Below are 143,106 nucleotides of genomic sequence, written 5' to 3' on the forward strand. Positions count from 1 at the left end.
GTATGAGGAAAGTCACTTTTTCAGAAATGGCAATTTTAGAGCATATTAGCCATTTTTTGCGATTCAGGTCAACAATGTTCAACGAACCCTATTTGAGTCGAATTGGACTGGTTGGTCAGATCACAAAATAGATCCCTTCAGAGCATTTTTTAAGGTTCAAATTTGAATTTATTATTTTGGTTTAATAATATGAAGTGATATTTTTTTCGAAGGACTTAAAATATCGGTATACAAAAAAATTAAACGTTTTCACATGATTAAAAACCATTTCTGGCTTAAATTTCTTTGCAAAGCTCTTTTTTAGTTTTAGTTTTTTTTCTCAAAACGTGTCACATCAAAAGTTTGGTGTTGGCCGTTTTGGTCATTTTGGTCATTTTAGTCATTTTGGTCATTTTGGTCGTTTTAGTCATTTTGGTCGGTTTGGTCATTTTGGTCATTATGGTCGTTTGGGTCATTTTGGTCATTTGATAGTTTTGGTAAATTTGGTCGTTTTGGTCATTTTTGTCAATTTGATCATTATGGTCATTTTGGTCATTTGGTCATTTTGGTCATTTTAGTCATTTTAGTCATTTTGGTCGATTTGGTCATTTTGGTCATTATGGTCGTTTTGGTCATTTTGATCGTTTTGGTAAATTTGGTCATTTTGATCGTTTTGGTCATTTTGGTGATTTTGGTCGTTTTGGTCATTTTGGTCATTTTAGTCATTTTGGTCATTTCGGTCATTATGGTCGTTTTGGTCATTTTGATTGTTTTGGTAAATTTGGTCATTTTGATTGTTTTGGTCATTTTGGTGATTTTGGTCGTTTTGGTCATTTTGGTCATTTTAGTCATTGTGGTCGTTTTGGTCATTTTGGTCATTTTGGTCATTATGGTCATTATGGTCGTTTTGGTCATTTTGGTCATTTTGATCGTTTTGGTAAATTTGGTCGTTTTGGTCATTTTGGTCAATTTGATCATTATGGTCATTTTGGTCATTTGGTCATTTTGGTCATTTTAGTCATTTTAGTCATTTTGGTCGATTTGGTCATTTTGGTCATTATGGTCGTTTTGGTCATTTTGATCGTTTTGGTAAATTTGGTCATTTTGATCGTTTTGGTCATTTTGGTGATTTTAGTCGTTTTGGTCATTTTGGTCATTTTGGTCATTTTGGTCATTATGGTCGTTTTGGTCATTTTGATTGTTTTGGTAAATTTGGTCATTTTGATTGTTTTGGTCATTTTGGTGATTTTGGTCGTTTTGGTCATTTTGGTCATTTTAGTCATTTTGGTCGTTTTGGTCATTTTGGTCATTTTGGTCATTTTAGTCATATGGCCGTTTTGGTCATTTTGGTCATTTTGATCGTTTTGGTAAATTTGGTCATTTTGATCGTTTTGGTAATTTTGGTGATTTTGGTCGTTTTGGTCATTTTGGTCATTTTAGTCATTTTGGTCATTTCGGTCATTATGGTCGTTTTGGTCATTTTGATTGTTTTGGTAAATTTGGTCATTTTGATTGTTTTGGTCATTTTGGTGATTTTGGTCGTTTTGGTCATTTTGGTCATTTTAGTCATTTTGGTCGTTTTGGTCATTTTGGTCATTTTGGTCATTATGGTCATTATGGTCGTTTTGGTCATTTTGGTCATTTTGATCGTTTTGGTAAAATTTTGGTCATTTTGATCGTTTTGGTAAATTTGGTCATTTTGATCGTTTTGGTAATTTTGGTGATTTTGGTCGTTTTGGTCATTTTGGTCATTTTAGTCATTTTGGTCATTTCGGTCATTATGGTCGTTTTGGTCATTTTGATTGTTTTGGTAAATTTGGTCATTTTGATTGTTTTGGTCATTTTGGTGATTTTGGTCGTTTTGGTCATTTTGGTCATTTTAGTCATTTTGGTCGTTTTGGTCATTTTGGTCATTTTGGTCATTATGGTCATTATGGTCGTTTTGGTCATTTTGGTCATTTTGATCGTTTTGGTAAATTGGTCATTTTGGTCATTTTGATCGTTTTGGTAAATTTGGTCATTTTGATCGTTTTGGTAATTTTGGTGATTTTGGTCGTTTTGGTCATTTTGGTCATTTTAGTCATTTTGGTCATTTCGGTCATTATGGTCGTTTTGGTCATTTTGATTGTTTTGGTAAATTTGGTCATTTTGATTGTTTTGGTCATTTTGGTCATTTTGGTCGTTTTGGTCATTTTGGTCATTTTGGTCGTTTTGGTCATTTTGGTCATTTTGGTCATTTTGGTCATTTTGGTCATTTTGGTCGTTTTGGTCATTTTGGTCATTTTGGTCGTTTTGGTCATTTTGATCGTTTTGGTCATTTTGGTCATTTTGATCGTTTTGGTCATTTTGGTCGTTTTGATTGTTTTGGTCATTTTGGTCATTTTAGTCATTTTGGTCATTTCGGTCATTATGGTCGTTTTGGTCATTTTGATTGTTTTGGTAAATTTGGTCATTTTGATTGTTTTGGTCATTTTGGTGATTTTGGTCGTTTTGGTCATTTTGGTCATTTTAGTCATTTTGGTCGTTTTGGTCATTTTGGTTATTTTGATCGTTTTGGTAAATTTGGTCATTTTGATCGCTTTGGTCATTTTGGTGATTTTGGTCGTTTTGGTCATTTTGGTCATTTTAGTCATTTTGGTCATTTCGGTCATTATGGTCGTTTTGGTCATTTTGATTGTTTTGGTAAATTTGGTCATTTTGATTGTTTTGGTCATTTTGGTCATTTTGGTCGTTTTGGTCATTTTGGTCATTTTAGTCATTTTGGTCGTTTTGGTCATTTTGGTCATTTTGGTCATTTTGGTCATTTTGGTCGTTTTGGTCATTTTGGTCATTTTGATCGTTTTGGTAAATTTGGTCGTTTCGGTCATTTTGGTCAATTTGATCATTATGGTCATTTTGGTCATTTGGTCATTTTGGTCATTTTAGTCATTTTAGTCATTTTGGTCGATTTGGTCATTTTGGTCATTATGGTCGTTTTTGTCATTTTGATCGTTTTGGTAAATTTGGTCATTTTGATCGTTTTGGTCATTTTGGTGATTTTAGTCGTTTTGGTCATTTTGGTCGTTTTGGTCATTTTTGGTCATTTTAGTCGTTTGGTCATTTTGGTCGATTTGGTCGTTTTGGTCATTTTGCTCATTTTAGTCATTTTAGTCATTTTAGTCATTTTGGTCATTTTAACCGTTTTAGTCATTTTGGTCGATTTGGTCATTTTGATCGTTTTGGTAAATTTTGTCGTTTTGGTAAATTTCCTCGTTTTTGTCATTTTGGTCGTTTTGGTCATGTTGGTCATTTTGGTTATTTTGATCGTTTTGGTATATTTGGTCATTTTGATCGATTTGGTAAATTTGGTAATTTTGATCGTTTTGGTAAATTTGGTCGTTTTGGTCATTTTGGTAATTTTGATCGTTTTGGTAAATTTGGTCGTTTTGGTCATTTTGGTCAATTTTCTCGTTTTGGTCGTGTTTGTTATTTTGATCGTTTTGGTCGTTTTAGTTATTTTGGTTGTTTTGGACATATTGGTCATTTTTATCGTTTTTGTAATTTTGATCGTTTTGGTAAATTTGTTGATTTTGGTCGTTTTGGATGATTTGGCTTTTTTGGTAATTTTGGTCGTTAAATTTGTTCATTTTGGTCGTTTTGGATGATTTGGCCTTTTTGGTAATTTTTGTCGTTTTGGTAATTTCAGTCGTTTTGGTAATTTTGGTCGTTTTGGTAATAGTGGTCGTTTTGGTAATTTTGGTCGTTTTGGTAATTTTTGTCGTTTTTGTAATTTTGGTCGTTTTGGTCTTTTTGGTCTTTTTGGTAATTTTGGTCGTTTTGGTCTTTTTGGTAATTTTGGTCGTTTCGGTAATTTTGGTCGATTTGGTCTTTTTGGTAATTTTGATCATTTTGGTCAATTTCCTCGTTTTGGTCATTTTTATCGTTTTTGTCATTTTGGTCAATTTGCTCGTTTCGATCAATTTTCTCAATTTGGTCGTTTTGGTCATTTTGGCCATTTTGATCGTTTTGGTCGTTTTGGTCAATTTCCTCATTTTGGTCGTTTTGGTCATTTTGATCCTTTTGATCAATTTGCTTGTTTGGTTATTTTAGTTGTTTGGTCGTTTGAGTCATTTTTATCATTTCTCTATTATGTTCGATTTGGTAATTATGGTCATTTGGTCATTTTGGTCATTTTGGTCATTTTGGTCATTTTGGTCATTTTGTTAATTTTGGTCATTTTGGTCATTTTGGTCATTTTGGTCGTTTTGGTCATTTTGGTCATTTTGGCCGTTTTGGTCAATTTGGTCATTTTGGCCGTTTTGGTCAATTTGGTCATTTTGCCGTTTTGGTCAATTAGGTCATTGCAATTAGGTCAATTAGGTCAATGCATTGTGATCGTTGTGGTAAATTTGGTCGTTTTGGTCATTTTGGTCATTTTGGTCGTTTTGGGCATTTTGGTCATTTTGATCGTTTTGGTTTGGTCATTTTGGTCATTTTGATCGTTTTGGTTATTTTCCTCGATTTGGTCGTTTTGGTCAGTTTGATCGTTTTGGGCAATTTGCTTGTTTTGGTCGTTTTTGTAATTTTGGTTATTTTGGTCGTTTTAGTCATTTCAACTAAATATCTAAGGTAACTTTCCAATAGAATGTAACCTTCGGCGTTTTCAAGCCCTCAGAAAACACCAAACCATAAGTTTCCCCTTTCTATTTGAATAACTCTCCATTTGTCGGAAAATCAATTTTTCACTTAAGGAAGAAAATGTTCATTCATTGAGATGTGATATTATACCAATTAAACACGCATGAAATTTTTTCGTCGACTATTTATTCATATATTATGTTTGCTGTATCTTTGATATATCTATGTCCATATGAATGATTTATATTTAATCATATAGCTTTGACCACAACCATCATTTTACATATCAGTTGATAAGTTTGTTTTGTTATTATTCAATTATAAAATGAATATAAAATTCACCTCTCTACCTCTAAGTACGGGTTTTTGTATTTTACTTGTTTGAACTGTATATTTATATATGTGGTTATAAAAATGCATATTCCTTTATCTATCAGAGATCGTAAAATAAATATTCTGAAATAATCGTTCACAACACCATTCTGCATGCGCATAAAATTCTCCATTTTGTTTGTAACATATTGGGCGTGTTATTATTATTACTGGTTCTACTTTTATATCTCAACAGCTGGAAAGATTAAATTGTTTTTTTTTTGTTGGTTCTTCTTCATATTGCTAGTCATTGAATTAGCTACAAGTGTCTTTGTTTTTTTCTGTATTATTCTTTTTTTTTTAATTCCACTGATAACGAGTCGTTGATATAAAAGCTTATATCACTCACAATTTCCTGGGTACAACATAAAAGACTATCCACAGCGGTGGCGAACAGTCATCCCAATATATTTGAATTTGATGCGCAGTACACTTATATAGAATTATACGTTTTATAGTTTAATAATGCTGGTTTTCAAAATCAACATTTGTTTTATGTTTTGGTTTTACTCACTATTAATTTCACTCATCTTTTGCTGTTTTAAGCGCCTCGTACTGGTTTTTTTCCCTCTTCTTCTTCTTGTTCGTTTTTTTGGTATATAAAGATTTCCTTCAAAATTTTTACTATAGAATCACTGTGTAGAATTTCATTCTACGCTATGGAAACTACAAACGTGTTTATTTTCTTCTTTTGTGTGTGATGCGGTTCGATTCGTCATCGTTGAAACACAGTAAATAAATTCCATCTTGACCGTTTTGCGTGTGCGGAACACTGTTAGTTTGCGGTTTAGGAAAAGGTTCGGAAAAGTATTGATATGGGACACATTTTCTATTTTCCGTTTTCTATCTCACTCTCTGGGGCTCTGGTTCAAATTTGTCGCCAAATAAAGTTGTTTTTAAACTTGCTCCAATTTGGCTGGACTTGTTTTACACGACGTTTTGTGTTTTTTTTATTCTTGAGATAATATTACACAAGGAATAGTTAATGCACGATTAAAATTTTCGTAAAAAATGTACTATCTAGATTGGATCCACAATATACGAATTTCAATTTGATTTTCATTGTTTTAAATTTATAATGTTTTTTTTCGTAAGATAATTGATTTGGAATGACTTTTTGATGATGCCTGGAATCGGATTTTCTTTCTTTTTTTTATACAACTTTTGTGATGCTGAAAATGGGAAATTTTGGTGCACTGATGGTTTGTTTTAGGCGGATAGTACAAGAAGTATACATTAGTTTGTGAAGTAATTTTGAGTTATTGCTTTGTTCCCTAAAACAAACGACTTTGCACTAGTGCATGGACAAACAGATTACTTTAGACGAATTGCCCATCGATTAGTGTAGCTAAGGACAAAGAAAGGGCTAGTATTAGTTTACATGCGGATATTATATGCTTTTGTGTGTTTGTGTGTGTAGGAAAGATACACCGAAAAAAAGTCTAACGCTGCTGCTCTACACAACCTTTTTTTTGTAATCTTATTTTTGTTCAATTAGTACAAGTGTCGTCTGCCATTAATCGTAGGTTTGTTTGTTTCATACCCTCTCGGATAAATACGTTGGTAAGTTACAGTTATGTTGTAGTGTTTTACTTTTGCTTTATCTCATTTTGCTTCTATTGGTTTGCACAATATAGTCTTTGGTAGTGGAACTAACACACTTTACACAGTGATGAATGACTTCAGAGCGAATGATTTGTGCCTAATAGTGTGGCCATGAGGGACAACAGTATCTATAGTCACCGGTTGGCACAGGTGGCCACCACCAGGAGTAGAATCACCAAAGTGCTGCTCAACGGACCCCATTTGACGCCCCCACCGTGTTGCATCGCGGCCGGATTTTCACCTGCGAAAAAGTATGTTTTTTTTTTGTTAAGGAAATGCATTCTGTTTTTAAAATTATTTCACGCCAAATTACCATTGAGCACGTGCACCGATACGGTCGCTTGGGCGATGTCCGCCAGTGCGCACGTGTAATTTCCGGAATCGTAACGGTTGGCGTTTGCGATGTACAGCCGGCTCATGGCTCCGCCGATCAGCAGGTCGGTTTTGACGCTGAAATGAATGTGATAGGTTATGAAATTTGCATGAAAATTTTGTAAAATGTTTGTTTTCACTGGTTTAGTGATCTACTTGATATGGGAAACAGACCTTGTTTGGCCTTGTTGGTTTTATGGACGAAAATCAGCAACTTTTGAGCCATAGAGAAATAGCTGGAGTTTCTCAAATGAAGATTCAATTTCCAGAATTTTTTTTATTGATTGCTCCGTTTTTGAGATACGGCCACTTAAAGTATAAATTCACAAAAAAGCAGTTTTTCGATATTTTAAAACAGTGCCTATGAGTGACCATATTGTTTTCTAAAAGTTAAGAAAATTTCTTAAAAGACTGAGATAAAGAGGAAAAACAAACAGGAAGTTTGAAGTTTTAATGGATTCACCCTAACAACTCCCTTTTGTCTTATACCAATATTTTAACAACTACCGTCATCAGGAGTGACATTGGGTCTGGGGTGACATTGGGACATTCAAAAATGCTGAAATTTGTATGACCCAATGTCACCCCGGCGGTACCTGTAGAAAACTAGAATGTCATAAAATGAAACATTTGAGAAATTTTCCGATCCCTCCGAAAAAAAATGTTTCGGAAATTTTTGAACGTACCTATTTTTCTAAAGTCTTCATAAATATCTAATTTAGCTAAATACACCAAATCGATCCGAAAATTCCTTCGAAAGATAATGATTTTTTTAAGATGCCAAAATTTAGAGACTTGTATGGGTAAAGATTAGAGGTGGGCAAAACAGCTCTTTTTCGTTCGCTCATTGAAAAGAGCCGCTCTTTTGAACGGCTCTTTCGCTCTTTTTCAAAACATGGATGAAATGGATATTTTTTAGGAGTGGTGAGATTTTTAAAGCTTTTTCACATTGAATCATATAAATCATTTGAAAAAAAAGCAAAACATGAGAAAATGCCATTGAAAACCTTTGATATCTATGTCAACATTTCTACTCAAACCGAAACGTTCGAATGATTGATTGGCATCCAAACTTCAATCTAGGATTTTGGTAAATTGCTATTAATTTTCAAAATTCGTTTTTTTCTGCCAAATTTGAAATAATGCTGATATTTTATTTAAAGAAAATATTCTGTTAATTCTTTTCTACACTCTGATTTGATCAATAAAGTCTGTAAACGCTAAAGTTTATTCGGGCAAGAGGATTAATTTTTTTTTTCAAAATTTCTAATCTTTTTATTAAATTTTTGGTAATATTTTACAAGTTAAGCAATTTGAAACGCTCAAATTTGTATTCGGGTAATACTTTAATGTACGATTAGTACTTTTGAAAGTTTCTTCATTTTGTTAAGAAAATCATTTACTTATGGAATTAAAAAAATATATAAAAAAAATAGGAAACTGAAAACATGAGCTTGAAAACTATTAAGTGGTTTTCAAATATTGAAAGTCTTTCAATATATATTGATGAGAAAGTTGCTATAGACACCCCAATGAAATATGACGATTCAGCTCTGAAAATGTCGGGAAATAGCCCCTCGTTAACCTGCCTTTTTTATCCTAAAGTACTTGAAAAAGTACACCAAGTGACAATGTTGGGATTATTTTTTTATTTGCATTGAAATTGAAGTATTTGAAATTGTATTTTCAATTTTAAAAAACAAATTTAACACTGCAATTGGTTGGAAATTCAATAAATTATATTTATAACAAGTTTAAAAATTATTCTATATTGGAATGATTCCTTCAAAAGACCGGTAATTGAAAAAGAACCGCGGTTCTTTTTTTGAGTCATGGTTCGTTCGCTCTTTTTAATGAACTACTACTTTGTAGAATATTGTTGAACTACTACTTTGTAGAATATTGTTACACTCTAAAAAATAATCCTGCAAAGTTAGAAAAAACACGAAATTTTAAAATGATTTTTTTTGTTCTAAATAATAAAAAAATCTTCCGGGTTAATGTAGATTCGAAAAGAACATTAAATTTCCCTTAAAATGACATGTTCAAAAAAATACAATTAAGTAACGGAAAATGGCAGAGTTTTTAAAACTTTTTTAGTGTTTTTTTTGATGAAAAATATAATTTTTCTGAATTTTGAGTATGCCATCAAATCGGGCGTACAATTTCACATAAAAGTCCCTTTGACACCAAATTTCTATCTCATCGCCGTTTCAGGCTGCAAATTATTAAAAACCCCTTTTTTTTCGCATGTTAAAAAATGAAAGGGGTCGTACCGCCCCTCCGTCACGAGATATCAAAAAACGGACAACTTTTGAGCCATAGAGAAGAAAAAGCTGATTTTTTTTTCAAAAGAAGTTTTTCGTAAAACAGCGCCCATGAGTGGTCGTAGTGTTTTCTAAAAGTTAAGAAAATTTCATAAAACACTTAAACAGAGGATTAAGGGAAAACAAACAGGCAAATTGAAGTTTTAATGGTTTCACCCTAACAGCTCCATATTGTCTTATTGCAACTACCGGTAGAAAATTTTAATTTCAAAAAATGAAACATTTCTGAAATTTTCTGATCCCTCTGAAAAAAATATCTAGAAAATTGTTGAATCAAGGTGTACATCTCAAAAGCGAAATGTAAATCTTGATTCAATATTTGGCTCGTTTGAGATGTTAAGCTCGACGCTATTTTTTTTCGCGTGCCTATTTTTTCTGAAGTCTTCATAAATATCTACAATTTTGCCGAAGACACCAAAACGAACGAAACGAAATGATTTTTTTTAAGATTCCAAAATTGTGTGGAGACTTACTTGTATGGGTAAAGATAAATAAGATTTGCGGGTCAATAAAAAAGAAATCTTAAATCTGAAATGATTTAAATTTCTCCTGACAGAAGCAGTAAAAAACACAATGCATACAGTTAAATTTAATGGGTAATAGTAAGCACCTTAACTACAGATGAATTGAATAACTTTTACTTACAAATAAATCTTGTTTCAAGTTTGCTAAATGGATAACGATTTGGTGGCATAAGTCTCTGTCAAGAAGTTTATTTTTTTTTTCGAATCATTCTTAGGAATTTTGATAATCTAAACTCTCTTAAATTTATGAATTTCACCAAATTTTCAAAGAAAAGTTAGATTTTTTGTTATTGACATTTCGAATCGACACCATGCTCTCCCAAATGCCACCACCTAGCTTGAGTTCGTTGAATTGGAAACTTCGGGTGGCATACTTTCTTCTCCGAAGCTGATTTGCATTTTCCTGTAACATTATCTCTGCTGCCTGGCAGTTGTAATTTATCTGCATCGCATCGCCGCACTGATTATCATCTCTTCCTTCCGTTTGTCCCGAAGTTGGCTGACTGCCTGCCTGCCTGGCTGGCTGGGCTATGTTTATGAACCGGACTGTTTTGTCGAGTTTTGTTTGTCCTCCTGTCTCTTCCGTGTGGTGCTCTGGAGCCAGTCCAGTAAATGCATTAGTCATTCCGAGAGCGGTAAACAAGTCTCAACCAATCTGAACAACTGAGTGTGCAACAGTGATTAATTTGCTGGAAATTTAAATAAAAATCAGACGATCCCTATCAAGAGTTTCTTTTTCCCTCTCCCAGGCAATTAGGCCGCAATTTAATTCTGCATACTGTAATTTAAACTGTATTGTTTGGTTTATAGGCATCTCCGGAATTCGGACTGACTGCTGGGGGAGGAATTTATTCTCCCTTTCCACAATGTCGGAAGAAAAAAAATTCTCCAACATCACAGTGTCTATACAACAGTGTATTCATTTTTCAGGCCACCCCCCTCTTCCCCGCGGGCAATCCGGAGGCCATTCATAAGAATCATCCATCCCTGGCCAAGTGGAGCTGTGTGTCGGTGTGATTGTCCCCCCCCCCATCCTTCCGGGCCCTTTTCAAAACGGTGGTGAAAAGGATCTAATTATAAAGTTTTCACCCTCAGTGGGAATATAATAAGTGAGCCACACCATCTAATTCAGTGGAGACCGGGATACATGTCACATTAGAGTCCGCCGCGTTGGTTGAATCAAAGCTTGAAATTGATTTAATGAACTTCTATAAATTAATTACCTTATTCCGCCCCGGCTGGTGTCATAATTCAGCATCCTCATGCCGTGCTTCCACGTCACGTAACTGGTGGGCTGGGGCACCTTGCTGATGATACATTTCAGCTCGATCGTACTGCCGGCTTTGTAGAACTTATCCACCGTTGCAACTCCCCGCTCGTCGACAATCTCCACCCTGGGAACTGCGGAAGGTGGGGGAAAAAACGAATGAGGGCGTGGGTTGTGTGTGAAAATCTTTGTTTAATCACTGTTTTCCTCCTCCCCCAACTCTCTTGAAGATCCTTACGTGCTTACACACTCTCACATTTGCTATCATACAAATCGGGAAGGTTTATGGCTGTTTACGAGATTGCTCCTCCATTATGCGGTGCAGGAGGTGTGGTTTTTGGTTTGCTGTACAGGACCGTGCTGAGGGATTTTGAAACTTATTTCCGGATTTTTTTAAAGGGTTTACATTTTTTAATTCGTTCATAATAGCCTTTTCGTTAATTTCCATCGCCGCACGCATCTTGATGGAATTATGGCAGTTTCTAGAAAAAAACATCTTCACATCTTTTTATCATACTTTCCGTTTATCAAAAAAGTTGTTTGTCAAGCCAACATCATGCGTCAACTTAAATCGCTTTCCACTTGGATAGTTTGATGTGGACGCCACGTATTTCACCGAACAAAAATAAAATCTAAGAAAGATAAAACTTTCCAGCTACTGGTCGTTCATAAGGACGTTCACATAAAATCATTAAGGTTGGAACATTTTGATGCTGACGTTTAATCAGAGTAGGATAATTTTTTTCTGACATAATAGATGTATTAATTAAAATTGAATTATTGGAATTATAATTAGTACATCTTCTATGCCAGATACATAACTAGGTACCAGATGCAAAATTAAATTATTTTGTTTCACTTTGCACATGCCACCTCCTCAAAATTAGTCCCAAAAATCAAGGAACAAAAAAAAAGTTTTCAAAAAACTTCTAAATTTTTATCAGATTGCAAATCAAATTAACTCAAAACAGTCTATAATGCGTTTTCCTGCAGTGATATAATATGTTTGGTCTCGTTATGCAAAAAAATGGGTTTTTGTACCCCTCCCCCCTCGTAACAATATTTTAATTTCAAAATTTATATATGGAACGTAGCACGTTTGTGAACACCCTGCCCCCAACTGCGTTACGTGATAAATGAACGCTCCCTAAGATGGTGGCGTTCAATATTATCTTGTCAAACATTTGAAAATGGCGAATGTTTTGAAATAATATAGTTTTTGCCTTATTTCGGTTTCAAACCATAAAATAACCCTTCCAAAATCATTTACTTGAAAAACTTTTTTAAGAGATACGCCATATTCAAATGTTATTCCAGAAAAGTTCTAAGGAGCGTGCCACGAAAGCCATTGCCGTCTGTCGGTGGATACGCTTTGCAGCGCTAAAAAATAGTTTTTTTTAGAGATTTTATAACCCAACCCAACATTAACTTTTTTATAGTTATGCTTGATTATAAAATTGCATCTATCATTATTGTAAATTTTCATCAATCCTACGGATCCATAGTTCCCGAGGTCAAAAAACTAGGGCTAATTGGGCAAAACTGAGAAAATTTAATTTTTCCTGTGTTTGAATCTTTGCATGGCCCTATCTCAGCAACAAAAGTCCCTATCAAGAAATATCAAGCAAGAAAAATTGAGAAAACTTTCTCAGTTTTAATAGATATACTTTTTTCTAAAAAAGGGCAACTTTTTTAAATTGAGTAACTGCAAATGCGACTTTTTAAAAGTGTTGGCTAAACATGTCTATAACTTGAAAACGATTAACTTTATCCAAATTTCACTGAGGTACATTTTGATTGCAATTTTTACATCAAAAATGAAGTTTCAGTATGTTTTGACATTTTTAGAGTTTTTTTAAATTGCAATTATTTAAAAAAATGTCACATGGTTAAAATTTGTTGCCCTTTTCTAGAATTTTGCATAAAAAAATATTTTATGTCCCCTTAAATATAATTTGATATAAAAGAGTGTTATTTTCTGATATTTTTATTGACAAAAATTTGATTTTTAATATCAGCATGTTTTCAACTTTGCCGAAAACACCAAACGGCTTAAAAAATCCTTCAAAAGATACAGAAATTTGAAATTTTATATTTAATTTTTATATGAAAAGCAGCCAAATATCTTTTTAGCATCTGTTTGAATGTTCAATTTACAATTTTGCCGACTGACCATGTTGGCCAAATGTTAGTGCTCAGTGAAGAAATAAGTTATGTCAAAAAACTTATTTTTTTAAAATGGAAAGTCCAATCACCTGAAAACGATTTGAAATGCATTTTAAAGCGTTAATAATAATATTAGGGCGCATTTCTATGCTTAAAGAATTTGGAAACTAAGAAATGCACTACAACTGGGCTGGTTTAAAGTAAATTTGAAATACTTTTTCCAATAAATTTTTTTAAGCACGGCTTTTAATTATTTTTATTCTTTTATTGTCCTTCTGGCTTTGGTCACAGGGATATAAACTTTAGGAAATATTTGCAACAGCCTAAATGGAATAAAAAAAAAAACGAATGAATGAGTTTAGGGAACATTTCAGTTGACCATTACAGTAGTTGTTCGGTAACTGGGCTGAGAATGTAGCCCAGTCACCGAATGCTGCTCGCCAACTGGGCTGAATAGAAAATTGCGAGGGGACCACCGATGCATAACATTTTCCTGATAAAACTTTAAAATAAAAATTACTCAAATTAATTTACAATCCCACTGTTCATATTTCTATAATTGTGACTTAAAATTGAATAAATGTTCGAAAAAGTTTTAATATTTTTTGAAAACGACATTTTTTGAAAACGACTTTTTGCATGAGGTTCTCGGTCATTTTGTTTTGATTTGGTTTTTTGACGTTTGTCTGCTTTTCAACTGGGCTGCGGCCCAGTTAAAAAGCAGCCCAGTTAAACAGCGCCCAGTTACCGAACAACTACTGTAGATCCTTTGTTCTTTAGGATTCGCATAGGTTGCAAAGTTATAATTAGGTTATATTTTTTTTTCTCAGCATTTCGATGCCCGTGTACTCTCTTGTACTACACAGAAAAAAATGATGACAGATGATGACAGATATTGTATCAAAAAAATTGTAATATTACATTGGTGAATATTCATCAGTTTCTGATGAATTTTCATCAGGTTCACATTCCTACACTTTTTTAACCAACCAAATATTCAACCTTCCAGAATTAAACTTTTTTTCTGTGTGTCTAGATAGGAATCCCAGCGAGTACTAAGCTTTCTAGGATTCCCGGCATCGATTTATGACACAAACACCATTAAATTTCAAGAAAAGTTTTTCTGATTTGCCATGTAAATCAAATTTTGAAAATATATTATTTCCAAAGTTTTGCATCTTTCCCGATCGCGATTCGAAAATTGTAATAAGTAAAAATAGCTCTACTTGAATAAAAATACAAATAATTTGGATTTCCAACACAATTATTTTTGAAACACCCGCTATTTCGACGATCCTAGAAAAACGCGTTTTAATGTTTGACCTTAAATAAACAAAAACTTTAGCACGCAATGTAAACAATAACAAACACGTTTTATTTGGCTGACCAATGACCATTCTGTGCATTGTACGAAGTTCGGTTGAAGTTGGTTGCTGGAGTTAACTTAAGTACGTGTTACGTGCGTCAAACGCGTTCTGACCCGAAATCCCTTTGGCCAGTTGTCGCACTTACATCAATTTTCAGTGAGTGACAAGATAGCACGACAAGATTGAAACTACTTTCATATGTAAAGTGACAAAAATGCACGGAGTTTTTTCGGATTTCGTTGAATATCTCAGGATTGAAATCGAATTTTGGGGATCTGTGAAGGTCAAAAGGTGAGGCATTGTGAGCTGCACTAAATGGCGTTCTTAACTCAATTTGGCCTCAATTTTGCACGTACGACAAGTTAGCACGACGGCGACGAATTGATATCAATTTAAAATTACTAGGTGGTTTAAAATCTTCTCAATTTTCGCGGCGCGGGTTTCGAGGATTTCTGCTGAATGTACCTTTGGATGCAAGAATACAACACAGAAGAAGTTAGGGGGACAGGGGGTAATATGCACCCCCTAAGGGAAAACTGTGATTTCTCAACCATAACAGCATTTCTGTGAAAGAATTTCGTTAGATGTTCATAAATAACTATTATTCAACGTCATCCAAGTGAAAAAAGTCTTTAAAAACCTCAAAATTGTTAAAAAAATAGATTTCTAAAAATATTTTGACTTATTTCAAACAACAATGCGGGGTAATATGCATCGTCGGGGCAAAATGCACCGGCTAAAAGCAGTTTTCACTAGTCACCACTAGATGACACCGCTGTTTTTACAAAGGAGCTTCACAGCGGTGCATTTTGCCCCGACCACGCTTTTTGCAGAAAATTTAATTAAAAATGCATTTTTTGATGTTTTTGGACTCATCTATCTACACAATAATGAAGATTATGGCAAAAACTATATACCTCAACACTTACAATAACAATAAATGCTTTTTATATTGTCCAAAAATCATAATGAAAGTTCAATGAAAATTAGATCAAAACACAACATTTTAAAGTTTTGCAAATAACTTAAGCTGTTTTTATACCACGATGCTCAAATTTGTCTAGCGTTAAGCCTCCAATTTCTATGATTTTCCCTCGGAAAATTCTTCCAAATACCGAGAAAAGCAGGGGGTGCATACTACCCCCTCTCCCCCTAGAAATTCGTGAAAATCGCTAAGATTTAACCTTCCTGAAATAATTCTCGAAATAATTGAGCATTTGATAATTGAAAAACATGCTCTTTCCCAGAGAGCTGCCCAAAGTGGTTTGGCTTTACGAAGTGGTGTGAGTTTAACTCACCACAAGAAATCATATAATATCCCCTCTCTGTTGTTCTCTCTTACCTCCCTTCCCCCATGTAGGAACTTACCGACAACGATCAGATAGACCAGATAGACGAGCGGCGGGTAGGACGAAATCTGGCACTCGTAGTGGCCCTCGTCGCGCTCGTTTGCATACTGAATCAGCAGTTGCCAATCGTTGGGCGCCTCGTACTGGAGCGAGTACCGCGAATCGCTGCTGTAGGTATGGCGCCCGACCGTGATGAGATGAATTTCGTCACCTTTCCGGCGCACCCAGGACACCTGCAAGTATGGGGTTACGGTTACGGTAGGGAGTTTGGGGTTGGGGTAATTTGCTAAAATGGCAAAGTGCGCCCGAAAATGCCAACGCACCGGAGAGATGCAAATGAGCCCGACATTGAGGCTTAATGATGCTTTCTAATTGAATACCGTAGGCTGGAGAGTTCGGGGGGGCAAAAAAGATAATTGCTTTATTTAATTAAATTGCTTTGAAAAGAGTGCCAATGGAGACGCACGATGATTCAAGCTGATTCCGAACAATCAACTCCAGCCTACGGTACAAACCACCCCACCTCACATACCGTGCGCTCGCGTAGATCGTTCACGCGGCAGTGCAGATACACGTCGTTTCCAAGCTGGGTCGTGACGTTGGCCGTCATGTTGGAATCGTCAAAGAACGGGTACGGATCGTGGGTGGTGCTCTCCTCCGATTCCTCCTCGAAGTCGTCATCCGGCAGGTCCGTGTAGGGGGAGGAAATTTCTTGCCAAAAGTGTCGCGGCAGCGTTTTGAACGAGTTCTCATTTGGGCCGATTTTGCCGACTGTGAGGGGAGAGGGAAAAAACCAACAAAGAATCATCTTCAAAATGTTCAACCTTTTAAATAAACCGAAAAAAAAAACAAAAGTACCTTGAATGGTTCCGGTGACGTGGTTCAGCGAGACAAGGGTTAGTATAATTCGGAACGCTGACTGCTTCATAGCAGCATTTTATGGTGTGCTCTCGTGCTGAGTTTTATTATCAATCGTTTTATTGTAATGCGTCGTCGTCGGCAATTACTCTCATTTGGGTACGACAACGGCAATCGCGATTAATTCGCATTTTTATTCGCACAAGGCAGCAGCATCCAGGTCACTACCTGTGGGCAAAGGGTTAGAATACACACTTTTCTGAGTCGTTTGTCTTGATTTGAGCATTTGTTTTATTTTAGTGTTGGCTCATAAATATTTGTGGGCGGGTCAAAAAGATGGTTTCCTGAGCGCGCACGAAACGATTCACCGCAATAATTAATGTACATTTTTACTGGATCATTTGCGTGAATTTGCATGTTTTCAACGGAGGTTTACACGTTGGTGGTGTGTGGCTGGGCAAGTTTTCATTCCTTTATATGGTGGTTGACCGAAAATGTTTATTTTTGAAGCATTTAAAATGCTTAATAAACAATAGTGTTGAAGTGATCAAAAGGTTAAGCATTCAAAACAATAATTGCTTCAAATTTTGAGAATGATAAACTCAATCCTTAAAAAATAGTTTTCTTCAAATTCACACCGCTTGTATAAATGTATCATACCGTCAGTGGGGGTGACTATGGGTCAAAAAACGATACACCTCTCGTAATTTCTTAAAAACAAAAACAATTTAAATAACATCGACAATCTTTCAACGTAGATTTGTTCTTAGAGAGTTTACTAACATTTCCCCTAAATATGGTGGATTTTGATGAACACTACTTTAAATGCCAATAGTTTGAAAATTGATCCAATCTCACCCCTTATGTTGCTCAAATACAACGATATGGTTAAAAACAAGTCATCCAACAGTGTTTCTTGTTCGAGGGAATCGTATTGACATGCTACAATGTTTGAAGTAGAGATTTTCTAACTTTTGGGTACCGTAAAACGGGGTGACTTTGATAGCCGGGGAGACTTTGATAGGTTTGAGATTTTTCCGCAAAATGAAGAGTACCAATTTAATCCGTGCGGAATGCTATGGAATCATACTGACCATGGTAGAAAAGTGTTCAAAGTACCTCAAAAAGAACTTTTCATAAAATTTTGAATAGTTTAAAAAGTTAGTTTACTATAGTTAAGAAAATGTCGATGAAAGTCATTATTTTTAACTTCTCAAAGTGTCATGATTTTTTCAATGAACACGATTTTGAATCGGGAAACGGAATGCATTTTCGGATTCTTTTGACAATTTTCTACTAGGAGAAGGTTAAATAAGTTTGTAAATAATAAATAATATGTGTTTTTGAAACACAATTTAAAAAAAATCTCCAAATTTATAGGCAATTTTAGTTGAACAAATTTCATGTAAAATGTGAAAATTTGTGATTTGTGCTTTGAATTCAGTTTTAAATGCAATATAAATCGATAATTTCAAAAACAAAACTAGTTTTAACAAATTTCAGGCAAAATTCCAATATTTTAACAATTTTACCAAAAATTTGTTTGTATTTTGTTAAAAATGAACGTTTTAGATAATTTAAACTTTATTCACTAAACTATTTTGTATTATTTGTATACTGGCGGATCACGGTGAAAAACTCATTTCTATAGAATCGTTTATCGAAAGACACGCTGACATTTAGGATAGACGATTAGCGCGCGTTTTTGATTTTTTTTATTCGGTTGTGAGTAGCGGGACCGCGCGGTTACTCTGCAACATTTTTTTTCGGAGCCTTTTGATATTTTATTTTTCATTAGTCCTTCTTTTAACTTCGTTGATTGGAAGGCACGCCACCGGTTTAGTTCGCTTAAGTTATTGTTTTGATTTCATTACAATCGGTTACGTGGTGTCCTGTTTTTTTTTCGTTTATATTCGTTGTTCGTAATAATTTATTTCAACTGGCAGTTTTAGTATTAACTCATCAAATTATCGATTTTATGAAGAGTAAAGCGTCTTTTATTTACTATTTTTGAAATTTGCTCGCGTTATCTAAATTGTACAAACAGTAAAAATATACTGATAAGTCCAGCCCATAGCACTACTGCTCGGTTGGCACGCGTTCGATTAAAAAACTTTTTAATTAATCAATTATTTGTCTTTCCGCAGCCGGCTGCCTAAGATTTAAATTTTTCAACCGATAAACAAAATGCTCATGGTCACATCACTGCCACTCGTGAATCCTGACCTCATACCCATCTACTAACCCCCTCAAAACTCATGTGATACTTTGTCGGAGAAGCAGTCGATTGGGCGGTCTCTATCACTCAAGTATCGGACTAACATTCCCATCCACTTCCCCGTGACCCTACCACTGGTCGTGGCCGGCGCCGGTATTGATCAGCATGATAGGGGCCTTTGAGAAGTTGCGAAGCGAGGAAAGATAGCACCCACTCATCTTCCACGGCTCGTGGATGTAACTTCTGGAGGTCCTGGTCAATAACGGAGTAGCAACTGCGGGTGGGCACCTATGCTTATGCTTATGCTTATGCTTATGTTAAAAAGCTTATAAACTTAGTTAACTAAATACAAACATTGTTTTTTTTTCTCAAAAACTATATCAGCTACTTAAATAATGGCACATTTAACGAACAAATAAATTTTGAACATCTAAAATATGATTTTAACAAGAAACACTATGACTATCAAAGTCACCCCGGAAATTAATTTAAGAATTTTTAACGTAACTATTTTTCTAAACACTATTGAATAAACTTTTTTTACAAAAAAGTACATGGACTTTGTGTGGCCTACCCCAGTACATGTTTTAAAACTAATAATCTTGAGAAAAACCATATCTGTTGGAAAATATTTCAAAAACAAATTGAAATCCGATCAATGTCACCCCGGTTTACGGTATTTTTCGAGCAATTCTAACAAAAATATTAGAAAAATGATTTTTCGAGAGGTCATTTTTGGCCAAAAACGTACCCTAGCTTCCAAAATAACAAGATTTGTTCTAGGAACGAGATTTTTTCAGCGAAGTCATCTTAAGATGTCCCCTACACAACCCTTTTAACAGAATACAGTTTCATTGAGAAGAACCTGAGAAATGGTAAAATCCGTGAAAAATCACTTTGACTCAAGCTCACTCCCAGACCCAATGTCACCCCCACTGACGGTCCCTCATCATCTCATCATCATATTACAAAAAAAAACCCAAGTCACAATAAGGCGGTTATAAACATTGTTCAAAGTTCATGTTGACCAACAAACATCAAAAAAACATTTAGATGGGAACTACAATCAAGACATTCAAACCCCTGCTGAGCTCTGGGTGCCACAAATGTTGATTGTTTTTAATGCGACTTATAAGGGAGCGTTCTTTTATTACGTAACGTAAAAAAGGATTTTGTATGGAGCGTAACACAGCCTTCGCCCCCTCCCCCCAGCTGCGTTACGTAATAACGCTCCCTCACTGGATTTTTTGGCTGACCACCTTGTGTCAAGCCCACAGAAAAAGATCGAAGCAAGCCGTGCGTGCGAGATGACGTTTTTAAATTTCGCTCTTCGTTTTTTTCTTGTATTCAAAAAAAAAAAAAAATCGGTGAAATTTTCTTTCAAAATGTTGGCGATATCCGAGGAAAAAAATTGTGGTTAAGGAAATGTGGTTCAGTAGTGATTTCCAGCGAAAAATTAGGAGCACAACCTACTGGATTTTCTGAAAAGGAGTATGGTGTCAGCTCGAGCCTGTTGCAGAAATCAAATCTGACACCCGGATTCAAGCAGCAGCGGCAATTTATCAGCAGATGGCGATCTACATCCGGTACACTTCCACGGACAACGGATAAGGTGATAAGATTGGCTGTTTCAAGTTTGTTGATGGAGGTTCAGCGGATCGCAAGTTTAGCAAATCGGACAACTCCCAAAATTTAAGCTAGTCTTGAAGATTCCACTATTTGGTGCGCCCGTTCTTTTTATAAAACGTTCTTTAGGGCGGGGCTTGTCGGTTCAAGCTGAGGTACCTCGCGTACAGCTAGCCTACGTAGAAATGGGTCACCATTGCTCGGCAGAGCTAACAACCCCCAAATGCCTATGCGAGTTATTTGCTTTTCTGGAGGTTTTTTTTTTTGAAAAGGTCCAATAAACCAAATTTCCAGTTTTTGGTTTTTGGGTGTTTTTGAAACCGCCTTGAGACAGGATTATTAAAAAACACCCAACACTCCAGTTTTATAGACTATAAATCTAAAATATATGGAAACAACTCAATTTGTAAGAAGCGGCCACGTGGTCCCGTTTGGTTGGTTTCACACACGCACACACCACCTGGTGTCATGGCAACATATTTCGCAGGGATTGTGACAGCTCTTTGTTTTCATTGGGAACCCACAGCTGCTGGGGCAATAAGGCCAGAAAGCTTTAACTGTAAAATAATAATTATTTTGTTAACTCCTCGGTTTTGTTTTTGAAATTTAATGAACTCAACGCAACCGTTAGATTGTTTGATGCATTTCACAATTGTTTTTCATTCTAAAAATTATGCCGGGGCTTGATATTTCTAATCTTTTTATGCAACTTAATCAGAGTCGAGGGACATACAGTCATCCTCATATTCTGAACAGTTTACAGTTTACGGCTGTACATTTTTACGTTTTATATAAAGTTTTTAAAGTAAAACATTGACCCTTGAAATCCACAAATTCGGAACACTTTTTTTTCTCTCCAGGAGTACATATTTTTTTCAAAAAAATGACTTCACACTCTGAAACCAATAAAACTCAAGCTTAGTGATGTTTTAAACATGAAATGATAACTTTTTTTGTGAAAATATCAATTAAATTCAGGTGTTCCACAATTGTGGGAGGCACAATAACATCCCACAATTATGGAACAAGCAATCTGGAGGCAGTGTTTTGCTGCTCTGGATAAAATAGTCTTGAAATGAGGTTTTTTGTTCAAAAAGTACTATTTTTACTAGTGAAATAGCAAGAGAATGTCCAAATGAAGGTCCTAAAAATAGCAGGGACGACAGAAAAGTTGCATTTTGCACCCTATTGACAAATTACCACAAAAGTGTTCCGACTTTGTGGGTGTTCCGAATATGTGGGATGATTGTAGACTGTAAAAAACATCTGCGTCTTTATTTCCAAAAAATAAATATTGGATTCAATTGGATTGTGGGTCTCGTGGCGCAGGGGTAGCGGCTTCGGCTGCCGATCCCGATGATGCTATGAGACGCGGGTTCGATTCCCGCCTTATCCACTGAGCTTCTATCGGATGGTGAAGTAAAACGTCGGTCCCGGTTTCTCCTGTCTCGTCAGAGGCGCTGGAGCAGAAATCCCACGTTAGAGGAAGGCCATGCCCCGGGGGGCGTAGCCCAAGTAACCGCGAGGCACTAAATAGCGGCATTAAATCAGCATTATATTGGCATTTAATACCAGCAAATAATGCTTCAAAACATTAAATCAGCACTTTTCCCTTGAGAAATATTTCAAGTGGCGCACAGTGATGCCGATTTAATGCCTCACCGAAAGCTCGAACAAAAAAAACTGCTTTATCGACGTCAAGACTGGGGGAAAAAAAGGACAGCTAGCTGCTCCACACACTTGGTGGTGGGCCTCCTTTGTTTTTTTCTCCTGTTGCGTTTCATGTGTGAGTGTGACACTTTGATGTTATTCTTGCATTTTTCTCGTCGATCTCCAGGATGCGCGCCAGCCAACTGATGTATTCTGAAATGAGTGTTTGTTTTGAAAGTTTTAATCGATGTGGTTGATGCATCGAACATTAAGGAAGACTTTCTTTCTGCGGTTTCGAGTTTCTGGTTCATGAGAAAAACCCGTTGTCATTTTGTTGGACAAAAATTATTGACAAGTCACTCAGCAAATTGCGGCCATCCAGTCAAGTACAGTACAATCAATTACGGAAGGCTTGGGGTTAATAGGGACAAGTAATGGCTAACGGCTAACGTAAACTGTTTTTCCGAGGAGTGCTTGGTCCACGGTTGGCAAAATTTCACAAAGTGTATCAAACTTCCGGAAAGCAGCCTTTTGCTTGCGAGAAAAGTCATTCAATTACCAGAGAACTTTTGATAATGTCTGTTGTGCTCTGGGCATATGTTTTTGAAAAAATCGGCTTCATTACAGGCTACAGTTTTCCACAAAAAAAATAAACAAAAAAAAAACACTTCAGTCAGCGGGAATTGAACCCAGTTCACGCAAAAATAAAACTGTTCCACACTGGGGGAAATGCGCCTTAGCCCGCACGCTTATTGGAACAGTATAACGGGAGAAGGATAAAAGTCAATAAGTGACTGGCTGAAATGTTTCCCGTATGGATGGGTTACTTTGTTGATAAACATCAAATGCTTTGAAGCACATTTTCAAGGTCGTAAATGGTGATTTAATGCCAGTTGTAATGCTGCAAAGTTTTGGTACTTTGAGGCATTCGCAAAGCTTATTTACTACTTGAAAGCATTCGAGTGCTGATTTAGTACTGAATAAATACTTCAATTTAGTGCTTGTGGTTACTTGGGAGTGCCAATAGTTTCGTTTTAAATATTGGATTGATACCAAAATTTTCATGTTTTTTTTGTGTTTTTGCTACCGCCTTGAGTCAGGGGCAAAGAAAATAACAAAAGTGTTTTAAAATTCAATCGATACCAGAGCAACTGTTTTGCTATTAGTTTTTTCCATATATCTAAGAAACAACGAAACAAAAGTTCCATCGATTGCGGTTTATTAAGTAATAAGTTATAAAAATAAACGCACTAGAAAGATTTCTCGGAAAAAGTTCTGGTGGTATATAAATCAGTCCGAAGATTTTTTTAAGTGCTCTTCTCGTCATGATGAAATTAAATTTCTAAAAATTTTGAGTGAATCAGCTCGACGGAAAAAAGGTACTCAGGCTGTAGCATATTGGAAGAGATCTACCCTCGCTCTACCAATGATACATTTATAGATGTAGGGCGATTCAGGCTAGCTGTTTATATCGAAAAAATGGAAGACAAATTTTCAGATTTTAAAAATAATATCAATGAATGACCAAAAAACTTTGAGGAAAATTCCATCCCCTCCCCCCCCCCCTCCTTCGACACAAATTTGTTCTAGATTTGTCCAAGGGGTCATTCACAAATACCGTGATCAAAAAATGACCCATGCGTGTGCCCTTCTTCTGTTAGAGCCTGGGCACGCTCCTGGTATTCTTATCGACTCAGAATCAAGTTCTTAGCAAATGTCCGTTTTGGGTTCCCAAAGTCTCTATTCAAAATTAGCTAGTTATGTTAAGTACTTCAAAAGTTTCGCAAAAAAAAAAAAACTTTTTTACTATGTTTCGAAGATTGCAAAGGGGTTGTTGTTGTAAGAAACCCGTCATATATTGAAGATCTGACAACCCTATCAAAAGCTGTGACCACTTGTGTTAATTAATCGACAGTTATGAGTTTATGAAGTTATAGTTAGAGAACATTTATAGATTGGACATTTCGATCATAGCAAAAAAAAAACTTTATTATTGTGAGGAATGCATCAACCAACTTACGCTTCGCTTGGAAATTGGGATTTCAGGCTGGATTTCGCCTTGTAGGAAGGCATCACCTTACCATGTAATAAGTATCGTTTTCAATTAATGGCTTTTAAATATGCCTTTTAAATGTTGGGACCACTGTTCTGAACAAGATCTAAAACTTCTGGAAAAAATATTTCTTTAAATTCGTTAATATTTTGTAAATAATTACAATATTTTTGTAACAATAGCGTATTAAATTTTATGATACCTGTTGCATTTTTTATAAGGCTTAAAAATTTAAATATGATTTTTTTTTGCCATTTTAGGACCCGATACTACCAAAAGATCACTGCTTCCGTAATATTTTGTAAATAGTTACAATATTTTTGTAACAATAGCGTATTAAATTTTATGATACCTGTTGCATTTTTTATAAGGCTTAAAAATTTAAATATGATTTTTTCTGCCATTTTAGGACCCGATACTACCAAAAGATCACTGCTTCCGTGTTCTCATATTTCAAATAGGAAAACTAGCAAGCTTAGTATCAGAGAGAACAGAGGTATCGAGACCTCAATTTCGATTGATTCGATGAATTTCTCAGCTTGCTGTTTTTGCATATGGCACTCAAATTTAACATTTATTTCACTCTAGCATACATTTACAAAACTTTTTGGTAGCAATGGTGGCTTTGAATAATCTATACCAATGATGCTTCTCAAAAAGCTTATTCATGTATTTATCCAATAAGTGAAGCAGCTATTTAAATTTTTTTACACATTCATTTGAAGTTCTTCACAAGACCCTTATGTACAAATCCAGTTAAGGATAATTGATACTGTGTCCCTGTTTGAAATCAGATTCCTTATTTAGATTTCCAATGTTTACTTTTAAAAGAGTGCTATATATGTCATACATGCGCTTGATTAGTTGGCGTCAATTAGCCACAATATTAATTCTGTATCAAATGTGAACAATCCGTTTTTTTTAATTTAAAACAAAATCCAACGTGATCTTTTCTAACGAACAAAGCTTTCTCGTAATACTTTTGCCAAAAATTTGCTTCAGCAAAAGGTCACTTATAATGGCAATGTTGGTAAATGGTTACTTCTAGAGAAAAGAGGGAGAAAAAAACTAAAATCTGTAAAAAGCTTTTAAGGGTTTTGGCATTTTACTCGGCACTCTCTCAAATTGAAATAGACACACTTGACTGTTTCCTTTTGCGTTTTGTAAAGCAAACCGAAAGATTGTTTTTTTTTTGTGGAAATCTGTAAAGTGAAAACAAAATAGAAGCGCAATATTTTTAATATCGTTTTGCTTGCAAAGAAATAAAATAAAATTCGTCTCGCTTCTTTTTGGCTGATTTTCCTAGACAAAATTTCAAGGTCGTTTTGGTGAAAATATATGTGATGCTGCGTGACAAAAATTGCTGATACGATTGTCATTTTTGCTGGATCCATTCATTCTAGACTTCAACCAGTTTTTCCTTACAACAACTTTTCCCCGATAAATCCATCACTGGCGAAAGCTTTCAAAGATTTGCCTAATTGAAACAAATTACCATCCTTCCACGACGACGACGACGACACATCCTCGCTAGCGAGGGCTAGTCGTCGTGAAGGACAAAAAAAATACTCCGAACTCCGCGGTGAAACCATTCCACAAAACCAATTTTCTATCTCGCCAGCCACACGCAGCATCACCATTTATCAACGTTCCCAAGTGCGCTTTAAATTGCGTAAGCCCGCGCGGACGGTGTGAAACATTTTCCCCCAAAAAACTCGTAATACTGAAAACCGCGGTACGCGGATTTCTTTTTTTTCTGACAACGCTTCTGGGATGGCCTGGCCTCCGGAAAAGCCAGTGCCAGTTCTTGTGCCCAATCTCCGCGAAAATCTCATTTTACATTTGACAGGGTAGCTTAAAGCGCTGTCGACAGTGATTTAACAAAATGAAGGCAACGCGAGAGAGGAAAAATCGTCGTTCCGTATTATTCTAGGGGGTTCGGGTTTTTTTTCTGTTGGCAATTACGGAACAATTCATTTAGTAAGAATTCGAATAAATTGAGTTCTGTTTTTTTCGTTATCCAATGCCGTGTGCTAATATAATTGAGTCTTACTTTTGTCGTCTCCACTTTGAGTTATTCCGAGCGTAATCCACATCCGACATTCCTTTATTCTCCATGGAGCACTTGCATTGAAATTCACCCTTGCTTTTTCTCCCTCTTCGAACAATAACTCAACTTATCGTACACACTTATTCCATTCTTGAATATTATATTCATACTTTCATTATGCGCCCACAGGTACACACGATAATAAAATAGGTAACTTATTAGCATGGAAATTTTGCAGCAATTTTTTGCGAGTATGGAAAACACACTTTCTCTTCTATTCCTGAATACCGCAGCGTCCGTGATCAATTTTTATGGTAATAGTCACTGCGTACAACAAAAAAAAAGGCAAAAAGGACGACCGAACCGAGAACCATCGACATCCGCGGGTCCACCACCGGAGGAGAGCTTTTGAAACTGTGGCTGAGACGACCCGTCGTTCACTAAATACTGGAGAAAGAGCTTGTCCCTATGCTGGTGGTACCATGTCGCGCACATGTGTGCTGGTGGTCGCAGCAGTCAATCCGAGGAGGCCATCGTGAGAGCACGCGAGAGAGAGAGAGCAACAAGAAAAGCGCTTTCCACGCCGAAGCTGGGAGAGCGCTGCAGTACTAGAACGAGAGCGCGCGCGAAAGCTTCCGAGGGAGGCGGGATGCTCTCTCTCTCTCTGTTGTCATAGCCTGCTCTTGTTGCGGTGGGTGGGAGAGCACATGCTGAGAGGACTCTTACCATACATTTAGGGGATGCTGCTGTTGCACAGTGGAAGTAGCAGGAGGCTGAGCAGAAACTCAAGTATTGTTTGCTTATTTGAGTTTAACTTTTCTTATTCAATTATTCACGTGTTAAAGAAGGAAGGCACATTTGACATAGAGAATTGATTTCCCATCAGAGGGATCCGTTGATGTCTAACCTTTAACAAATCGACTCGCTTGAATAAATTTTGGCAGATCAAACAGCAAAATAGATAGAAATCATTTTCAGATTTTTTTAAAATCATTTTGATATTGAACCATGTAAAAAGTCAATCTTTATCATTTTTTTCAGATTACGAAGCCTTGAATATCCCAAGTTTTAATTATACGAAGTTCGTATTTTTAAGTATTTTTTTATTTTCTTACTTTTAACATCATATTCGAGTTCCCCATTATAGATAGATTTGTATGTTTGATTGCCTTTTAAATTAAAAAAGGCAATTTTTCAATATGTTATCACCACTATTTTGGCCGCCGTCTTGGATTTATCATCATTTTAGCTCAACCATTAAAAATATGACAACGAAAAAAGGTTTTTATTTCGTGATTCGATTATCCAAAGTTTCAATTATCCGAAACGAGTTTGGATTGTACTAAGCGAATTGAATCAAGAAGGGAAACGATCACCAGCTTTGTTGATCCAAGCTGGGGATTGAACTGCCGGTCTACCGCTTATGGCGCGGCATAGTTCAGTCTTGAAAGGATGTTATAGAGGGTCCTGAAACAGTAGATATCACAAATGCTTCATATTGGCAATTAAATGTTCATAATATTTTAAAAACCATCTTCAGATACACATTACGTAAAATTTTCATAACATTTTTGTTTGGAGAGCTGAGTCTTCTTAAGTCATAATTGCAGTATAATGAACAAAAATTGGCTTTTTTAGCTATTGTAAAATATCCAATAGATTTTTTTCGTGGGTTTAATTGATTTCATTAAATTGGAATCGAAATTCATATTTTCAAATATTGAAATTTTAAATGTATTATATGTGACGACTTCCATCATTACCATGATTTCACGAAATTACTTCTACAAGATGTTTAGAATAGTACACTGCACGTGTTGATACTTTTTGGTAACGATTTCATTATCACAAAGTTATATAATTTTTGGGACACATTTCATTCAGATCAAAAATTTCTTCAGTGCCTTCAAGACGGGTTCAACCGGCATATGCTGATTCATTTTGGTGCCAAAATTCGTGAAATTTAACTAAATACAGAGCATTTTTAGAGTGATGATCCATTTTCTTTGAAATTAGTCGACGGCTTCACCTTAAGGGTTTTCTAGAATTTTGCATTTTCAAAAAGATCTATTTTGCATCATTATAGTTTTCCTTAAAATTGGCGAGCTGGTAATACATAATATACATGTAAATATCTGAAAATCTGTGTCTCCAGAAAGGATTTTCTGATCAATTTGGGGTATGACTTTTCTTGAGAAAAAAAAAATGAATTTGCAATCGAAAAGTACTTTGTAGATAATTCACAACACAGCCAAAAGATATCAAGATCAAGAGGTTGTTACAAAAAAAATTGGACAGTAGAGGGTTAATGTAGCTGGTTAAATTACCGACCTTTGATTTGGACAAAATCTGTATTATGTTAGTATTGATAATACCGTAATCGTGTGTTTTTCAAATATGGAGACCTTTTCGGATATATTAACAAATTTAGCTACAAATAAATTAGGTAAAAAAGAACATAAAGGACTTAAAAAAAAGTTGTTGTTTTTACGAATCACCTGCATTTGTTTGCATCAATTATTTTTATTTGAAGCTTGTTTACATTGTTTGCCTAATTACCTTTCTTAAAATTTATAGTAATTCAAAAAAAAATACGAGTTAATAATGCAGTCTTGAGGCTCTGAAAAATATTTAGATTTGATCAGTTTTTCGATTATGACCGCCTGACATCCCAGAGTTCATTGTGCTCTTTCTAACCGCTCACAGAAGCTACAAATGGTTCTTTCTCTATGCTTTAGCTGTGAAAATCTTTTCCAAGCAAACATAAAGGCACTGAAGGTTTGAGCACTTTTACGAGCCCAAAACGGACGAGTTTTCAATAATTAATATAGCTCAGATTTGTTCCCTCTTCCCGCCAAATTCCCTAAACATGAACGCGGGCCTGTGTGTTTATCGTCGTAAGCGGATTTATTACAGCTCATCGTCACGGCGACTATACAATCAATTATTGTAATTCTCACGTACTCGTGCTACAATTTTTAGGCGAAGCTTAAAGGGCGAACCAACTTTAACAGCTGCACGGCGTTATCCCTTAGGATGGGGCTCATGTTTTCCTGCTTCACCTTGGACGACGGCTGCGAGTGCTCTCGGCCCAGATGGTAAAGATCGGCGTAATGCTGTGGAGTGGGGGGATGGGAGGAAAATGGGGAAAAAGGGGGGACCATTGGTTAGTTGGTATGCGTTCGGGGCATTTCGCTTCGACGGAGAACTCTCGAGTGCGCTTTCAAAAGGACGTGTAGCAACTCTCATTTTTATTCTCTTCTCTCACATATGTCCTTTCGAAAACGTACTCCTTGGAGTCATGCAGCATTTACCCCCATTCCTTCGATCGGGCCAGTGTTGAAGACGGGTGAAACCTCCACTGAATCCACAATTACGCTGTAATTGTTGAAAGATAAATATAGGAAAGTCATTACGTATCTGCTTTTGTCACCGGTCATTACGTTAATCTTTGGTAAGCCCTTTTTTAATGCCCACCAGCACTTTATCTGGAATCAATAATTGCGCTTGCACAGCAATTTCAACATTTACGTGATGCTTCGAACGTTTTATTTAAATTGAATCAAAAAGAGTCGAATCTGCCAGAATGTGGGAGTTTTAATGAAACAAAAATATGAATAAAAGCAACAATTTTTAACTTGGTTTCTACACCAATCCTCTCCTCTCCAAATTCAATGGTTAAGCGGTTTTTCATGGAAATCGTATAAATATACACCTAGACAGAGGGTGGCTTTCTTCTGGGAACTCGGCAATCGTAGATCGAATTTCGACGTCAATGAAATTCCAAACAAGTCTGATGATTTGTGCAATTCGTTCCTGGAAAGTTTTACGGTTGATTGTGCTGCTAACACAAAATAATCCCCGCCATCGCAAATGATTTAAAATTGCTTTAAATAACAAAAAAAAAAAAAAAAAAAAACAGAAAGAACAACACTCACGCTTTCAACGGTGTCACGAGCAGGGTGGAGTGGGTTGGCAGCCGTCGATGTTCAACAATTTCACGCATCAACAGCACACACATCCGGCAGCCCGACAGCAGATTCCACCTGGACCAGGAAAAGTTGTGCGTCACCGCGAGCAGTCCCATGCAGTCGTAAAGATGCGACTCCATGATCCAGTTTTTCTCGCACGACCCTTCCGAATAGTTGAAGGCGTCGTCTTCGGGAAACAAATCGACCGCCGCCTGGCGCAACGTTTTTATCATCTTCCGCAGCGGCAGCACCTGGCCAATTATCTCCTGCATGGCCTGGGTGGGACCACCCTGCAGCGAGTTGACCCGGAATCCGGCCTCCGAGATGGTGATCTCCGTGCTGATGACGGCCGCCGTGAGCGAGAATGTGATGCATCCCGGGCTGTAATGAAACGACATACCACAACAACATCCACTCAGAACAACGAAACCATTTTAGAAGCAAATCCAATCCTACTTCTTGATGTCAGGCTTCATTTCCCACGACTGATATGGCAAATTGCTGTATCGGTTGGCGGCGAAACCGATCGCACCCAGTCGGCCGATCCGGAACTGGATGGTCAGCTTGTCCTCGTTAAATTTCACGTCGTGGATGTCCCGGGTGCTCCACTTTCCCACGTACTCCTTTTCGCGGTCGACCATCACGTAGTTGCCGACCTGTTTGATTACGAACAGGAAGTTTGTTACACATTAACGAATGATTTTAGTTCTTGGCATTTTTCGAAAAAAAAAGTTAATTAAAAACGTGAATGAAATGTTGGGTAAGTTTGACAATCAATTATATTTTGATGGTTGATTTAACAATGAATTACATGAAAAAAAAAACAAATTTTGGTAGTAGATTCGCTTCCCTCATATTTCCGCTATAACTAGATTCAAAATGTTCAAAATATCTGTTTGGAAAATATAAAAAAATCACAATTCTTTCATTTTTTAATATTGAAAATTGAACCATTCATTGCTGGGATTAGAAATTCGAGGGTAGTTTGGGTGAGGATTTTAAAAGATCATTTTTCCTGTTTGTCAAGTTTAAAATTTTTTTAGGTAATATTTAATTTTTTCTTAAAAAACACACTTTTTTTCATATAATCCAAACATTGCGTCAACATTTTGGCGGATTTTTGTCTCATAAAACATGTAACAAAAAACAAAAAACGGACTTTGGGAAATTGATTGCTTGAAAAAAAAAATAATAATTCAATAATTATAAAAAGAAATCAGGTTACCATTTTTCTAAGTAGTCCTCATCAATATCAACTTTGACAAAGACACCAAATCGATCAGAAAATTCCTCAAGAGATACAAATTTTCGAACATTTTTGCTGCATTTTTGTATCGAGAAATTAAGAGTAAGAGTGTGAGCGTGCAACATGGAGTTAAACTTTTTGAAAAGCCTTGGTAAGCTTCACAGCAACTGCACAGAAAGTTTAACTCCATGTTGGGATTTGACAGTTCAAATCGGAATCGAACATTTATTTTTTTTAGCAACACATTTTTGGGTCGTTTTTAGGAACCCAAACAATCCCCCAAAATTTGGGAGCGATTGGTTAAGCCCACGATTGGCGCAAAGCGAATGAAATTTGTGTGAAAATTACTATGGGAAAATTCATATTTTATTTTTTTATGAAACTAACACCGTAGAAGTAGAGCCCTCTCTCGAAGACAGTTTGGTGCTGAATTGCTTCTGTATTTATCAGTTTTCAATACAAACCTCTAATTTCCAGAATGCTTGGAATTTTTCATCTACATCACCTTATTTGTTTTTTGAATTCAAAATCAATGAAAAATCGTTTTGTTTTAGTGAATAACATAAATTATTTCTGGAATGCAGAAAATGTTATTTGCAATTATAAAATTGAATAGAAATGAATTTCAAAAATCCATAGATGTTAACACTTTATATGCAAATACTCTTCAATCTTCTTTGTGAAGCACTGCAGGAAAAGTGAAATAAAACAAAAATTTAAAAAGAAAAATCGATACCTTGAAAACGTTTTTTTTTTCGATTTGTTATCTTCAACAAGTGTGTAGGTACATATATTGATAGAAAAAAATGTCAAAAAATAAGCTTTTTAAAATCTTGTTCATGAAACAACGGAACTGCGCAGAATTTTTTTTTGATGTTTAAAATTTATTTTAAACAATTGTTCGTGCTACATTAAAAAAAACACTTAAATTACCAAAATTACCAGAATTAAAGTCAATCTTTTTTTTACGAAATTTTTAAATGAGAATCAAATAAAAACCAACAAGAACTCAATTTTTGTGTTGATGTAGTATCCACCTAAAAGTGACTTTTTTTTTCTTTATTGCAGTAGAACTTCAAAAACATTTTATTTTTAAATAACTGACAATGTGTTATAAATTGTAATAGATAAATGATATTTGTAATAGATGCTAAGAAAAATATTTTTGGTAATGCTTTATTTTTAGCACTGAATATCTTATTGAAAAAAATAAAACACCATATGTTTTAGACATTTTAAAAGTATACACAAGAACTCATATCTGATCAATAAACACAAACGCATGTGTTAAAGTAAACTAATAGGAAAAAGACATAAAACTTAAGACAAAAAATGTTTTCCTAAATTAATTGATTTTTTGTTAATTTTCGATTCGTAGCATAATTTTTGTAATGTTATGTAACTTGTGTATATTATGTATGCATTTTGTGATATTTTGGCTTCAAATTAGGCCGTTGCAAATTTTTTTCAAAGTTTATGTCGCCCCCCCCCCTTCGAAATCGGTCCGAAAAATCAGGGGGCAAAAAAATATTTTTTTCAAAAAACTTCAAAATTTCAAAGGAATTAGAAGTGTAACCAACTAAAAAAAATTGATATGCATTTTCCTACATTTAAAATCATATTAAGCATATCTGTGAATCTGTGATCGATCAAAAATATTTTTAATTTTTGTTGAAATCAAATGTACAGCACCGCAGAAATTTTTTTTCGGCAAAAAAAAATATCTTCAATACTTGGATATTTTGAAAACTAATGATTGCAAAACAACTGAGCAGATGTAAAATGCATTTTTAAACTCTTTGAAATGTTGAGACCATGACTTGTAATTTCAATTATTATATTTTTTTTTATTTTTTGCCCCCCCCCCCTCCCTCGACCTTGACAAGAGTCGAGGGACATAAATTTCAAAAAATATTTGCAACGGCATTATTAAAAACAAAAACGTTTTTTTTAATTTGAGCTTAAAATTTGAAATTTTAAGCAAAAAATACTCGAAATAACCTCTTGAAGACGAAAAAATAAGAATGCAATGGCCATGAGAGGGTCAACCAGAATTTAAATTAGGTTTTCATGGAGTGATCATAACGAATTTAAAAACATGCTTACAATGTTTGAGAATAAATTACGTGTAACGACTTTTTCCTACAACCTACCTCCAGAATATCCCCATAATCCACCTCCTCATCGTCCGAATCGAACTTGCTCTTCTGCACCTTTTTGCGGTCCCGATCCCGCGTTCGCTCGTCCGACTTCACAATCTGCACCGTCTGGCGACCCTGATCGGCCTTGCTCACCGTCGCCACAATTTCCTCCATTTTGCACTCAAACTTTGGCGTCTTCGCCTCGATCAGCTCGTCCAGATCCTTGAGAAAGGCCGAGAAGAGGTACTGCTTCTTCTTGGTCTTCGCGCTGGTTCCCGCTCCGTTGTCGTTGTCCGAGTCGTCGTAATCGCCCTGATCGTCACTCTCCTCCGGCAGGGCGGGGTAGCTCAGCTTGTTGCGGCGGTTCCAGATTTTCAGGATTTTGCTGCCGCTTCCGGGTGGGAAGAGATACGCCGGGATACGCGTTTCGTAGATGATGTTGGTCAGTGCGGCACTCGAGGGCACTTTGGAAACTTTTCGCTTCTTTTCGCGGGATTTTTTGCCACCGCTGGGTGCCCGTTGAAGGTGGTTCTTTTTCTTTTTGTCGTCTTGGGGGATGATTTTTACGGTGTAGCTTTCGGGGAGTTTCGGGACGACGAAGTCGTCGACGATCGAGCTGAGGTGCACGTGGGATGGGATGTCTAGAATGTTGAAGTCTTCGATGAATTTGGTTTTGCGATCGCGGAGGGACTTTGTGCGGCGCTCTTTGGCGGTTTGGACTTGAAGGCGGTGCTTTTCCAAGTATTTTGCGAAACCCGGGTCGGATTCGAGGGTTTCCTCCTTGAGTTCCCACCGGCAGACGATTGGTGGCTCGAACCAGAACACTGATTCCGGGAGTTGGAGAGTGATCAGAGCCAGTTTGTCCAGGTTTTCCTCCATTTGCTTGATTTCGGCTTCAATTTCTTCCGGAAGTCGACGCACTCCGGGCTGAGGCGTGGGTGGGGGCTTGTAGGGTTGGTAGAATTTCTTTCTCGTCAACTTGCCGGGTTGAGGAACTGTTGGATATTATTTTAAAAGGTGAAATCAGATAAAGATGTAAAATAAAACGGCTCAATTAGTACCCCTCGTGGGGCAAGAGATGAACGGTATTCGCCACCTGTTCGCCACTTACCGGTCCTCAGCAACGATTTCTTCGCTATCTTAACCTCCTGGCCGGGCTGGGCCAGATAATCGATGCAATAAACACCGGCGATTATGCGATGGCTTCTCATGTTTACGTCGTGCTCCAGCAGACCGAGCGCCTTGGTCCCCTTTTTGGCGCGCTCCTTCTTCATCAGCTCGTCCGCGTGTTCCGTGTAGATTTTGTCCACGTCGATGTCATTCGGGGACCGCTCGTCCTCCTCCGAGTCGTCCGGCCTCTTTTCGCGCGGTTCCTCGTAAACAGCTTTCAGGATTTCCTTCCGCTTTTTCCACTCAATTCGGCTTATGATTCGCAGATCTGTCCCAATTGATAACGCACCGAGAAAGGACACAAACAAAATACAAGATACAAGATACGAGATCGCAATAAAAAACGAGGAAGAAATTTTTAATTTACCAGCGCGATTATCCAGCCTATAGGGCATGTCGTAACTGGGGCAATAGTCACTGAAATGGTCATAATTCAGCCATAAACCTCGTATGGCCGAATGGTGGCACTTAACGGCAGCCGGCAGCACCAGATGAAATCCTAGCACAGGAAAATCAATATCAGTGTGCTTGCTGTCCTCTTTGGCCTTTTCCTTAGGATTGCTGAAGAGAAAAAAAAAAAGCAATAAAACATTCAAAAACCCATAATATATAAATTTCCTAAAGTTGCAAACTCGTCGAAACGTACAGCTGTGGTGTGGGCATATCTCGCAGGCCAAACAGTTGCGTTTTGAACACATCCGACGCGAACTTGTGCGTCACCTCGAGCAGACCGGTCAGCGTCATGTCCCGGTTGATGTTGCTCAAGATTTTGTAGGCAAACTCGTCGATGTAATCCGCCAGCACTCGCCGGAATTCGGTTTTCAGCTGTCGGAATGAAGCAATCAATTTGATTATCCGTCGGTCATATTCTCGCTAGATAAATTTCTTCGGGTTTTGATGATGATGGAAAGGGCAATGGTTTATTTGAGGTTTTATTGCGATTCTCTGGTTTGTTTCACTTGAGCAGTTCTCTAGGATTTCGGTCATTCGATTTTTTTTGTATTTTTTAATCCGACTGAAACTTTTTTGGTGCCTTCGGTATGCCCAAAGAAGCCATTTTGCATCATTAGTTTGTCCATATAATTTTCCATACAAATTCGGCAGCTGTCCATACAAAAATGATGTATGAAAATTCAAAAATCTGTATCTTTTGAAGGAATTTTTTGATCGATTTGGTGTCTTCGGCAAAGTTGTAGGTATGGATACGGACTACACTGGAAAAAAATAATACACGGTAAAAAAAATTTGGTGATTTTTTTATTTAACTTTTTATCACTAAAACTTGATTTACAAAAAAACACTATTTTTAATTTTTTTTTATTTTTTGATATGTTTTAGAAGGCATAAAATGCCAACTTTTCAGAAATTTCCAGGTTGTGCAAAAAATCACTGACCGAGTTATGAATTTTTTAATCAATACTGATTTTTTCAAAAAATCGAAATTTTGGTCGTAAAAATTTTTCAACTTCATTTTTCGATGTAAAATCAAATTTGCAATCAAAAAGTACTTTACTGAAATTTTGATAAAGTGCACCGTTTTCAAGTTATAGCCATATTTAAGTGACTTTTTTGAAAATAGTCGCAGTTTTTCATTTTTTTAAATTAGTGCACATGTTTGCCCAGTTTTGAAAAAAATATTTTTGAAAAGCTGAGAAAATTCTCTATACTTTGCTTATTTGGACTTTGTTGATACGACCTTTAGTTGCTGAGATATTGCAATGCAAAGGTTTAAAAACAGGAAAATTGATGTTTTCTAAGTTTCACCTAAACAACCCACCATTTTCTATCGTCAATATCTCAGCAACTAATGGTCCGATTTTCAATGTTAATATATGAAACATTTGTGAAATTTTCCGATCTCTTCGAAAAAAATATTTTTGGAATTTTCAAATCAAGACTAACATTTCACAAAGGCCAAACATTCAATATTACGCCCTTTTAAAATGTTTGTCTTGATTTGAAAATTCCAAAAATATTTTTTTCGAAAAGATCGGAAAATTTCACAATTGTTTCATAATTAACATTGAAAATCGGACCATTAGTTGCTGAGATATTGACGATAGAAAATGGTGGGTTGTTTGGGTGAAACTTAGAAAACATCAATTTTCCTGTTTTTAAACCTTTGCATTGCAATATCTCAGCAACTAAAGGTCGTATCAACATAGTCCGAATAAGCAAAATATAGAGAATTTTCTCAGCTTTTCAAAAATATTTTTTTCAAAACTGGGCAAACATGTGCACTAATTTAAAAAAATGAAAAACTGCGACTATTTTCAAAAAAGTCACTTAAATATGGCTATAACTTGAAAACGGTGCACTTTATCAAAATTTTAGTAAAGTACTTTTTGATTGCAAATTTGATTTTACATCGAAAAATGAAATTGAAAAATTTTTACGACCAAAATTTCGATTTTTTGAAAAAATCAGTATTGATTAAAAAATTCATAACTCGGTCAGTGATTTTTTGCACAACCTGGAAATTTCTGAAAAGTTGGCATTTTATGTCTTCTAAAACATATCAAAAAATAAAAAAAATTAAAAATAGTGTTTTTTTTGTAAATCAAGTTTTAGTGATAAAAAGTTAAATAAAAAAATCACCAAATTTTTTTTACCGTGTATTATTTTTTCCAGTGTAGTCCGTATCCATACCTACAACTTTGCCGAAGACACCAAATCGATCAAAAAATTCCTTCAAAAGATACAGATTTTTGAATTTTCATACATCATTTTTGTATGGACAGCTGCCGAATTTGTATGGAAAATTATATGGACAAACTAATGATGCAAAATGGCTTCTTTGGGCATACCGAAGGCACCAAAAAAGTTTCAGCCGGATTAAAAAATACAAAAATTAAAATTGAAGAAAAAAGACCGATTTCGTAGAGAATTGCTCACTTGCTTTATTGGCGATGGATTCCCTGTGGATGGGCGACGTTGAATAGATGGGTAATTCTCTACCAACTCACACGAAATCGGGAAAAGTTGCCCCGACCCCTCTTCGATTTGCGTGAAACTTTGTCCTAAGGGGTAACTTTTGTCCCTGATCACGAATTCGAGGTCCGTTTTTTGATATCTCGTGACGGAGGGGCGGTACGACCCCTTCCATTTTTGAACATGCGAAAAAAGAGGTGTTTTTCAATAATTTGCAGCCTGAAACGGTGATGAGATAGAAATTTGGTGTCAAAGGGACTTTTATGTAAAATTAGACGCCCGATTTGATGGCGTACTCAGAATTCCGAAAAAACGTATTTTTCATCGAAAAAAACACTAAAAAAGTTTTAAAAATTCTCCCATTTTCCGTTACTCGACTGTAAAAAATTTTGGAACATGTCATTTTATGGGAAATTTAATGTACTTTTCGAATCTACATTGTCCCAGAAGGGTCATTTTTTCATTTAGAACAAAATTTTTTATTTTAAAATTTCGTGTTTTTTCTAACTTTGCAGGGTTGTTTTTTAGAGTGTAACAATGTTGTACAAAGTTGTAGAGCAGACAATTACAAAAATTTTGATATATAGACATAAGGGGTTTGCTTATAAACATCACAAGTTATCGCGATTTTACGAAAAAAAGTTTTGAAAAAGTTACTTTTTGCGTTTCTCTTTGTTTCGTCGTCCGTGTCTGTCGCGGGTGACCATGAACGGCCATGATCGATGACGACCAACTTTTTTAAAACTTTTTTTCGTAAAATCGTGATAACTTGTGATGTTTATAAGCAAACCCCTTATGTATATATATCAAAAATTTTGTAATTGTCTGCTCTACAACTTTGTAGAACATTGTTACACTCTAAAAAATAACCCTGCAAAGTTAGAAAAAACACGAAATTTTAAAATGAAAAATTTTGTTCTAAATGAAAAAATGACCCTTCTGGGACAATGTAGATTCGAAAAGTACATTAAATTTCCCATAAAATGACATGTTCCAAAATTTTTTACAGTCGAGTAACGGAAAATGGGAGAATTTTTAAAACTTTTTTAGTGTTTTTTTCGATGAAAAATACGTTTTTTCGGAATTCTGAGTACGCCATCAAATCGGGCGTCTAATTTTACATAAAAGTCCCTTTGACACCAAATTTCTATCTCATCACCGTTTCAGGCTGCAAATTATTGAAAAACACCTCTTTTTTCGCATGTTCAAAAATGGAAGGGGTCGTACCGCCCCTCCGTCACGAGATATCAAAAAACGGACCTCGGATTCGTGATCAGGGACAAAAGTTACCCCTTAGGACAAAGTTTCACGCAAATCGAAGAGGGGTCGGGGCAACTGCTATGTGAGTTGGCGGAGAATTACCCAGATATTGTAATTGAAAATGGTCTTTATAGAACCATTCTGCACTTAAATGCTTAGTATGTTCATTTTTAATGCATTTTATTTAGGCCGTTGCAAATATTTTTTTTGTCCCTCGACTCTGACCTTAATATATAAACTTTGAATAATATTTGCGACGGCCTTACTCGAAAAAAACTTTCCAATGATTTTGATAAGTTAGAAATTTGGTGTACGATAGACAAAATGCACTTCGACGCCGTCGTGCTAACTTGTCGACGCGCATTTTGGGACAAATTGAGTTAAGAACGCCATTTTGTGCAGCTCACAATGCCTCACCTTTTGACCTTCACAGATCCCCAAAATTCGATTTCAATCCTGAGATATTCAACGAAATCCGAAAAAACTCCGTGCATTTTTGTCACTTTACATATGAAAGTAGTTTCAATCTTGTCGTGCTATCTTGTCACTCCCTGAAAATTGATGTAAGTGCGACAACTGGCCAAAGGGATTTCAGGTCAGAACGCGTTTGACGCACGTACAAGTTAGACTACCGTAAACATTTGTAATTATAACTTGGGACTCCTCGAGCAACCAACTTCAACCAAACTTTGGGACAATGCACATAATGTTTGTTATTGTTTACATTGCGTGCTTTCGTTTTTGTTTATTCAAGGTCAAACATTAAAACGCGTTTTTCTCGGAACGTCGAAATGGCGGGTGCGACAAGATAGCACGACGAAGTCGATGTCAGATTTGACTAAAAACACCGAAAAAAAAAAACATTTTTCATAGAAAAATGTTAAACATAATTTTTAATCTCTGCAAAATAAAGCCAGATGGACCAGTTCTTCACTTAAAACAATATTTTTGGATTACAAAAAATGTGTGCATAAAAATAAGAGCTTTACTTGTACCCTTTACGAGCAATCGTAAATTCATTTGAACAAATTTTGATTATTTTTGACTGTTTAAATCAGGATTGCTTTCTTCTACTAGACAACTTTTCTCGGGTTTTCCAGTATTGAAATAGCACAACCCAGAAATAAAGGCTCTAAAAAAACGCAGAAATTTTTAGGAAAAAGGACAGTTTTAAAATAAGAAGGAAGTTTTTCTAAATAAATCATAGTTTTTATAAACGAATACTTTAATTTCTAGGGTGATCCGTTTTGTAATAAATTGTACGGATTGATCTGAAAATTGAATAAAATTTTGATTTTAGATTAAAAATTACGGAAAACGGCATTTTGTTCTACCAAATTGACAAATTTAAATAGATTTCCATTTTTTACCAGCGCCATATTTTTACCCCCATAAACGCCTACATGGACTGAAAATTGGAACTCGAAAAAAAATTATCGGTATTCATTATCATCAAAGACAGCGAGTGAAATGAATCTATACTCCAAAATCATAAAATTTCTTTGAAACTTGCCTCTGTAAGCAGTTTGAGAGAGTGTGATTGACACATTAAGTTTTTTAAATATATTTTTTGTGGGTTTGTTGTGTCATATGGTTTTCAGCTAAATGAATTACTTCTCGTAGCACAAACAGATGATATCACTCAGTTTCACTGTCTTATTTTTGACTGTTGAGCTTGATGATGACCCCTTAACTACGCTAAAGTGATTTAGAACTTTTACATCCATGATGGCGGCCAATATGGCGGTGAAGAAATATTGAAAAAAAATGTTTTTTGCTATTTAATAGGCAAACAACTACACTCAACCCCCCGGATTTTCGTTTGACACTTTTTTTTTCTCGTTGGTTGGTCAAAGTCAAACTAAACAGTGACGAACTGTCACTTTTTACTTTTTTTTTGTTAACCCACCAGCAGTCGCATACATGGACTTTGTACATACTTTGTAAGGACACTTGTAAGAAACGCCAAAACATGTGACTTCTGAAGGGTGCTTAAGGTAAGATCAGCTATGAATTTTAACTATGAACCCATGGAACAAAAAGTCAATTCCATTAGTTTTTTTTAAAACTTTACAATGAATGCAGTAATATTATTAAAATTTCTCAAAAAATAATTCACACGTAGATTGGGTTATACAGATTTAATCATACTTGTATAACCCAATATCAACCTTGATAACGGTACACCAACTCTGCATTCATGGACATTTGATCCCTGTAATGTTGAATAGGGACCATCCATAAACCATTTTCATACACTACAAATCTGTTGTATAGAGCGTGGACAATCGCCAAACCTCTCTCTCTCTCTCTCTCTCCCCCCCCCCCCCCTTAAGTTTTCGACGTGGTTTATGGATGGTCCCATAAGGAAGTAATTCTGAACGAATGATAAACGCCTGATTACCCCACCCTAAGTTTGCTAATTGAAAATTCTTCATTCAGGAGTGCACCAAAACTATCAAACCATATGCCGCTCGGCTGCACCGGAAATGGACGAAATATTCATGATTTATTGACTACACAGACTAATTGACGAACCTGCGGCGATGCATAATGTATTTGAAAACCATCACACCATAGATACCTCGTGCAAATCATCAATCATCGATTGTGTGACGGTGGTGTCACAGTGCAGCGCCTCGTCGATCTCCTCCAGGATCCCCAGCACTTCCTTGGTTTTGGCCGCATACACGGTGCCGATTTCCGGCTGCTGCAGCTTTAAACTCTCCCGTGAAATGTTGCCCACGTTAACGTCTTGGGTGAGGATGCTCTGCTCGTTGGCGAGCAGCAGCCAGTTTTGCTCACTTTCGTTGTACCTTGTTGGATTAAAGGGTTACGATTAGTTGAATCAACTTTGGGGTCACTTTTAAAGGTTTTCTCACTGTTTAATCCCTTCGCACCATATGTGCAGATATTTCCTTAAGTCCGCTGGGTCAAATGCATTTGGTAGACCGTTGCACCGCATGTACTGCTCCCACTGTGAAGTAGTCCGTTGATTAATACCCCATTCTATCCTCCGCGATAAGACTATGACTAGCCTTCATTTCCCGATAAGTGGATAATAAATTAAATACACCAAACTAATTTAGATTCTCGGATTAACCATGCACGGAAAGTAGATTTATTACGTGAGATACACAAAAAAAATGCTAAAAATCTTAAAAAATATGTAAAATACTTAAATACTAAAATATTAAAATACTAAAATACTAAAATATTAAAATCATTCTGCGTGTATCCTCCAGAGCAAGCAGCAGTGAAGTGCTCAGAGCTCTAAAAGTTTTTTCGAATTTTCCGCCGCAATCGACCGTGATTACCCGCGAGTTTGCTTCACCAGCATGCCGAAGGCCGGCCGTGGCCGTGGCAGTTCGAGTGCGGCCTCGAAAAACCCGCGAAGTTCGTCTACCGGCCGAGTGCAAAAAGGTAAACAAAACAACGCCGCCGCGTCGTCCGCCATCGCGCAGGGGAGCGTGTGCGCTGATGGATTCAATCCGGAGTTATTACACGCTAATTACCGTGTCCAGGATCGCAGCCCTATAAGAAGCAGACTCCGCTCAGGTACTTCCGGCAATCTGTCGACCGGTGGCGCATCAACATCCGCCAACATTCCCACCAGTAACAAGTTCGCGAGACTGAGTGACGAGGAAAGCTACAACAACAACACCGACGGTAGCAGCACTACCGACGACGACGACGACGATGGACGTGCACGCAAAAAAGGTAGTACGACAAAAAAAGTTAATTCTCCGAAGGAACGGCGACCACCTCCAATTTTTGTTTTGGATACGTTGGCGGACGATGTTGACGAGTTGCTGGAAGGCCTCCAATATAGTCTGAAAATTGGCAAATCGAAAGTTCAAGTGATTACTTTCACCAAAAAGAATTTCGACCTGGTGGTGAAAGAACTGAAGCGTAGCAACTTCAAGTTCTACACATTCGATCCAGTTGAGAAGACCGCTGTTAAGGTAGTCCTGCAGGGCTACCAAGACCGCCCAATCGCCGACCTGAAGGGACACCTCTCGGGTGCCGGAATAACGCCACGGGAGATAAAAGTGCTCTCGCGCAAGACAACAGTCACAGGTACGCACACTCTGTACCTGTTGTACTTCGATCGCGGCACCGTCAAAATCCAAGACCTGCGTCGGACTAAGGCGTTGGACGGTTTTTGGGTAAACTGGCGGTTTTACTCGAAAAACCCAAAGGACGTAGCACAATGCCACCGTTGCCAGAAGTTCGGCCACGGCTCGCGGAACTGCAACCTCCCACCCCGCTGCGTGAAGTGCGGTGAAACACACCTCTCGGAGAAGTGTGCACTGCCGTGCAAGGCGGACTTGGGGGACAAGGCAGAGCAAACCAAGGCGCGCATTAAGTGCGCCAACTGTGACGGCAACCATACCGGTAATTACCGCGGATGCGTCGCGCGCAAGGCCTACCTCGAGGAGCAGGAAAAGAGGAAGAAGAAAGCAGCAGCATCCCACCCTTCTCAGCGGAATACGAGCTCTACCGTTCCTGCAGCTGGACAGCGTACGGTTCCAGCGGACAACCCAGCGTTCCCTCCTGGATGGGGGCGATCGTTCGCAAGCGTGGTCGCTGCCGGTAGCGGCGATGCGGCCCAGCAAGAAGTAACCGGAGAAGATCTCTTCACCTTGCCGGAGTTCTTTGCTCTAGCGGGTGAGATGATGACGCGGTTTCGGACCTGCCGTAACAAGGCGGAGCAATTTCTGGCCCTCGGGGAGCTAATGATTAAGCACATCTACAACAGATAAAAAAAACTGTGATCTAGTTTAAGCTTTTTCTATTTCTATCCCCTTTCCTTTGCAATTTCAGTAAGTTTTTTCTAAATTTTTTCTTACTCTTGGTAATCTCTAAGTGATAAGCAATAATCGTGCCAAAATGGATTGAGATTTAACACACAGCTGAAAGGAACTCCAAAACTCTGTTATGTACTGCGAATGAACTGATTGTTACATGATTATTCACTAATAAAACCGAATTGAATTGAATAAAATACTAAAATACTAAAATACTAAAATACTAAAATACTAAAATACTAAAATACTAAAATACTAAAATACTAAAATACTAAAATACTAAAATACTAAAATACTAAAATACTAAAATACTAAAATACTAAAATACTAAAATACTAAAATACTAAAATACTAAAATACTAAAATACTAAAATACTAAAATACTAAAATACTAAAATACTAAAATACTAAAATACTAAAATACTAAAATACTAAAATACTAAAATACTAAAATACTAAAATACTAAAATACTAAAATACTAAAATACTAAAATACTAAAATACTAAAATACTAAAATACTAAAATACTAAAATACTAAAATACTAAAATACTAAAATACTAAAATACTAAAATACTAAAATACTAAAATACTAAAATACTAAAATACTAAAATACTAAAATACTAAAATACTAAAATACTAAAATACTAAAATACTAAAATAATAAAATACTAAAATACTAAAATACTAAAATACTAAAATACTAAAATACTAAAATACTAAAATACTAAAATACTAAAATACTAAAATACTAAAATACTAAAATACTAAAATACTAAAATACTAAAGTACTAAAATACTAAAATACCAAAATACTAAAATACTAAAATGCTAAAATACTAAAATACTAAAATACTAAAATACTAAAATACTAAAATACTAAAATACTAAAATACTAAAATACTAAAATACTAAAATACTAAAATACTAAAATACTAAAATACTAAAATACTAAAATACTAAAATACTAAAATACTAAAATACTAAAATACTAAAATACTAAAATACTAAAATACTAAAATACTAAAATACTAAAATACTAAAATACTAAAATACTAAAATCGATGAACCTTCCCTTCCGTGCAGTGGAGAACGGGCTCTACCCCAACACCACAATCTAATCAAACCCTCACGTACTTCCCGATCCTTCTTCTGCTGGGCATGTAGATGTTTCACCTCCTCCTTAATTAGGGCGAAATACTTGTAACTATCCACGAACTGAACCTTGCGCATTTTGTTCGCTACAATCTCCATGACCTGCTTCCGCTCAGCTTCCTCCTTTTCGCGAACTTTTCTCATCTTTTCCTCCTCGATCCGGCGAAGTTTCTCGCGCTCCTGCTCCATCCGTTGGTGTTCGGCCTGTTCGGCCTCCAGGCGAGCCCGCTCCTTTTTGGACATTTTCTTTTTGGGACTCTGGGCAAACAATTATGCAGAGGCAAAAAAAGAAGACGAAGTAATAATGAAGTTGGAACCACTTGGTTTCTAATTTCAAATATCGAATGTGCCTAAAGGGCAGGGACGACCAAGCTATGCGACGCCGGGACAACCGGTGGGCTCGAATCGTCCAGACAAACAGGACACGAATCAATATCCAACGAAACAAGGCAAAAAACCATACCATCTTATTGTATTCCTTTCTTCAGTTAGCTGCGGGGGTGGTGGAAGGGGCTAAACTGTGACTAGCTTTACATAACAATAACCAATTATGCACTCGTCTATGTATTACATAGTATGGGACACTAATTCCTGTAACCCCAAAAAGGACAATCGAGAAATTTTACCATATCTAGAAGAATTAACTTGTGACTGAGGCCAAACTGCAAAGGGGTACACACTGCGTTGTTATAAACACAACCATAACAACCGACCAAAAACGGTCCGATCGGAACGGAATGTCCCCAAAAGTGGTCGGGGGCGCAGGGAGAAAGGTCATAACAAACATAAAGCGCCATATGTCGCATTATTGTTTCGTCGTCGTAGAGCTCGTCAACGAGCTCGCTGCGTCTGTTTTTTCGTTGGTTGATGTTCGGTGCATTGATCTGATCCAAACGCAGCTGGTCGTTTGAAAAGAAAAAAGATTCCAAATTCGCTGATTTTACGGCCCGCGTGCGATAGTTGACGAACATATTGCGTTCTGTTCTGAGCAACAAAAAATATCGAGAACATGGAAAAACTGGAATTTGGTGACGACGACGGTCGACGAAAGCGGAATGCAAATTTATTTCAACTTCGTGCAATGAATTTTACATCGTTCTCGTTCGCATTCCCGTTAGAGCACGTTGAATTTTGTTCTATTGACCGATAAGTAGGAAGCGGAAATGGATCATTTACAGCGCATCGTTTAAATGTCAAGCGATTTTGTATTCAATCCTTGCGATTCTATTTAATTTGGGATTATCGACAAAAGTTGAAATAATGGTTTATCTTTTCCATAAATTAAAACAAAACTAATTTAATCCACCTGTGTGGTTGATGCTTTTCGTACTCCTTACCGAAAATGGGTCAAATACATAAAAGATCCGGAAACAATTGACATGTAAATTATGAACTCATTGAAAACAATAAAAAAAAATTAAGAAATTCAAGAAATTCAAGAAATTCAAGAAATTCAAGAAATTCAAGAAATTCAAGAAATTCAAGAAATTCAAGAAATTCAAAAAATTCAAGAAATTCAAGAAATTCAAGAAATTCAAGAAATTCAAGAAATTCAAGAAATTCAAGAAATTCAAGAAATTTAAGAAATTCAAGAAATTCAAGAAATTCAAGAAATTCAAGAAATTCAAGAAATTCAAGAAATTCAAGAAATTCAAGAAATTCAAGAAATTCAAGAAATTCAAGAAATTCAAGAAATTCAAGAAATTCAAGAAATTCAAGAAATTCAAGAAATTCAAGTAATTCAAGAAATTCAAGAAATTCAAGAAATTTTAGAAATTCAAGAAATTCAAGAAATTCAGGAAATTCAAGAAATTCAAGAAATTCAAGAAATTCATGAAATTCAAGAAATTCAAAGAATTCGAAAAATTCAAGAAATTCAAGAAATTCGAGAAATTTGATCAATTCAAGAATTTTAAGAAATTGAAAAATAATCTAAAAGTTCAAAAATTGTATGGTTGAATGTCTAAGAATTATAGAAACAAAAGAAATTTATGAAATTTAAAACCCAAATTTCCACAAATATATAATTCAGAAATGTGTACATTTTTGTGCATTTCAAACATTTTTTTTAAAATCATAATTGAACTTTACGTTGCCTCAATATACCATCATAGAAGTTCAGAGTTGCCAGGTTGCCAGATAAATTCGGGAGTGCCAGATTTTTCCAGTATCAGCCAGAATAAAGATTCATCCTTCTATTTGCCAGATATTGACAGATATTGCAGGATTTTTCACTTCATATCTATTTAGACCAACTTTTTGATTTAATAAACGATTAACGATTGAAAATATCACTTTTTTAGTTCGTTTCTTGGGTTTCTTATTTTTGCATAAAAATCAACATATTAAGTTTAACATGGTTCGGGACCATCCATAAACCACGTGGACACTTTTTTGGAAATCTTGAACCCCCCTCCCTCCTCGTGGACAATTGTCCTTACAACAAAAATCTTCCCTGAAGTGTCCTTACTTTACTTTACTTTACTTTTACTGCTCGTACAACCTCTGGGTCATGAGCTGTCTCCAGATGCGCTGCCCCTGGACTCGGTCCTGGGCTGCTACTCTCCAATTCCGCTGCGGAACTCTCACACTTTCCAGAAAGTCCCTAAAGTGTCCACATGGTTTATGGATGGTCCCGATTTAGGGCATAACAAATTGCATTTTTTTTATATTACTGCAAAGAGGATGAAAGATAATAAGTAAGTTGATTTCAAAAAATTAAAAAAAAAAATGCAAAAATGTGCATTTGATTTCTAAAATTTATTACAAATTTGATATCGCTTTTCATGAAAGTCAGTTCACAATACGTCTTTGTTCGAAAGATGAAAGTGTGCTTATTGAGACAAAATTTAGACAAAATTTAATGTAGGGCTCCCGTTTTTTTTTTGAGGACACATACAAAACACAATTGCTTATAGGAAAACCTCTGGAAATTATTATTGTTTTACTAATTATACTAAACGGAAATGTGCTAATATGCCAATATTAGTTGCCCAATAGAATTACATGCTGCACCACTATCAACATAAATTGGGAAAACAAATTGATCCTTCCATTTGGTCCGCAAGCCTTTTTGTGTTTCAAATTCGGTAAACTAGTGAAAAACTTTTGACACCCTTTTGAGTTCCTAGATGGGTTGGTTTAATTCTGAAAATGAAAGTTTCTGAAATCAAATCTTCTACAGTTGCCTTTTCTAAGATTAATGAATCTCTAAAGTCATCAGTGCGTCATCAGTTTACCCCAACCCAAAACTAAGATATATTTTCACACCCCCCAAAGAAAAACTAATCAAACTTTCCAAATTATCACTTTATTGCTAGCCCCTAAACCTACACAACTAATCACACAAACACACACATGTGCGGTGCGTTCGCTCTAAACATCTTACTCTTCCATGCACCACGTGTTCCGCTTATCGTTGAGGCTTTTCGAGAGCAAACTTAGCTGCCCGTTCGCTTCCAGCTGGCTAATTATCATATTTATCTTTGACCCTTTGTTGGCACTGGCGGATGACACCACGGTGACACTGGAAGTCGGAGTCGTCGCCGGTTCGCAGGCCGGGAAGGCAAGTTGCTTCTTTGGTGGTTTCCTTGTTGTGTTGTTGTTGGCTTTGGGTTGATGTTCTGAATCACCGCTGCTGGGTGATTTATTGAAGCGATTAAAGATCCAACTTTTAACCGGCGTGCTTGGAGTGTGAGCAACAGTTGGCCGTACGGCAGGTAGGCTAATTGGTTCACACCACGTCGTTGTCTTGGGGGAAATCAGAGCATCGTTAATTATCTTAGTGGGGGTGGCTTTCAGGTGCTGCTGAGTCAGGAGATTTTCGGCGGTTAGCTTCGGTGTATCGTAATTGTTGTGTAGCTCGAGGGTGGAAGGGGGCAGTGGCCGTTGTTTACTCAAAAGCTGAGGCTCCTCATAAATGCTTTCTTCGCTGTCGATCCGTGCGACCGAGGAGGCTGCAGCTGTGTCGGTCTCGTCGGAGGTGTAGGGCGTGGGCGTTGGGGGAAGTGGTAGCTTGCGGGGACTGTTCTCGGGTTTTGCCAGCAAATTCTGCTGAATGGCCACAACCCACTCGTTGAGCTCCTTAAAGCTGGGTGAAGTGAAGCAAATTTTCGAGTCTTCCTGGGTGATGATGTGAAATTGACTTTTTTCGTTGATTTGGTCGTTGAGGCTGAGATCGAGTTTGATGTCCTTCACCTGAACACACTGAGCTGGTTTGAGCTCGTTGCTGTTGTTGTACAGAAGAAGCCAGCGGTCCAACAGACCAACGTAGTACTTTTTGGTTTGATCGAAGAAAATGCGCTTTTCCTGGCGAAAGAGGGTACCACTTTTGGGAGATTGTTTGATGCGAAGATGCGCTGCCGGGAGGCCACTGAAAGGGCACTTGGTGCTGCTGGTTGAGTCCTCCGCTGGGACGATAACGTTAACAGTGTTATTCAATTTTGTGTCGAGGCACTCGTCGTACAGGCATCGATCGGTTGTAAAGTCGTAGCAATTTTCCTCCAAGTTCAGCTCGGCCTCGTTCCTTTCGGGCTCGCACGATGGAGTTATTTCTTTGTCACCACCAACAGCACAGCAGCAGCTTTCGGCATTTTCACCCGAGTCAATCTTATCTGGCGGTTGTTGGGTTAAATTAATATCATTTTTATGTCCCACACCGCCCATCTCCAGATATGAGTTTTCCTCTTCGTCTAATACGGTTTGGGGCGTCGCCGTCGACGACGACGACGACGACTCCTCCAGCTTCCGCAAAAGGGCCCGGCATTTGTGTACCAACGTGTAGCGAGATTCATCTATTTTATTGACAATATTCATGTACTCGGCACTCTCTTTTGGACCATTCTGTGCCGTCCCCGGAGACGGGATCCAGTCACATTTTTCCTCGCAACTCAAGTCTCCATCAGCACAATGCTCGTTTCCATCTATTGCTTTCTTCGAGCAGGAGCACATTTCTGCAGTTGTTGCGGTCGCCGCACCATCCAGGAATTGGAGCATCTCTGTGTGTTGCAAGTGTTGACGTGAAATGTAAAAAGAGAGAAAAAAAACGAAACGAAAATGCTGTTAAGGACTTGCTTCAAAAGCACTACACAAAATTCCACAAGCTCACTGACGTACCATTCAATAATTCCATCCATTCGGCGAGATTCGCCCCGGGTTCCATGTTCACCATAACCATCCCACCACCCAAGCCTCGTACGAACGTGCCCAAAATCACGAAATATGCTAATCGATCCGAGGGGGAAAAAACGGCCAAAGGGCAAACGCGCGCGCGCCTTTAAAATCCTCTTATTTAAATCAACAATCAATCCCCGAAACTCTCCCGGAAACTAGGAATAATTACGCACACGTCTTGACCTGCCACTGTTGATGAGTTAAGTGAGCCCGCACCCCGGTACTTCCCAATCGAGGTTCGAAATTAATGCAAGAAAGATAAAACCACCCGCTGAGAGTCGACGTCGGCGTCTAATTTTGTTTCGTTCCAATTTTAAATGAAGAATTTTGTCCATTGTCGGGTTTATGCTTTGTCGGGCGGAGCGTCGTACTCGATGGTGATGCTGCTGCGACGCACTCGACGACGAAAAGTGTGAAAACATATCGGTGCGGAGTCTGTGGTGGAGCCGAAAAAGGTGAAGGTGGACTCGTGAGCGAGATATCGTCGGCGTTAAGCTATCTTGCTACTAGCTTACGTAAATTGATAAGACATGTGGCTAAATAGCGCATGCTGAACAGGGTATAGAATGGTGATGTTAGGGTGAAGGACGCGTTTCTCAAACACTTTATATCAGTGTTATCTGTACTAAAATATAATTTAATTTGAAGTAAAGCAGAAAGTTAAATACAAATAAATTTCAAGTCGTATGCAAAGATATAACACCCCATCGTCCCAAAAGATCCCGTAGCGATTCCATGCAGACTGGTGTCAAAACGGGACTGTATACAAAACGTTGCTTTCGTTCTTTCTTAACACATTCGGTTCATATTGCGCCTAATTTTAATCAAAAGTCCCTTTAACACCAAATTTCTATCTCTTCACGGTTGCGAGCTAAAAATCACTGAAAAACGTGTCTTAGTAAAAAACTAACTTAATCCACCTATGTGGTTGGAGCCTTCCTCACAACAATGGCTGTACACAAGTTTCATCTATTTTTTATATCCGGCTTCCAAAAAGTACATCGATATCACTTAAGTGGCCATGTCTCGAGACAGGGTTGCCAGATCTTCGATGTTTTGCACTCGTTGGAAAGGTCTTTTGGTAACCTAACCAACAATGGGTCGGATGATGGACCCGGACATAGTTTACATACATTTAAGTGAGATCCGGCTTCAAAAAAGTACATCAATATCACTTAAGAGGCCATATCTCGAGACAGGGTTGCCAGATCTTCAATGTTTTGCACTCGTTGGAAAGGTCTTTTGATAACCTAACCAACAATAGGTCGGATAGTGGATCCGGACATAGTTTACATACATTTAAGTGAGATCCGGCTTCAAAAAAGTACATCAATATCACTTAAGAGGCCATATCTCGAGACAGGGTTGCCAGATCTTCAATGTTTTAGACTCGTTGGAAAGGTATTTTGATAACCTAACCAACGTTGGGTTGGATGGTGGATCCGGACATAGTTTACATACATTTAAGTGAGATCCGGCTTCAAAAAAGTACATCAATATCACTTAAGTGGCCATATCTCGAGACAGGGCTGCCAGATCTTCAATGTTTTAGACTCGTTGGAAAGGTCTTTTGATAACCTAACCAACAATGGGTCGGATGGTGGATCCGGACATAGTTTACATACATTTAAGTGAGATCCGGCTTCAAAAAAGTACATCAATATCACTTAAGTGGCCATATCTCGAGACAGGGTTGCCAGATCTTCAATGTTTTCGACTCGTTGGAAAGTTCTTTTGATAAGTTTGCCAACAATGGGTCGGATAGTGGATCCGGACATAGTTTACATACATTTAAGTGAGATCCGGCTTCAAAAAAGTACACCTATATCACTTAAGAGGCCATATCTCGAGACAGGGCTGCCAGATCTTCAATGTTTTAGAGTCGTTGGAAAGGTCTTTTGATAACCTAACCAACAATGGGTCGGATGGTGGATCCGGACATAGTTTACATACATTTAAGTGAGATCCGGCTTCAAAAAAGTACATCAATATCACTTAAGTGGCCATATCTCGAGACAGGGTTGCCAGATCTTCAATGTTTTCGACTCATTGGAAAGTTCTTTTGATAAGTTAACCAACAAAAGGTCGGATGGTGGATCCGGACATAGTTTACATACATTTAAGTGAGATCCGGCTTCAAAAAAGTACATCAATATCACTTAAGGGGCCATATCTCGAGACAGGGTTGCCAGATCTTCAATGTTTTAGACTCGTTGGAAAGGTCTTTTGATAATCTAACCAACGATGGGTCGGATGATGGACCCGGACGTAGTTTACATACATTTAAGTGAGATCCGGCTTCAAAAGAGTACATCAATATCACTTAAGTGGCCATATCTCGAGACAGGGTTGCCAGATTTTCAATGTTTTGGACTCGTTGGAAAGGTCTTTTGATAACCTAATCAACGATGGGTCGGATGATGGACCCGGACATAGTTTACATACAGTTAAGTGAGATCCAAATATATGTGAAAACACATTTTTATACATAACTTTTGAACTACTTATCGAAACTTCAATCTGTATAAAACTCGACCTATGGGACCCTAAACCAAGTCGAATGCAACAAGTTCGGGTCAAATCGGTTCAGCCAGTGCCGAGAAACATGAGCTAGTTTGTTGGTCACATACATACATACACACACACATACACACACACATACACACAGACATTTGTTCAGTTTTCGATTCTGAGTCGATATGTATACATGAAGGTGGGTCTACGACGTTTTTATACGAAGTTCATTTTTAGAGCAGGATTATAGCCTTACCTCAGTGAGGAAGGCAAAACCAGAAAAATGAAAGGGGTCGTATCGCCTCACCGTCACGAAATATCGAAAAATGGACCTCGGATTCGTGATCAGGAACCAAAATAACCCCTTAGAGCAAAGTTTCACGCAAATCGAAGAGGGGTCGCTGCAACTGCTGTGTGAGTTGGCGGAGAATTACCCTAAATTTCCCCAACAATAAAAGTAAAGCGTGGATTTTTATTTTTATTGATGATTTACCTATTTACCTTTTTTGACAGTAGGCGTTTTTTAAAATTAAATATGTCTTTATTGAACTTTCTTATAATAATTACATTTCATTTACATTTTAAGTGGTATGGCTAAATGCTCTTCATCTTTGTTGTATTTTTCGTTTTATTTTTACTGTTCACATTCATTAATTTATTTCAAATTGTTTTACATTTTTGCATTTAATCGAATACATTTGGGTAAAAAAAATTGACAGTAGGCGTGGTGTGGTTTTGCGTGGGCAAATGAAAATATAATGATCAAACTTCTAGACAAATATCGTTTTTTAAGGGAACTTGTTATTTAACTCTCTACTAACAGTTTATTATGGATATATTATTTATTTTTCCCGTGTTCAGGAGGTCATTTTGATCAGCTTTGGTTCAATTAAAGCTTGTTTTATTTATGCTTTTAGAGGCAACATTAGGCCCGTTTATTTTTTTATTTTTGCTTGTTTTTCACAATTTGGGATCTCCAACTGCCATAGCCGTCAACCAAAAGAGCGAAGAAAAAATGGAATCATCCGCTTTCATTCACACAAAATTGCGTTTGGAGCATATCAAAGATTAAGAATTGAAAATTGAATAATTGCAAACACGGCCCAAGCTGACTCAAAAAAAGTTGTTTTTTCAATACATTGACTATGTCTCATATATCAAGTAAATCATCAAACCAAAGATTTTGTAAAACCAATAATAGTTCTCCTTGCTCCTTCCTAAAGAGGCAAATTTGGTCGTCTGAGAAAAAATGGCTCTACTTTTCACCCCTCTTCGATTTGCGTGAGGTGGAAATTTGGTGTCAAAGAGACTTTTATGTAAAATTTGACGCCCGATCTGATGGTGTTCTAAAAATTCCGGAAAAAAAACTCATTTTTCATTTATTTATTTTTTTTGTAAAAATCAGCCATTTTCAACTGTATTTCGAGCATATAATTTAAATCGTACTTTTACAATCTACACTCAACCCCCGGTGGTTGGTCACTTTTTCGTTTGACACTTTTTTAGTTTGTACTCCGTTGGTTGGTCAAAGTCAAACTAAAAAGTGACGAACTGTCATTTTTTACACGGCGCTCACGCTCGCTACCGAAACAATCGTTTGGTACACAGCAAATTCTGATGTTCGTTTTCAGTTAATATTTACTGAAAACTGCAATACTGAAATTTTCAGTTAGTTTTTCACTGAATTTCAGTTAAAATTTACTGAAAATTTCTGTAGTGCAGATTTCAGTAAATTCAACTGAATTCAGTTATGAGAAATTGGTGTGAGTATGTGTGAATTCTATGTAAAAGGGGTGTCAAACTAAAAAGTGACCCCGTTCGTTTGACAACAGTTGGTGTCAAACCATCGGGGTTTGAGTTTATAGCAAATTTGAATCTCTAGTCAAGTTGATTTTATATAATAATTACTTTTGATCTTGTTTATATTGAATAATTCTTATCCTAAAACATGTAAAAAGTAGATTAAAAATAAATGAATGTGTGATAAAATATATAACTTGGCTGAAGACACCGATCAGATTCGAAAATTACTGCCCGAGAAACAGAATTTTGAATATTGACAATGTACCGTGACTTGTATGGAGGAACTAGTGCTGTAAATGGTTCCTTTGGACATTTGGGAGCCCCATGAAATTTTAGACAAGCAAAAATAGAAATCCAAAAAATCGAGAAACATTTTCCATTTTTCACAGTCTGTGGTTGACAGAGCAGCGAGTCAGACGTGCGTCTCTCACACACCAAAAAAGTGCTAAAAAGTGCAAAAATGCCTCAGGGCAAAAAAAAGAGGCGGTCCTCACCAGCAGGATCGGCAGATTTGAAGAAGCTAAAGAATGCCGAAGCGCTACCTGCAAAGCCAGGCAGTTTGAGCAAGGACGCTCAAGATTCGTCTGGAAACCAGTTCGCTACCCTCCCTGTGGACGTGAGCGAGAAGGAAGAATTTGAACGACGGGAAAAGTTGCCACCCATTTTTGTGAAAACATCGTCATCGGATTCGGTGCGAAAGTGGCTGACCGGATTTATCAAATCTGGTGCTTTACGAGCTTCCATTCGCTTGTGTGCTGATGGACTCAAAATTCTGCTACCTACCAGAAAGGATTACAACTACGTTCGGGATTTCCTGAACAACACAAAGATTGAATACTACAGCCATGACGATCCAGGTAAACGCCCAATGAAACAGGTCCTCCGAGGCCTATACGACATGGATGTGAATGTGTTGAAAGAAGAGCTCAAAACTCTTAAGTTGAACGTGATCGAAGTCTTCAAGATGACGAGACACAACAAGGACATCAAGTATCGTGATCAACTGTACCTGGTTCATCTCGAGAAAGGATCGACAACGCCGTCTGAGCTGAAGGCAGTTCGGGCAATTTTCAACATCATCGTGTCTTGGGAACGTTATCGCCCAGTGCACCGTGACGTGACACAGTGTTCGAACTGTTTGCAGTTTGGACATGGTGGAAGGAACTGTTTCATCAAGAGTCGTTGTGCAACCTGCGGAGGTGAGCACAAAACTCAAGCTTGCGAAACAATCAACGAGAACATCGAAGCGAAATGCTTCAATTGCGGCGGCGACCATTCTACCAAGAATCGAAGCTGCCCAAAACGTGCTGAGTTTGTAAAAATTCGGCAGCAAGCGACGACGAGGCACCAACCAAATCGGCGCAAAACACCACCAACTTTCACGGACATGGATTTTCCTGCTTTGGCATCACCTGGAGCGGGATCTGTTCGAGTGGTTCCAAATCTGCAGCCATTGCCGTTGAATCAGCGACAAAAAGTTGCAGAGAACACAACACCTCCTGGCTTCAGTCAGCAACCGAGGGAAAACCAACCAACATCAACGGATGAAGGCAGTAGTGACCTGTTTTCACCACAAGAACTTCTGAACATTTTCATCGAGATGACAACAACACTGCGTGGGTGCAAAACTCGCCAGGAACAAGTAAGAACGCTTGGAGCATTCATCTTAAAATACAGTTCATAGCTTACTCGTTCTAATAATTTTGAATAATTCAAAGAATTTTTATTTTAGTTTTAAGTTAGGATTAGTTGTTAAAGTGATTTTTTCTTTTTTTTACCCAAATGTATTCGATTAATGCAAAAATGTAAAACAATTTGAAATAAATGAATGAATGTGAACAGTTAATAATAAAACGAAAAATACAACAAAGATGAAGAGCATTTAGCCATACCACTTAGAATGTAAATGAAATGTAATTATTATAAGAAAGTTCAATAAAGACATATTTAATTTAAAAAAAAAAAAAAAATTTTTCCATTTTTCAAATGAAAATACACTGAGAGAGCATGACGGCGCAAAACACTTGCAGCAGCAGCATCACATCTCTCCAGATGGAAAAAGCCGTGTGAGCAGGAACAATATGTTGCGAAAGTAGGAGGATGAGGGAAGAAGCGGCGGCATGGCATGAATGGAACAAGAAAACGGAAAAAGAGGAATAAAACAACTTAACGAGCCAAGCGGTTGTGTGACACATTTGCGGCGACATTCGAAGTTTATTTTCTCCTACATTTAGCATTTATTTATTGCTTCGCTCTATTGTCTGATTATCGCTACTTCAATCTGTGCTTTAATTATAACATAATACGATGACAACAAAGGACACTCTCGATTGCCGATTGATATGACTAAATGTTATGTCGGTTGGTATGACCAACATGAAAATCTGCTCGATTTATTGCACTGCACAGCTGTGGCGTTGAACGTGTTCTCCTAGTGCTTCGAGGAAATGAAAACAGGCTCGACCACTACAGCACTTTACTAGAGCGGGAAGAGTTTTGTAGTTAGGATGAATTTTCATGACTACGTAGAATCCATTAAAAGGACCATAAGATGGGTTATGTCTAGGGTTAGTGAAATTTCACGATTTCGCGGACAGCGTGAAATCCGCGAAATTTGGCTTTTTCCGTGAAATCCCGTGAAATTGTACGTTTGTGTGAAAATGTAACTATTTTTCTAAAAATAAATTATCAAACTTAAATAGGATTAAAAATAATGATATTAACTACTAGGATGTAACAAAAATGACTTTTTGGCGGGCATTCAAGGGTTTGTTCCGGTGGGCATACTAAGCCCAAATCCAAAATATGAGCTTGATTGGACGTAACAGGAGCTGGCGCTCCGGCCTTCAATTTTAAATGGGATTAAACCCGTAAAAAAAGATTTTTTCAAAAATGTCACTTTTTGAGGCATTTTGGCCACTGAAGCGTTTATTTTCAACATCATTGGCGTGTAGGCCAGATCCTTGCGCATCTTTTGGTATATATAACATTGAAATTTGGAGTACCCTGGAGCTCGGTACAGACCTTCAAAGTTTGGCATTTTTTCGAAAAATCGGTCCCGGCAAAAAAGATATGCGTCGCGCCTCGCGACGCCCTAGACGCCATTTGATTTTGCCGGGGCCGATTTTTCGAAAAAATGCCAAACTTTGAAGGTCTGTACCGAGCTCCAGAGTGCTCCAAATTTCAATGTTATATATACTAAAAGATGCGCAAGGATCTGGCCTACACGCCAATGATGTTGAAAATAAACGCTTCAGTGGCCAAAATGCCTCAAAAAGTGACATTTTTGAAAAAATCTTTTTTTACGGGTTAAATCCCATTTAAAATTGAAGGCCGGAGCGCCAGCTCCTGTTACGTCCAATCAAGCTCATATTTTGGATTTGGGCTTAGTATGCCCACCGGAACAAACCCTTGAATGCCCGCCAAAAAGTCATTTTTGTTACACTCTATTAACTACTGTAGAATTAAACGAGTGAATACCCTGGTTTGATTACCAATATAGGAACAGTGATTTTTAACGATTTTGTGGACGGCGTGAAATTCGTGAAATTTATCAATTTTCTCATTTACTTTTTTTTAATAACAACATAATAAATTTTTCATCCATAAAGAATATTTAAGTAAATTTTATTAGTTTTCAATTGAAAAGCTTGTTAGTAACCTTATGAAGAAATGTTCATATTTTTGAGTTTTATAGATACTAACTGAATAATATTTTCATTTGCTGTAATACAAATTTTACTGCTATCTTATTTGAAAGGTATAGTTAAAAAATGAAAAGAATCAAGCCTTGTTTCATTCAAAATAAAATGAAGAGTATGTTAAATTTTTGAAATCACCTTTTAAAAACATTTCATTTTTTCTGAGTCCAGTTTAAGTTTAACGATATTTGTTTATTTGGGTGGATAGTTCCCGTGAAACTTAAAAATGAGTACTTTTTTGTTTTCTTTTCTCATTTAGAATAAAAATTTCGATTTTGTTAAAAATTATACAAATGTTGGCTACTAAATTTTAAATTTAGTTTTTGAAAAGTGAGATGAAAACTTTTAAAATATGTTTAAAGGGCTAAATGTCGCAGAAAATTTAATTTATTTTAGTAACTTTGGCTGGACAAGATTGTAAAATATTGCTTTGATATTAAATTTTATAAAATGTAAAATTTTAAAACAGAAGCAAATCGACGAAAACTTTTTAGCTTTATTGGTGGAATATTGAAAAAAGTAGTTCAGTAAAAGAGAATACGCATGCCCTACATTTTGTTTCAAAATGTATATAGAGCTCATCCATAAACCATGTGGAAACTTTTTTGAAAATTAAGACATTTTTTTTTTTGTGTCACGTTCAAGTTTAGTGAAGATTTTTTAAGTTTATTGAAGAATAATAAACAATGAAGCATAAAAAACTAGTTTTTGTGATTTAAACGTAGGAATTTTAGAGTTATTTTAACATTTTTCATGTTCCGCGAAATTTGCGTGAAATTTTGTGTTTTGAAATTGAGGTCCCCGTGAAATTTGCAATTTTCGAGCGTGAAAAATCACTAAGCCTAGTTATGTCTTACAAATCGAGTACTCGATGTTTCTAAATCTAGGAATTCAACATCAAAAGCCGTGATAACGCACCAGCGAAAATTGCTTCTTTATAGTTGCTCCTTTCAAGGGAAAAAGTAAAAGTTTCATTTGATAACTTCATTCATAAAATATTCAATTGCAGCCATTGATAAGCGCACCTATTAATATCACAATTTCCAGTTGCATTTCGTTTTTCAAAGTTCATTCATGCGATACTCATTCGAAGAGCACTTGAGCAGAGTATTATTCTATTGAATCGAAGAGGAAAGCAAAACAAAAAAAAATACTGTTCCATTTCAACCCCCAACAGGTACCACAATAAATAGACAGCTAAAAGCGTGCGTGGGTCGGGGAAATGCCATCAAGCATTTTGCGAGTCTCGCGCTTACAGCCGATCCACTCGGGATCTCCCACACTGCTGTGTAGGTATCTCATACATCTCATTGTGCGTGAAATTGACAGAAATCGCAGAACAAAAAGGAAAACAACTGTGGCACTGTGGCACCAGTAGAAAATCTGGCTAACGAGGATATCGGATCAAGTTGTTTGGAAAAAACATTGTGTTTGTGTTTTAACCGTATTGGCACCTGGATATAGTTAAACTTTACAAATTGTTGATAATTTATAATTTGCCTGACCGGGAAAAATTCAGTGGAGACTTGGAAAAACTAATGATGCAAATGGCATTCCGTAACATGAGGATTATCCAAATCAAAAATACATAATTGAAAATCTCGAAATTTTTTGCAGAGTTCCAAACATTTACTGAAGATAAATGATTATTTTTGTCCGGTAGCCAGAACAGATAATCTCTTACAATGTTTATAATCACATCAATCAAATACATAAGTTTGGTTTTTATTGTAACTTCATTGCATACGCAATACGATTTTCTAAAATTTGGTGTCGAAATAAGAAAAATCATGCTCTCGATAATATAGTACTACATTTACGCAATTTTTTTTGCAAATCTGAGTGTCAATCAAAATAAGAAGTATAGAGCTACATTGATGTTCCTCAACTGAAGAGAAATTTTAAAATTCCAAGGGATACTTTATTATTTTTATTTCGGTGTCATTAATTTTTTATGTGGATTCATTGAAAAACTTGAAATGCTTTATTCTTATCTTCATTATTTTACATAAAAAAAATTTAATTTATTTTATTATTCTGGATTTTTGTCATGAAATTCATTTTTCTTTTCTTTTAAGACAGGAGTGCTGGTGTGGTTTTGCCGTAGGAAAATGAATCGCTAAACCAACACTTGACCAGGTGTAAATAACTGGATTGCTTTGTTTTTATCAGGATGTCAGGACATGTTATAAATAACACAAATGTTTACAAAAATTCTTACAAGAAAATCCGATAACAGAGAAAAAATGTTCCGATAACTCTGTTTGGTATTGATCAGATATTTTTATTTGCAATGGTAAATAACTGATTTTGATATTGTTTTCTTATTATTAACTTATTATACAATTTAAAAATTTGCTTAGTTCCAATTAAATAACATATTTTCAAATGTATATAAAATCAGTCAATATTGGCTGACGGCTATCAAATTCAGTTCAACATTTTCTATTTATTTCTATAGACCTGGCACAAATGTCAAGGTGAGCAAATAACCAAAATAGCGAACTTGAAAAAAATTATTCAAAGTACCCAAAGTTGGAAAAATAAAAAATCGTTATGCACACTTAGAAAATGTTCCAACAGATTGTTAATAACCTTGGGGGGTATATCAACACGCAGAAAAATATTTTGTAGAATCAGCCTGTACGAGGTTTGATTCAACAAAGTTTTTGTTGAATATATTCAACGCCGATTCTGCGTTGAAACAAACCTTGATTTTCTGAATTCAACAAAAATCTTTTGTTGTTTTGAAAAAGTTTAGCGTTGATTCAACAAAAATCTTGATTTTCAAATCAACAAAACGTTTTGTTGATTCAAATATGCCTTGTTTTTCTGCGTGAATAATGAAAAAACCCAGTTTCATTTTTTTTTTGCTTTTTAAAAGTTTAGATATAAAAGCCACGTTTTATGGCCAAAATAATGTCCTTAATAAAATAGTTCAAAATTTTCCCATAATTATAGCTATATTAAGCTAAACAAAAAATAATAACTAACCGGATTATGAAAAATTGTTCTAAACGTTCCCATAATTAAAGTAAAATTCAACAATAACAATTGCTGATTGTTTAAAAAAAAAATATCACGTGAATAACGCGATCAATGATTGAATGATTTTCCATGTCCCATAACTAGAGTTGTTATTGTCCTGCTCTTTTGCATTCGCTCATAAGATCTAATCCAGGCCTGCCCAACGTCCGGCCCGCGGGCCGGATCCGGCCCTTGAAGCCATTTCATCCGGCCCGCGACGGCTTTTCAAAATAATTCTATGACCGGCCCTTAAGGCTGTTCATAAAATATTAAATAAATAAATTGATTGTCTGAATTAAAAAAATAATCTTAAGATCAAATTTTATAATATTATTACAACATTCTTCATGTTTGAATTTAATTCTTGTAATTTCTACATCGAAATATCCAAACTGAAAAATTTTGCAAGAAAACAAAATTATCCATTTCGTAAAATTGTAAAATTTTTGAAAAAAAACTTGAATTGTTGTCTAAAAATGTATAAAATTACTCTAAATTTAAATTTCTTTCGGTTTTTACTTCAAATCAAAATTTTTTTATATTTTCTATATTTTTAAATAAATAAGTAAGCAAAAGCTAATGAATTTTTCCAGAACAACTTTTCAGTGATAAAGTTTTTTTTAATGAAGCTTAAAAAGGCAAATTATTCATACTGAGAATAGATCGCGGCCAATATTTTAAAAATATAAAAATAATGTCTCAATGGGGCATGAAATAAGAGAGCAAAAATATATTTTTTCATAGCTTTGAATTTGAAATTACGAATGATTTTTTACATATTTTTTACACTTTTCAAATTTAGCTTGCCTTTAAAATTATTTTAAAATATTTTTTTTTAATATTTGAAAAGAGGTGCATAAAAATGCAAAAACGTTTGTTTTTTAAAAGGGATATTCGAATCCAAATTTCGTTTGAATAAATTTTATCATGTCTCATTGATTTTTTATATCGTAGTGTTGAGGAAATTAAACTTAAAAAATTGCAACGACCATTGAAATTTGAATGTTTTTTTTTTAAATAAAAATTGCAATCGTTAAAAACAATAACTATACAATTTTAAACAAACAAAAATTAAAATAACTCAAATAAACTCATTTTTGAATGTTATCCTTGTTTTTCATTCTTAAAATCAAGATTTAGGAATCTTATTTGCATTTTTTTTTGTTTATTTTCTTTAAAAGAACCCAATAATAAAAATTGAACAAAAATGTGTTAACTTCTTCAACTTTTATCAAATATTAGTTCCGGCCCGCCACTGCTTCAGAAACATCAGATCTGGCCCGCAGGGCCAAAAGGTTGGGCACCCCTGATCTAATCAATAACAATAACAACTATTTTTTAGAGATATAATCATTTTTTTTTCTCGTTACCGATGGTCATGGTTTTGAGATACCAAAATCAGATATTTAAACAGGACTTGTTATTGCAATGACCAGAAAAGTACGTTTTTTTTTTTACGGAATTGCCAAAACAAAAGATTTGTTTAAATATTTTTTTTTGGAAATGGTTTGTTTATATTTAATTTTACATTTATTGTTTTTGCAATTAACACATATTTTAAATGCAGTTTGATAATTATTCTATTTACTGCGCGTTTTAGTATTTAAAATTTTAAATTTAAATGTTCAATCTGACATAAAAATACGAAGATGAAACAGTTATGATAATTTCCAAAGAGAGGTCCTCTTAGTTTAGTGAAATTATTATTCAGTTAGGCAATCAAACAATGTTTCCCTTATACTAATCTAAGAATTCAGAAAAAAATAGTTGAAAAAACTTTTCAGAGAATCAGTTTTGGAAGGATGGATAGTAACATGACAAAATCGCTTATCGCTTTAACAGCATAATTTCCGAAAAAAAACCGAACAGCATTTTTTTCCACCCAGTGAACCAGTTTTAAGACAATCGATTGCAATTTGTATGTCCTTAATACACATAAAAGAATTGGGTTTAGTCTGTTCTTTTTTGCATGAATTTTCCTTTTTATGTAACCTACAGTGAAATATATCATGAAGCTGTGAAATATTTCAAAAGCTTGCTCATCTTAGTGCAGCACTACATTAGGATGATACAAAACATTTGTGTTCTACATCTCTTGTGTTATGAATAGATTTTGGTATCACTTTTCATACAAGGTGATAAAAAGTACAAAAAAATCTGAATTACAATTTCACTAAATTATGTATCCAAATTAAATAATAACTTTTCGTCGCCCTTTTTAAAATAACCATCTGCAATGTCACGCACAATGCGGACCAATCTAGACCAGCACTACATTACAGTTGTCGCAAGGGGAAAGACTATCACGAGAGCTTGCAACAAACAAACTTTGACAGTTGTTTCGTACAGTCTGTGGACGGTGGATGTGTCCGAAGAAGAGATGTTGTTTTTGTGAATAAATTCATAAATTTTCGTATACATTCAGAATGTATGTTTTATGTACTATTTCGTGAGGTGAAACGATCAAATTAGATGCAGCGAGCAAATAGGTATGATTTGTCTGTTTTTCATGGCTGAAGGGAGTTACCAATAAGTCGTAGTTGCTTTGAAGATGCAAGCATATTTTTGCTATTCAGAAGTCAACATGAGTACATTACATTTATGTATCATCGAGGTTTATTGAATCAAAGCAGTGTCTCAATTCCAGTATGAAAAAAAATGTTGAAACAAACTGAATTAGCATTATTTTTTAACATTGAGTCATTCTATTCAAAAAATCAACCACTCTGAGATTAAATTTCTAGACATGCAATCATCCAAGTGCAACTAACACAAATTCTTATCTTTCAGATCGTTCAGCACAAGAGTGTTAACAGTCTAGCAAACGGCAGGCTCGTACGACAAACTGATTCAATTAAAATGGAAGGTGACCCTAATTTGAAATCAGAACACGCTGAAATTCGCTCTTTTGTACTGTTCAAAAACCAAACCCAAAGAACAGTGGACGTGTACTGGGTGAACTACTCGTCCAAGTTTGTCCACTACTCTGCGCTGGAACCGGCGGCACAGGTTCCGGTGAACACGTACGTGACCCACCCGTGGGTATTTATCGATAGGTTTACCGGCGAAAGGATGCTGGTGAAGTCGAAGCCAGTTTACATGCCGGAACCGTGGTACACCAACATCAACACCGACGGAAAGTTGGCCCGAATCGAAGTTCGAATACATTTTCCCCTGAGAAGTCTGAAGGATGTCTGCGCTTGGAAGATATTCAGCTCGCTACGGGACAAGCAGAGCTTCATCGATCTCGAGCTTCCGAGGGTACTCGTCGATGATCTGAGAGCGTGCTATAATCTCTTTTTAATGAATAACAAATTGGTCAAGTAGAACCGATGTGATGTACTTTGTAAGGCTTTTAAAATATTTAACAGAAATATATAATCGGTATGTGCATAAAGGGAGTTTTCTTTCAGCATGTGATAAAACATCATTTTTAGACTACACAATGTCTTTATTTTTTAGATCCACAATATATTCCTTAATAGAATAACATAATTTCAAAATACAAAAATAGTCTTTGATAAATCTTATTCGAAACATTTGACTGGGAGAGTTACGTTTTTGATTTCACCACAATGGTACTTTTAGTCGTATCCCTAAACACTGGCTTCGCTTCCAACAGAACATTTAGTTGGCTGGTAAATCCTTCCACTGGCAATCGATTCGATTGTCTCAATTTACCACGCAAGTAAATATTTGTAGAACGCATTTTACATAAATATCTAATTATTTCCGCTACAGCTTTCTCCTTCTCTATCTCTCTCTTTCGGTTAATTTCTAACAAACCTTCTTTCGTTTTATTTTTAATTCTTTTGCACTAAAACACAGTACTATTGAAGAAATTATTGCATCCCGTACAAAATACTTACTCGATGTGACCATGCATGGTTTGGTTGAACATTCGTAGAAAATGTCTACAATTCCACCAATCCCGTTTGGGGTGAACATTTTCAAGAATGTTTCCGATTTGTACTTTTTTCATGTTAATACAACAAATGATTGCAGCGAGTGGAGCGTGGCTCTTCGTTTTCACGTGGATTGCACATTATTTTCGAGCGATTTTCATTTCGGCAAGAGTCCACGCTGCAAACGTTGCAATCGCCTAAATCCGAACGGTGAAACGTTTTACGACACAAGTTTACAAAAAAATAAGAAACGCGCACAAATTTAGCTATGAAATTTCTCGATGTGCCTCGACAGCGTTTGGGGCGTTTTGTACACGTTGTAGCAGAAGCTGCACACCAGCTTCACCGGGTTGCAGGAGGGCGCGAACGAGCCGAGGCCGCCGCCGCCCAGCGGGTTCGTCGCTGGGTTCGCCAGACCGAACAGGTTCTGGATTTGCAGTTCGGTTTTTATGCGACTCAAGTTGTTAACCCGGTCCTGGAAGGGGTTGAGAGTTTTGAGGAGATTTAGTCTGATGTAGTTCAAAATGCTTGTGTGTGGCGAAAACCATGTTAGAAAACACTAGAAAAGCCAAATCTTGTTTTGTTGAAGCATTTATTGCGACTATCTTATGGTGTAAATAAACTAAAGGTAAATAAAACACTTTTAAAAAATGATGATTTCGAAGATGAAAGCAGTTTCTTAAGTAAAGTAATATTGCATGCTTAAAATAATGAGATTTTAAATCTAGTTGTTAAAAAGAGATGATGCCGTTCAGTCAAGAAGAAAGCATATGAAAAAAACAGCTACGTAGAAGCCATCGATAAATTTCACACATTCATTCCATTAAGATACATAACATCGTATCAAGTTTAAGCAGGTTCTCTCTTTACTTCAATATTTTGCTCAACATCAGCCTTCCCGTTGTGTTGCTGACTGCGTTGTTGCTGTTGTTGTTGAAGCTGCTGTTGTTGGAGCTGGTGTTGCTGCTGTTGATGATGATGATGCTGTTGAAGTTCTTCGTTCATACTGATCAAGTCGGACACCTTTTGGAATAAGAGAAAGTAAAAAATGACTGTATTGAGTGACTGTAAAAAAATGAAAATAGAAACCACCAACAAAGTATTAAAATCTGCTTGTTCACGCTTGTTCATGATTTTGGGAAATCTTTTATCTCCGTGTAGATTCATACAAGTTTCTGCAATTTTTTTATGGTACGTTCGTTTGAAGAGCCGGTGCGGCACTCAGTGCCGCACTCGTCGGTGCCAGTTTTGGTTCAATCGAACGTCATTTGTCAGTGTGCGTGGAACTCGCATGAAACTGAAAAAATATCGAGTGCGGCACTAGAGCTTCAAATCCAAGATGGCGGCGAAACTCGTGCGGAACTAGCGCGAATTTCTTCAAAGAAACACTTTGACAGCTCTGAGTGCGGCACTCAGTGTGCAACTAGCCATCAAACGAACGTACCATAAGGCACAATCTCACCTCCCAGGCCCAATGTCACCTCTGATGACAGTAGTGAGTAAACCAAAACGTTGTATGTAAGCGAGGCTTGAAGGGATTCCACAGTGTTTTCGTCAGTTGTGTGCTATCTTGTGACAACGACCATTTAGAACTTTTCGAGAAAATCGATTTTTAAAGTTTGTTGGTAAATAATTTCAAAACTATGAATAATAGAGCCAAACTTTTTGAAGCAATCGGTTCGTATACTATCGCTTAACAAACGCTCCAAGTTTCAACTAATTTGGTTACACCAGTTAAAAGATACAGTAAATAATGTAAACAAAAATCTGAAAAGCACGTGTCACAAGTGTGTTTCGAAAGTAAATTTGTACTACGTGTCACAAGTGTGCACAGAATTCTCATACAAACTAAAATAAGCTCAAATCAATGGTTTAATCGACTTAATCAGTATATTTTAATAAACAAAAGGTTGCATTGCCTTTTGAAAGTATGTGTGTACATAAATTTGCGAAAAACAAAATAAAAATTCCACATTTTCCAACACCATTTTGATGATAAATTGGTCTATGTCACAAGTGTGTATTGCGATATCCGGGAAACGGAAGCGAATTTCCAAAATCGGGTTAAAGCATCTTGTGGTGTTTGTTAAGTATAGCAAAACGTCATCATTAACTCATTTTCAACCAAAATGGTCTAAGTCACAAGATAGCACACAGCTGACGTTTTGACAAAATTACTAGCAAATTTGCAAGCAGTGGAATACCACCTTGAGTCGTATCGAGAAATTAAAAGTGAGAGTGTGTGCGTGCAACATGGAATTAAACTTTTCAAAGTGTCATGGTAACCTTCACAGCAACTTCATAGAAAGTTTAACTCCATGTTGCACACACTCTCACTTTTAATTTCTCGATAAACCAGGGCTGTGGAGTCGGAGTCAGAGTCGGAGTCGACAAATGGAGCCTAACATTTCAAAAGGGAACATAACTTTTGTAAACAATAGTGTATCCCTTTCACTCAAATGACAGTACACATTTTTTTTAAATCACATGCCATTCAGTCTAGATTATTTACCCATAAAACAAATTTAAAAAAATGCAGAATCGTGCCAGCTGTATTCTTAGCAAAGACAGCAGACAAATCTTCTGCTTCAACTGGAAATTTAGCAGGTACTGACAGTCAGTCAGCCAGGGATGACGTATTCTGGAGCAGACTTTTTGTAACAATCTGTTTAAAATTTTGGGCCAAATCAGGAATATTGAACTCAGCGAATGATAAAAAATGTGGTTTAATTTATATTTTTTTCAGGCTGGGAAAATAACGAGGTTTTGGCAAGTTTAAGTTAAATCTATCACGATTTAGCAGTGTTTTTTCTACTTTTTGTTGAGTTCATTTTTAAATCATACCGAGTAAGCTTTCTGCTTATCTGCCGCTGCAGCCTGTTGTTGAGCCTGCTGCTGTTGCTGATGCTGCTGGGCTTCGGTGATCTGCTGCTGGTAGGACTGGAAGCTGGCACTGAGCAACGAAGTCGCGTGCTGCTGCATCTGGGCAGCCGCCATGTTGATGTCCCCTCCGTTGGTGATCATGTGCTGCATTTGCTTTTTCTCCTCTGGACTGGCGATCGGCAGCCCGTGGCCGGTTCGCAGGTGATTGCTCAGCCCTTCGGACGTCTCGAAGGACTCGCTACAGCTGAAGTAATGGCAGCAGTGTCTCGGGGGACGCGCACTGACTCCGCCTCCACCGGGCGTCGGAGCGCTCTTCTTGAGGTCGATCGCCGGGTGTCGCATCTGCATGTGCTTCGTCAGATGGTTCTTCATGGTGAATCCCTCGTTACAACCGAGAACCGGACAGGTGAGAAATCTGTAAGAGGGAGTTGATTAGACAATAATTCTTGTCTTAATTTTCTGCTCAGTGTCTTTTATAGTGGAAATTTCAAAAAGGACATTAAACAAGAAGAATCAAGGTCCAAGCCCGGAGGAAAGTGCGCTTACCTTCCGTCCAGGTGCCTTTGGACGTGCTTCTTAAGCAAAACTTCGTCGTTAAACGTCATCGAGCACATGGTGCACGCAAAATCTCCGTGTTGATGGGTCATGTGGAGTATGAGGTGAGATTCCTGAATGAACCTGGAACCGCCAAAAGTGTGAGGGTAAATACGATGAAAAGATACAATTTCAAAAATTTGGACGCAAAAAGGCCGAACGAAAAAATTGAAACGGAAAAACAGAAAAGTCGCAGCACCGCGTACCTTTCGTCGCACTTTGGACACGGAAAGCCAAAGTTCGAGCCGTGAATTTTCAAGTGGTGTTGGAAAAGCGACTGGGACTTGAAACGCTTGTCCGGACACTGAGGGCAGAAAAAGGTTTTCGTCGAGCTGTGCTCCGACACCAAGTGCAGGTTCAACTGGGTGACCTGGTAGAACCGCCTCGGGCACTGATTGCATACGTACTGTTGGGTTTTGTGGTGTGTTTTCATGTGGTTGTTCAAATTGGTCACCTGGAATGAGAGAAATGGGATATTATTGGGGAGACGGCTCGGAATGATCACGTTTTCAGAATGAATTTTATCTTAACATTGATTTCAATGAATCATCTCTGCGGTAAACTTTAGGCGCTAGGCCTGGTCGGTTTGATGGCCACTGCAAATGGTTATACATGGCAACAAAAAGGCCAGACGTAATCTAAGCTAAGGCTTAGACAATTTCGACAACTTTGTCAATTTGGTCAAATTTGACAATTTTGACAATTTTGACAATTTTGACAATTTTGACAATTTTGACAATTTGGTCAATTTGGTCAATTTGGTCAATTTGGTCAATTTGGTCAATTTGGTCAATTTGGTCAATTTGGTCAATTTGGTCAATTTGGTCAATTTGGTTAATTTGGTCAATTTGGTCAATTTGGTCAATTTGGTCAATTTGGTCAATTTGGTCAATTTGGTCAATTTGGTCAATTTGGTCAATTTGGTCAATTTGGTCAATTTGGTCAATTTGGTCAATTTGGTCAATTTGGTCAATTTGGTCAATTTGGTCAATTTGGTCAATTTGGTCAATTTGGTCAATTTGGTCAATTTGGTCAATTTGGTCAATTTGGTCAATTTGGTCAATTTGGTCAATTTGGTCAATTTGGTCAATTTGGTCAATTTGGTCAATTTGGTCAATTTGGTCAATTTGGTCAATTTGGTCAATTTGGTCAATTTGGTCAATTTGGTCAATTTGGTCAATTTGGTCAATTTGGTCAATTTGGTCAATTTGTTCAATTTGTTCAATTTGGTCAATTTGGTCAATTTGGTCAATTTGGTCAATTTGGTCAATTTGGTCAATTTGGTCAATTTGGTCAATTTGGTCAATTTGGTCAATTTGGTCAATTTGGTCAATTTGGTCAATTTTGTCAATTTTGTCAATTTTGTCAATTTTGTCAATTTTGTCAATTTTGTCAATTTTGTCAATTTTGTCAATTTTGTCAATTTTGTCAATTTTGACAATTTTGACAATTTTGACAATTTTGACAATTTTGACAATTTTGACAATTTTGATAATTTTGACAATTTTGACAATTTTGACAATTTTGACAATTTTGACAATTTTGACAATTTTGACAATTTTGACAATTTTGACAATTTTGACAATTTTGACAATTTTGACAATTTTGACAATTTTGACAATTTTGACAATTTTGACAATTTTGACAATTTTGACAATTTTGACAATTTTGACAATTTTGACAATTTTGACAATTTTGACAATTTTGACAATTTTGACAATTTTGACAATTTTGACAATTTTGACAATTTTGACAATTTTGACAATTTTGACAATTTTGACAATTTTGACAATTTTGACAATTTTGACAATTTTGACAATTTTGACAATTTTCACAATTTTCACAATTTTCACAATTTTGACAATTTTGACAATTTTGACAATTTTGACAATTTTGACAATTTTGACAATTTTGACAGTTTTGACAATTTTGACAATTTTGACAATTTTGACAATTTTGACAATTTTGACAATTTTGACAATTTTGACAATTTTGACAATTTTGACAATTTTGACAATTTTGACAATTTTGACAATTTTGACAATTTTGACAATTTTGACAATTTTGACAATTTTGACAATTTTGACAATTTTGACAATTTTGACAATTTTGACAATTTTGACAATTTTGACAATTTTGACAATTTTGACAATTTTGACAATTTTGACAATTTTGACAATTTTGAAAATTTTGAAAATTTTGACAAATTTCAGTCCTAATGATAATTTTTAAAATTTTGGTCATGTTGATTATTTTTAAAGTTTTGGTCATGTTGATAATTTTGATCATTTTTAATTTTCCACGAATAATCTTTACAAAATACTCACTTGAGCGAACGAGCGACCACAGTTTGCCTCAATGCAAACGTAGGGTCTCTCTCCGGTGTGCAGTCGTCTGTGGTTGTTCAAGTTTGTGATTTGAGTAAATGCTTTGCCTGAAATAACAAGAAGATATTTTTAGAGTTAAAAGTTAAATTGTGAATAACTTCATGATTTTTGATTTTGATTAAATTATAGCTAAACTTTATATTTTTGAATAATTGATGATAAATGTAAAGATAATTTAAACTTACCACAATCAACGCAAACGTAAGGACGCTCATTTGTGTGAATGCGAACATGGTTCCGGAGATTTGCTTGTTGCGAAAAACCTACAAATAAAAACATAACTAATAAATACCCAAAACTAATGCCACTAAAACCCGCCCCACCAACCTTTCTGACAGTACTCGCAGACATACTTCTTCTCGGCGGTGTGATTTCGTATGTGGTTCAGCAGCGAAGTCTTTCTGCTGAATGTTTTGTTGCAAATCGGACAACTGCCTTCCTCTCCCTCCAGAACTTCGTTCTAAAAATAGTGGGAATTTTCAATGTTTTTCATTGGTCATGGAAATTCCACACGAGTTTGACAATACTCACGTCCACAGCTTGTAAAGTTGCTTCCAAGTCGAAGGGAATCTAGAATTTAAAAAATTGGAAATTAATAGTTTTTTGAATTGTGATAAAACTTCAGTTAGAGATACTTACGATTTGTTGTTTCTTCGAAGGTTGCTCCCCACCGTTTGGCTGCAAGAATTAAAATACATTAAATTTTTAGAATGTCTACTCAAATTTCAATGTAACTTACCGCACCACCAAGCAGCGTGGAGCTGGTGGGCACCATAGTGGGGCGCGAATTGTCGTAGAAATTCGGCATCATCCCTTTGGTTATGCCTTTAAAGTTTGGATCATCATCAGTTAAAATACACTTTACCTTTACATTAGATTTAACTGGAATGGAAGAAGAGAACGGAGAAAAAAAAGTCACGATCAGAATCCATTTCTTAGCTTGTCTAAAAATAAAAGTCTCGATATCGTATTTATATTAGGTCCCTCTTTGGTATGGCCAAAGACAACATAAAAAAAATCAACTATCTCACGCGTTGTTTTCTTTCTATCAACAAATGCAAATGTTATTCTAAGTGGTAAAAAAACTGGGCAGACAAGGCGGGCGAAGCCGCCTTTTGTCCGACTAAAATAACATTGGATCAAATTCATTGAATCACGTTGATTTTCGAATAACTTGAGCATATACCAACATTTCGTCACAATTTCAACTCACTTTGTCGAAATTCGGATTCCAACAGGCAATAATTCACTCTGATATGATAAATACAAACATTTATTATTTTTTCTAGTGCATTAGAAGAAAAAATCTGAATCTTTGTTTGACATCCCAGGCAGGAATTGGTAGTTTCCACCTCGCCCGCTTGGGGGACGGTAAAGAATGGCTCGCACTTGCTTGCAAGTTGCATTACTCGATTCTGCTTTGGGAAAGCTCTGATTGAGCAGTGTCGGATTATGGGGCATTTTTTCAAATAATTTAAATCTTATCAGAACTTTTACTTTAGTAATACATTTCAAATTAACTTCAAATTACAATCATTTTCTAATTGGATTAATTTTAATCTCAATGAAACAGTGCACACTCAACCCCCGGTGGTTGGTCACTTTTTCGTTTGACACTTTTTTGGTCAAAATAAAACTAAAAAGTGACGAACTGTCATTTTTCACACGGCGCTCACGCACACTATCAAAACAAACGTTTGATAGCGTGTGTGAACTCCGTGCAAAATGGGTGTTAACCTAAAAAGTGACCCCGTTCATTTGACAACAGTTGGTGTCAAACCATCGGAGTTTGAGTGTACCCAAAATTTAATACAACACCAACCCTCACTTTAGCTGCTAGTTTTAATGAAGGACTCGCTGTGGCATCGAGTTTCAGATACTCACCTTACCTTGTTTCAGCAGAAGCAAGAGTTGGAAGTAAATAGCGTCAATGTCCATATAGGCACATTGATTAGCACCGTTCTCCTGGAAGAAAAGAAAATTTAATTATTAGACAGTTGTTATAAGCTGGTTGGTTAATTAATTATTTTATTAAAAGTTGTCGATGATTTTGTTAAATTGTTTGTGAAATTAAACGACTTTATTCAATTCTATTGCAACATTTGACGATAATTTTAAGCTATTTGCATTCCACAGTGGTCCAGATTGCAAAATTAAGTGGAAAATTGGGTTTGGAGATTTGGTGTTGCAAAAAGAAGGGGCAGCTTTTGGTTTGGGCGAAATTTAAGGTAATTCACGATTAGGATGATTTTGAAAATCTAACTTTTCAGGTTTTTTTTTCTTTTAGAAATTTGTTGGGCTTGGCAATACAAGCAAATTTGTAGAAGCCTTCTACGACTCAAATTATAGAAAGCATCTGAGCAATCCTTCAAAAATCAGTTTTTAACGTAATTAAGTTCAATTCAGGATTAAGTTTTTTATAGAAATGTGATATACAGGTCACTTGAGGTTTAAGAGCTTTTAAAAATAAACATTTTGTTGGAGGATGGCTTCGAACCTGGGTCGTCTTCGATGCCGTGGACTGTAAGACGGCAGCCACCTCCAACACGCCAGGGTAGAGACCCGGATGGAACCTGCCTCAGGTCCAAATTACGCCATGCATCGCCCGACGGCCGACCCGGCCGGTATTGGATTCCGCAGTAGAATGTCCGGTGTACATTAAAACTCGCGGTTAAGGTTGAAACGAACTGTATTTAACACTTAACATTTATTGCTGTACAAATATACAATAGTATACGGGCAGAGCCCGTGGCCTTCCAGGCCGGTCCCCTGAACCTAACTCAACTAAAAGTGGGTCAAATAGTAAAAATGATGCCTCCATTTGGAGATGACCCTTAAGAGCGAGTCCACGAGCAAAGCATACCCATCTCGCATCGACCTCACCAATCTGCCTGAAATTTTCAGGGGTTGTTTGTACATATAAAACTAGCATCTGGCCAAAATATGAGCACTCTAGGTCAACGGGAAGTGGGGCAAATCGGGACACAATGTTTGAAGGTTCAAAAACGTAAAAAAATCTTAAAAAGGCTATAACTTAAGCAAAATTTATTTTAATTTCAAAATTCAAAATGCATCTTAAAGGACTTCGAAAATTCAACAAAATGTAGGGTAGAGCATCCAAATTGGTTAATTCTAAAGGGAGTTATTGGCATTTTAGTGAAAAAATAGCATAATTTTCAAACTCAAATAAAAAAGTGTTCAAACTCAAATAAAAAAGTGTTCCATCTCAACTCGGATCGACCTGCAGCTTGTAGGGGACATCTGGGACTACCATCTGAGACTGAGACCGCTTTGGGTAAGGCAGTTTAACATATCAAATAGACACTTTTACTTTTAGTGAATTTTTTGGTTGTAAATTTTTGCTCGGAGGGCCTCTTAGGTCCCATTTTCTGGTGATAATTTTATCATAATCGTGTTCCTGAGACAATTTCACATTAAAAACATGCATAAAAATGTTTGTTTTCATCCATTTTAACCCTTTAAAAAATTAAAGTTTAAAAAAAACTTTGATTCACATTTATTGAAAATCAAGTTCGTTTCCAAGGATACTAGATGACACCAAAAAAAAGCAGCTTCTTAATTTTTTTTATCTTTCATTTTTTAAAGGGTTAAAATGGATGATAATATACATTTTTAAGTATGTTTCTATTGTGAAATTGTCTCAGGAACACGAATATGATAAAATTATCACCATAAAATGGGATCTAAGGGGTCCCCCGAGCAAAAATTTACAACCAAAAAATTCACTAAAAGTAAAAGTGTCTATTTGATATGTTAAACTGCCTTACCCAAAGCGGTCTCAGTCTCAGATGGTAGTCCCAGATGTCCCCTACAAGCTGCAGGTCGATCCGAGTTGATATCTGGATGGAACACTTTTTTATTTGAGTTTGAAAATTATGCTATTTTTTCACTAAAATGCCAATAACTCCCTTTAGAATTAACCAATTTGGATGCTCTATCCTGCATTTTGTTGCATTTTTAAAGCCCTTTAAGATGCATTTTGAATTTTGAAATTAAATTGAATTTTGCCTAAGTTATAGCCTTTTTAAGATTTTTTACGTTTTTGAACCTTCAAACTTTGTGTCCCGATTTGCCCCACTTCCCGTTGACCTAGAAGGCTCATATTTTGGCCAGATGCTAGTTTTATATGTACAAACAACCCCTGAAAATTTCAGGCAGATTGGTGAGATCCAAACGACGTCCCATACAAAGGGGTATGCCCTGTTCGTGGACTCGCTCTTAAGAAGGTTCATCCCAAATCCATCACCCGAGAGTACTCACTCTCCCTAATCGTGTCATCTCTTCCATTACATTCCGTCTAGGCTGTGTAGATTGTGTTGGTTAAAGATCGCCAGCACAGTGACCAATATGCGCCCATTCCTAGGGTAAGGTTAAGTGACCTAAATTGGACCCAATATCCTTTGCCTTAGTCCCAAACACATTTTTATTTTTTGACAAATCAATTTGAACTTAAGGGTAAAAAATTGCATCTATTTTTAGACACAAATTTAAAACTCAAATATCTTGAAAATGCACTGGCCAAATTTTAAGCTCTAGGTTGCAGGCACATCCGAAATTCTGAAATTGTCTAACTACATATATTCCATGTAATTGTGACCGCTGAAACTGAATCTGCCCTCAGAATAGATCCAAAGTGTTAAATAATCGATTTTGGTCATATTTTGGGTTTTCATGTGAAATTATCATATAAAAAACATAACCCTGAATTGACACGTTTAAAAACTGCTTTTTAAAGGTTTGCTCTTATATTTTTCAGGGGACGACAAATTACTTTTTTTAAATGTAAAGATTTTGAAAAAAAAAACGTTACTTAATACACCATTAGGTGGTTGGTGCCTTCCTCTCATTTTGAGTGTAATCCTAGGTAATATCTGAGATCCGGCCTCCAAAAAGTTCATAATTAACACTTAAGTGCTTATAACTTTTGATAGGTTTGTCAGATCTGCAATCTACTGAACTCGTTGGAAAGGTCTTTTGATTATCTATTCAACGACAAGTCACATAATAGATCCGGACAACGTTTTCATCGAAATATATGAGATCCGGCCTCTAAAAAGTTCATAAATAACACTTAAGTGCTTATAACTTTTGATAGGGTTGTCAGATCTTCAATCTTTTGAACTCATTGAAAAGGTCTTTCGAATACCTTTCTAAAAATGTATAACATGACGAGGTTTCTTACAAAAACCACCCTTTTTACAATCTTCCGGACTTTTGCTAAATTCATTTTTTTAGCATAACTTTTGAAGTACTTAACTCAAATTAAGAATTTCATTTTTCGAGTGATTTTATATCCTTTCCTCAGTAAGGTGAGGAAGGCAAAACATTCCGATAATTTGTTTTATCAATACCAAATTTTTAAATAAAATTTCAAAACATTTCTTGAATTACAAATTTCCTACATTTATGTATGTTTGTTTTTTTTTAAGTAAGGCTTAAACGAAAATGTTACAATACCAAATCACTTTATAACATTCAATTCGGAACAATACTTTCCGAGATGTGATTAGTTGAACAATGCAGGGTAATTAGGCGTCACTTAACAAAAAATATGTCAAATTTAATATATTTCTTGTTAAGTGTCGTTTAATTACCTTACATTTATGTATTTTTTTACGAGACTGTACCACAGTAACTAGCTGTTTGATTTTCAATGTCCACAATTGAACATTTTAGAAAATTTCTTCCAAAAACTTTGGTCTAAAAAATGTTTTTCAAAAAAAAAATAGGGATGGTTTTGTATGAACATGTTGTTGTAACTGACAATGTCCAAAAAGAAAAGTTTATGAGCAATTCCAGCTCAAATCACGAATTTTTCTGATACTTTTGTACTCAACCCTCTCCGATTTGAGTGAAACTTTGTAGACATGTTATGCTAGGCCTATATAAGCCATTTTTGTGTACTCGAAAATAACATTTGAGAAGAGCGTAGGTTATTTAAATATTACTGTATCTCGAAGCTGTTGTGTCGTATCAAAAAGTGGTCAAAGACAAATTTGTAGGAAATTGGACGGGAAAAAAATACACTGAAATAAAAATACACGCCTCTTCTATGAGATTTTTTTTATTTTTTAGTTTAAAAGTTAAATTTAACTTTTTTTTCAGGGGAGACATACCATCCTGCATTTTTCGTCAGTCTTTTTGAAACATCTTAGGCTATTTCCTCAAAAATTTTGAACGAAAAAAAATCGTGAAAAATGATCTTTTTTTTTCAAAATAAAGAAAAAAAATCTAAAATGTATCAAATCTAGATTCAATGCCGCCTTATCAAAACATAAATAGCATAACTTGCATACAAGTGCTGCAGCTGTACGGCCGTGATTTATTTTATGTACAACGACTGCTATATTACACTCGTCCTCCCTGTTTCGTGAGTGTGTGTTGTGAACCGACTATGTATACATGGCAAACGCACGTATGCTTATGTTATGTGTGAGTGCGTGTGCCTACCAAAATGCAAACATAAACAAGCAGCAACATGGTCCACGCGCTCGCTGGATGCTGCAAAAGAGAGAGAGAGAGAAAGAGAGAGACACACAAAACACGCGTCGTCGTGTGTGATATGTTTTTATGTACAAGCGCAAAAGGGAATCTCTCAAACAAGGATATGCTACGGCTCCACGTATGAATGGAAATGGCCTCGTGGCAAAATGCACTCTCGCATCCATATGTACTACGTGAGCTTATGTACCTACACACTGCAAATCTCACTCACATTCGTAATTTCTCTCCCTTCCGTTTATCTGCAAATCCGTGCCAAAGTTTGTGCTAAACATAAAGTTTGAAAATTTACGCGCTCCTGAAGACGAAGAGTTCGGAACACTTTTGGGGCGAGACATCGTCGTGCCACCACCGACCGGTAATATTTTCGAGTGTGTGTCTGTGTTTGCGCTTTACAACGTAACATTAGTCTGTGGTGGAGGGTGGTTGTCTAAGAAGGAGTTGTTTAAAAATAAGCGGTTGTTTAAAAAAACACATCGCGTCGCTGGTCGCGGAAAAATTGTGTGACTGCTGGAAATAGATTTCGGTTTTATCATATCTTCTCAAGCTAAAAATATCGTCTTTTTGTGCAATCTTACGAAATGTGAATTTAGAATAACAAAAGCTTCAATTTACTTTTCTAACCATGATTTATTTGAAACTTTAGGATAATCGAGTCTGGACTGTATTTCAATTTTCAAACATCTAGAGAGTAAAATGTTCCGATACAAATATTATTTAATTTAGTTTCCTTGTTTGCTTGAAAAATAATGTAACATTCTGATATTATAATTATAAAAGAGAAAGCATGTTATTCCAACGAGAACCTATTGTTTTGTCTATCTGACCCGCCCGTGTGGATTAATCGGACCGCGCACTGGACTCACAATCCAGAGGTTGCTGGTTCGAATCCCGCGGCGGGCGCTCTCAAAATTCTAAGTGTAAATATGGGTATCCGGCGCCGTCGCTCCAAGGGCGGCGAAGTCCTTGTAGTTAAAAGGAAGACACTAGTGGTTGGTACTAGCAATGGTGGCCGACAGCTACAAAGTCAACTTCGTTTACCTATTGTTGGCATATTAGCACTTTGACGTTCAATTACAGCTTCTCAAAAACGTTTTCAACTGACATCTTGCAAGAAACAGTTGAGTAGAAGTTTCTAGAGCCATTTTTGTAATTTAGGTTGAAGTGTTTATGAAAAAATGAGTTTTTTGAATTTATCAACTCAGGCTTGTGTCGTAGCGAGTTGGTGTCTTCTAGACATTTGTAGAGCTTATCAAAACACACATTTATCTTCCAAGAGAGTAAAAATCGGACCTTTAAAACGAAAGTTATAGCCAAAATACGACGAAAAAGACGCCATTTTGAAATGTGAATAACTCGAAAAGGTGGGGAGTTTGACCTCGCTCTTAGAAGCATCTGAAAGTACACATTTTAGAGTACATTTGCTGAAAATATCTCGGGGGTCTTTTTTGTTTAACTTATTTAATCTCAATTTGAAAATGAGCATTTTTTAATCGTTTTTTGCCCATAACTTTTGATAGAATTGACCAAAATTCATTTTTCAAGAATAAAAATGGTCATTTTGACAAGCTCTACAATTGTCTAGAAGGGCTCAAAAATGTACAAAATGATCTAGTGGTTGTAAAAGAAGAAACAAGTTTTGGCTGAAATATTTCAGGAATCAACAAAATAATTAAATTTATTCCTGAAATATTTCAGCCAAAACTTGTTTCTTCTTTTACAACCACTAGATCATTTTGTACATTTTTGAGCCCTTCTAGACAATTGTAGAGCTTGTCAAAATGAACATTTTTATTCTTGAAAAATGAATTTTGGTCAATTCTATCAAAAGTTATGGGCAAAAAACGATTAAAAAATGCTCATTTTCAAATTGAGATTAAATAAGTTAAACAAAAAAGACCCCCGAGATATTTTCAGCAAATGTACTCTAAAATGTGTACTTTCAGATGCTTCTAAGAGCGAGGTCAAACTCCACCACCTTTTCAAGTTATTCACATTTCAAAATGGCGTCTTTTTCGTCGTATTTTGGCTATAACTTTCGTTTTAAAGGTCCGATTTTTACTCTCTTGGAAGATAAATGTGTGTTTTGATAAGCTCTACAAATGTCTAGAAGACACCAACTCGCTACGACACAAGCCTGAGTTGATAAATTCAAAAAACTCATTTTTTCATAAACACTTCAACCTAAATTACAAAAATGGCTCTAGAAACTTCCCGTTTGAAGATAGAGCTTTATGCTCTTCAGCAAAGTTGCTCAGAATGGTGTTCTCTACAACTTTTCCGAAGACACCAAAGCGCTATCTTGTCATCCCGCCAAAATAAAAATTCTGAACCACCCTAAAATTTGGACCACCCTAATGGCCACCATACCAAAAGATGCCCCTATTGACCTTGATCATTTGTCCCGAAGACACCAAAGCTCTAAATCTTAACGTGTGGCCGCTATCAATTTTGTCACGCTAGATTTCGGTTTCGGACCACTGTGAATGTAATTGTTAAAGCAACCTTATAAAATGAAATGAAAATGAAATTATGAATCCCAGATGGCGGCCAAAATGCGATTAAAAAAAATGAAAAAATGTAGTTTAAAATTTAATTAGCAATCAACCACTCAAATTTGACTAAAATGGGGTCGCATGACTAGAATTTGATGTTAAAAATAAGAAAATGAGAAAAACTAAAAAAGGTAATCGAACTTCGAGTCAGGACTGTGTTATGATTGTTTCTGATCACCTTTCAAATTCCTTTTATTTATTTAAGGATAAGTTTCAAATGTCAATCCTGACGTTCAAAACTTTGAAACAAAAAGAGAAACAAAGTTTTTTGAAAATTATTAAATTATTTTACCATTTAAATTATCAAGATCCAAATGAATGTTGTTTGATTTTTTCACCTCAATTATTTTTCCGCAAATAAAGCATATTTATTGATTTTTAAATTACTATTACTAGTAATTTTATTACTATTCTGTAAATGTACAACTATTTGTTTAACATTTTTTTATAAATCCAAAACACATTTAAAGTGAATGTTTCAAACATTTGTTTAAACCTAAACTCCGTTAGAGTTTTCTCGATAAGATATACAGGAACCCCGAAATATGCTTATCATAGAATTAACAAAAAAAACTGGTAGGATAAACGCAGCAAAGTTAAACTGTTCAAATATATAATATAAATCCAAACTGATGAGCCAAGTAATGAAATTATTTAATAATAATAAAAAAATATAAGTATTAAGAAATAGTAGTTTATGCAACAAGTTGCAAAAAGAAAATTTTTTCAGCATGAGGTTCACCGAGTTGGTTTTGCAACGAGTTCCATACAACATTTTTTGCAATACCGAAAAACACCCTTTGAGTGGAATTATAAGTCAAATGTTCATGTATTTTGTCAATTAACCGTTTAAATCAAAATAATGTTGAAAAGTATAACTTTTCGAAACAAGTGCTGAAAAGTTCAACTTTTCAGCATCCATTTCAGTGCTGAAAAGTAGGACTTTTCAGTATTTATTTTGAAAAGTGTTATTATTCGATACTGTTATTTTTGGTTCAGAAAAGTAGGCTTTTTCATCGTTCAAGAATGGCAGGAAAATTATGTAGTTTCACGACGGAATTGCAAAAATGTAATTAGAGTTATTGTAATTAAAGTTATTGAATTTTTGTATGTTCAAAATTTTTTTGGAAAATCCTATAAATTTTGATTTTAAATCTACACTCATTTAAGGCATGTTTATAAAAGTTACCAATTTGCGTACACAGAATGTTTAAAAATTTAATTTGACCATTCCCTAAATTAAAAAAAAAATGCTGAACAGCTCGGTCTTGGTGATGTCTCAAAAGTTAATGGTACACAAAATAATATTTTTTTAATACTTTCAATATTTCTGTTTCTTTCAAAACATTTGTAAACTTACCCAATTTTTTTTAGCTAAGGCCGTTGCAAACATTTTACAAAGTTCAAAAATCTTAGCATAATTCAACCAGTTTAAAAATATTTTTAATTTTTGTAAAATTTCAATAAATGTAACGCAACAAGTTGTTTTTCGAAAAAAAAATGTTGTTGTCAAAGCTTAGTTTTTTCATTGTTAGAATACTCTGCTGGTGTATACTGTTTTATTTTATTTTTTGAAAAATTGATTTATTGAGATAGGTTTTGGAAGGATGCACAAGCTATCCTGACATCTGAAACTACTTTGCATTTATCACACAAACAAAACACAAACTTAAATGAATTTGAGTTTAGAACGTCATTTTGTCGGCATTTCACCATTCTTCGATTGTTATTCTTAAAATCTAAAAATTAAATCTTATTTAAAATGGCTATTAAGTCCATTTGAAACTAACTAAAAAAATTAACCCTTTCGCTGAAAAAAATACGGTGCAGATTTGGTCTCATAAACCCGCATTAACAATACAAATTTAAATACTTGTTAAGCTTGAAAAACATCATTTTTGTTTTTTTTCTTAAAAATAATTTTCTGATTTTATACACATAAAACACAAGATCAAACAAAAAAAATTGCCTTTTTTTATTTAGAAAATTTTTCATATTTTTATGTAAGTGTTACCAAATATTTAATACACGTGGGTAACATTCGAAGAAATTTTCAATTTTCTCGAAGCTGAATTGATTATTACCACTGGAACCTGATAGGTAAAATTCAAAATATATTTTAGTTCAAGAACATTAAACTTCTTTTAACACGACCTTTTTTTTTCTTCTTGACTGAAAAAAATGATGATTTGCACTAGAATGTTATCCGTGATGTCGGTACATTTTTTTCAACTATTTTCTCAAAATAATATTGTTAATCGTAAAATGTTCACTGAAATCCTTTTTCAATTGCACTTCTTGTTAAACTTGTCCATTCTGTGGCACTCACATTCGATATCATTTTTCCACTTAAAAATCTTGATTTTTTAACGTTGATTACCGCAAAAAAGTGTATCCTCGCACAGCTGCCCACAGCAACTACTCCCACCGAAAACTCCAAACTATCTCGCGGTACTGCTCCCGCGTCGTCCTCCTGCTAATCGGGATAATCGCACTTCACTCAAATATTAATGTCAAGATAATCAAGAACATTAACACCTTCCGAACGTTTTAATTGAAAAACTTTTTCCTCCGGAGAGTAATATCCAACAACCGGACCGGCCAGAGAGAGCCGAGGAGCGCGCGTAAGATGCTGGCAAATTGAATAATAAGACTGAGAATTCATCAAATTTTTAAAATCTCCAAACCTTCGGAAAAGCGAAAAAGTAAGGCACAGCGCGAGGGGGCGTACATAGCCTCGATCGCGCGAAGGCACTTGTATTTTAACTCTCTGCTCTGTATATATCACCATCATCAGAAACGTCTTCTTATTTACCTAAGGCGCACACCAAAAAAATCTCCAGGGTTTCTTACACCCTCTCCACTGCCGAAACGGAACGGCGACCATTTTTTGTTTTTTTTTATTCCTTGCTTTACAAAGTGGGTGGTGGTGGTGGTGGGGTGGGTGAATCTTCTTTTCCAGCAGCCGAAAAAGGGTCGGCGCGCGAAAGACAAATGTATCAGAAATCATAGCCCCGAAATGGCCAAGTTTTGTGTGTTCACCCGAGATGCGTTAAAAAGCGTAATAAAAATATATACATGAGAGAGCCCCATTCCCGGCCCGGGCCCCTTCTTCTTTTTCATGGCGACGCGTTGATGGCTCGAAGTTTTTCCTTTTTTTTCACCCTCCTCCTCCTCACCACCAACAAACGGAGAGGAGGCCCACTCACCACTAAACAACAAAAATTCACACACAAACGTAAAATTCAACACCACCATGGCCAAAGACGGCGCCACCACCCTCCGACCAGGCCAGGACCCTTTGCTCGCTTCTCCTCTTCTCTTTCTGTGCTTTTATGACACGATGGTGCGGAAAAACAAAACCCTCGTGGAAAACTGAGCTGAGCTGTGCTGGGCTGTGCAGCAGTGGCAGTCACGAACCTTTTTTTTTCGTGTGTCGTTCCTCCTCTCGACTTTGGCGTTAAACAACTTACGGGAAAATTTAAAAAACCTGGCGCTAATTTTTCGGTTTTTGGAAAAGTGAACGAACCTTGCAGTAGCGTTGAATTTTAGAGTTTTTGTGTAGTTTCTAAGAAATATCAAAATCTCGGAAATCTCTGAGATAAACTGTTTTCCAGTCCAACCAAGTTGTCCACCTGGCAGCACTTTCTTACCGGCTTCGCAGGACTGTGTAAATTTGATGATGGGAGCATCTTAGGTATACAGATTATAGGAGAGACTGGTTACGATTTTCAGTCAGTTGAGTTATTGTGTTTCAAGTTTCTGCAGAAATCGCCTTTCATAAATCTAAAATTATAACATTCTTGTGAATGTTATAATTTTAGATTTATCAAAATAGTTTTTTACAGTTCCCTAGTTGAGATAATGCAACCCATTTTTTTTTGTTTAGCCATTAGGGTGACCTACACCGTGTAAGGATGGTCCGAAAAATTTCCAACTCCGTTAAGGGGTTGCATACATGTAAATCGTCAAAAATGTCAGAGGTTGGTGTGAGCACACATTTAAACTTTGTTATAATCTTTTTTCAGGGCGTATAAATTTGCATTTTCATCTAGAAACAAAATAAATATGAAGACATTTGGATGTACCATTGCCGAGATATAGCTATTTAATGTTAGCAATTTCAAAAAACGGGTGCCACGATATCTCAACACTGCTTTTACCAAATAAGCTAAAAATAATTGGTGAAGACTCGTTAAATCGATCCTGTGTGCATGACGAAGGCCGATTTTCATAAACTTAATTTAAAAAAAGATAAAATTATTTTTATGTTTTTCATATAAAAACGACAATTTTTTATTTTTGTAGTTTTTTTTTATAAAAGCAAAATTACAAAATCGGGCTTCGTCATGCACATGAGATATGTCTTGGGAGTCTTTACATCAAATTTCAGCTTATTTGGTCCATCCCATTTCGAGATATCGTGGCACCCGTAAATCAACTCCTTGTGTAAAGAAAAACGTTCACAAAGTTTGACAGTTCACTTTGCGCATGGCAAAATGGTAAACTTAAATCGTCTCTTACTCAGTTCAGTCATGAAATATCTTCTTGAAACTTTCAGGAGTGATTGAAAATCATGTTTTTAGTAAATAAAGTGAATTTTCTGTAATATGAAATTTTGTGATTTTCTTCATGTATATAACCACTTTAATTTTCGTAAAACTCATGTTTTCCAAAAACTCGTAACTCAACACCGTTTCATCTAATTTTAGTTCACTTGGACGCAAATGAATTAGTTGTTGTGCTTTGAAAAAGCCGTATATAACTTTAAAAAGCCGTTTCTTTGGTTTCCGGAAAAAGAGCCTAAGTCTAAAAATACGTTTATTGGATTCCTCAGGTAACGTAATATATGTACCCGAAAATGGGTGGAGTATAAAACTGAGTTTTTCAAAGAGCTGCGTGCAGAATCGTGAAAAAAAAATCCGTTAAAAAGTGTGATAACATGAACATTTATGCAACAACCTAACTCTTTGGGCACTCAAATTTTTGCACTTGAAAAACGGAGCTGAGTTATTTTCTAAAATGTGGTTTTGACAAAAATTGCCATTTTTTGTACCATCCTAATACGAAGAAGGTCATTCTAACGAGCAAACTTAAAATAATCGGCCGTGTTTTAAATGTTTAAAAATGAAAAATTGTAGAAACATTATTATGCAAAACATATTATTTATCAAACCAATAAACTCAATAAACAAATTGTTTTATACATCGTAGGGGAAATTCTCGTATGATTGGCAGGTTAAGCTCTCGCTCCTAACTCCATCCAATTTGCTGATTTTCACTATGATAGAAACTTGCTTGCTCACTTCTTATTGAGCTATTTATCACTCGATTTCAGTTGAAAACGCTTTTAATTAGCTTTAATTGAATGTCAAAGTTCTGACCTGCCTACATTAGAGGCACGCTGAAATTAGATGCTGTTCCCTTATATAATCGAGAGAAAATCAAAATACGTTGCATTCCTTCAGTGTATATTGATTATAAAGGTAAGACTTTTCAGCTGTCAAAAACTTGTCACCGTCAACTGGAACGAACTAAAGGACTAAAGTCTGAGTAAGTACAACAGTTTTTAAAGCATTTCAATGCTTTAAACTAGTAAATAGATGTAATATTCTGTATCTATTCAGATATATTAATTCACTCCATGTGTCCCGATTCGCTTCAGATGATGATCACACGCAATGTGGATTTTTTAGATTGATGGAAATTTTACGTTTTTTCCGAGCAAATTTTACTCGATTTTTCTGTAGGTTTGTTTGACTGGATTAAAATAGTTTTTGACAAAATGTATTCGCTCTGAAAACGTTTTTCGCTAGCCAGTTTGGCATGCTAACAACCCTTCCCCTTTTTGACAGTTGAATCCGCCTTAACCCCTTCCCGCACAGACCAAACAACTTTTTTTTATGTTTTTCTGCATTTCTCGTAACTGGACAAAATCGGATGTTATATTTATAACAAAAACTTAACTTATCACCTTTGTTTTGCAACGCATTGAACTAAAATAAATTCAGCCGTTTCGAGGATGAGATTTTATGAAAAATTAGTTTTTTTCGAAAATTTCAAAAAAGACGTTTTTTGACTATCCTATGTCGGATATGACCACTCAGACTCCAAACCAAAAATATAATACTGTGTGCCAAATCGGAACACTTGCTGTTTTGACGTGGAATCGCTGTAGAAGCTATTACACGGCCCGAAAAGAAATTTATTTGAGACCAAGTAAATACTATTTATCCCATTCCTTTGGTCACATAAGCGATTTTCGAATATTGATATTCAAATATTTGATTTTTTTTTCTAAATTATTGCATTACTGTAAAAATAGTTACGCCATTCTTAAAAATGTTTTTTTATGACTTCAATATTCAGCCAACTTTTCAACGATAGTCTCTAACAAAAAATACTATATACAACGGATATAATTTGGCTATTACGTCAAAACAAGTACATACTCCGAGAAAAACGAGTTTTGCATTTTTAACAATAAATGAAATATGTGATATCAGAATTGAATGCTGAAAATCTTAATAATAAGAATTGGGTAACTTTAAAAATAGCTAAGGGACCATCCATAAACCACGTGGACAGTTTTTTGTGAATCTGTTACCCCCCCCCCCCCTCGTGGACAATTGTCCATACAAAAAAAACTTGTTTGTATGGATCGTGGACAATCGCCATACCTCCCCCCCCTTAAAGTGTCCACGTGGTTTATGGATGGTCCCTAAACAGGCTTATGATAATTTTATCATGAAAAATGAATTCATTGAATTATGCAGAAATCTCACCATGCATAAAACTGCGAAAGAATGAACTGTAGCTACAATTTCCAGAATTGCCCATCTCCCCTACAGTAAGACAAAAAAGATATTGCTTCAGGAAAAGCGCAAAAGTAAAGCGAGATTGCGTGAGGTTTTCCCTTTTTTCCATCGCCTTTTGGGGCAGCAGAAATGTATACACAACCAACGCAACAAAAAAAAGACAAGAAATAATATAAAAAGGGGACGATATAAAACTGAAAGTGTAGTGGTTATCACAGATATTATCGTAAAATGTTTAGAAAAGAAAATCCAGAGTGTGTTCGTTCGTCGTTGGCAACGTTTAAAAATAAATCACTCGAGGGTGGGTCGTTTGCCGAAAGGATCGCCGCTGCTGCTGCTTCTTTTTGGGTTCGGGGTTCGGATTCGCACTGGAACTGGCACCCGGACCGGAAGAGGCGGGGGGTGGTCGACGTCGTAGGGAAGGAAGGGAAATAATAAAGAAGTGTTTTACATAAGGACGGGATGGCTACAGGCCAATTAAGGCTTCGCATTTGTTTTATCTCAGAGGTAAGATACTGGAGAGAAAAAAAAACAACAATTATTGCGAGCAAGAAAATGGTGGGGATTTATTTTCATTTTATTTCATCTTAAATGTTATCGGTGAAATAAATCACATAAAATAAAATGTAATGAAAAAAACAGTTGAAATTTAGCCAAAATAACAGAAGTTTATGCAAAAAGCTGCAAAATGACGATTTTTTTCAGCACGATTCGTTGACAAATATTGCTTTTCAATGCTATACGCGTGCTTTTCACAATACAATACAATGTATGTATGTACTCTAAATACGTGATTGCAAAATTCTAAACATATTAGGTCAAATTGGGCTCCAGGGCTAAGCTTCATTTTTAAATTGAAATATTAAAATGCAGATTTTAGTTAAGAGAAAATTGATAATCATTATATTTTTTTTTTGTTCATTTTATTAGGATCATTAAGATTTTGTTCTAGTGCGAAATTTTCAAAAACCTGGGATGCCTGAATCTCAGAATTATGCATATTTTGTGTATAAATGTTAAAAAACACGTGTGGGACCAGTTTTGAGAAAGTCTTTTGCCTAAAGCAAGATGGTATCGTACTATTTCCGAGAAATAAAAAAATCTCAATATGAACGCTATTATATCAGTTTTGAGTTGAGGGGTTGATTTGTTGCGTAATTACGATCAAAACATAGTAGTTCTTATGGGATTGGACAATTTTTGAAGATTTCTCATACAATCGAAAAGTCACCCTGATAACTAGAGGGTGACGAGCGGGAATTCCCGGGAACATTTTTGAGCCTCCCGATTTCCGGGAAATTTGGTCGAGACTCCCGTGAATTTTGATACTTATAAATATTGAGGTAAAATATTAAAAGTACAATCAGCGACAAACGAAGAGTTAAATCCTATACATAAAAGACAAACATAAAGCCATTTTTAAGTTCAATTTTACCAATGCTATTTTGATTTGCAAATTCAGGACGTGAAAATAAAAATTGAAAAAAATCCAACATTTAAAATTGATGACGCGACCACCAAGTTGGGGAGCTAAAATTTACCTTGCAGTTTGGCAGTCACAGCTCAGAAATTAAAATTCAAGGTATTTGAAATAAGTAGACTTCTTTTCTTCAAGGTAAATTTCAAATTTGGAGGCATGTTTCGAAAATGTACCAAAATCATTATTTAAAATTATGGCATTTTTAGCCGGGACCGTGGTGTAGGGGTAAGCGTGGTTGCCGCTCATCCAGGGTTCGATGCCAGACGATCCCGGTGGCATTTTTCGAGACGAGATTTGTCTGATCACGCGATTTTTTCATGGCATTTTTAACGATGTTTAGGAAAGCCTATAGTTCATGTTTAGTTCAGCTTTCCTTTAACTGTAAATATTCCTTTACTACTTAATAACAGTTGAAACGAAAACACTTCTTTGAAATGATGCTTAATTTTTTTTTTGTCTAATAGCAATAATCCTGATCTTGTAAAATGATGTTTGCACCTTTGTTTGAGTATAAAAAAAAATCAAATGAAAAGTTGATGTCTAGGGTTTTTTTTTAAATAGGTCCAATAAACTATTGTGTTTCATATGTTTATAGGACCTATTAAAAAACTCTGGATGTCTACCTAGATAAATTCTTTAAACTCAGGAAAACTTATTTAGTGAGAATTTAGAATTGAAAAAAAAAACAAAATTCGGTACAGTTTTGAGTCCCAACAAGCCATTGAATTGAACTTATACCAGCAGATTTGGGAAGATTTTTCAACACGTAGATAGTTTTCCACAAAGTAATTCAAATGTCGATATTACACTTTCATTGTGTTGAATAACTATTACTTAATGATATTAAATGTATACAAATGTTATTTATTTATTTTGGTACTTTTGAATTTCTGTCAGCAATTCAATTATTTTGCCAAACAAAATTTATTCCCGGGTCCCGGGAATTCCCGGGAAATTTCAAAATTCATCTCTCGATTCCCGGGAAATTCAAAATCTCGAGAATCGTCACCCTCTACTGATAACTATAGAAGTGCAATACACTAAAATTACTTCAATTTAATTTGCGATTTACAGAAAAGGAGAATGTTGGAGAAATGAAAAAAAAATAAAATAAAATTTTAACCTTCTTTTTATCTAATTTTAATAAGATATTTATCCATTTCAATGTTTACCGTGTGTGGAAAATTTAAACGTGAGCTCCTTAATATTATACTAATATCAAAAAACAGCACATTTAACCGTTCTCTGGTCTACACGCCAATAATGTTGAAAATAAACGCTTCAATGGCCAAAATGCCTCAAAAAGTGTCATTTTTGAAAAAAAATCTTTTTTTACGGGTTAAATCCCATTTAAAATTGAAGGGCGAAGCGCCAGCTCTTGTTACGTCCAATCAAGCTCATATTTTGGATTTAGGCTTAGTATGCCCACCGGAACAAACCCTTGAATGCCCGCCAAAAAGTCATTTTTGTTACATCCTAACCTAATGTGTATACTAGGGTAAATGAAAATTCTGGAAAATCGTAGAAGATACCCCATGGCTCGATTCTTTAGGTAAAAATAAGTAACTGTGCCAATTCTGAGCCAAATCGGTTGAAGGTTATGGGTCGTTTTTCAAAGTTGAAGTTTGTTTGATAAAAATCGAAAAAAAAATTAGATGTTTCGGATCATTGTGTAGTGTGAGATTTTTTAGTTAAATTTTATGACAAACAACATTATTGAAGACTGCAAATCGATCTGAGTTAACCCTGACAAGTTATCAACGATTTAAAGAAGTCGTTTATGTATGGAAAGATTTTTTTCATCAACTTCAACGATAAAAAGCGACCCTTAACCCTTAACCAATTTCGCTAAAAAAAATTCACAGTTGCTTATTTTTGCCCAAGGAATCGAATTAGGGGGATCCCTGATGTCGATTTTTTTAATTGTCACCCTAGTGTATACTCATTTCCAAATTTGAGGCTTTTAAGTGTTCTAAAACGTGCTGTCCCTTTAGAGACTGTAGTCCCGATTCGCCCAAGGTTGCGGTAACATCTTGAAAGAAGGTGAACAAACATTTTTTTTTTTAAGTTTAACCTACTATTTTCTTTACGTTTATTGAAATAGGAAAAAAACTTCATCCAGCTAAATGCATACGCTTTCCCTCTGCACATTTCATGAACATTACATCAAGCAGGTGTAACATTGTGTGATGTAAATTAACCTTTCTATGTTATTCCATTTTCATCAATGTCGAATAATCCAAAACATTGCAATGAAAAACAAGTTACATTATCTTAAAATTTGGCTTGTTTTTTTACTTTTATTTCTAACAAAAATGGAGCCTTTGGTTTCGACGCCTCCTCGTATACTTACCCCAGTGTTCTTCTCATAGTGGTTCGTCCAGTTAGATTTCGCAAAGCTTCGCTTCAAAGGATAATCGCGGCATTCTTTCATGATTTTCACCGTAATTTGTAGCTTTCTTGTTAATTTTGTTATTCCACAAATTGCTTCATTGCTTCCTTCCGACTAATCAAAATTATTTCGACGCATGATTATTCATTTCAAAATTTTCGTCACAATTCCACCTTCTCCCCTCGATATTGCACACCCGTGTTGTGGACACACTTGTTTTGAAAAAACACTACAACCTGCCACTCGGCCGGTTGGTCGGCCCGAAAGTTGTCATTATGTGAAGGTCACCACCCGGCACTGACTGAGTCGAAACTGACCAGGATCATGGCCCAGAAGTCGGTGCATCCTTGGTGTCCCCGTGTCCTCGCACATAGACCGGTCAACACGGACATGTGTGATATGCGTTCTGTACATGTGTGTTTTGCTTTTACATAAGAGCACAAACCCCTGTTTCCGAACGCACGTTTTGTCGTCTTTAAAGGGGGTGCGAGAGATAGAGTTGAGCTTGATGATGTAGGGCTAGGCGCAATATTTTGTTTTTGTTGATTGCATACAGCAAATATACTCATAACTGGGGGATGCAAGTTGCTTCCTAAATTTTTTCGAGGGTGCATTTTGTAACGTGGTTAAAGTGGACAGTCGAAATTTTGACGAAAATCTTTAAATGATTGTTAAAATTTTCCGCTCATTCAATTTCGTAGAAACTTTTAAAAAGCAAGCCAAATTTCCCAGAAAGCAATTTAAAATGTTCATTATCGTTCATTCCTGCCATTTCGCAAACCGGTCGTTTTCTTTGTGAGTCCCCGTGGAAAGAGGAATAATTATTTTTAATTTCAATATTTCTTTCTAATCCTCCATCAGCAAAGGCAACGGCGTCCTGGCGCGCTCTTTTTGCTTCAATTATTTTTTTTCTGCTTGTCCTCCTCCTCCCCATCGTCGTCGTCAGCGTCCATAATTTTTCATTCAACCCCTTGTTTCTTGGAAATTTTACAGCGCCTTGCGATTTTTTCCCCCGTTTTTCGTCTCATTAATTCATTTTCTTATATTTTTCGATACGCGCCCGTACATAACGGACCTTGTTTTATATACATTTGGCGTTGGCCGCGCAAACACCAACACAAGGATGCCCCCTCCTCACCTTTTTCCAGCACTTCCGGGGGTTTCTTTTGTTTTTTTTGCGCCACCCTCCCTTGGCCTGGCGAGGAGATTACTTTGAAATGAAAGGAACGAAGCGAAAAAAAAAGCAACTGAAGAGTGAGCTGTACGCGTCTTTTTCGCCAATATCTCGGGACGGGACATTTCGTCGTGGACCAAGTGGAAATTTTTGTTTTCTGGCGAAACTGTACATAAATACATAAATATACATGTAACTGCGGCAGTAGCTTCGTTTCTGGCGTATCACCAGGCAAAATTTTACGTAATAAAATACGCTTTTGTTTCGTTTTGCGAGGGTGATTTTTCTTCAACTTTTTGTTGCCGCCAACTTTTTGCTTTTTTGCCCAAGTTTTAAATTATTTTTCTTGCCCTTTCACTGCTTCTGAAGTGAACTGAAAATTAGTAACGCTGGATGAGTTATTGCTTCGCAAATTGTGTACAACTTAGTAATTGAAGAATTTTCCTTGTTTTGTACAAGTTGAAAGAAAGGTTATCTTAACTTTTTTGATAACATTATTATTGGAAGCTTTCAATAAAAGAATAATATTCAAGACCAGGTAATTTAGTGAACATTAAAAAAATATTTGGGAGCATTTTACAAAGGACACATTCATCAATTTTCCATTACACTCAATTTTTGATAAGTAGTTAAAATTCTAACTCATTCGTTTAGAATGTGCATTGTATTAAAGAGACCATCCATAAACCACGTGGACACTTTAGGGGGGCGGGGGGGTATGGCGATTGTCCACGATCCATAAAAAAAGTAATTTTTTGTATGAACAATTGTCCACGAAGGGGGAGGGGGGTAAAAGATTCTCAAAAAGTGTCCACGTGGTTTATGGATGGTCCCAAATCAACATTACTTATTATTACAGCTTGAAAAAAATATCAGAAAAAACATAATAACAAGGTTTTTTTTTTGCACGGTGTCCAAATGCCACTATTATAAAGAAAATAATACCTCTCATATATACACCATACGATTGGTACGACCCAAGCGTAAGTGATTCATGAAAATCTTTGTTAGGCGAGTTTTCGAGTTACGCCCTTTTGAAGTTCACGTTAAAATAACCACTGATTTAAAGGGTTACATACACTTTTGGTGCCTTCGGTATGCCTAAAGAAGCCATTTTGCATCATTAGTTTGTCCATATAATTTTCCATACAAATTTGGTAGCTGTCCATACAAAAATTGATCGATTTGGTGTCTTCGGCAAAGTTGTAGGTATGGATACGGACTACACTGGAAAAAAATGATACACGGTAAAAAAAATTTGGTGATTTTTTAATTTAACTTTTTATCACTAAAACTTGATTTGCAAAAAAACACTATTTTTATTTTTTTTTATTTTTTGATATGTTTTAGAGGACAAAAAATGCCAACTTTTCAGAAATTTCCAGGTTGTGCAAAAAGGCCAAACTTTCAATATTACGCCCTTTTAAAATGTTAGTCTTGGTTTAAATTTTTTTTAAATATTGTTTTCGAAAAGATCGGAAAATTTCACAAATGTTTCATATTTTAACATTGAAAATCGGACCATTAGTTGCTGAGATATCGACATTGAAAATGGTGGGCTGTTTGGGTGAGACTTAGAAAACATCAATTTTCCTGTTTTTAAACCTTTGCATTGCAATATCTCAGCAACTAAAGGTCGTATCAACAAAGTCCAAAGAAGCAAAATATAGAGAATTTTCTCAGCTTTTCAAAAATATTTTTTCAAAAGTGGGCAAACATGTGCACGAATTTAAAAAAAATGAAAAACTGCGACTATTTTCAAAAAAGTCACATAAAAATTGCTATAACTTGAAAACGGTGCACTTTATCAAAATTTCACTAAAGTACTTTTTGATTGCAAATTCAATTTTACATCGAAAAATGAAGATGAAAAATTTTTGCGACCAAAATTTCTTTTTTTTTTTTTTAAATCAGTATTGATTAAAAAATTCATAACTCGGTCAATGATTTTTTGCACAACCTGGAAATTTCTGAAAAGTTGGCATTTTATGTCCTCTAAAACATATCAAAAAATAAAAAAAATAAAAATAGTGTTTTTTGTAAATCAAGTTTTAGTGATAAAAAGTTAAATAAAAAAATCACCAAATTTTTTTACAGTGTATTATTTTTTTCCAGTGTAGTCCGTATCCATACCTACAACTTTGCCGATGACACCAAATCGATCAAAAAATTCCTTCAAAAGATACAGATTTTTGAATTTTCACATATCGTTTTTGTATGGACAGCTGCCAAATTTGTATGGAAAATTATATGGACAAACTAATGATGCAAAATGGCTTCTTTGGACATACCGAAGGCACCAAAAAAGTTTCAGACGGATTAAAAATTACAAAAATTAAAATTGAAAAAAGACCGATTCCGTAGAGAACTGCTCAACTGTCAAGCTTTGCGAGCGTTCTTCTCTGAAAACCGAGTTGATTTACGGGTGCCACGATATCTTGAGATGGAATAGACCAAATTGGCTGAAATTTAGGGTGAAGACTCTCAAGACATATCCCGTATGCATGACGAAGCTCAATTTTGAAATTTTGCATTTTTAAATAATATAAAAATCTAAAATTTTGGATTTTTTTACATGAAAAACGTGAAAATATTTTTATCTTTTCTATTTTTTTTTTTTGAAAATCAGCCTTCGTCATGCACACGGAACCAGTTTAACGAGTCTTCACCACAGTTTTGAGCCGATTTTGTCAAGGCAGTGTTGAGATGTCGTGGCACCCGTTTTTTGAAACTGTAAACTTCATCTAGCTGTATCTCGGCAATGATACAACCAAATGTCTTCAATTTTATTTTGTTAACAGTTGGAAATGTATATTTCAATGTCCTGAAAACAGATTGAAAAAAAAAAAAGTTTTGTGTTCAAACCAACCTCTGACATGTTTGCCGATTTACATGTATGTAACCTTTTAGGTGAAAAATCTAGGTATTTAAAGTTAAATTTTAGCAAAACTATTTTTTAACGATGTGGCTAATGTCTGTGGCCAGATTCGATTTTACCACTTAAAATTAAATAGATAAACATTAAAATAATTCCAAAAAATTAACCAAAATTATCTCAGGATGTATCTGAAATGTTTTTTTAAAACAGTTCATTTTCAAAAGTTATAATTTTAAAGCACTAATTCATTAATAAAGCACTTATGAAATCTAAAGTCTCACGAGCAATCCCCACTGCAGTACTGTATTGTTTTTGTGCTGAGAAATATTCATTTGATGGGGTATTAATCAGTTTTGGAGCAATATTTGAAAAAGGGTGTATAAGCATTATGATAGCTGGAACTTTTTTACATATTCAGAAAAAAACAGGTAGGGAACTTTTTTTCAAATCTTGAAGTGTTAAAAAAAGCTGGTCTAAAGATTCTAAACGCAAGGGAATACATTTTGAATTGGTTCCAGCTTGAAATTTCCATTGCAATTTTTAAGTTTTTTGAAATTTTGTTTTCCCTTTGATTTTTTGGACCGATTTTGAAGGGGGGTGCCAAAAACATTAAAAAATATTTGTACCAGTCTTATTTTAGTTAAAATTATTCAAAAAAAGTAAGATTCAGTCCACACAATTTTCAACCTTCCAAATTTCCACTTTTATACTGTGCATAATTTATCAAAGTAGGCCAAATAAAAATGACCAAATAAATAACCAGTAAAGCACAGTTTTCATTAGCTCTGCAATTAATTTGTCTGTTAAAAACAACAGCATCAAAATACCGGTAAACGCAACGTAGTAGGGCTGGCCGCTTTAATTTTTGCAAAGCATTTTCGGGTGTTCTCGGATGTACTGCAATTATTAATAATGACAAGAAAAGTGCTTGGGGCGTAATCTAATCACAAGACTTTCCAGCATGCTTTCATCGGACTGGCTGCATCTGTGTTAGATTACATTAGATTAGATTAGATTAGATTAGATTAGATTAGATTAGATTAGATTAGATTAGATTAGATTAGATTAGATTAGATTAGATTAGATTAGATTAGATTAGATTAGATTAGATTAGATTAGATTAGATTAGATTAGATTAGATTAGATTAGATTAGATTAGATTAGATTAGATTAGATTAGATTAGATTAGATTAGATTAGATTAGATTAGATTAGATTAGATTAGATTAGATTAGATTAGATTAGATTAGATTAGATTAGATTAGATTAGATTAGATTAGATTAGATTAGATTAGATTAGATTAGATTAGATTAGATTCGATTAGATTAGATTAGATTAGATTAGATTAGATTAGATTAGATTAGATTAGATTAGATTAGATTAGATTAGATTAGATTAGATTAGATTAGATTAGATTAGATTAGATTAAAGACAACAGCATCAAAATACAATTAAAAATCTAATAAAATTTTATAGATGTATTTAACGTGAAGACTTCCATCATTGCCATGATTTTTTGTTCGAAGATATAAATTTTGCGTCGCTTTCAATATTTTAACAAAATTCCTTCAACAAGTTGTTTAGAATAGTGCCCTACACATGCTGATACTTTTTGATAACGATTATCCCATTCCTTGCGATGTTATGGAAATCGTCATTAATCAATGATTGCCATCTAGGACGTCAATGACTGTGCCACAAAATTATATAAATTTTGAAGCACAATTGATTTAGGTCAAAAATTTCTTCTGTGGCTTCGAGAAGGCAACAACCGGCACATGCTGATTCATTCTGGTGCAGAAATTCGTTAAATTGAATTCAATACAGAATATTTTACAGTGATGATCAATTATCTTCGAAAAAGATCAACGGCTTCACCTTAAACTCACATTTCTTCACAGGTAAATTTCAAAACACATTGCATAAACACCATCAAATAACATTCAAAACAATTTCTCGTCACTGGCATTTCAAATTTTGTGACTGTGATTTATAAAAAAAATCCAAAAATAAAATAAAAGAATAATGGTTATGCATATTCTTAAATTTTCTTGTTACCTTGCCACTTTTTGACCAAAAGAGCTAAAACAAAATATGTTAACGCAATTTTTAACCCATGACAAGGAAGAAAAAACCCGGGCAAACCTGAGCTGAGTTCACAAAGTGTGTGCGCCCCAATAAGTCAAGAAAATTTATGGACCTTTTTATCCATTTGCCACCCCCGCCCCCAACCCAACTCGACCGACCGAGCTCGGGGCGCGCATTTTCTTCGTCCATTTTCTTGGTACACAAGGGTTGTTGCTTTTTTTTCGTATTATTTCCATCGCTTCTCCCGCAGGCAAAATTTGGTCGAGCGCGCGCTTTTGCTCCTTTTTTTTTCTTGCTTCTTTTTTACCACCCCCTTTCGTTGATGATATTACTGTTGGTGGTGTTGAAGGGTGGGCGGTGGTTAACGCATTCTCTGCTCGCCCTTCGACACAATGGCAAATGGCTCTCTGCTGGCTGTGTGAGGAATATACAAATACCACCCCAACACGGACGACGACGACGAAACAAAAGTGAAAGCCTCGTGAATTGGTGCCAGGAAAGGAAAAAAACATATATACCAACTCAACCCCCACCTCTTCAATACATATAAAAAAAGTAAATGCATGAAGATTTGAATGAGCGGAACACGGCGAGTGAATAAGAAGTCGCGCGCGTTCGAGAAGATGAGGATTTTTTTATTATTCTATTTCTTCCTTTTTTGCGTGGGCGAAAGGGATAGACTGGCCTGGCCAGCAAGCGGGGAGGCGAAACGAAAAATTTTCCTAATGACTAGGGAAAATGATTGAAGGAATACCCCGAGGGCTTGCCGCGTCGAGGAGACGGAAAAGGACGTAAGGAAATCATCATCTGTATTGCTTGGGTGGGCAATTATTCGATCTCGCCGTTTCTTGGGTTTCTGGTCGGTGCGCGCCAACGAGGAAAGGGTAATTTTTGAAAGTTTTTAAAGATGTTAGTAGGGGAAGGTGGGGCAAGACGACCATATGAGGCAAGAGGAACAATCGCTCGTACGGCAGTAATTTTTACAATTTTGATTATTTCCAGTATGAGGAATTGTTGCTAGCAATGCAATTAGCTGATTCTAATACCACATAACCGCAAAAACGACTTAAACGCCACGAGGCATAAGATTTATTTAAGTTTTATTCAAAACCTTTGTTTTCTTATAATATTTGAAAAGTACAAAATAAGGCTTGGGGTTCGTTTTAAGGCTCATTTTATCAAAATGCTATTTTTCCTAGATCAGTAGTGTCCCTACCAATGACTTGCACCTATTATAAAGTATGATTTAACTCTTGGTTATTTTTGTTGAGAGCTTTTAACAATTTTTGTGGTGGGGCAAGTGTACCATATGGATTTTTAGTATGGAAAAAAATACGAATTGCTGCAACAACATTTTTTATTGAGAAATAATTATATAAACGTACTTAAAAACTGGTATACAATTGTAAAAAAATGTCCTTACAAAATATACAGCAATTCCCCACGAAAACAGCATGGAAAAAACAAAAGTGCTCGGATCGGGCTCAACATTTTTCTGGGGGTTCCCTGGCCGAAATAATTAGACCCGTATTTTTTTGTTTGGCCATTAGGGTGACCTACTCCGTCTTAGGGTGGTCTGAAAAATGGCCATTTTTGTGCAAAAACCACTTTTTTCAAAAAATCATAACTCCTCGCCATTTCAACCGATTTCAATTGTCTTATACGCAAATGAAAGGTGATAAGTTGGCCTATCAAAGAAAAATAATAAAAAGTTTCAAAAATCTAGCCTAACATATAAAAAGGTCGAATGAAACTTTAAAATGCCGTTTTAATGGTGTCTGGACCAAAGAGCCCTTGTCTGGAAATATTTTTATCGGATTCCCCGGACATTTTTACATTATATACTTAAAAATGGGAGGAGTTCATTAACAGGATTCTGAGATATGATTTTTTGAAAATAAAATCCGTGTTTTTTGACGCGCCACGCGCAAAAACACGAAAATGACAAAATCGGCAAAAAATCAACTTTTTCCACTAAAACTGCGATAACTTAAAAATTTCAGCGATGACCTATACATGTCTGGGTACCAAAATTTTCGTAATTGAAAGACGCAACTTTTGGTACCCAGACATGTATAGGTCATCGCTGAAATTTTTAAGTTATCGCAGTTTTAGTGGAAAAAGTTGATTTTTTGCCGATTTTGTCATTTTCGTGTTTTTGCGCGCGGCGCGTCGAAAAACGCGGATTTTATTTTCAAAAAATCATATCTCGGAATCCTGTTAATGAACTCCTCCCATTTTTTAGTATGTTATGTAAAAATGTTCGGGGATTCCGATAAAAATATTTCCAGACATAGGCTCTTTGGTCCAGACACCGTCAAAACGGCATTTTAAAGTTTCATTCGACCTTTTCATATGTTAGGCTAGATTTTTGAAACTTCTTATTATTTTTCTTTGAAAGGCCAACTTATCACCTTTCATTTGCGTATAAGACAATTGAAATCGGTTGAAATGGCGAGGAGTTATGATTTTTTGAAAAAAGTGGTTTTTGCGAAAATCGACGAAAATGGCCATTTTTCAGACCACCCTAAGACGGCGTAGGTCACCCTAATGGCCAAACAAAAAAATACGGGTCTAATTATTTCGGCCAGGGAACCCCCAGAAAAATTTTGAGCCCGATCCGAGCACTTTTGTTTTTTTCCATGCTGTTTTCGTGGGGAATTGCTGTATAGTGATATTATGAAAATTTACTATTTATCATCTATGCAATTTTTTTTTCGCAAAAACGATCATCTTTTTAGTAAAATATTATTATTCAATCTAAAAAGGAAAGAAACGTTTCAAATACATTCTAATCTGATGTGTCTTAGTAATAACAGTTGAGCAATTACCAAATACCAAAACCGGAAATGGATTTTATTTGTATTTTTTTATTTGGCTCAAACTTTGTGGGGGCCTTCCCTATGACCAAATAAACTATTTTGTGTGATTGGTTCATCCATACAAGTCTCCATACAATTTTGGCTGCTGTCCATACAAAAATGGTATGTAAATATTCAAACAGCTGTAACTTTTGAGTGAATTTTCTGATCAATTTAGGGGACAAAAATCCGCAACTTTTGAGCCATAGAGAAACATGGTCAAAAAATCTGCCGCCGAGTTATGAAATTTGAAAAATAGTGATTTTTGGAAAAATCGAAGTTTCATGCAAAAACAAGTTTGACATTATTTTTTAATGCAAAATTGAATTTGCAATCGAAAAGTACTTTACAGATTTTTTGATAAAGGGCTCCGTTTTCAAGATATAGCCACCGAAAGTTTGATTTTAGCGAAATATTTGCAGTTTTTCAATTTTAAAAAATAGTGACCATGAGTGACCGTTTCTAAAAATATTTTTTTTGAAAAGTTCAGAAAATTTGCTATAAAATTGTCTAAGAGACATTGAAGATTGGACCTCGGGTTGCTGAGATAGAGCCGCTTTAAGAAAAAGAAACACGAAAATTGAAGTTTTCTTAATCTCACCAAAACAACCCACCATTTTCTAATGACCATATCTCAGCAAATAATGGTCCGATTTTCAATTTTAATACATGAAAAATTCGTGAAATTTTCCGATCTTTTCGAAAAAAATATATTTTTAATTTTTTTTTAAATCAAGACTACCATTTTAAATGGGCGTAATATCCAGTGTTTGACCCTTTTAAAATGTTAGTCTTGATTTAAATATTTTTTTCGAAAAGATCGGAAAATTTCACGAATGTTTCATGTTAATACATGAAAATCGGACCATTAGTTGCTGAGATATCGTCATTAGAATATGGTGGGTTATTTTGGTGAGATTAAGAAAACTTCAATTTTCGTGTTTCTTTTTCTTAAAGCGACTCTATCTCAGCAACCCGAGGTCCAATCTTCAATGTCTCTTAGACAATTTTATAGAAAATTTTCTGAACTTCTCAAAAAAATATTTTTAGGAATGGTCACTTATGGTCACTTTTTCTAAAAATTAAAAAACTGCAAATATTTCGCTAAAATCAAAATTTCGGTGGCTATACCTTGAAAACGGAGCCCTTTATCAAAAAATCTGTTTTGGTGAAAAAAAGTTTTAGTGAAAAAAAGTTGATAAAAAAATCTTCAATGTTTTTTCCGTGCACCTATTTTTTTTTTCAAAAGTCCTCAACAATACCTACAAATTTGCCGATAACACCAAATTGATCAGAAAATTCACTCAAAAGTTACAGCTGTTTGAATATTTACATACCATTTTTGTATGGAGACTTGTATGAGTGAACCAATGACGCAAAATAGCTTATTTGGTCATAGGGAAGGCCCCCACAAAGTTTAAGTCAAATCAAAAAAATACAAAAAATAGAAATGGTCGAAATCGGCCGATTTCGTAGAGAGTTGCTCAGCTTCTATTTTATTGGTGGATACATTTATATTTCGTTATAGAAGAAAGAGACAATCCAGATTAGAACTTGCATAAAAACTGTTTTATGCTTTCCTTTTCTATAATAAAATTCAAAATAATCGGAACTCATTTCGAGAGTTTATTTTGAAAGCTCTGATAAACATAGTAAAACCCAAAGCAGTGAAATGAGAAAGCCAAAAAATCATAAAAAAATATTAAATAATGGTTCAAGTTTGAATTTCACAATGTTTATGAAAGCCAGTAGCTAGAAAAAAATCAAATATATGTTTATCTTAAGATTACTGTTTTGAGTGCAAAACAGCGATTTCCCAACTCAAAATATCAAATTTCCCAAATCTCACTTTTCCCTCGAAGCGCGCTTCCCCGGTCCATTTTTTTCGCTGGCTCGCTTCATCACAAAAGTGTGGGTAAAAAATAAATTTACATTTCACGAAGTTAATGCTTCTCGGTAGATACAGAGCATTTCGGTTTCGAGAAGAAAAATCTTCTCTCCACGTCGTTGTCGGAGCGTCTTGTTGTTGCAGTACATAACCCTGATAGCCTATGTAAGATTTGAAACTCCGAAAAAAAAGAAGTCCTCCCGCGCTCAACCAAAATGACTCGACAATTTCGCGCACATCGGACATTAAATTCGGTGAAATTGAATTTTGCTTGTAAATAATTTCTTTTAGGTATGCTCAGGGGGATGGTTTTCTGGAAATTGGTCCCTTTTTTGTTGTGTTGGATTGTTTTGTTTTCGAAGCTATGGGGGATGCTTTTTGCTCCCTGGAAGGAAAATCTATAATTAATCACCAGCAAAGTTATTTCGATTTCTTATAATTTTTTGGACTGGAAAAAATAAAGTTAAAATATCAGGTGCCTATTTGCGTATCCCTTCCAACAATCATTGAAGATGTTTATGAAGCCATTAACCACCAGATTTGTTAATGGGTTCACACAGAATAATTGGTTTTTTTTATTGCGGTCGTCTTCACAATGACCCGTTTCTTGCCTGCAAGTCGTGCCGAAATTGTACACGAAGCTGCCAAAGGATTTATTCTTACGAGGGGTGCCCGCCGAGGTCCTTAACGATTTCCTTCTCACCCCTTTTTCCTCCTTGAAGAAGGGACCAAAGGACATGCGCAAGCACGGTGCAGTTTGTCCCAAGATAGCACAATTTGTATCATCATCCGATGAGTTACCTGATCAAGGGACCGACCGGGATTCAGGAGCATCAGCGTGTGCATAAATTAGGAACACAATGACCTTTCCTTCCGTCTGACTAGCTGACCCTGGGTGGCCACATGCGGCATATGCAACGGAAAAAGCGCGGAACAAACACGTGGAAAAAGGGGTTAAAACTGGTTTCGAAGATTTCCGTTTATGCAAATTATCGTCCCTTTTCCAGACAATCCTTAGGGGCAGGGGCCGAAATTAAACTGGTTTGTAGAACCGGACCGAAACAGGACACTGGCTGGGAGATAGAAGAAGAAAAAAAAGGTCCGAAACCGGTTCCCACGTGATGAATTGTTCCGTTGGACATTTGTTCACCACGGCAGAGGCAAAAGGGGTAATGATTTCCAACTGGATCCCGGGTAATCGACGCACACACCGTTTTAATGATGGACATTTGATTTCTTACAAGTACCCACGGGCCATATGTTTGGTTGCGTTCAGAAGGGGTGAAAACTGGATCTAACGGACAGTTTCAGATTTTTCGTACCTGCGACGGCTCGTGACACAAGCTGGTTTTTCGTGGGAACCGGTTTTCTTGGCCGGGTGTGTGTCCTTTCGGCGAGGACTGACCCCAGCTGGGATGCGTTTACCGTTTGGATTGTTTGCTTAGAGAAGAGAGGGGATTTTCCACATATTAGGATAGGTTCGGATGTGCGCATCCTTGTATGATTGACCTACCTGGTTCAGTCGAGCGAGAGCGAGTCCAGCGAGTTGACGCTTGTTTTGGCAACGGTTCAGTTAAGTGTGAAATGGTGAGATTTAATTCTACTAAATACATAAATTTAAAAGTGACACACGCAAAAGAGATTAGACACAACGTCAACTGGGGCGAATCGAGACTACAGTCTGATAAGATACAACCGTTTTTATAGAAGTGCTTCAAGTTAAGAAATCGATGTACCGTAATCTGGGGTGAATCGGGACTACAGTCTGAAAAGGGACAGCAGTTTTTAGAGCACTTAAAGCTTTTAAATTTGGAAATGGATGTACACGTTTTGTTGGCCTGAGTCTGTTCTAACCGAAACCAAAAAGAAAAATCAAAATATTGTGCTCCAACATGGTTAAAACTGCTGTCCCAATTCGCCCCATAAGTCCCGATTGACCCCAGTTTACGGTACTAATTTTGTTGTTTCGTTTGTGGTTAAACCGAAACCAACCAAAAAAATATTGTGCAAAAAAACAAGACTGCTGCATCCTAAAAAAATATTTCATTAAAAATATATATATTTCATTCGCTATTTACTAGTATTCCCAATATTACGTCAAAAATATGTGCATAATTTATTGATTATGCTATATGGGAGAATTGGCTTTAATCGTATGAAAAATCATGCGAACATATAAAAAATAGTGTTTTGGAATCGGAATGATGTCAGCTATCCATTAAAATTAAAAAATTTCATGGAGATATTCACAAAAATACGTATTTTTCCTGTATTTTGAAAATGCAATGTTTCTCGAAAAAACTATTCCAAATTATTGTTATTGCAATATGGGTATCAAATAATTGGAATTTTTTCATACATTCATACGAATGTAAGATTTTTTTTTTGAAAGCACTCAAAATTTTCACAAATCTACGCATTTTTGAAAAAAAAAGTACTCAAAATTTCAGTTTTTACAATATGGGTATCAAATAATCGGGATTTTTTCATACATTTCGAATGTTACAATAACATTTTTTGAAAATAATCAAAATTTTAACAAAGCTACGTTTTTTTCGAAAAAATAACCGAATTTCCCTTTTTACAATGTAAGTATCAAACAATCGGGATTTTTCATACAATTCGAATGTAATAACATTTTTTTATTAATACTCAAAATTTTCACAAAACTACGTATTTTAGGGCAAAACCTCAAAATTTCAGTTTTTTAAATATGGGTATCAAACGATCGGGATTTTTTTCATACATTTCGATTGTAATAACAACATTTTTAGGAAATTCTCAAAACTTTTCACAAAACTACGAATTTTTGAAAAAATACTCAAAATTCAGTTTTTACAATATGGGTATCAAACGATCGGGGTTTTTTCATACATTTCGATTGTAATAACAACATTTTTTTGAAAATACTCAAAATTTTCACAAAACTGCTTACAAATGTACAAAAAATCCCGAACGTTTGATACCCATATTGTAAAAACTGAAATTTTGAGTATTTTTTTCGAAAAAACGTAGTTTCGTGAAAATTTTGAGAATTTCCTAAAAAAAATCTTATTACATTCGAAATGTATGAAAAAAATCCCGATCCCATATTGTACTCATATTGTAAAAACTGAATTTTGAGTTTTTGTTTTTTCAAAAATACGTATGAAAAGATCCCTATCGTTTGATAGCCACATTGCTAAAAAGGAAATTTTGAGTATTGTTTTTGAAAATACGCAGTTTTGTGAAAATTTTGAGTATTTTCAAAAAAAAATTATTACATTCGAAGGTATGAAAAAATCCCGATCGTTTAATACCCAAATTGTAAAAACGGAAATGTTTAGTATTTTTCGAAAGTACGTAGTTTTATGAAAATTTTGATTAAAAAAACATTCGAAATGTATGAAAAAAAACTAATCATTTGATACTCATATTGCAATAACAAAATATTTTTGGTTTCCTTAGAGAAAAAAAGGCATTTTCAAAATACAGGAAAAATACGTATTTTTGTGAAAATTTTCATAAAATTTTAATTTTAATGGATAGCTGACATCATCCTGATTCCATAACACTACAATTTTTTGATGTTTGTATGATTTTTCATACGATTGTAGCGAATGTCTCCCATATAGCCAAAATCCCATAAGCTTTTGCATCCCCCATATGCGGTGCTAAACCGAGGCATGTCTGTACCAAGATTTTTGTTACACACATTCAGTATTTTCAAAACTGCCGGAAATATCGATATTATTTTTAATTTATCCCCCAAAAAAATATGTACAACAAAAATTGACCACTTTTACAATCAAGTTGTAGCAGGATTGTTCCGTAAATTTTACAATTTTGAAATAAGAAGATAACAGCCTCCTTGGTGATGATGTGTACCCTTAAGTAATAATAAGTTTGATTGAAGTTTCAACATAATTTTTACTGAAAAAATAGAAGTGGAACAAATTGCAGAATGATGTTTTTTTCAGCACGTACATTTATTCTACAATATTAACCGAGATGGATAAACACAAGGAGTACCAAAAAAATCAAATTTTGTAACGCGTTGAATACAACTCTTTTTGCAATTCCGGAAAACACGCTTCGAATTCGAACATTTGTTTCCGTTTATTGTCAAATTCGAACACAGTATCGAAAAGTTTTTTCTACATTCAAATGGGCGCTGAGATAGTAGTTTATGAAACAAGTTGCAAAAAGAGATTTTTTCAGCACCGAGTTGGATAAATACGACGAGTGATGAAAAAATTTAGTTTTGCAACGAGTTCCATACAACGTTTCTTACCATTCCGAAAAACACAATTTGAACAGAATTAAAGGACAAAGATTCGTTTAAATAAAAAAAAAATTGTGTAGAACTTTTCGGCATGTCTTTTGAAAAGGGTCATTATTCGATTATGTTATTTTTGGTAGAGACAAATAAGCTGTTTCGTCGTTCGAGAATGACAGGAAAAGTAAGAAGTTTCACGACGGAATTGCAAAAAAATACTTTTTGCAATTCCGTCGTGAAACTACTTACTTTTCCTGTCATTCTTGAACGACGAAATAGCCTACTTTTCTGTACCAAAAATAACAGAATCGAATAGCAACACTTTTCAAAATAAATGCTGAAAAGTTCTACTTTTCAGCACTCAAATGGGTGCTGAAAAATTGAACTTTTCAGCACTTGTTTCGAAAAGTAACACTTTTCAAAAAATTTTTGATTTAAACGATTTATTGACAAAATACATGAAAATTTGACATAAAATTTCACTCAGTGTGTGTTTTTTGGAATTGCAAAAAATGTTGTATGGAACTCGTTGCAAAACTTGATTTTTTTCAGCACTCTTCGTATTTATCCAACTCGGTGAACCTCGTTGGATGAATGTACGACTCGTGCTGAAAAAATCCTCTTTTTGCAACTTGTTGCATAAACTACTATTTCAGTACTGTTATATTTGGCGATAAAAAGTAGGCCGTTTCGTTATTCGGGAATTTAGATCTTATTTTTAAAAAAAGAATGACAGGAAAAGTTTACAACGGAATTTAAAAATAATAATACTTTTGTACCTATGTATGAGGACGTGTTTTGAACATTAGTTTGAAATTCACAAAAAAAATGTGTCCGTGTGGTTAATGAATGCATTTAATTTTATATAAACTCCAAGCTTATCAAGTGGATGCATCATTTACAAAAATGGGTTCAATCCGGTTCAACTTCTCAATGTATTCAAAATGTCATGTAAGACTGTACTGGGTGCTTCTGAAAAGAAAACTTATCAATTTTGAAGACTATGTATTTTAGACTATGAGAAAGTAAATTAAATTATTTCGATTTAGTTGTTATTGCTTAGTAATTAATTAACATTTTATTTTACGTTCTAATAAAGTGTTTCTATTCCTTTTAGCTTTGGTTTACATCAAATTTAGGTTGAATTTGTAACATCCAATAAATTTGTTCTAGTAAAAAAAATCTAAAGTAATCAAATTATTTTATAGCTATTTGAAATTCTTTTCATTTTTTTAAAAAAGGTACACAAGACACACACACATACACGGAACCTCGTCACCAAATCAGCAGAGATATTTTTCTAGTTTGATTTTGCAGATATTTGCCAAAAATTTCGAAAAACCAGCAGCTGCGCAGATTCAAAACAGGTAACTTACAACTGCTGGTTTGTTTTCGCAAATTACTGCTTAAAATAGCAATATGTGTTGCTGTTTTAGCGTAAATTTCTACTACCCTAGCAGACATTTTACCGTAAAGGGTATAGCTGCAGAAATGACTGTTTTCATTTTAATCACAAATTTGATTGCCGGATGTCAACTAGTTTTTATGAAAAAAATGCAATTGGGGAACAATACTTGCGTGCAAACAGGGCAGTGAAACTGATCACTGAATTTGAATTGAATGTTCTGGATAATTATCCACCGAAACCAGCAGAAAAATTTCCTTCTTGATTTTGGAATCTGGCAGCTTCTCCAGATCCTGCTAAAAAAATGTCTGATTCAAGCGAAACTGATCTCAAAATTTCACTAAACCACTAGTTTTTTCTTTAAATTGTTTAGTGACCGACTTCCAATCCAGTGAAAAAAATGAGCAATTCCAGGTAATTTTTCTGCAGGCCTAAACAAAAAACGGTCTTTTACGCTAATTTTAGCGAACTTTATCGCGGTTTGATAATAAATTTACAAAAAAAAACGCGAGTCCTTTTTGATATTTCTCGATTCCATAACGAAAAACAAATTGAAAATTAGCTTGAACATCTTTCGTGCTCTTAACTTGAAAATAAAGAAACTTTCAAATCTGGAAATAATTTTCAAAAGGCATATCTGCATAGGAATCCGATGACTTATAGGTTGAAAATTTACTCTAGATTTCAAAATTTAGTTCAATTTGTTTTAGAGAAAACTACAAGTGGACAATTTTAAAAACTTAACCGAGAACAAACATATTTGGAGTTTTTGAAATCGCATTTAGTCAGGGGAATTCAAAAACACTTCAAAAGCTAACAACAAATATTTTTGGACCATTTCAAAAATACTCTGGATTTATATTTTCATACTTTGTTGACATTTTTTTAAATAGATAATTTTATTGACCAGGTTAAAAAAAATAAATGCAACTTTAAAAATGTTTTCTTCATTTCAATCGAATTCAAGTATTTATGAATATATAAGAATGCTTATTTATTTAAATAACGTTGTTTTTTTTACACATAGCTTGTTAAAACTCCGGTCACCAAAATGGCGCTTGTTTTTTTATTTTACTTTCCTGAATCATAATTATTTCCTTCCCTTCTACACAGGTTCGGTTTGCTAGCAAATGCAACGCATCGCAGTTTTGCTTGTTCGTATTCACCCTCAATTTTTCGAATCGTCAAATCCCTCCTCCCTCCCTTGGCATTACAATAAGCAGCAAAATATAAAAAAAATACGCACAAAACACCCTACGAAAAAGAAAATGGAACAAACTGTAAGCAATAAGCCGCCACCCTCTTGCCGTGTCCTGCGATGAGGAATGAGAGTTGGTTTGTTGCAAGTTTTGGTACGCGAAGGACGCTCCTGTGTGCTCACATTCATTGGTGCATTGCCCCATGGACGGATGAATCGCGGAAAAATAGGGTGTGGGGGAAGGAAAGAGTGTTTTGTGGCAACAGCAGCAGCAGTACATACACGCGCCGTCGTTTTAGATGAGATGAGAGCCGGTTGTTTAAAAGAATCGACGAAAAAAGATCTGCGTCGATGGCGTCGATAAGCATTTTAGGTTGATTTTGATGGTTTATTTTAAAAAGTTGCCGCATGGATAACTTTTGAAATTTTATTTTTTTCCCGTGAGTATTTGTATTTACCTTTGTAATTTTATTTAAGAAAAAAACTACATAAGAGCAATACTTTAATCGTATTCAACGATATGGTTGAAGTTGATCAGATGAAGCTGCAAAAATAAACAATGTGGAAGTACATCAAATGACCGACATAAAGAAATAACTTTAACTAAGAAAAAAATTAATTACCTCAGCAATAAAAATTTTAAAAGGAAAATTATGCTGGTAAAACGACTATACCAATCGAGCGTTGATTAAAGTTTTCCTAAACTGTTACTTGAATTCACTACAAGCACATTTGTCGTTTCGTACAAGCAAGATTTTTGAAAAGTTAAAGGAAAGCATTCTGATTTGTTCAATGCTATTTTTTAAAACAACGCATAATTGCTTAAAAACCTGTAAATGAAAAAGAAATAGTTGCAATAATTTAAATCTCTATCAATGGTTGCAGCCACACGAAAAACTGCTGTTATTTTTATTTTTATATTATTTAACTAAAATTGATTTGATTTTTTATTTCAATATATTTTTGTAAGCTTGCCATTTTTTTGCAAAAGAAGCTCTTGAATTTTGAATAATCCGTTTTCTTGCCAATTCAAAATGTTGGTTTTGACTTGATAGTTCGGAATACGATTACTAATACGAATATAGGGTGGGTTACATGTACCCCATAAGTGAGAATCAAGATTTCTCGAATATTAAATTACTTTAAAAAATAACTGTTAACAGAAAATTTCAATAAAATGTATATTAGCAACCTGCTTCAATAATTTGATACAAAAAAGGGCCACAAGCGCCAAAAATCATTTTTCGCAATTTCGACTCAGCCTCGTTGGATAAATGTACGACTCGTGCTTGGAAAATAATAATTTTTGCACCTTATTTCATAAACTAGTTTTGTGAAAAAATGCCACTATTTAACATTCTGTAAATGTTTTATGATTGAAATGAAATTGGATGCGTTTAAAATTAGCTGTGCAAAAAGATTATATTTCCGACTTCTTATTGGTATCTTCAAAAGTTCAAGCAGTGGCTAACACTATTCGGCCAACAGTTTTGACATTGTTTCAATTTAAGATTATTCAATTCAATTACTTTTCTGCAAACAATTTGAATAAAACAGGGTGGCTACCAGATTTGGGTTTTAAATTTCCCGGTTTTCTCCCGAGGCCAGAAAGAATTTTTCTATACAGTTTTAAATCGAATTACAATGTTTTTTTTTATAGACTAACGTTAGCATCAAAATACTTTTTGAACGCATACACAACGTATACGTTTGGTTCTATATTTTTATTTTTCAAGAAAGCTGTCAAAATGGGTACAAACAGTAAGTTGTAAACGAAGCCGTTTTTATCAGTTTTCAATCCAAACCCCTAATTTCCATAATGCTTGTGATTTTTCATCTCCTCTTCGATTCACATTTATTGAAAATCAAGCTCGTTTCCAAGGATACTAGATGACACCAGAAAAAAAGCAGCTTAATTATTTTTTTTTAACTTTTATTTTTTAAAGGGTTAAATGGATCAAAATTTTTATACAAGTTTCTATTGTGAAATTGTCTCAGGAACACGAATATGATGAAATTATCACCGGAAAATTTGATCTAAGGGGTCCCCCGAGCAAAAATTTACAACCGAAAAATTCACTAAAAGTTAAAGTGTCTATTTAATATCGTCGCCATCGTGCTAACTTGTCATACGTGCATTTTGGGCCAAATTGAGTTAAGAACGCCATTTTGTGCAGCTCACAATGCCTCACCTTTTGACCTTCACAGATCCCCAAAATTCGATTTCAATCCTGAGATATTCAACAAAAACCGAAAAAACTCCGTGCATTTTTGTCACTTTACATATGAAAGTAGTTTCAATCTTGTCGTGCTATCTTGTCACTCCATAAAAATTGATGTAAGTGTGACAAAAGGCCAAAGGGATTTCAGGCCAGGAAAGTCAGGATGCGTTTGTCGCACGTACAAGCTAGACTACCGTAAACATTTGTAATTATAACTCGGGACTCCAGCAACCAACTTCAACCAAACTTTGGGACAATGCACAGAATGGTCAGCCAGACAAAACGTGTTTGTTATTGTTTACATTGCGTGCTCTCGTTTTTGTATATTCAAGGTCAAACATTAAAACGCGTTTTTCTCGGAACGTCAAAATGGCGGGTGCGACAAGATAGCACGACGACGTCGATATGTTAAACTGCCTTACCCAAAGCGTTCTCAGTCTCAGATGGTATTCCCAGATGTCCCCTACAAGCTGCAGGTCGAACCGAGTTGATATCTGGATGGAACACTTTTTTATTTGAGTTTGAAAATTATGCTATTTTTCACTAAAATGCCCATAACTCCCTTTAGATGTAACCAATCGGGATGCTCTGCCCTGCATTTTGTTGCATTTTTTGAGCCCTTTCAGATGCATTTTGAATTTTGAAATTTAATTGAATTTTGCCTAAGTTATAGCCTTTTTAAGATTTTTGACGTTTTTAACCTTTAAACTTTGTGTCCCGATTTGCTCCACTTCCCGTTGACCTGGAGTGCTCATATTTTGGCCAGATGCTAGTTTTATATTGTACAAACAACCCCTGAAAACTTCAGGCAGATTGGTGAGGTCCAAACGACGTCCCATACAAAGGGGTATGCCCTGTTCGTGGACTCGCTCTTAAAACATCTTTTACTGATCGATTTAGTATCTTCGGCAAGTTTTTAGGTATTGATAGAATGATTTCTAGAACAAAATGTAACTGTCCAATAAACCTCTCTGAATTGACCTGTACTTTAACCACAGCTCGCTCAAACATAAACATAATTCTCGATACATCCTTTGTATGAGCCGTGCCAAATTTATTGCAAATAAGTTATGCACGGACATGTAAAAAAGTTAAAATAAACATGTTTGTATGTTTTTAAATTGTTGAGCAACACAAAATGGTAAAAAATCAATTGACCGTACTGCGATTTTTTTGAACAACACAACCAAAACAGTCAAAATTGAGTTTATCTTTTTTTACAAAATTTTCAGATGAGAATTAAATAAAACCAAAAAAACTCAATTTTTGTGTAGATAAAGTGACTGTTTGTATTGAAATGACGTGTTTGCAATAGAACTCTAAAAAATTTGTAATTTTAAAATATCTGTAAATTTAATTTTAAATTTAAATTACAATTTAAAAAAAATAAAGAAAGATATCTTAACAAATGTTTTGAATTTGAAAACAATTTAATAGGTATTCATCTGTAAAAAGATTCCCAAATAACTATATAAAAATATCTTAAATACCAAATATTGCCAACATTTTAAAATTATACAAAGGTACTCAAATCTGATTTAAAAATACAAACACAAAGTTTCATAGTAATTTGTCCTAAATCATTTGTTTGACTGAGAAAGCCAAAAAATATCTTATAAAATACTACCTAAAACAGATTTTTGAAATTCCACCAAATGTAAAACAACAGTACAAATTGTATACAGTCCATTATCTCGATTATTCAAAGTTTCAATTATCCGAAGTTCGATTATCCGAAGGTTTCTATGGGACTCGAATAATCGAATGATGAACAAAAAATTTTTCGTATTTTTTATTTTCTTACTGTTAACATCAAATTCGAGTTCTGCGAATTAATTTTAGTCACGTTTGAGTGGTTGAATGCCTATTAAATTTTAAAATGCATTTTTTCTTTCGTCTCACATGGAGAAAAAATAGTACCTAAAATCGTGAACAAGCTTTCATGAAAATGGGAACCACGAACAAAGTGTTCAAATTTCATGGTACGTTTTTCAAAATCGTACCATGGGATTTGAACACTTTGTTCGAGGTTCCCATTTTCATGAATGTTTGTTCACGATCTTGGGAACTCTTTTTTCTCCGTGCAGCCATTTTGGCCGCCATCTTGGATTTAAACATTCTAAATCATTTTAAAGTCGTTTTTTTCAAATGTACGGATTTTTGACCCTCTTCGCGTTTTTTTACATGCTGGATTTTTGTACGGATTTTTTCATATAATACGGATTTTTAAGGAATTTTAAAATCAAATAATATTCTAATAGAGAAAAGTATACATTGAATTCATTTAAGAGAAATTTGTAGAATTTAACTAAACTTAAAATATTTTCCCGGTTTGTTAGTCAAATTCCCGGTTTTCTCCCGGTGGAATAAATTCCCGGGTTTTCCTGGTTTTTTCCCGAGGTGGCCACCCTGGAATAAAATATGTTGGACTTATGACAATTATAAATATCACGACAATATGTCTTAAGGATTTCAAGCAGTCTGAAAAAAAAAATCACTGGCTCGAATTTATTTTGTATTGACACCCAAAGACAAACAAACTCGCACTTTTTCGTATTTGACAGTTCGATTGCAATCAGCACAAATGTATGCAGGCTGGTTTATTAAACCTGCAAATCTGAGTGAAACTTAACACAAACCATGTAATTTTGCATTGAAAATTGATTTTCTAGTTTTCTGATCATTTTTTCAAAATTGTACACGAATCGAAGAATATCATAATCAACAGGATCGTTGTGCTGCATAATAAAGGAATTTTCAAAAATTGATTTCAATTTTCTCTAGTAAACATACACAGAAAAAAATATATTCCGAATGTTACATCCATAACGATTTAACACTTTTGGACGCCATTAAACATGTATCTGAAGAATCTCAAGTAAACAGAAACATGAGGAAATTGTGACACAAATTAATTAAAAATAAAACGAATTTATAACATACTTCTGTAAACGTAACCTTGAACAAAAATCAAACATTTAGAGTATTGCAGCCAAATAAAAATGTTGGTTGTGATACATGATTATAAAATGTTATATTCGATATGTATAAAATTCCCTGCCTTGGTCCTTCATTAAAAGTTTGATGCAAATTTTCTCAATTTAATTCGTCTAAATTATCGATTTGTCAAGATTAGTCCCAGATAACTTAAAGTCACATAAAATATTGCACAAACAATAATTTAAAACAATGTTGATTTTTTTTGCAATGCCTTGTAAAATTAGAGTTTGAACCAAATAAAAAAACCTTGCATACAAGTTGAACGCAAAGATCGCCGTGCACACAAGAGTTTCACATGATGAAACTAAAAAACGCTTCAAGGAAAATACAGATGTATGTATCAGTAAATGATGAATAGAGAGAAGAGAAAAAACAACGTCATACAACGTACCTCGTATATTGCCGGCTAATTGCAATCCGTTATGAATGGAATGAATTTCAATGGTCTTGAAATTATTTTCTCAAATCACAACTACTTTAGGTACTTCTTCAAACAACTGAATTCAACAAATGAGTATTATTAAACTAATATCAAAGCTGCTTTATGGTTAGATATTTTTGTTATTCTTTTCTCATAATAACCTTGTAGATAATTTGATATGATCAACAACGCAAACATCTCTTCTAAAAATTAGAAACATACACAAACACCTGCCCGCGACATTGCATATTTTGAGAACCGGTTGAACAACTTGAACACGTTCACGGCAAACCAGTTGATTTTCATCCCAACGCCGATTCCGCACAGACAGTCAGTCGGTTAGTTGAGGCGTACCGATCGCACGCTTCACAGAGAGAGAGAAAGTGTACCTCTCTGTGCGATCAATGAAATTCCTCGTGATCTTCGGCGATCGTTTATCAAGTGACCGTTCGTGAAATGGGTGGTGACGAGAAGCAGTCAAAAAGTATTGCTTGAAAAGATTGTTTTTTTTTTGTAATTTGAACAAAGAGTGAAGAGTTGTTACATAGATAACAAAGCCTCAGTGATTCTCTCGTGATATACAGCTATGAACTTTCTCTTTCCAGCGGACGACGATGGGTCGGACTTTCTGCGCAACCTGCTCAAGTGTGGCTCTTCAATGCCCGTGGACAGCGATGTTGACGCGTACGAGCTGCAACTCCCCGAGTGGTACGACGATGGCAAGTTCAAACGGTATGACGACAATCTAGAAAACGACATGCGATTTGTCTAATTGGAGCCGTTTTGCGTCCACACAGGGCACAGCAGTTCTTCAAGCGGAACCTCTTTGCGATGTACGTGGCCATGTTGTGTGGACTGTTGGTGATCTTGGCCGTGCCCAGCATCTTGAACGTGCTCATCTACACGAAGCAGTCCTCGACGGCTATGACGGCCTATCGAAGATATGTGGCGACGATCATGCACACCCTTAACTGGTACTACGAAGATCTAACGCCAGGATCAACGTCGTGGAAGTCGATAGCCTACGTCAGAAGGACGCATGCGGCGACCAGCAAACGTAGCAGTTCCAAACTTTCCGGGAGAATAATCGCTCAAAAAGATATGGCAGTGACGCAGTTTGGTTTCGTTGGGTAAAATGATTTTGTGAAGTTGTGTTTTGATTGAGTTATAAAAAACTGTCAAACTCCTCGCAGCTACGTCGTTCTGGGATATAAAAAGCTTGGAATACAATACAACGTTGAAGACATGGAGGCGATGGTTCATTTCTGGCGCGTGATTGGCTACATGATCGGAATACAAGATCAGTAAGTATAATCTAATCGTTGTACAGTTTTTTTCACTTTTTTAAACATCCAAATTTTGTTTATGTTTTCAAATGCACATTTTTTTCATTTCCAAAATTGAAATTAAATGCAGGGGTATCATTGTACACAGCTAAAAAAGTAGTAATCCAGCTGCGTGTAAAAGGCCTGGGTGTAAAATAAATTTTGCATTATTTTATGCAATTTTATGTGATTTTACACCCTGAAATATGTAGCCCATCAGTATGGGAAACCTACTTGATCGAAATGAAAAGTCCATATATGCGTTTATCCTCTCAGCTTTCCATCGGTCTGATGGCCGAGTGGGCTAAGGCGCCAGTCCTTACTGTTAGTGCTGGGTTTGAATCCCGTCGGTTGCAACTTTTTTTTTGTGTTTGCAAAAATTGTACATGCAGTGTGTAATATTAAGTGTTTATTTTGACGAAGGTGATGTGCATGCTTTTGCATGCGATTTTACCATCGGATTTTTTGCTGTGTATGCCTACATATTTCATAAAAAATAATATAATCATTTATACAAAGTAGCTATTTTTTCATTGTTATTTAAAACGATCAAAACATATCAGGCACATTATTACTTACATTGAAGAGTAGAATTACGCAGGCGACTTTTTTTAAGAGACCTGACATTTACTTGAAAAAAATAGTCCAGGTTTTCCCAAAATTGAAAATAAAATATATATTTTGTTAAATACTTAGTAATCATAGTAATCGATATGATTTTAAAGCACTAAAATAATTGTTGGGCATATATCAGCATAAATATGGCATATTATGGAAAATTGCTGAAATTTTACGAGTCCGAAAATTAGCTGGCTCTTTGAATTTTAACTTTATATTTTTTTATGATTTGGTATTACAGTTAAAATTTTCATATTTTATCTGTTCATATGTTGAAGCCATTTTTTTGCCCTCGAATATCGTGAATCGCATTAGTTGTCGGTATTGACTTTAATTGAGAAACAAGATTTTTAGAAAATTACGTTATGTGCAAAACACCAAAATTCTTAACTTATATAAAATTTAGCACTGACTAGATGTAATTTTCCTTCCTTTTTTGTTTTTAGACATTATCAAATACATACACCCAAAATTCAGAGTCGAGATAATCGTTCTCTCAAAATTTATTGAGGGCTCAGTGCTAAAATCGATAGAATAATGGTACCAACTCACACCATCATAACAAATGAGTTCATTCGTTAGTTGAATCAATAAATCTCCAACAAGTGTCATACATCGACTTCTGACTTCTCCTTGGTCACCAAGCTGTGGTGGCCGAAGCAGCTAAGTCACTTGATTGGTTTGTCAAAGGTCTCTGATTCGATTCCCGTTATCGACACTTTTGGTTTTTTGTTTGACGGATGAACTTTTTTTGCAAATGAACCTCGAGAGAATAGTTCTATCGCCCATCTCGAGCTGTGTTCTCTGCGTCCGTAAATGGTACCACTATTCTCTCGACTCGAGACCATCATTCTATCGGACTAGCGCTGCCAATTTTGGGTGTAGTCAGGATTATCTCGAATTAATGGAGATCAACTGATTCTATGATTTTAAATTTTAAAAATGAACAAATGTATTGAAAAACTATTTTATGACCATTTAAAAAATATCCCGCACCCAAAATTCAGAGTCGAGATAATCGTTCTCTCAAAATTTATTGAGGGCTCAGTGCCAAAATCGATAGAATAATGGTACCAACTCACACCATCATAACAAATGAGTTCATTCGTTAGTTGAATCAATAAATCTCCAACAAGTGTCATACATCGACTTCTGACTTTTCCTTGGTCACCAAGCTGTGGTGGCCGAGGCAGCTAAGTCATTGGATTGGTTTGTCAAAGGTCTCTGGTTCGATTCCCGTTGTCGACACTTTTGGTTTTTTGTTTGACGGATGAACTTTTTTTGCAAATGAACCTCGAGAGAATAGTTCTATCGCCCATCTCGAGCTGTGTTCTCTGCGTCCGTAAATGGTACCACTATTCTCTCGACTCGAGACCATCATTCTCTCGGACTAGCGCTGCCAGTTTTGGGTGCGGGTTTTTAAAAATAATTCCCGGGAAATTCAAAACCCGGGGAAATTGGGCACCATACAATAATATTTATCGTATGTTCAAGAAGCACATATAAATAATTTAAGATATTTCATCGCTTTATTTTTTTTCGAACCGTTTTTCTTTTTTTTACACAGATGCTTGTAGAGAAAATTTCCAACTTCAAAATGACGTTTAATAGTAAAATTTTCGAAATCCGTCTAGTCAGAAAAAAATTGTAACCTAGAAAAAAAACTAATAGGAATTTCAATGTCCTCCAACTCGCTGCGTAGTTACCCCGAACCCTTTTCGATTAGGGTGACATTTTGTTCTAAGGGGTAGTTTTGGTCCCTGATCAGGATAAAAAATAAGAAAAAAAAATCATTGTCATTGAAAAAAACATGTACGATCGACTGTTAACTATTATAAGTAAAAGTAAGGGTTTTGATGCTTTATACAAGTTTTGAATTTTGGGACCAAAAAACTTTAGCAAAAAGAAAAATTTCATAAATCCATTGATATTCAGCAAATTGTGTACAGTAGCATAACTGTTTTGTTGTGTAAAACAAAAAAGGCGAAGCATTTTTTTCTGAAATTCAAACTATTTACGAATTGTACTTTTTTTTAATTTAGGAAAGTTAATTTAAAATGATTTGCAAAACACATTCTTCTACGAATGATTAGGCAAATCAAGAAAAAAATGCTTACGTAAAAAAATAATCGATTGATTTTGTGGAAAATTTCGTCTTTTGGAAAGTGGGTCAAAATTTATTTAGTAACCAAAAATGCATAAAGAGTTTATTAAATGCATTTGCAATTTGCATTTACATGCATTTGAATGCATTTAAATGTCTTTTAAGCGGTATATAAAAATATTTAAATCTTTATTTTGAGATGAGATGTCTGATCGATTTGGTGACTTCGGCGACTTCTGAAATAAAGAAATAAATACCAGATTCTATCTAAATTTTTATTCACATTGCGTTGTACTCCAAAACTATGATTGATTTTTTCATAATATCATAAAATCTAGATACAACATCTGCACCGACAGTCTGACGACCACCGAGCAACGGATGCGCCAAATCCAGGACCACATTCTGCGGCCAGCCCTGGAGGAACGAACGGAAGACTTTGAAGAGATGGGAAAGGCCCTGATAACCGGAATGTGGAGCTTCAATCCGTTTCTCAATTACGACGCGTTCCTGTTTCTGACCGCCCGGTTGACCGGAGTCCCCGGGTACCATTACTGGACCGAAGAACACCCGTCGGTTGGCTGTGAAACAAAGTATCAAAAGTTCAGTCGGTACACCCGATTTGTGCTTTACTTTTTGATATTGATTCACGAAATCGGACTCAAGTATACGATAGTTCGGTTGTACTTAAACAGTCAGATGGTATTGTCGAGGTTCCTCATTACGTACTTTCCATTCTTGGCCATTCCAAAGTTTGGCTTTAGGAACTCATACGTTCGGATATTAAAATGATTTCATAGTCAAACAATGTGCTTAGTATAATATATAATTTAGATGAATTCAAACACAATTCACACGTTACCTTGTTGTTTCACCGCCAAATAAAGATTGAACAAATTGTACAACGCTTGTATGTAACCTGCCTGACCATTGTTCCGATTCACCGGTATGTCGAAAATGTTGCAAACTACCTCAATGTACTTCACCAACGAACAATCTAGATTAGCCGAAGGGAATCCGAACGTGTCCAGCAGCTTCTCCACCTCCTCAGGCCACTCCGACATCAAATTATCAATATTGATCATTGATTTGAGTGCGTTCACATTTTGAGCCGATTGATTTGCCTTGAGGGACTGTATTTCCGTAATCCAACGGTCGATGTCTTTGGTACTTTTTGCAATTGCCGATGGCGTCTCCAGTGGCTTGGTGAAAATTGATCTCATTTTCATCTGCAGCAGAACACGATCACTCTGCTCACCACATGGCTCGTCCAATGTCTAGTGAAACATAATCTTATAACAGTGTGTTAATAAATCAAGCCCACCGACTCACCTCCAAACCCAGCTTTTTAATCTGCTCCGTCAGTATCTTCTTGTTGTCCTCATTAATGAACGGTGGCGAACATATTTTAAGAAAGGCGTCAATATCGCCAACCGACGGAATGAAATCCGGTACGAATATTTTCAACTTGTAATCGATAGTCACTCGTTGCGGAGAAAACCTGGTAATGTACTGAAACAAATCTTTAACCTCACTTGGAGCCTCAATGTTGTCATAAAATTTCGGATTAAACTCTTTCTCCTCGACCAGGTTCTTTGGCATTTCTTTCTCATCCTCGGAAACGCTAATGCTGCTATCGGATAGCGATTCTTGTTTTTGGAGGCTTTCCCTTTTGATTAACATATCTTTCCCCTCTGTAAATTGGATAGTTTAGTTCAAACACTCAACATTATTTCATAGAATTCATACTTGAAGGTTTAGCAACATTTTCTTCAATTTTCTGAATAGGTTCAATTTGACCCTACAAAAAAATTAAAGTTTTAATACCCAATATCACACAAGCCCAAACTATCAATACCTTATCCACCTTCGGCTCTTCTTCGATCTCTTCCTGGTTTATGAACTGCAACGAACTCGAAACATCCAAATCCGGTGGCGGGCTATCGTCGACCTCACGACCATTTTTAATTTCGTAAATTTCATCGTACAAGTCCATGGTTTTTTAAAAGAGTTTATTTAAAATCAAACCACAGTAGGCTAGTGAACAGTGAAATTGATTGTTTTTCAAAAGACGTTGCCATAGCAACCACCGACCGGCACATGGAATACGTTTGTTGCGTTTGTTTGTTCATGCGCAACACCTGGCCGTCGCGCGCTGCTTTCAGATTTTGAGCTCTAGAATTTTTATTTATTTTTATTTTATAAGCTATTTATTTGCAATTTGTTAGAATATTTTGAATTTATAATATTTTGTCAACTTCAGATTTCATTTAATTTTTAAAATATTTTTTTAGAAACTTTTTTTTTTTTTTTTTTTTTTGGGAGGGTGATCCAGCCGCACATCGTTGATGTCGAAACCTCTAAACTGGGCCCTCGTCCTGTCACGTCCGTCAGTAGTCTTGTCGTACATTACAACTAGAACCAGATCTGCCAATGAATTAGTACACTTCGACCAAATAAACACTGACGCTGTATGGATCTGACTCTAGAATAAATGCACAATTGTGTGTTATTCATAAGTCCAAAATGTTTAATTATTCATATAAGTCCAAATATTCATTTGCGGATAACTACCTAACTTGAATTGAATACAAGATTTAAAGCAACCTATCCGAAAGCTACTCTTATCTCAAATCCCCGACATTTTAATTATTAACCAAAAAAAACGTTTCTTTTAAAACCTGTCTGGCTTCTTTAAAAAAAAAAAAAAACAAAAAAAAAACAGTTAATATTTTTTTGTTCGTCAGAATTCCAGTAGATCCTCGATTCGCAACAATGGTCGATACAATCATAATCCGACAACCGTTAGTTCAACAGATCAACGAATTTAGTCCGATATCATTTCACTATTGATTGATCGAGACTCTATGAAAATTTTGACAAATTAGAATGGTTTTTATGCTACTTGAATGAAAATCACCGATTCTGATAGAATTACTAAATTCACTGTTACTAATTTTGTCCCTAAATAACTAAAGGCAAAGTATAAAAAGTTGATATTTGTAGTTAAAATCCAAAATTCTACCAACACTATTTTTTTAAACCCGCATCCTAACCTGACACCCACATTAAGATAGGGAAAAATCACATATGTAGCGGTTCATTGTACAAATGTGATATTTCCACTATCAGAGAACCTCCTTGTCTCGATGACAGCTTACCGGCCATCGATTAAGCCCTGAGACTACGCCAAAGTGGGTTCTCGCAGCATGAAGTGGTGTCCAATAAAATATTTTTTTAGAAACTTATTTTTAAAAGTTTTCGTATTTTTTGTAATTTTTGTAATTTTTGTAATTTTTGTAATTTTTGTAATTTTTGTAATTTTTGTAATTTTTGTAATTTTTGTAATTTTTGTAATTTTTGTAATTTTTGTAATTTTTGTAATTTTTGTAATTTTTGTAATTTTTGTAATTTTTGTAATTTTTGTAATTTTTGTAATTTTTGTAATTTTTGTAATTTTTGTAATTTTTGTAATTTTTGTAATTTTTGTAATTTTTGTAATTTTTGTAATTTTTGTAATTTTTGTAATTTTTGTAATTTTTGTAATTTTTGTAATTTTTGTAATTTTTGTAATTTTTGTAATTTTTGTAATTTTTGTAATTTTTGTAATTTTTGTAATTTTTGTAATTTTTGTAATTTTTGTAATTTTTGTAATTTTTGTAATTTTTGTAATTTTTGTAATTTTTGTAATTTTTGTAATTTTTGTAATTTTTGTAATTTTTGTAATTTTTGTAATTTTTGTAATTTTTGTAATTTTTGTAATTTTTGTAATTTTTGTAATTTTTGTAATTTTTGTAATTTTTGTAATTTTTGTAATTTTTGTAATTTTTGTAATTTTTGTAATTTTTGTAATTTTTGTAATTTTTGTAACTTATGTAATTTTTGTAATTTTTGTAATTTTTGTAATTTTTGTAATTTTTGTAATTTTTGTAATTTTTGTAATTTTTGTAATTTTTGTAATTTTTGTAATTTTTGTAATTTTTGTAATTTTTGTAATTTTTGTAATTTTTGTAATTTTTGTAATTTTTGTAATTTTTGTAATTTTTGTAATTTTTGTAATTTTTGTAATTTTTGTAATTTTTGTAATTTTTGTAATTTTTGTAATTTTTGTAATTTTTTGTAATTTTTGTAATTTTTGTAATTTTTGTAATTTTTGTTATTTTTGTAATTTTTGTAATTTTTGTAATTTTTGTAACTTTTGTAATTTTTGTAATTTTTGTAATTTTTGTAATTTTTGTAATTTTTGTAATTTTTGTATTTTTTGTATTTTTTGTAATTTTTGTAATTTTTGTAATTTTTGTAATTTTTGTAATTTTTGTAATTTTTGTAATTTTTGTAATTTTTGTAATTTTTGTAATTTTTGTAATTTTTGTAATTTTTGTAATTTTTGTAATTTTTGTAATTTTTGTAATTTTTGTAATTTTTGTAATTTTTGTAATTTTTGTAATTTTTGTAATTTTTGTAATTTTTGTAATTTTTGTAATTTTTGTAATTTTTGTAATTTTTGTAATTTTTGTAATTTTTGTAATTTTTGTAATTTTTGTAATTTTTGTAATTTTTGTAATTTTTGTAATTTTTGTAATTTTTGTAATTTTTGTAATTTTTGTAATTTTTGTAATTTTTGTAATTTTTGTATTTTTTTTTAATTTTTGTAATTTTTGTAATTTTTGTAATTTTTGTAATTTTTGTAATTTTTGTAATTTTTGTAATTTTTGTAATTTTTGTAATTTTTGTAATTTTTGTAATTTTTGTAATTTTTGTATTTTTTTTAATTTTTGTAATTTTTGTAATTTTTGTTATTTTTGTATTTTTTTTAATTTTTGTAATTTTTGTAATTTTTGTAATTTTTGTAATTTTTGTAATTTTTGTAATTTTTGTAATTTTTGTAATTTTTGTAATTGTAATTCCCTCACACAAATTTCCCGTAGTACAAACTAGTAGCCTGTCATTAGCGTGTACATTAACCTGGGTCGAAACAGGCTTTGACAAGTTGCGACAGTATTGCCCATTTCTTCCAAAGGTACACACCGCGCGGCATTTCAGAATGTGCCATAGACATTGTTGCCAGCGATTTTCTGCACTTTTAGTGCAATAAAAAACATACTCGGCAACAATGGCATGCGGTTTAAGGAAGAAGATCAACAAAAACAAAACGCGCAGTATGAGATTTGACAGCACGCATTTGCCGAAAGTCACGCTTTTCGAGGCTGGTTTGCCGCGTGTCTTTTCCTGGAATACGCGCAATATTTTGATTTTGGTCCGCTTTGGGAGCGTTCTTTTATTACGTAACGCAGTAGGGGGGGAGGGGGGGTCGGAGGCCGTGTTACGCTCCATACAAAATTTTTAAAATTTGTATGGAAATTTTCTTACGAGGGGGGGAGGGGGTCTTAAAGTCCGATTTTTCGCGTTACGTAATAAAAGAACGCTCCCTTTCTCATTAACTCACCGACAGTCGCCTTTACACTTTGTAACGGCACTAGCAAACGACGAAACACCGACTTCCGAAAGGATACACCCTTACCAAAAATCATGATTTTTTGAGTTCCAAATCCCACTTTTCATACGATTTTTTGAGTTCAGGTACTACAACCATAAAAATGGTTATATGGGTTAAACTGAAAAATTCGTATGAAAAGTGGGATTTGGAACTCAAAAATCATGATTTTTGGTAAGGGTGTAGTAATAAACGGGACTTAATTTGATTTGTCACCTGCCCGGTCACGAAATATTCTAGCAGAGCTGGTTCTGCCAGAATCCTGCTAGAACGGTGGAACATTTTTGCTAGAATGCTGTAAGAATATCCAGCTTTGTGAGAACTCTGCTAGAATCCTGCTAGAACGTCGTGACTGGGTGGCAGTGGAGACAACCTAGAATTAACCCAACCCCAGTAAAAATAATATAAGTTTAGTTGACCGTGTGTTATTATTCAAAAGGAAAACAAACTTGTTTTAGCGTGCATAATTTTGACAGTAAAAGAGGAAGCGTGTTTTTGTTTATGTTGTGAATAGGTTGAAACTTCCGTTTAACGCGTTGAAAGTCCGTGAGTGCGAAAGTTCGACTGGAACCGGCTGCCGGAGTCCGGATCCGTACAAAACACGTCGGAAACGGACATGAGGTCAGTGGGGGGTTGGGTGGTTAATGATCGGCTACGTTAGTACTGCATCCGGAACGTCGTGTCTATATTAAGGAGGCCTGCATTTGAAGACGCTTTTTCCACCAGATTTAACGGTAAGTATGTTTTACATTCCTTGGACTCTCGAATAACTTCTTTACGGCGATCATCTTCAAAACAAACAATTTCAATGGGATACTTAGAATGATCCTTTAATATATTTCAGTTACACTTTATTTATATTACGCTTACATGTCAACGAAACCATTTCAAATCTTATCCTGGCACGAAAAGTGCACAATGCTGCCTTCCGGCGTCCTCACGAACGCACTCTGGTAGCTAAACTTCTTCTTGCACACCGGACACACGCTCAGCTCGGTCACGAGAAAGTGCCTCGACTCGTAGTGGATCTTCTGCTCGTGCGTCTGCAGATGTTCCGCGTAGTACAGTCCCTTCAGGATCTGCGTTTTGCGCTTCCGCTCCAGGTGATGGTTGAGGGCGATTTCGAGAAAGTTCTTGATCGACGCCAGCGGTATGTCGTCCGGCAGGATTTGCAGAACGGAGTACGGGTTGATCTTTTTGGCGTTCTTCTCCATAATGGCCAGGACGGTGTCGATGTCGGGTTTGAGGCAGCGCGGGTGCAGCTCCAGGTCGCTGTAGGGCGGGGCGCTCGGGGGTGTGAGGATGGTTTTGATGAGGGTGACGTACACGTCGGAGCTTTTGGGGTCGTCACTGTCATACGTTTCGTCGCAGTACTCAACGGCCTTGTCGAAGTCGCCGAGCAGTTGGACGAAGATGGCGAGAACCTTTTCGTGTTTGCCTGAGGAAAGGATGGGTAATTTAGAAGAGAATTAAGAAATCTTTTAAATTTACATACCCAATCGACCTAGAATAATGGCGCGTGCTTCAAACAGGTCAGTGTAGGGAAACTCTCCCAGAACCTTCTCCGCGTGATAGAGCTTGGATTTACGCAGAAAAGCAAGCAGTTTACTGTTGATAGTATCCCGAGCGGTTTTCTTTTGACTAAAAAGAACAGATACTTGAACAATTTGAAATGACTAAAAAAAAGATCGCATTACTAACACGTCACTTTCAATATCGGGGTCGGTTTTGAGGGCAATCAGCTTCTCCCGGTACTGCTGGATCAAAATGTTGTGGAACAACGCCTTCTGCTCGTTCCAAACGTTAATAATATGCTCCAGATAGCGAACAACCAGCTGTTTGTGGTCCTTCAGCAGGAAGTCCAACACCTCCGCACGCGGCAGATTCTCAACCTCGGGAATGTCTTCGATAAAGATTTTCAGCCCGTCGTCGGGATGCTTCTCCAACACCCAACCGGCGAATTCGTAAATCAGATTTTTGTTTTCGTGGCCTAAATGCTGCAAATACTGAATCGTTCGATCGTGCCCGTACAGCGGAGATCCAAGAGTTTCAGCTTGAGCCTGCAGCAGCTGCAGTGCTCGCTTGTGCTGACCTTTGGTTTGATACAGGATGATGAGTTCCACGTATTTATCGTACTTTTTCAACACTCGCTCGGATTCCTCCAAGTAGCAATAGTTCATGCGTAGAACCGAGGCGACCATCGAATCACTCGTTTGCAAATAACACTTCAAAAGCGTTGTATCGATGATTGACAGCAGCGCAGAGATGTTCTTCCCAGCAGAAAGTTTGGAATCGGTTTTATTCACCAAGTCCTGCCGCAGACTGTACCGGATCTCGGTCAAGTAGTCAATCAGCGCAACCAGTCCATTTTCAATGTCCTTTTCGTCCAGCACCGGCGCTGGCTTTTTCGAGTACGAACTGAGCTTGTTCTTTCCGCTGTCCGGCAGCAGGTCGGGAAACAGCCGAATAACGTCGATCGGATCCGTGTTCAGTTTGGAGAATTCCTTCATCGACTCGCGAAAGTGCTTGTTGATGAACAAGTTGTACGCGTGACGGGTTTGAATTTCGTTTATCTTTGTCGCTTTAAATTCTGGGCTTTCGTCGGAGATGTTCTGCAAGGGGAAATCAGGAAATTGAATAAAAATCTTAGTTGCTTATAAAGTCGATTAAAATTCTGTTATTGGTGCAAACCGATTTTCTAGCATTATTAATTATTTTATCAATTTTAAAATTCATATTTTGTCATTGCAACACCTTGTTTGAATGGCTATTAGGAATTTAAAATTTTGCAAATTTATACTTAAAAAAAATGGTTGATTTCAGAATTCTGTGAATTCGGATTTCTAGAATTTTCAGGATCTCAGAATTTTAAAATTCTAAGATTTTTAAAATTTATGTTTTTGTGTATTTTAATTTTTAAGAAATTTGTTTTTTTTTATTTACCGAATTACTATTTTTTTACAATTTTCAGAATTTTTAATTTAATTTTATTTTTTTATAATTCATATAAATGTAAAAAAAATAGAATTTTTGTAGTTTTTCTTTATTTTTAAGAATATTTAATTTTTTTAAGAATTTATAGATTTTTAAGATTTTTATTTTTTTTAACCTTTTAGGATTTTTAGAATTTTTTCAAATTTGAAGAATGTTCTGAATTCTCCGAATTTCATTTAGAAATTTAGGATTTTTAAAAATTTTAGACCTTTTTTAAGAAATTTTATTTTTTTTTCATTTTTCAAAATGTTAAAAATTTAGAGGATTTTTACTTTTTAGACCTTTAAAGTTTTTTGATTTATTTTTAAATTGGAAGAAATTTTTGGATTTTTTTTAACATTTTGATTTTTAATATCTATTCTTAAAAAATACCAAAGAATTTTCTAAACTTTTGATTTCGAGCATTTTAGAATTATTAAAATTTAGGAATTTTAAACTTTCAGATTTTTTTTCTAGATTCTACAATATGACATTTTTAGAAGTTAAGAATTTCAGAATTTTTGAATATTGGGAATTTTAAAATTTGACGAAGTTATACTTTAAAAAATTTTTGATTTCGGAATTCTGGAAATTCGGAATATTAGAATTTTGGATTTTTACAAGTTTAAGGTTTCAGAATTCAAAATATTGATAATTTGAAAATTCTAAGATTTTAGAAATTTATGTTGTTTTGTATTTTGAGTTTTTAGAAAATGATAGAAATTTTGATTTTTATAAAAATATTACTATTTTCAGAATTTTTGTATTTTTTTTAGATTTTATTTTTTTTTTTTTTTAAATTGTTAAGAAATAAAAAATGTTAAGAAATTGTGATTTTTCAGAATTTTCAATATTTTTTTATTTTAGAATCAATAGATTTTTAAGATTTTTGATTTGTTTTTATTTTAAAACATTTTAGGATTTTCAGAATTTTAGGATTTTTAGACGTTTTAGAATTTCAAAAATGTTTGGTATTTTCAAAATTTCCCTAAGAAATTTAAATTTTTAAATTTTTTAGAACTTTTAAAGAAATTTTAGGATTTTTTTTTCAATTTTTAGAATATTCAAAACTTTGAGGATTTTTAGTTTTTAGATCTTTAAAGTTTTTAGATTGTTAGATTGTTGTTAGAATTTTTGTGTGTTTTTTTTTTGAATTTTTAGATTTTTAATTAGTTTTAAAATTCTTAAAGTTCTAATAATTTTTATTTTTTGTTGTATATTTTTAAAATCCTTAGATTTTTTCGGTTTTCATTGTTTGTTTTTTGGATCTTTTCGGATTTTTAAAATTTTAAAGACATTTCAGAATTCAGAACGCCAGCCCGTGTGGATCAATCGGACCGCGCACTGGACTCACAATCCAGAGGTCGTCGGTTCGAATCCCGCGGCGGGTGCTCTAAAATTCTGTGTGTAAATATGGGTATTCGGCGCCGTTGCTCCGTGCCATACTTTCATACACTTAGGAGCCCAGGGCGGCGAAGTCCTTGTAGATAAAAGGAAGACACTAGTGGTTGGTACTAGCAATGGTGGCCGACAGCTATAAAGTCAACTTCGTTTTTTTTCTGAATTTTTTAAAATTTTCGGATTTTTTTAAATTGAAAAAAATATAATTATTTTTACTATTTTTTTCAATTTTTAGAATCTGTACAATTTTATGTTTTTTTATAACCCTTTTAAATCTTCTGAAGCTTTAGATTTATTTTTTTTAATTAGATATTTTTATTTTTTTAAATTTTACCAATTTTTAGAAATTTTACAATTTGTAGAATAAAAAAAATAGAACTTTTTCAATTTTTAGAATCATTAAACATTTTGACGATTTTAATTCGCAATTCGCAATTCGCAATTTTCAGTGTAAGAACGGGCCTTGACCGATCTTATGCACTAGGTTCCCGACGAACACGCACTGCCCTTACACCTACATCTCACCCTTGCTCTGAGTCAGTACGAGCAGCACGCTAGAACACGCTTTGAGTGTTCGTGCCAGGCATGCACACCTTCTTTTCCGGTTACGCATTTTAACTCGGCCGGGGGTGGTACATTACGTAGGGTTTGATGTAAGTATAAGCGCCTAACCATTTAAAGTGTGCCTATCAACTTTCATTAAAGCAAACACTGTTTTATATTTAGTTTGAATTCAAAAACTAGTTGTTATTTTACTGTGTATTGTTTTCTCCTGAAATCATTCCTAGTGTTGAGTCGTGTTTATATGTTGCTATTTCTTTTGTCGCGGTGTTTTGTTACAATTTTTGGTCCTAAGCATTTTATAAAAGTTTTTCAAAAGTACAATAGTAATATTTCTGTTGATTCTTTGATCATTCCAAAAATTGAGTAAGGGCTCAAACCTCACTTGTTTTAAAGAAAAGGGTGATGATTGAAAACAATGGACAGTGAAAGAAATATATTATTGAAGAATCAATAGTAAAAGAAAGATAGTAATTAATGAAGTAGATAAAGAAATTAACAATAGTTAATAAATAGAGGCAACAAACAAGCTTAGATTGTATAAGGGCAATTAAGGGAAAACAGACAGTTTGTTACAGCAGCATCAATTAGTAAATAGAGTGGAAAAGCGTTGAGAAATAAGAGAATCAAGAAAATAAAATCGAAAACAAATGGACGATAATAAACAGAAGGCGTGTTAGAGAATCAGTGAAACAAAATAAACAGAATATAGATGGTAGATAGAGAGCCTGGAGCCTATTAGAGGACGGACACCTCAAACCAAAAGCACCAATCGAAGCACGAGAACTTTCAAACGGAGGTACCAATCGAGCAAAAGACAAAGGATTTTGCTCGATAGGCACCTCCGCTTGACAGCTTCCGCGCCTCGATTGGCACTTCAAGCCTGAGACGTCCGTTCTCTAACAAGCTCCAGGCTCTCTAATGGTAGATAAAAACGGAAAGAAGAGAAACCCCGTTGTGCGATGTTTCAGGTACATCCACAGCAGTTGACTCAACATACTGCGAATCAAAACAATACCGTCTACAATCACAAATAACTTCCCTTTCCTACATTGTTGCGCCCCTTTCTTTTAGCCGTCTCGACTCTGACCCGCGGTGGTCAAAGGTTTACGATCCGTTTCCACAGGCCACCAGCTAGGTCATCATGAAAACCAAGCCAACGTGGAGGTAAGAAAATAGGACACTCGCAAGGAACCAGAGCTATACTGTTCTGATCAAGACTATTCGGATGATCTAACAGAACTACGGATGTAGTTAGTTACGCTCCTTCCAGGATGTTCCTTACGTGGACGTCAACCGAAGAGCACGCAACAAGGTCAGTGCCATTGCATGCTCTTAGGTATCAATCCTTGGCCTGCATTTTGACGATTTTAATTGTTTCAAAATTTTTAGGATCCTCAGATTTTTTTTTGAATACTGGAATTTTTTAAAAATTAAGAATTTAAAGAAAATTTTAAAATATTTTTTTTATTTCTTATATTTTCAGAATTTTAAGATTTTTTTTTTATTTTTTTTACATTTTTTAGACTTTTTCGAATTTTAGAAATTAAGAATTTCAGAACCATTGAATTTTTAAAATTTTAAACAAAATCTAGGATTTAAGATTTTTATGATTTTTCTGTAATTTTTGCAAGTAGTATGCAAAAATTCTTAGAATATTAAAATATCAAAATTTTTAAAATTTTAAAATTCAAAAATATGCAGATCAGCGAAAAAAAAGTTTTAAATAAAAAATTGTAGAATTCCTAAAAAGATTCTTAAATTTAAAAAATTCTAGAACCCGAAAATTTCAAAATCAGCTCAAAGATAAAGTTTTAAATTCAAAAATTCCAGAATTCCTAATTTTACAAAATCTTAAAAACTTTAAAATTTTTAAAATCTTGAACAATGAAGCTAACATTTTAGGATTAATAACAAATGTTATAAAATTGAGTAAACTTTAATATTTGGAAAAAAAACCTTCCCTGACAATCCAGATCTTCCCCGACACTCCAAAATCATTTTCTCTCACCGTCAGCTGCAGTGCCAGATGGAAGTTCTCCTCCTGCAGCAAATGTTCGCGCTGTTTGGAAATCTCCACGGCCTGAATGCACCACAAGTGCGAGACCGACGCCACATACAGCAGACCCTTCTTGCCACGTGCCAAAAAGCGAGCCTTCTGCAGCTGCGGAATGGTCTGAATGAGCAGTCCCTTGTCGGACATGTCCAGGTTGTCGAACACGCGCACCTCGATGGCGTCGGTTATCAGCCCAATGATGTACGGCTCGTCCCACACCAACCCTTGGAATGGTTCGCTCCAGATGAGGGACTTTAGGTTGCGGGTGTCCTTCGTAGTGAGCAGGGATGCGTCCGGCTTCACCAATCCGGTGTTGTTCTCTTTGCCGTCGGTTTTGTACTTTTCCGTGTAAACGGTGACCAGGTATTCGTCCTTTGCCACGGCAAAGATGTCGTCCTCGATCAGGGAAATGCAGGGTTCGATCGACTTGGACGAGCTGGTCGGGAAGAGGTCAATCTTTTTGGGTTGCTCTCCTGAAATCTGAAGTGGTGAAAATTAAAATGAATTCTTCAGAGGAAAGAATCTAAACTTCTTCTTACATCGTACATCACGTACTCAGTCTTGAAGCCGACGCAAATGTGGTTGTTGTTCCAGGCGATCGTCTTTGGCACATCGTTCAGATCGATGTCGTTGCCAAACTCCAGCAGCGTGTTTTGCTTCCAGTAGTAGCACTGCAGCTTCCTTTTCGCCGCGACCGCCAACCGAACCAGCACAATCAGTTCTCCCGTTAGCGATTTTGACTTCTTAATATCCAGCGCAAACACGGTCGCCCCCTTGGTCTTCTGGGCCGTGTGCATCAGCGGGAAGCCGTGCCGGCTGTAGTCGTGCACGTTGACCACCCCGTCGGACAGGCTGAAGATGAGTTTGTACTCCGGAATGGCCTCGATTTGGGTGATTGGCTTTTTGCTGAAATTCTTGTCGTACTGCAGCAGCTGCAGGTCCAGCTTGTTGGTTTCCTGGTTCGGCTCGAAGGAGTACATCAGCAGGTGGCCCTGCCGGGTTCCGAGGATCAGCTTGTTTTCTGAAAATTGATTACATTTTACGGTCATGAGTCATCTTGCTGTTATCAGGACCCAAATTTGCTTTCCACCTACCAAATCCCGTCATGGACTCAATCTGCACCGGAATCTTCTCCGGCGGGTATAAAATGTACGCCTCGTGCATCTTGAAAACGCAGCTTAATCGATTTTAATAATCAAAATTCCAGATTTCCTTCCACTTTTCGCAAAACACAACACTGCAAATTTTCTTGTTTTGAACTTTTGAAGTTTCTTGTCAAAACGGGACTGGAAAGCAAAATCGAAACGTAAACAGTTGTGTACGCTCAAGAAACATTACTCATTTTTTGACTTCGTGCTACTCAAGCGCAATAGGGGAACGCAAAGTTGAGTAAGTTGTGCTTTCGGGATTGTGCTTTAAAATGGCATTCGAAGATTTCTGAACACGTGTGGCAATTCTCAGGATAGTTTTAAAAAAATCATAAGCGCCAAATGTATTTTCAAACTCAAAAATGCTTTAAATTGTTCATCTGCACGACCTTTAAATGAATTGTCATGAAAAACAATGATAATTTGATTTGATTTAGTGAAATAATCAAATAAGTGTTGGAGTTCGCCATGGCCGTTACGACGTAATGCAAACTAATCAATGATTTGTTCGCTTTTTTATATAATGAAAATTCTGAAAATAAACAACGCGACAATGAAACACACATTATACACTTAACTGATGGTTTTTATTAAGAACCGAATATCAAATCATTTCAAATGCTGAATATACAAACTCTGTCGTTACCCTAATAAATGCACGCGTTTCTTGGAAGACATCATCCCTGTTTGTCCTGACCCCGTAAAGTTTTACTTCATCGTGGGCATGGCGACGGCGGCCTGGGTGTGCGAAACGTCCGTTTCCCTCCACAGCTGGGTGACGGTCTTGGTCTGGGTGTAGAACTTGATACCCTGCTTTCCGTAAAAGTGGCAATCGCCCTGGAAGCTGCCACGCGTTCCGGTGAACGAGAACATGGGCAGCGGCACTGGGATGGGAACGTTCACGCCAACCTGGCCGGCATCGATCTCGTTGACGAACTTCCTGGCGGTGGCTCCGTTGGTGGTGAAGATGGCGGTTCCGTTTCCGTACGGGTTGTTGTTGACCAACTCAATGGCTTCGTCCAGCGTGTCAACGGTCAGGCACACAAGCACCGGGCCGAAAATTTCCTCGGTGTAGCACTTCATGTTCGGCTTGACGTCGGTGATGATGGTTGGGCCAACAAAGTTTCCTTTCTCAAAGTTCGAGACCTTGATGTCACGTCCATCGAGCACAATCTTGGCGCCCTCCTTGGCACCCGATTCAACCAGTTCGTTGATGCGCTGCTTGGACTGGGGCGAAATAACTGGTCCGACATCGGTTCCGGGAACGTGGCCAGCGTTGACCTTCAGTTTGCGGGCACGATCGACCAGGTCGGGGATCCATTGCTTGGACTCACCCACAAATACAGCGGTAGACAGAGCCATGCAGCGTTGTCCAGCGGCGCCAAAGGCAGCACCAGCCAGCTGGTTCAAGGTGTTTTCCTTGTTGGCGTCAGCCATGATGATTCCGTGGTTCTTGGCACCCATGTTGGACTGCACGCGCTTGCCGTTGCGTCCCGCACGCTCGTAGATGTACTTTCCGGCCTGATCCGAACCGACAAACGAAACAGCCTTGATGGCTGGGTTGTCACAGATAAAGTTCACGGCATCGTGCGCTCCGTGAATCACGTTCACCACACCCGGTGGGCAGCCAGCTTCGTTGAGCATCTCCATCAGCATCATCGTAGCTCCAGGCACGCGTTCCGATGGCTTGATAATACTGGTGTTGCCACAGGTTATCGCGACCGGGAACATCCACAGCGGAATCATAGCCGGGAAGTTGAACGGGCAAATACCAGCCGTGACTCCAAGCGGCAACGTGTACGAATACGTGTCCATATCCTTGGCGATGTTCGGCATGGTTTCTCCCATCTGCAAGCTCGTGATCGAACAGCAGTGCTCGACGACCTCTGTGAAATGAGTTAAAAATAAGCATCAAAACATTCTGACCGAGTCTCCGAAACTTACGAAGTCCACGCAGCACGTCGCCCTCGGCGTCAATCAGCGTCTTGCCCTGTTCCTTCGTGATGTTCTTGGCAATCTCGGACATGTTGTTGCGGATGATGTGCTGCAGCTTCAGCATGACCTGCTGCCGGCCCAGAATCGACGTCTGGCTCCAGGTCTTGAAGGCCTTCTTCGAGGACTCGACCGCCGCTTCCATCTCGGCGTTGGTGCACTTGGGCACGCGCGTCACCACGTCGTTGGTCGCGGGATCGTGCAGGTCGATCCACTCCGTCGTCTTGGAGTCGACGAACTTTCCGTCGATGAACATCTTCGTGGTGGGCACGGACGCGGTGCTGTAGCTGCGCTGGAGTCCATTGCGGCACTGGGTGGGAGATGAGTTGTTGGTGAATGATTTTGACTTGATTATAGTTATCAAAATTTCATTTAAAATGTGTTTTGTTCATTTTAAGCATTACGCCTGGTCGCATGTTTCCATGCAGTGCAAATGGCGCGATAACGAAAATGCTGGGCGTTAATCAATTTAAGACATTCTCCAAGATTTCCTCGAAAATTTAGCTTTCGATTTCGCTGTTCTTTAAAATACTTTTCATGCGTAAATTTTACACAAAAGTTAAGTGTTTTCCTGGGAGAGTGTAGCGAATCAAAAAACTTTTTGGCAACACGCTAAACTGATAGTGTTAATCTTTACTCAAACTTTATTATTATTACTCAAAATCCTCGAACTGCATCGATTAGAAATTAACACCAAAGGTCACGGAAGTGGCGCCAGGTTCCGACTTCCGCCATTGAAATTCAAATGCAGCGCACAGACTTAAGTCGCTCGCGTAAATTTCTGGAAGGTAAATCTGCTCTACGACGCACAGTGTGGCGCGAGGGGGTTGCATAACAAACCACCGCGCACTGCTGTTATGATTGCTTTAAATTGATAGAACCAATTGGCGATGTGCTATCATAGGACGACCCTTACAAACTTGACTCTTGGGGGCACGTTGGATGCGATCGTGACACGTGTGACGATTCTTAATTTTGTGAAGCATTGAACCCTGTTTATTAAGAAAAATCGGGATTTCAAACTTGGAAAGACATGTGACTTTTCATTTCTTATCGGTTGTGGAGAATATTTGACTTAGATAAAACTGAAACGACCTTAAACTTTGCAATAGACATCATGTCAAGTAGTTTGCCCAGCTTTATAATGCGTAGATAGTGTTATTAATTTTAAACTTTCAGTACTACAGCCCTTCCCACAATAATCGCCCGATGTGTGCTGACCTTGAACCAGGCCAAAATTTCGGCACCGTCACGCACAGACACTGTGAAATTAATTTTCTAAAAATATTCTCAAGAATACACTAACACATGCCTCAAGAAGTTGGAATATGTCGCACTTTTGCCACATTTTCCAAAATAAAGAGTTCGCATTACATAACGATAATTAGCAGATAATGCTTCAAAATGACCCCAAAATAAAGTCTTACCTGCAGTGCCAAAAGTCTGACCAGGGCCATTTTGTCCAAGGGAACCAAAAAACTAATCACGAAGAAGGGAAAGATCTGTCGTCGCTGCTGCCACCGGGACGTTTGGAAAGGAACTGAACTGGGCGGCTACGTCGACAGGCAGTCAGGCCAGACCTCCAACTTTTATTTTTTTATTTTTTGCTCTTTTAATCAGGAACAAAACTTGTTTTTGTTGCTACACACTCGCCGCCGTATCAGTGTGGGTAGTTTTTGGTCTAAGCTTTTTTCGCGGCTGCCATGCGAGAACGAATTGATAAAAATTATAAATAAAAAACAACTTGAGAAATGTTTGGATGGGGCGTAAATTGATCACTGTTTTGAGCAAGCAAAATTTGAATTTCAATGATTCTAGATTTTTTCTTAAATATTACGCGATGTTCATAAATATTGACTATTTGTCATTTTGAAAGCTTAGTCAAGGTGCGCGAAAGTGTGTGTAAAATGTACGACCGGTGCGATTTCTATGTCAGTGTTGCGGCACACGTTGTGATGGTATGAAATAGAGATTCAAGTGTTTAGTTCTGTTGAAATCGTTATGATCAATTCGAGTTTAAAATGTACTTTATTATGAGCTTGGGTTTTGAAATAAGACGATCAATGATCATAAAAAAATATAAAAATAAATATAACATCATTATAAAAAATATAACTTTATAAAACAAAATAATAAAAGGAAAAAGAACCAAAAAAGAATTCCAGACCAATGTCTAGACTCGATTTCCGAAGCCGCTTGATTCAAATTTTGATAGAAATAAAAAAAATTCGTATTAGAATTGCATAAAACTTCAATCAATAGATTGTTAAAAATATAACATTATTAAATTTATAAAACTATCAAATTCTAATATTCTCTGTAATTTCAAAATCAAACCATTCAATGAATTTAATATTGTGTGATACTTTTTGTATAATTTTTTAAACTGTGGTTTATTTTTTAAAAACTGTGCTCCTTTGAAATTAAGTTTTTTTCTCCCCTTCTCCTCGATCTTGACCAGAACCGAGAGACAAATGCTTTGAGTGAAATTTGTACAAGCCTTCAAAAAATACTAAATTAATAAACTATTAAATAATTAAATTTTTAGATTATTCAATTATCAAATTTTTGAATTATTATACTATTAAATTATAAATACATTAAATTATTAAATAGTTAAATTATGAAATTATTGAATTATGAAATTATGAAATTATTGAATTATGAAATTATGAAATTATGTAATTATTAAATTATTAGATTATTCAATTGAAAATCATTTAATTATTAAATTAATAAATTATTAAAAAATTAAATTATTAAACTAATAAATTATTGATTATTTAATTGATAAACTAATAAATTATTCATTACTTAATTATTAAACTAATAAATTATTAGTTACTAAATTATTAAACAAATAGATTATTAAATAATTAAATTATAAAATTATAAAGCTATAAAATTATAACATTATAAAATTATAAAATTGAAAATTTATAAAATTATAAAATTATAAAATTATAAAGCTATAAAATCATAAAATTATAAAATAATAAAAGTATAAAATTATAAAATTATAAAATTATGAAATTATAAAATTATAAAATTATAAAATTATAAAATTATAAAATTATAAAATTATAAAATTATAAAATTATAAAATTATAAAATTATAAAATTATAAAATTATAAAATTATAAAATTATAAAATTATAAAATTATAAAATTATAAAATTATAAAATTATAAAATTATAAAATTATAAAATTATAAAATTATAAAATTATAAAATTATAAAATTATAAAATTATAAAATTATAAAATTACAAAATTGTAAAATTATAAAATTATAAAATTATAAAATTATAAAATTATAAAATTATAAAATTATAAAATTATAAACTTTTAAAATTATAAAATTGTAAAATTATAAAATTATAAAATTATAAAATTATAAAATTATAAAATTATAAAATTATAAACTTTTAAAATTATAAAATTATAAAATTATAAATTATTTAATTATAAAATTATAAAATTACAAAATTATAAAATTATAAAATCAAAAATTATTTAATTGGTCAATTATTAATTTATTAAATTATTAGATTAGATTAGATAAAGTTATGAATAATCGAGACATTAAATTGCAAAAAAAATAAATAAAATAATAAATTTATTACAGTATTAAAATAAAAATTACTTTCTCATTCACCTAAATTATGAAATTATTGAATCATGAAATAATTAAAATTTATAAAATTATAATAAAATTTAACAATTACAAATCAGTTTGATGAAAAAAGTTTAAACATAATAAAATTTTAAACTAATATTTCAAAATTATAATCTAAACATAAAATCTCTTAAATTGTTTACTCAAATTTATCCTAAAATTGTCAGCATTATTTGTTAAAAAAAAACATAAGAAATATTATAACAATAATCACAATATGCAACTTCGTAATTTCATTAAATTGTGAAATTCGAAACATTTGAAGCTCATTAAAAACGATAAAAAAAAACCAAAATAAGTCAATAATTGGGGAAATTTTCTTCAACCAAAAATATGCTCTCAGTTACGTTTGTAAGATGATAATATGAACCTAAATATCTAATCTAAAAGCAAACATTTATTCAACAAAAAAAAAAAGTACAAGTCATTGCTCGCAGTCTAAATCTACTTCTTGTCCCCTTCCGGCTCTCCGGCCAGCGCCGACTTGATGCCGACCTTTTTCAGCTCGTCAATCAGCTCGCCATTCTGGTGCATCTGGAGCATGATGTCGCAACCGCCGACAAACTCGCCGTTGATGAAAATCTGAGGAATCGTGGGCCAGTTGGAGTAATCCTTGATACCTGTTGGAAAGTTCAAAAATGTTTTAAAATCCTCATACAAAAGCACAAAACATCTCACCCTGTCGCAGCGCATCACTGGACAGCACGTCGTGGCTGTCGTAGGTGACCGAGTGCATCCGCAGGATCTGCACGACGGCGTTGCTGAACCCGCACCGCGGTGCTTCCGGATTGCCCTTCATAAACACCACCACCTTGTTGTTTTTGACGAGTTTGTCAATTTCCTTCGGCTCGAGTGCCGTCGGCGCACAGAAGGCGCGGGTCAACGGAAGGAACTGGCGACGGGACTGGCCGGCCAGCACGCCGGAAGCGATTCTGCCCAGGAGAGCCATTTGCCGGTGGTTAGAATTTGAGGATTTGAGTGAAAAAAACGACTTCCAGTCTGAATTATCTAACGCAATGTTTTGATTTCGACGGTAACATTTCAAAAGGCATCATGTACATTTTGACACTTTCTGGGTTATTGCATATTCTGAAAGTACTCCTAATAAGCTACCTCTCCACCAAAAATGAGCAAAAGTTACTTCAGTAAAGTCCGTATAATCATGATTTTAAATAAAGTATTGCGCCTTGCAGCAATTTATAGAGTTTTGTGTCAATCGTGCTAGGCCTAGATTTTTTCATCACACTGCTTTGCAGGACTGAGAACTGTCAACTTTGCGCACTTTGCACCTCAGTAGAGTGCTGCGGGAAAATTTTCATCACAGTTGGCAAACTGATTTTCCATCACACCAGCAACACAGAACAAGTGCAATGCATCGACTTCTGACCACAATCTAGTCACCAAGCTGTGGTAGCCGAGGCAGTAAGTCATTGAGATGGTCTGTTAAAGGTTCCTGACTCGATTCTCGTAGTTGGAACTTTTGAGTTTTTTTTTTGACAGGTTATTTTTTTTCTAATGAACTCAAGGGTATAATTCTATCGGCCACCTCGAGCTGTGTTCGCTGAGTGCGTAAAAGGTACCATGAATTGGCTATAAATTTAACAAAGTTCTGGCTATAACCAATCAGTTAACAGGCTCTGACAGAATGGGGGGCACACGCATGGGAAACTTTTTGATATGAATGACCCCTCGGACAAATCTAGAACAAATTTCGGTCGAAGGAGGGGGGGGGGAGGGTGGGGCACGGGCTCCACCAGGCCCCCTCTGGTACCGCCAGTGAAACCAATACTTCGTAGATGAAAGAAGCTTTTACATTTGTCAGTAAAAACAGTTGGTGCTAGAACCGAAAAACATATTTTTTAAAAGACTTTATTAGAAAAGATTACATGTATTAAATGGCATTGGTACATCGGACAAGCTCCAGGGTAGCGAAGGGTAACAAATTACCCTCTCCATCGGCGAAACTCCGAGCATTCGTCCATCTCGTATTGATCGTATTGATCGGTAGCGTGAATCCCGGCCAGTTTCCCTCCGCCGCTGTCAGTCGCCTCCCCATACGAGGACCGTAGAGGACGATAACCCTCAGGCCACTGGCCTTCATCGCCATGAAGGGGCCCCTCTCGGCAGCGCAGGATCAGCGGGTACTGAAGACGCCAGTCCGCAACGTAGCCAGCAACGCCCGCTGGTTGTCCACCATCCGTCCGGCAAAAAGTCAAAGCCTCCGCAACACGGCTGCCTCCCGACACCGGGGATCACGATTCCGGAACAAGCCTTCGTCCCTTGAATCACTTAGCCGGTCCGTAAAACTTTCTCTGGGCTGGACGAGCCAATAGTTTCTGAATTTCCAAAAATAAATAAATAAACATAAACAGCCTGCCATAGCAACGGATATCTTCGTCATCACTGCGAAGAAAAATCACTGTGATGAAAAAATACTGTGATGAAAATAATTGCGCAACACTCTAGTAAAGTGCAAAATGCGCAATAACATAAACAAAATCTCTGCCATCAGCAGTCCCTGTTTATATAGCCCTGTCAACCTGTCAAACAAAAGACTACATGAACCTCGTGACGAAAAAAAAAGCAACATGAACAAAGCGCCATGTACATTCGGCGAAGAAAAACGAATCATAACAAAGCGTCCCCTTCAATGACAGCAGGGTGATATAGACGTTGGTGATTTCAAAAGAAATTATGTTTGTTTTTCTCAAATAAAATTACGGAGCTGATGTTTTATTGAATATGGATGATCAAGTATCAATAAAAGTAACGTTTTTCATCGTTTTTTATCATTAGAACATCTTATTTTGCTTTTATATTAAAATGGGAATTAAAAATGGATGCTCAACATTCAAATGCGTTTTTCTCAAAACGCATGGTTTGTACATGATGCTTTTTGAAATGTTGGCGTCGATTTGATAGGACTCGCGGTGTCTCTCCCTTGCGGTGCGATGACGTTTTGAAGAGAGAAACAAAAATGACGTTTGCCGAACTCTACACACTACACACTCAACTGAGTTTACGCCACAGTTTACTGTTCAAACACGAACACGGGAATTTTACAGAAAATCTGTGTAAAGTTTACACGCACTGTGTTTAACTGAAATCGAAGTGAATTTGACTTTTGTTTTTCATTTTGATGATTCTGGATGCCACCAGCCACACAATAGGTCCAGTGTAAACAAGTACCGGCTCGGAACATGCTTAAAATCCACTGATGATTTTTTTTTTCTTTAGACGAAAAAATGTAAATTGGGTGCTGAAATTGAGGTTGGATTGCTTATTTCATTACATAAATGATCAGGCTAATTGTTATTAGCATAGTGACAAAGTGTGTCAATTTTGAAAAATATGGATCGCATCAGCAAACAATTTAAAAATAAAAAATAAATGTTAAGCCTAGAAAAAGTTAGGCGAAAGTATTTCAAAGTGCTTTATACATAATTGGGTCCTAAAGTATAACGGTAAAAACGCGATTAAAAACCATTTATGATCACTATTTTTTATTCTAATGTCAAAAAAATTTACAGGACAACATTTTTGGATTAACCGACGACGACGTCGGATTAACTGTTGTACCCTCGGAACGAGATGTCAAGTAGGACCTTTTCTGTCAAAAAGGGTCGCGAGGCTAATTTTTTTAAATTAATTTAAAAATCAATTTTAAATCCTTTGCAGTTGTACAAAAAGTCACTATACGCTTAATCGTTCTGCCCACCATTGAATGAAACGGCTAATATCCACTTTTGGCAAAAACGAGATATTAGCACCAGGTAGTAGAGGATGTTCCAACGCATCTTCTGAAACTTGAAATTCATTAAAATAGTGTTTAGATTTGGCTGCCGATTCGAAAAACCAAACGACTAATATGCCACTTTTATGTGAAATTTCCGTGATGAAATTTGGTGACAAAAACTAAAACGCATTTTTCTCGGAATACTTGATTTGGCATAATAGCGGAATTTTCAATTCTGGAGCAACATTGAAATGGGGTGGAACGACATTGCTCTTACGGCCTTTCGTCCCATTTAAACGCGTGTAATGAGAGGCCGTAAGAGCAATGTCGTACCGCCCCTTTTAAATGTTGCTCCAGAATTATGGGCAGCGTTGTGAACAATAATATCACAAATTAAAGCTAAAGTTCTGGACCCAGTTACAACTCGATTACGGTGTGCTCTTTTGTTCTATCTCGATAGGAATCCCCAGAGAGCATTCCGATATTGAGCTATGCTAGTATCAAAAATTTTCAAAAAAAATCAATGAATCGTGGCGTGATTTTGGTAAATATTATATTCCTTGAAATTTTTCATCTCTGCGGTACCAAAATTTAAAAAAAAGTACAAAAGATTTTACCAATTTCAATAAAGTTTTTTGTTCCCCGAAGGGGGGTCAAAATTTTAAATTAGATTTGCAATTGCCTAATCGAAAAAGAATATTTTTTTCGTTTCCTTTCTGAGATTGTCGAGCAACCTCTGAACTATGTAACGAAACTTTTGGCACTACGCCCCCCGGGGCATGGCCTTCCTCTAACGTGGGATTTCTGCTCCAGCGCCTCTGACGAGACAGGAGAAAACGGGACCGACGTTTTACTTCACCATCCGATAGAAGCTCAGTGGATAAGGCGGGAATCGAACCCGCGTCTCATATCATCATCGGGATCGGCAGCCGAAGCCGCTACCCCTGCGCCACGAGACCCACCATCTGAACTATGTACATATTCTAAATTGATTTAGGATTTGGAAAATGGCGTGATGAAATATCGAGGAAATACATTTGCAATAGGCAATCAACCATTCAAATTTGGCTGAAATGGGGTCATGAACTCGCATTAGATTTTAAATAACTTCAAGAGAAACGAATCTTCGGATTATCGAGTCTAGACTGTACGTACATAATGAATTTTCCAAAATTTGAAATATATGAAATATTTGAAATAAATGTTTTTGTTTCTTCTTCTTTGCTTCTTATCTAGTTCGTAGCAGTTTTATAAAAAAAAAGTCCAAAATCTAGTCCAAAATGGTTTTGTACATAAAAGTTCAGCACAAGTTGAAATTTTTTAAACCAGTGTAATTTAACAAATCGTGTTCTTCTAGAAAAGTAAACGTCATGCTGTCAGTTTTTGTTTTGCGTGCTGTCAAAACGACAAACAGTGTGGTGGCGTGCTGCGCTGATGCTGCTGCGGGTAAACATTCGTCCTTTGGCTTCAGCAAAATTCGGTTGTAGGCAGCGGCGTTAGTGCTTGTTTTAAGACTTGATTAGGGCATGTCCTCCACGAAAAAAGCCAGTAATTAACGCTGATCGAATGATTTTATTCGATATCGTCTAGTTATTCCAGAATTGGATGTGAGTAGTGCGTGAAATCCCGCAACGAATTCGCTCTCGCTCTCTGTATTTACAACTTTTGTACGGTTGCCCAAAGTTGGGGCTAGGCGACACCATTTTGTACACTCCTTACGACACCCGTAGTTGCAGTGCTGCCAGTGAAGGTTGTGATTAATTTTGTATTGAAAGAAAATTTATTTCGA

General features: G+C 35.6%; 11 protein-coding genes across 19 annotated transcripts in view; 3 read left to right on the plus strand and 8 right to left on the minus strand.

The window, feature by feature from the left end:
- Window positions 1-5,126: 5,126 nt before the first annotated feature.
- LOC120426576 (zwei Ig domain protein zig-8) lies at window positions 5,127-26,847 on the minus strand. Its single transcript, XM_039591361.2, has 7 exons — window positions 26,404-26,847; window positions 16,804-17,031; window positions 16,478-16,716; window positions 15,965-16,178; window positions 11,020-11,197; window positions 6,887-7,023; window positions 5,127-6,814 (listed from the first exon to the last, which is right to left on the minus strand). Exons 2-7 carry the CDS (start codon window positions 16,871-16,873, stop codon window positions 6,708-6,710), a joined length of 945 nt encoding a protein of 314 aa, XP_039447295.1. The 5' UTR covers window positions 16,874-17,031; window positions 26,404-26,847; the 3' UTR covers window positions 5,127-6,707.
- Window positions 26,848-28,905: 2,058 nt separating this feature from the next.
- LOC120426553 (dynein axonemal intermediate chain 7 homolog) lies at window positions 28,906-45,909 on the minus strand. Its single transcript, XM_039591320.2, has 12 exons — window positions 45,549-45,909; window positions 45,068-45,343; window positions 42,002-42,096; window positions 41,704-41,935; window positions 35,575-35,753; window positions 35,296-35,489; window positions 34,870-35,196; window positions 33,771-34,753; window positions 30,828-31,027; window positions 30,339-30,752; window positions 29,715-29,778; window positions 28,906-29,516 (listed from the first exon to the last, which is right to left on the minus strand). The coding sequence occupies exons 1-12, from the start codon at window positions 45,549-45,551 to the stop codon at window positions 29,379-29,381; spliced, it is 3,105 nt and encodes a 1,034-aa protein (XP_039447254.1). The 5' UTR covers window positions 45,552-45,909; the 3' UTR covers window positions 28,906-29,378.
- Window positions 45,910-48,469: 2,560 nt separating this feature from the next.
- On the minus strand, window positions 48,470-50,434 carry LOC120426581 (uncharacterized). Its single transcript, XM_039591370.2, has 2 exons — window positions 50,201-50,434; window positions 48,470-50,082 (listed from the first exon to the last, which is right to left on the minus strand). The coding sequence occupies exons 1-2, from the start codon at window positions 50,259-50,261 to the stop codon at window positions 48,470-48,472; spliced, it is 1,674 nt and encodes a 557-aa protein (XP_039447304.2). The 5' UTR covers window positions 50,262-50,434.
- A 13,196-nt stretch (window positions 50,435-63,630) lies between these two features.
- LOC120426572 (protein Vhl) lies at window positions 63,631-64,695 on the plus strand. The gene is made up of 2 exons (XM_039591357.2): window positions 63,631-63,791; window positions 64,093-64,695. Exon 2 carries the CDS (start codon window positions 64,162-64,164, stop codon window positions 64,627-64,629), a length of 468 nt encoding a protein of 155 aa, XP_039447291.1. The 5' UTR covers window positions 63,631-63,791; window positions 64,093-64,161; the 3' UTR covers window positions 64,630-64,695.
- A 180-nt stretch (window positions 64,696-64,875) lies between these two features.
- On the minus strand, window positions 64,876-91,099 carry LOC120426580 (zinc finger protein 569). Of its 6 annotated transcripts, none has more exons than XM_052709331.1 (13): window positions 90,800-91,098; window positions 72,961-73,036; window positions 71,811-71,896; window positions 71,711-71,749; window positions 71,603-71,641; window positions 71,399-71,531; window positions 71,257-71,334; window positions 71,012-71,118; window positions 69,092-69,138; window positions 68,637-68,768; window positions 68,052-68,505; window positions 66,078-66,230; window positions 64,876-65,682 (listed from the first exon to the last, which is right to left on the minus strand). In XM_052709331.1, the coding sequence occupies exons 1-13, from the start codon at window positions 90,878-90,880 to the stop codon at window positions 65,470-65,472; spliced, it is 1,638 nt and encodes a 545-aa protein (XP_052565291.1). In that variant the 5' UTR covers window positions 90,881-91,098; the 3' UTR covers window positions 64,876-65,469. The 6 variants fall into 6 exon arrangements, with proteins under 6 accessions (XP_052565291.1, XP_039447298.1, XP_039447299.1 ...); XM_039591364.2 differs by having other exon boundaries at window positions 68,891-69,138; window positions 90,800-91,087; XM_039591365.2 differs by lacking the exon at window positions 90,800-91,098 and adding an exon at window positions 82,529-82,741 and having other exon boundaries at window positions 68,891-69,138.
- A 23,472-nt stretch (window positions 91,100-114,571) lies between these two features.
- LOC120426556 (rubber oxygenase-like) lies at window positions 114,572-119,203 on the plus strand. The gene is made up of 5 exons (XM_039591323.2): window positions 114,572-114,715; window positions 114,837-114,963; window positions 115,029-115,361; window positions 115,425-115,535; window positions 118,617-119,203. Exons 1-5 carry the CDS (start codon window positions 114,688-114,690, stop codon window positions 119,068-119,070), a joined length of 1,053 nt encoding a protein of 350 aa, XP_039447257.1. The 5' UTR covers window positions 114,572-114,687; the 3' UTR covers window positions 119,071-119,203.
- LOC120426558 (intraflagellar transport protein 46 homolog) lies at window positions 119,087-120,351 on the minus strand. The gene is made up of 4 exons (XM_039591324.2): window positions 120,137-120,351; window positions 120,028-120,079; window positions 119,611-119,972; window positions 119,087-119,555 (listed from the first exon to the last, which is right to left on the minus strand). The coding sequence occupies exons 1-4, from the start codon at window positions 120,272-120,274 to the stop codon at window positions 119,130-119,132; spliced, it is 978 nt and encodes a 325-aa protein (XP_039447258.1). The 5' UTR covers window positions 120,275-120,351; the 3' UTR covers window positions 119,087-119,129.
- Window positions 120,352-124,388: 4,037 nt separating this feature from the next.
- The window catches only part of LOC120426571 (REST corepressor), a 30,531-nt gene continuing 11,813 nt past the window's right edge, over window positions 124,389-143,106 (plus strand). Inside the window, exon 1 of one of the 4 annotated variants that reach the window (XM_052709329.1) lies at window positions 124,389-124,506. The gene's annotated coding sequence lies outside the window, so the exon portion shown is untranslated. The other 3 variants (XM_039591352.2, XM_039591353.2, XM_052709330.1) reach the window with 3 other exon arrangements.
- On the minus strand, window positions 124,591-132,025 carry LOC120426578 (vam6/Vps39-like protein). The gene is made up of 6 exons (XM_039591363.2): window positions 131,858-132,025; window positions 131,303-131,784; window positions 130,719-131,243; window positions 125,474-126,384; window positions 125,268-125,413; window positions 124,591-125,210 (listed from the first exon to the last, which is right to left on the minus strand). The coding sequence occupies exons 1-6, from the start codon at window positions 131,925-131,927 to the stop codon at window positions 124,660-124,662; spliced, it is 2,685 nt and encodes an 894-aa protein (XP_039447297.1). The 5' UTR covers window positions 131,928-132,025; the 3' UTR covers window positions 124,591-124,659.
- LOC120426561 (probable methylmalonate-semialdehyde dehydrogenase [acylating], mitochondrial) lies at window positions 132,480-135,490 on the minus strand. Its single transcript, XM_039591332.2, has 3 exons — window positions 135,331-135,490; window positions 133,856-134,213; window positions 132,480-133,797 (listed from the first exon to the last, which is right to left on the minus strand). Exons 1-3 carry the CDS (start codon window positions 135,358-135,360, stop codon window positions 132,620-132,622), a joined length of 1,566 nt encoding a protein of 521 aa, XP_039447266.1. The 5' UTR covers window positions 135,361-135,490; the 3' UTR covers window positions 132,480-132,619.
- LOC120426562 (glutaredoxin-related protein 5, mitochondrial) lies at window positions 137,959-138,604 on the minus strand. The gene is made up of 2 exons (XM_039591334.2): window positions 138,260-138,604; window positions 137,959-138,201 (listed from the first exon to the last, which is right to left on the minus strand). The coding sequence occupies exons 1-2, from the start codon at window positions 138,528-138,530 to the stop codon at window positions 138,026-138,028; spliced, it is 447 nt and encodes a 148-aa protein (XP_039447268.1). The 5' UTR covers window positions 138,531-138,604; the 3' UTR covers window positions 137,959-138,025.

This window comes from Culex pipiens, chromosome 3, assembly GCF_016801865.2.
Source record: "Culex pipiens pallens isolate TS chromosome 3, TS_CPP_V2, whole genome shotgun sequence".
Classification (NCBI taxonomy): Eukaryota; Metazoa; Arthropoda; class Insecta; order Diptera; family Culicidae; genus Culex; species Culex pipiens.

Coding starts and splice junctions, on each gene's coding strand:
- LOC120426580 (XM_039591364.2), bottom strand. CDS start 90,880: ATGAAAGAATGCCGCGATTATCCTTTGAAGCGAAGCTTTGCGAAATCT. Junction 71,750..71,810: donor CCACGCTGCTTGGTGGTGCG/GTAAGTTACATT, acceptor TAATTCTTGCAG/CCAAACGGTGGGGAGCAACC. Junction 69,139..71,011: donor GTGGTCGCTCGTTCGCTCAA/GTGAGTATTTTG, acceptor CTCTCATTCCAG/GTGACCAATTTGAACAACCA.
- LOC120426558 (XM_039591324.2), bottom strand. CDS start 120,274: ATGGACTTGTACGATGAAATTTACGAAATTAAAAATGGTCGTGAGGTC. Junction 120,080..120,136: donor AAGAGCCGAAGGTGGATAAG/GTATTGATAGTT, acceptor ATTTTTTTGTAG/GGTCAAATTGAACCTATTCA. Junction 119,973..120,027: donor AAATGTTGCTAAACCTTCAA/GTATGAATTCTA, acceptor TCCAATTTACAG/AGGGGAAAGATATGTTAATC.
- LOC120426578 (XM_039591363.2), bottom strand. CDS start 131,927: ATGCACGAGGCGTACATTTTATACCCGCCGGAGAAGATTCCGGTGCAG. Junction 131,785..131,857: donor TGAGTCCATGACGGGATTTG/GTAGGTGGAAAG, acceptor ATCAATTTTCAG/AAAACAAGCTGATCCTCGGA. Junction 125,211..125,267: donor CATTATTCTAGGTCGATTGG/GTATGTAAATTT, acceptor TCCTTTCCTCAG/GCAAACACGAAAAGGTTCTC.
- LOC120426556 (XM_039591323.2), top strand. CDS start 114,688: ATGGGTGGTGACGAGAAGCAGTCAAAAA. Junction 114,716..114,836: donor TGACGAGAAGCAGTCAAAAA/GTATTGCTTGAA, acceptor TTCTCTTTCCAG/CGGACGACGATGGGTCGGAC. Junction 115,536..118,616: donor ATGATCGGAATACAAGATCA/GTAAGTATAATC, acceptor CATAAAATCTAG/ATACAACATCTGCACCGACA.
- LOC120426553 (XM_039591320.2), bottom strand. Junction 41,936..42,001: donor TGGTGCGAAGGGATTAAACA/GTGAGAAAACCT, acceptor TAATCCAACAAG/GTACAACGAAAGTGAGCAAA. Junction 35,197..35,295: donor TAGGCTGGATAATCGCGCTG/GTAAATTAAAAA, acceptor CAATTGGGACAG/ATCTGCGAATCATAAGCCGA.
- LOC120426562 (XM_039591334.2), bottom strand. CDS start 138,530: ATGGCTCTCCTGGGCAGAATCGCTTCCGGCGTGCTGGCCGGCCAGTCC. Junction 138,202..138,259: donor CAGTGATGCGCTGCGACAGG/GTGAGATGTTTT, acceptor ACTTTCCAACAG/GTATCAAGGATTACTCCAAC.
- LOC120426561 (XM_039591332.2), bottom strand. CDS start 135,360: ATGGCCCTGGTCAGACTTTTGGCACTGCAG. Junction 134,214..135,330: donor TCAGACTTTTGGCACTGCAG/GTAAGACTTTAT, acceptor TCTCCCACCCAG/TGCCGCAATGGACTCCAGCG. Junction 133,798..133,855: donor CGACGTGCTGCGTGGACTTC/GTAAGTTTCGGA, acceptor CTCATTTCACAG/AGGTCGTCGAGCACTGCTGT.
- LOC120426572 (XM_039591357.2), top strand. CDS start 64,162: ATGGAAGGTGACCCTAATTTGAAATCAGAACACGCTGAAATTCGCTCT.
- LOC120426576 (XM_039591361.2), bottom strand. CDS start 16,873: ATGAAGCAGTCAGCGTTCCGAATTATACTAACCCTTGTCTCGCTGAAC. Junction 16,179..16,477: donor ACGATCTACGCGAGCGCACG/GTATGTGAGGTG, acceptor CCATACTTGCAG/GTGTCCTGGGTGCGCCGGAA. Junction 6,815..6,886: donor ATCGGTGCACGTGCTCAATG/GTAATTTGGCGT, acceptor ACTTTTTCGCAG/GTGAAAATCCGGCCGCGATG.
- LOC120426581 (XM_039591370.2), bottom strand. CDS start 50,261: ATGGTTATGGTGAACATGGAACCCGGGGCGAATCTCGCCGAATGGATG. Junction 50,083..50,200: donor ATGGATGGAATTATTGAATG/GTACGTCAGTGA, acceptor TGCAACACACAG/AGATGCTCCAATTCCTGGAT.